General features: G+C 44.9%; 3 protein-coding genes and 3 long non-coding RNA genes across 14 annotated transcripts; 3 read left to right on the top strand and 3 right to left on the bottom strand.

Moving 5' to 3' along the window:
• Nucleotides 1-7,397: 7,397 nt before the first annotated feature.
• LOC130544079 (uncharacterized) lies at nt 7,398-24,885 on the bottom strand. Its single transcript, XR_008960035.1, has 2 exons — nt 24,846-24,885; nt 7,398-9,559 (listed from the first exon to the last, which is right to left on the bottom strand). It is a non-coding gene; the product is annotated as an uncharacterized LOC130544079 (long non-coding RNA).
• Nucleotides 24,886-25,389: 504 nt separating this feature from the next.
• ZNF274 (zinc finger protein 274) lies at nt 25,390-48,068 on the top strand. 8 transcript variants are annotated; one of them, XM_044380419.3, is made up of 8 exons: nt 25,390-25,462; nt 25,940-26,010; nt 26,761-26,887; nt 27,637-27,732; nt 41,115-41,597; nt 44,683-44,783; nt 45,946-46,072; nt 46,535-48,068. In XM_044380419.3, exons 2-8 carry the CDS (start codon nt 25,978-25,980, stop codon nt 47,446-47,448), a joined length of 1,881 nt encoding a protein of 626 aa, XP_044236354.3. In that variant the 5' UTR covers nt 25,390-25,462; nt 25,940-25,977; the 3' UTR covers nt 47,449-48,068. The 8 variants fall into 8 exon arrangements, with proteins under 8 accessions (XP_044236354.3, XP_057169874.1, XP_057169876.1 ...); XM_057313891.1 differs by having other exon boundaries at nt 25,450-25,528; XM_057313893.1 differs by lacking the exon at nt 25,390-25,462 and having other exon boundaries at nt 25,550-26,010; nt 26,804-26,887.
• On the bottom strand, nt 28,063-35,281 carry LOC130544076 (uncharacterized). Its single transcript, XR_008960032.1, has 2 exons — nt 35,180-35,281; nt 28,063-33,881 (listed from the first exon to the last, which is right to left on the bottom strand). It is a non-coding gene; the product is annotated as an uncharacterized LOC130544076 (long non-coding RNA).
• A 16,398-nt stretch (nt 48,069-64,466) lies between the features above and the next one.
• Nucleotides 64,467-105,247, top strand: LOC130544074 (zinc finger protein 544-like). Its single transcript, XM_057313910.1, is given in 7 exon segments — nt 64,467-65,061; nt 69,496-69,587; nt 70,478-70,580; nt 71,121-71,247; nt 71,555-71,638; nt 75,144-77,025; nt 101,581-105,247. Coding segments are annotated over 6 exon segments (3,219 nt in total). The 5' UTR covers nt 64,467-65,061; nt 69,496-69,543; the 3' UTR covers nt 102,560-105,247.
• LOC113248041 (uncharacterized) lies at nt 84,886-91,745 on the bottom strand. 2 transcript variants are annotated; one of them, XR_008960031.1, is made up of 6 exons: nt 91,694-91,745; nt 90,953-91,053; nt 90,722-90,859; nt 90,286-90,363; nt 88,403-88,491; nt 84,886-87,626 (listed from the first exon to the last, which is right to left on the bottom strand). It is a non-coding gene; the product is annotated as an uncharacterized LOC113248041 (long non-coding RNA). The 2 variants fall into 2 exon arrangements; XR_003313432.4 differs by lacking the exon at nt 84,886-87,626 and having other exon boundaries at nt 87,664-88,491.
• On the top strand, nt 91,897-105,247 carry LOC113248021 (zinc finger protein 8). Its single transcript, XM_057313909.1, has 4 exons — nt 91,897-92,068; nt 96,455-96,581; nt 96,882-97,023; nt 101,118-105,247. Exons 1-4 carry the CDS (start codon nt 92,003-92,005, stop codon nt 101,170-101,172), a joined length of 390 nt encoding a protein of 129 aa, XP_057169892.1. The 5' UTR covers nt 91,897-92,002; the 3' UTR covers nt 101,173-105,247.
• Nucleotides 105,248-105,882: the final 635 nt, after the last annotated feature.

Below are 105,882 nucleotides of genomic sequence, written 5' to 3'. Positions count from 1 at the left end.
TTTAAAATAATTCTATACCATAATTTGTTATTTATTTCTGAGAAAAATACGTTAAAATTCAGACAAGTACACCTCACTATTCGTTGACAATGTAATTATTTACTTAATCGAAACAAGCTACACAAATTTTTTAAAAAGATTTTATTTGTTCATTTGAGCGAGAATAAGAGAACACAAGCAGGGAGAGTGGTCGAGGGAGAGGGAGAAGCAGGCTCCCCAGTGAGCAGGGAGCCCAACGTGGGGCTCAATCCCAGGACCCTGGGATCATGACCTGAGCGGAAGGCAGCCCCTTAGCCGACTGAGCCACCGGGGCGCCCCAAGCTACACAATTTTGAATTAATAAGACAGCTAAGTATTTTAGGTAGAATATTAATAAAAATCAGTGAGTGCATTACAGAAAAATATATAAAAATTAGTAATAAGCAATTAGAAAATATGCTTTGAAAAGAAATACTTGTTCTCAATTTTATGTATGTATGTGTATAAAATAATTCCAATAATTCGGACATATACAAAAAAAATAATACTCATACTCCCACCATCCAGCATTAACATTGGGGCAGGGTTTGAGGTCCAGGGTACTAGGCTGGGATCCTCCAGCACAGCCTGGGAAAGGATAAGGAGATGGTTCTCAATCTCCTCCAATATATTTTTTAATTATAAAGGGGAAAACAGTACCTTGACAGTGGAGAAATCTGGCAGGCACCACTTGAACCATCACTTTTTTGGAATTCTTGTCAAAAATGCACCATCTCAATCTTATCAAAAACACCAGACAAACCCAAACCGAGTGACTTTATAGAAAATAAATGAGCAGTATTCTGCAAAAGTGTCAAGGTCATGAAAGACATGGAAACACTAAGGAATTGTCACAGATTGGAGAAGACTAAGGAGACACCACAAATAGATGCAATGTGGGATCCTGGAACAAAAATGGACATTTGGGGAAAGACAGAATTCCAGTGAAGTCTGTACTTCAGTCATTAACATTGAACCAATGGTCATTTCCTAGTTGTTGTTTTTAACAAGTAATCTCTACACCCAACTTGGGGCTCGAACTCACAACCCCGAAATCAAGAGTTGCATGCTCTTCCAACTAGAGTCATCCAGGCACCCCAGTAATTTCCTTGTTTTGGTAAGTATATCATGGTTACCTAAGATGTTAACATTAGGGGAAGCTGGTGAAAGATCTACGGAAGTCTATTATTTTTGCAGCTTTTCTATGTTAAAAAGAATACCATAGGTCAGGCTCCTCCGCTATGAGCCTGCTTCTTCCTCTCCCACTCCCCCTGCTTGTGTTCCCTCTCTCGCTGGCTGTCTCTATCTCTGTAGAATAAATAAATAAAATCTTAAAAAAAAAAAAAAAAAGAATACCAAAGGGCACCTGGCTGGCTCAGTAGGTGGAGCATGTGACTCTTGATCTCGAGTTGGTGAGTTTGAGCCCCACTATGGGTGTAGAGATTACTTAATAAAATTTAAAAAGAGAAAAAGAAAACCATAGGCCCCAAATGGTATTACTTAGGCCAAGTCACCAAACCGGGACTTAATACCTATACTAACTGCACTCTCAGTCTCCCTCAGAAATGTAGTCCTAACCCGTTTTCAGGAATTTTCTGATCACCACCAAAAAGGTAATCTGTCACATGGGCCCTCTTCATCCCCCAAAGGAAGGCTAATCCACCTAGTAAGACCTAAGACCCTTTTGTCCCCAAATGAAGGTGACCTCACTAATAATCCTTTTTTTTTTTTTTTTTTTAATGACTTCCTTGTCCTGCCCTTAAAAACACTTTCTATTCTGTAGCCCTTTGGAGCTCCTATTTATTGATGGAATGCTGCCCAATTCATGGATCCTTTAATAAAGCCAATCAGAGTTCAAATTTACTTGGTTGAATTTTGGTTTTTAACATTTGTAAGATTAAAATTACTTCTAAAATAAAAATTTAGGAAGAAAGCTCTAGTCCTGGTGAGGGATAGAAACAGAAACATGTTCACCTTTAGCCCAGAAGGCCGACTTACAGCCTGTATAGTTCCTTAAGGATCAAGGAAGTGCTGGTTGTTACGTTCTTTAACCTGTGACTTGTGACTGCCTGTATACCTCACCGATAGTTAATACCAAGCTGAATGATAAGCACAAGAGAAATCTTGCAAAATAGTTTACAGAGTAGAAATTCAAAGAAGACATTTATGATTTAATACTGCCTGCACATTCCCTCCCCCTTGAGCACTAAGCATACAACCAAATTTCATACAGCAAAAATGCACCTCTTTCTGCCCACAGATACTGCCCCTGTGCTACTTAAACAAACTTACTGATTGCACCAGAAAATGTATTAAGAATTCTTTCTTGACCATAATGCTCAGTAATCTCACAACAGGCCTGTAATTATTCATATGCAAATAAATTCACCTTACAGTAGGCAAAAGGTTATATTGAACAGTATTGTGATTCGATTTTTGTAAAGAGGGTATAGAAAAAGAATTGGAAGACCAGAAATACAGTTTCTGGGCAAATCACAAATCAGTGAAGTTTTTGTTAGTGTTGTTTGAATCTTCTATATCCTTATCAATCTCCAACTACGTGTTCTATTAAATTACAGAGAGAGGAGTATTAAAATCTCCAACTATAATTATGGATCTAGTTTTCCTTTAATTCTACCGGGTTTTGCTTCATTTATTTTGGAGTTCTGTTGTCAGGTGCATACATATTTAGGATAGTTATGTCTTCTTCGTAAATTTCATCTTTTATCTTTATGTAATGTCCTTTCTTATCCTTGGTAATTTTTTTTTAAAGATTTTATTTATTTATTTGACAGAGGGAGAGACAGCCAGTGAGAGAGGGAGCACAAGCAGGGGGAGTGGGAGAGGAAGAAGCAGGCTCCCAGCGGAGCAGGGAGCCCAATGCGGGGCTCGATCCCAGGACCCCAGGATGACGCCCTGAGCTGAAGGCAGATGCTTAATGACTGAGCCACCCAGATGCCCCATCCTTGGTAATTTTCTTTGCTCTAAAGTCTACTTTGTCTGATAACAACATAGCCATGCCAACTTTCTTTTGCTTAGTGTTTGCCATATATTCTTTTTCCATATTTTTACCTTTAACCTACCTATATTATTGTATTTAAAATAGGAATCTTGAAGGTACCATACAGTTGGGTCTTGTTTTTGTTTGTGTTTTATCCATTATCAAAACAGTTTAAAGGCATAGAGTTGAGCAAAAATCAAAATGGCTGCACTAATGTTTCAGCAAAGCTGGATTTTAAACCTTTTTAACCCTAAAGACAGGACACAGGACGCTGGGAGCAAATACGCATTCCTGTCCAAACCAGCTAGATCCTGCATTGTCCTTTCACCCCCCAATCCCTTCCACCAACCATGCTTGCAGTTTTTTGAAGGCCATTGCCTGCTGTAGTCTCCTTTGCCTGGGAAAGCAATAAAGCTATTTATTTTTATTCCAAACTCTGTCTTCGCATTGTATTTTGGCTCTGAAGCATCGAGGTCAGTTTTTGACAACGTTCTGACACTGTTTAATTGTTTACATCATTCTCTTTTTTAAAAAGTAAACCTTACACACAACATGGGGCTCAAACTCCCAACCCCGAGATCAAGAGTCACATGCTCTACAGACGAGCCAGCCAGGCACCCCTACATCATTCACTTTTAATGTATTTATTGATAAGGTTGAATTTAAGGCCTACAATATTATTATTTGTTTTCTCTTTGTCTCTTCTGGGATTGTTCCTTTGTTTCCTCTTTCCTGCCTTCTCTGGATTGTTTGAATATTTCGTAGCATTCCATCTTAGTTTATCTATTGGCATTTTAGCTATATATCTTTGCATTTTTTTAGTGGTTCTGATGAGGGAGCAGAAAGCTTGCTGAGGACAAAGCACAAGCTGACACCTGGCAGCCTTCTCCCTCACCCCCCACTCCTGGGTGGGATATGCGTGACAGTCCTCCAAGAAACTTCCAGCTATCTTAACGTTAATGCCTTGCTAGAGGGAAAAACCTTAACTTGACAATGGCAAGGCCTCAGGTATCCTGTGAGTCTTTAACAAATGAAAACCCTTTTGAAACCTCCCTTTTCCTTACCTCCCCCAACTCCCAAGTATATAATTAGTCGCCCCCACAACCCCCCCTCTCCACGCAGCAGCTCTTACTGCCCACAGGTCCTGTCCCCATGTTTTAATAGAAAACCACCATTTCGCACCAAAGACATGTCAAGAATTCTTTCTTCGTTGTCAGCTCCTGACCTCACCCCACCAAACCTCACCCACATTCCAAAACTACATCAGTTCCTCCAGGGATTATGGTATACATATCTAACTACCTTTTAGTAGTCTACGTAGGGTTAATATTTTACACTTCAAATAAAATGTAGATACCTTACAGTCATATACATCCCTTTACCCGTATGCATTATATCTACATACATTGAAAAGCCCTCAGGCAATGTTACAGTTTTTGCTTTCTATGTTCATGCTATGAAAATTACACAGGGAAGCCTCACTAAAAAGGAATTGGGAAGCCAAAAGTTGGAGTTGTCCTGCTGTACCACTCCAAGTCAAGAATCATCTATAACAGACTCTGACAGAAGAATCTCAATAGGAAAGAATCATCAATTACAGGCCCCAACAGGAAAAGATGGAAATTGCATCTCCCACAAGAAATCAACTGCTCCAGCAACTCAGTCTATGAGAAACTGTCATCATCCCAAACTCTTACTTTTCTCCAATGGAATTCTTTTTTTAAGATTTTATTTATTTATTTGACAGAGATAGAGACAGCCAGCAAGAGAGGGAACACAAGCAGGGGGAGTGGCAGAGGAAGAAGCAGGCTCCCAGCAGAGGAGCCTGATGTGGGGCTCAATCCCCTAACGCCAGGATCATGCCCTGAGCCAAAGGCAGACGCTTAACGACTGAGCCACCCAGGCGCCCCTCCAATGGAATTTTGTTCAGAATACTCCTTCCCAACTTCCTCTTTCTTCCCCATAAAATAACGTCCCTCTCCTCTCCTCTGTTTTTTGGCTAGCTTATGGTTTTACTGTAGTTTTTTTACCCCAAATTGCAACCCTCTGCTATTCCCAAATAAACCTATTTTTACTGGTAAAATAACTTTTAATTTTAAAGTCAACAATGCAATGAGGAAATTTTAGGATACCAGTTTTCCTTCCGGTATCATTTCCTTTCAGCCTGCAGAACTGCCTTTAGCATTTTAATAGAGCAGGTATGCTGGTGATGAAGTCTTCTACTTTTTCTTCATCTAAGAATGCCTTTCCTTTGCTTCATTTCTGAAGGATATTTTTGTTAGATATAGAACTTTCATTTAAAGGGTTTTTTTTCTTTCAGCACTTTAAAGATGTTTTCTGACTCTCTTGTAGCATCTATGATTTTTTTGTCTTTTAAGATTTTATTTCTATTTATTTGTCAGAGAGAGAGCGCAAGAGCACAAGCAGAGGGAGAAGCAAGCAGAGGGAGGAGGCAGAGGAAGAAGCAGGCTCCCTGCCGAGCAAGGAGCCCAGTGCAGGACTATCCCAGAACCCTGGGATCATGACCTGACAGGAAGGCAGACGCTTCACCGCTGAGCCACCCAGGCCACCCGCTTCTACCATCACTGAAACCATTGTTCTCTTACATGAAATATTTCCTTTTTAAAATTATTTTTTCTTGTTGCTTTCAATATTCTTTCTTCCTTCCTTTCTTTTTCTTTCTTTCTTCTTCTTTTTTTTTTTTTTTTTTTTTTTTTTTTTTTGGCAGGGGGCAGTTTTCCACAGTTTGATTATGGTGTATCTGAGCATAGTTTTCTGTTGGGGATGACTGCACTTCCTGATTTTGTAAATTTGCGCCTCTTACCAAATTGGAGTTTGTAGCCATTATTTCTTCAATTACTTTTTTCTTGACCAATCTTTCTCCTTTCCCAATGCTTTAATGATACAACTTTAGACATTTTGATATTGATCCGTAGGTCACTGAGGCTCTTTTCATTAATTTTGATCATTTTATTCTTCCTGTTCTTCAGCTCGATCTTCATTCAGCTTGACTGATTCTTTCCTCTTATTCTGCTCCTGAGCACATCCATTTGGTGAACTCTTTATTTCAGGTATTTATTTTTCAGTTCCAAAACTTGCATATGGTCTAATTTCAACTTCCAGTTTTAAGTCCCTACTGAGAATTCTATCTCTCCATTTCATTTGTGTTTACCTTTACCTCGTGGAGCATAGTTATAATAGCTGATTAAAATCTTTGATAATTGCAACATCTGGTTCATGTCAAGATTAGCACCTGGGTGTTTTCCTTTACGTGTTAGTCATTGTTCATATTTGCCTGGTTCTCTTTATGTCAAATAATTTGGATTGTGTCCTAGGTATTTTGAATAAGACTCTGGGATTTGTTAAAATCAGCTGGAAAATGCTTAATTTTTGTTTTATCAGGAATCAACGCAGCTAGGTTTAGACTGTAAGTTCTGCCTCATTTTCTGTGGATGATGGTTCCAACATCAGTTCAGTTTTATTTCATTTTATTTATTTGAGAGAGAGACAAGGAGAGTAGGAGCTGGGGTGGGGGGCAGAGGGAGAGGGACAACAGACTTCCTGCTGAGCGGGGAGGCTACCGTGGGGCTCTATCTCAGGACCCTGAGATCATGACCTGAGCCAAAGCTGGAGTCTTAATCAACTGAGCCACCCAGACACCCTCCAGTGTCAGCTTGGTTTTAAAGTCTGCTATGGTGTTTGGGTCTACCTGCCATATGCATCACTCAGAGTTATTCTAGAATCTGGATGGTGGTTTATATTTATTTTAGTTCCCAAACCCTTTTCTATGCTTCTTCTGCTGTTTCATATTTGCTCATGAGGGTGAGCCCAGGACTTATGTCAGTTCATAAATGGAATTCAGGATCCTCTTTTTCAGATCTCTCCTCACCAAGATTTCCCCCCACACTTTAGGGTACCCAGCAGCTCTTTATCTGAGTTTCTCTGGCCAGAAATTTGGGGTACTTTCAGAGGTCAGTTCTGTCCCACTAGGGCCACATTTAGTGTGTAGCAGTGAGAGGAAAACAAAAGAAAAAGTAATTGAGATCCCCCCCACCACACAGTCTTCAGACAGAAGTGGCCTTTTTCTGGTTTCTCTGGCCAGGGAGACAAGTTTCTCTAAGTTTTAGCCCCTGTGCTATTGTGCAGTTCCATGCAATGGGGTATGCTTTCCAGGCAAAGTGGTGAGGGAAAAGATTAGCAGAAATCCCCTGAAATTCTTTGGTCAAGTAAGGTTTCTCTTACCAGTCCTCTGGCTAGAAATAGGGGGGTGGGGGGAGGTTCCTGGAGTTTTGTGCCTATGGTACAGTTCCAGGATTTGGCCTGCTCTTCTGTAAAAACTAGGAGAAAATGTAGGGGGAGAAAACACAAACCACACCTCTTTTACATACATATCATCATTCAAGTTTTTATTTCTGTACCCAATCTGCCATTGTTTACTTTTTAGAGTCCTTAGGTAGTTGCTTTTGAACTCTATTCAGAGATTTCATTTGTAGTCGATTGGAGAAAGAGGCTGTAATTGGCTTACACCAGCTTGACCAGCACCAGAAACTATACGAAATTTTAGAAAGGACAAAACTGTAGAAACAGCAGGTCAGGGTTGCAAGAGTCTTGGATGAAGAGAGGGAATCAACTAAAAGGGGCACAGGGCACTTTTGAAATAATGGAAATGTTCTCTACTTTGGTTGTGTTGATGGTTATAAAATTGCATACATTTGTCAGAACACATTGAACATATAATGGGTGCATTTTATTGTTCATAAATTATATCTCAGTGATGGTAATTAAAAGAAAACAAAACAGGACATACCAAGTCCCACCTACCAGAATGGCTAAAGTTAATAGGACTCATAATATCTTTGCATTGGCAAGAATGTAGAGCAACTGGAACTTTCACATACTACTTGTAGGAGTATAAATTAGTATAACTACTTTGGAAAACTATTTGGCAGCATCTACTAAATCTGAACAACAGGACAACCTGTCACCCAGCAATTTCACTCCTAGGCATATTCCCAATCAGAAAGGCACACCAAGATGCAACCAAAGCTATATGCAAGAATGTCCATGTCCATGGTATTTACGGTATTCATAAAGGTCCCAAAGCATAATCAACCCAAATACCTACCAATAGAATGAACCGAGTTTGGCATTTTCATACAGTGGGATACTAGACCAAACCAACCACTACTTACACAAAAAAGGATAAATCTTAAAAACATAGTGTTGAGCAAAAGAAGGCAAAAAGAATACATACTTAAGAACTCCATTTATGCAAAATTCAAAAACTGGCAAAAGGAATCCATGGCAATAGAAATCAGGATAGTGTTTTTGTAAACCTTTGGAGGAGAGATGATATTGACTGTAATGAAACAGCAAGGAAGCATCTTGGGGGCGATGTTAATATTTTATTTTTGATTTGAACTTTTGTGATGCCCCCTTCCAGAATGGAGAAAAGGCCTCCCAGAGGCCAGGCCAGGGACCCAGAGGACATAGAATAGGGGGTTTTCCTCCAGAGGGAAGAATCAGGGTCTTAAAAAAAAAATAAGCTTCCCAATCACTAAACTCTACCTCTGAAACTAATAATACACTGTATGTTAATTAACTGACGTTAAATTAAAAAACCAAACAAAAACAAAAGCCTCCTCTGTGGTCAGAACAAGATTTCGCAAGTGCTGTACCTTGGAATCTGCCTTTTCTTTTGAGAATCCAGTCTCTGCTCACCACTGTACATTGGGAGTGGGGGTGGGGCTCAGAACTTGCCCTTTAGCTTCAACGTCAGTGGATCCCAAGGACTCTCGGGCCCTGAGCTGTCCCCTGTGACTGGACAGGAACTGAGCTACTGCTTATCTGTGGGAAGATCTGTGCGCAGATATCCGGGGGCCAGATGTCTGCCACCAGTGCTTCTCCTCGTCCAGAACTTGGAAGTCTTGCTGGGAGCCGGAGTTGGATCCGGAGAAAGGCCCATGCCCAGACTGCGGATCTGGGAGATGCCCCCCCCACCCCCCGGTGATAGCCAACAGCAGGCACCTGCCCCCACTGGAGCCGCCTGCGACCCTACCCGGGTTCATCCCGGCAGCCCCGCCGCCGCCGCAGCACGAGCGCTAAACGCGCAGCTTTACCACCAACAGCAAGGTGGACACGGGGCTGTCCATCACCTCATACTCGCAAGGCAGCCGCGCACCCCTCCCGGTACTTGCGCACCCACTTCCGGTTCCCCACCACCCCTTGCGTGCTCCCCGGCCGCCTACATCTCCCAGAAGGCCGCGGGCGCGGCGCACCACCTCCTCCTGCCCGTCGCGTTAGCTACGGCGGCGGCGCCCTCTACCGGCGACAAGGGGAGAGGACAACGGTTCCTGGGTGTCAAGGTCCTCAAGGCGTTTGGTGAGGATTCCAATCGCAGGGCTCTAAGGTGACCCCACAGGTGAAAGGAAAAATCATCCGCGAAGTTCAGCCTGCAACACAGGCCATCAAGAGCCTGAAATCCTCCGCAGTCCTCACTGGATTCACCCTTGCCAGCTACACGCGGAGCACCCAGCCGGCCTGTAGGGGCGGTAGAGACCTTTATCTGGTGACTGAAATTTTACCTTTGGCCCCCCCTAGCTGTTCTTACTAGAATATATATTTTTTAATACAAAGAAAAGTCAATGGCTTAGAGACAATTTGTCTAGAAACAAATGAGGGGTAATTCCCTCAGCCAAAGATATGTGAACCTTAGAAAATATTGCATTTATTGGATTTACTTTTCTTCAACATTCTGTTTACATTTTCAAATATTCAGAAAACTTAACAAGATTGCGTGAGCACCCATGTACCCTGCCCCTAAATTAGACAATAAACGTTTGACAATATGTGTTTTATCACTATACACATATACATCATTGGGTTTTTTTTTTATAGTAACCAAATGGGATTAAGAGTGACTGGATTTAAACAGACATAACCTGCGCCTCAGATTAGCACAGACGCTTTCTAGGTCCGGAACTGAAGTAAAAAGACCTCAGCTCTCTAAAACTCACCATCATCTGAAAATCAGAGTAATTAGAGAGCTGTGAGACGACTATATTAATACTTATGTGCTCTACGCACACACTAAACCCTCAATCCAAATTCACTATTGTTTAACTACTAAGGCCTTTTTAAGAACTGCTAGAAGTGGAATTCCTAGATGCCAGAGAGAACAGTATGAACATTTTAAACACTTTTATATATTATGAAATCTCCCTTCATACGTCTCCCACCTACATTCGCCAGCAGGTGCTTCTGAAGTCAAGTTCTTGGGACCAACAATAGAAATGAGGCAGGAAACCAAAGGCATAGGCAAGGATATATTGGGGTGACAGCTCAAACTGAAGGAAGACAGTACTAACACACAGCAACTAAACTCACCCGTCCAAGCCACGCAGAGGACCTGCTTATATAGAGAAAGTGCTGCCCGGCTGGGGTTCCCACTTAGGTCCAATATGCTAATGAGGGAAGGGGGGAATGACTCGTTCTGATTGGTCTATATTGGCAGTCAACTCAGGCAACTCAATGGTGCCTTTTGGAGCCCGGGTCCTCCGTTTTAAGTACGCCTTGTATATAGGGGTTGGCTGTATCCTGGCTGCGTCCTGGTTCTGCTCTATAGTAGAAGCTGTGTAACAATAACAGAGCGCCCCAGGTAGACAATGTGTTTCACCTGGAACTTGTTCCCATAGTCCTTTCATGTCTCTATTGTTTCTCTTGCTGTGTAACAAGCTACCGTAAATGTAACAGCTTCAAAGAACATGCATTTATTATCTCATTGTTCTGTGAGTCAGAAGTCTGGCATGGCTTAACTGGATCCTCTGTTTTCGGTTCTCGAAAGGCTGCAACCAAGGTGTCAGTGAGCTACATTCTCACCGATAAACTTAGCTGGGTAAGAATCTGCTTCCAAGCTCATTCAGATTGTGACTGAATACATTTTCTTGCAGCTGCAGAGCTCACGTACAGCAGCCTGCCTCTTCCAAGCCAGCAGGAGTCTCTAAACACTCTTTTCGAGACTTCAGACTGACCAAGTCAGGACGACCCAGAATAATCTCCCTTTTGATTAGCTTAAATCAACTAATTTGTAACCTTAATTGCATCTTCAAAATCCCATCATCTTTGCCGTACAAGCTAAACTAATCATGGTGTAACATCCTTAGTTTCTCCGTTTTTTGTTCCTCCTGCAATGTCCCAGCCCTTCCCTATTCTACTTGCCTCAAATGGTTTATTGGGGGAATAACACTGGTAAAAGAGAGAAAAAGGATAAAAGGGGGAGGAAGCAGGATTGTGGAGGAAGCACGGTCCAACCGCAGTGCTGTCCAGCAGTAAGGTCCAGAGCAGAGACTGCTCGTTAAAGGACTGTCATGTTAAGTGCAAACATTCAGGCTTTTGGACCATGGCCTTACTTGCTTAGTGGCCAGGGCTGCTAGGAAAGAAGCATGACCTTGGCTCCTGAAGGAGCTCACAGCGAACGGCAGGCCCCTCCTTGAAGGGGAATTTGGGCAGCAGCCAAACCAAGTCTCTATCCGTGGCACCTTCTCCTCCGTTGACATACATATTCCTTTTAAAGAATAAGATCCTTCACTCAGTTTACAAGGCCATGCCTGATCTGAGCCCTGCCCCTCAGCCTCATCAGTTCTAGCCCCTTGGTGTGTGTGGCCTCTGATCTTTCAATTCCTAGACTTCCTAGACTTCCATCAGGCACAAAAAGCACAGTACCGAGGGCCAAAGATACCTTTAAGGTCCACAAAAATGGTATTTCTTTTAAAATTAGAAGTGAAAGAGAAGTAGAATCTCACCTGGATTATATTAATCTTTATACCAACACAGTCATAAAATATAATTTTCTGTATTTTTTAAAAAGATTTTATTTATTTATTTGACAGAGATAGAGACAGCCAGCGAGAGAGGGAACACAAGCAGGGGGAGTGGGAGAGGAAGAAGCAGGCTCATAGCAGGGGAGCCCGATGTGGGGCTCGATCCCAGAACGCCGGGATCACGCCCTGAGCCGAAGGCAGACGCTTAACCGCTGTGCCACCCAGGCGCCCCAATTTTCTGTATTTTTTAATGAAAGAAGAAGTCCACGAAAGCCAAAGTGCCTCAAGCTTGGGAAAGAAAGTCACAATCTGTGCCTACTGTGTTGCTCCCCACACTAGGTTCTCTGCCATTATCAGACTCCTCTGCTTATAGCACCCTTGTCTCTACTCCTTCTTCTAGTCAGCACCTCATTTCTTCAGATTTTCTATTGCTTTCTATGGCCCCTAAGTGTATGTCAGCCCAGACTCTTCCCTGAACTCCAGACTAAAACAGTTGCCTAGGTCCTTGACGTTCCACTTGAAGGTCTAATGAACATCTTACAGGTCCCAAACCAAACACTCTTGCTTCCCCCATCCCCAGCCCCTCTCACAGCTTTGCCTGTGTTGGTCACCAGCATTTTTGGTCTTTCCCTGGTGCAGGCTGAAACCTCACTGGTATCCACACTCTCCTAATTCATATCCTGCATGTGATTGGGCATCAGGTCCTGACAGCATCATGCTCAAATCTACCCAGAATGCAACTTGCTTTCACTTCCAGCCTGGCTGCCAGCATCTCTCACAGTGATCATGTCACAAACCTCCCTGCTTCTTTCCTTGTCCGCAGGTCTATTTCCCCACAGCAGCTAGAGAGTTCCTATGGCACCTCCCTCCTTTGCTTAAAAATTTCACACGTTTCCAACTCCTTCGGGGTAAAAGTTCATATCACAGCCTGAAAGCCCTGACCGGGTCAGCCGCTGTTGCCTTTCTGAGCTCATTGTCCAGTCCTTTCCCTCTGACTCACTCAGTTTCAGCCACATGGGTTTTCTCCCTGGTGCTCTCACATGCACAATATGCTCCCACCTCAGGGCCCTTGCAAATGCTGTACCCCTTGCCTGGAACATCTTCCACCAGATATCTACCTAGCTCATTCCTTCACCTCTTTAGGTCTTTACCCATACCTGACACATACTAGATGCTTAATGAATTCATTGACTGAAAAACAGTCAATTGAATTGTAACAACTAGTGACAACTGAACAACTCTTATTTGAAACATGATCTCTGTGAACATTTTAGCATATTTATTTTCATTAGTTGTTTTCTTCCCCTTGTGGGTTGTTTTTTTTTTTTTTTTTTGCCCTAGTTAAGATCACACCATACAGAATTTTTCTTATATAACATTATATCAAGATTAAAAACAATGACTATTTCTGTTTTGACCAAAAGCCACTGGTAACCGGGAATATGTATCAGTCAGTTATTACCATAAGAAAATGGTACAACAAACTGCCCTTAAAATTCAATGGCCTAGGGGCGCCTGGGTGGCTCAGTTGGTTAAGCCTCTACCTTTGGCTCAGGTCGTGATCACAGGGTCCTGGGATAGAGCCCCACATCAGGCTCCCTGCTCAGCGGCGAGCCTGCTTCTCCCTCTCCCCCTGCTCCTGCTCTCTCTAATAAATACATAAAATCTATAAAAGAAAAAAATACCGCGGCTTAATACAATAGTCATTTCATCTGGCACATAAGCCCACAGGTCATCTTGGGGTTTGCTGATCTAGGCTGTGTTTAGCTGAGCTGGCCTTCAGGCTTCATGAAGAGCAGATCTGCTCCCTTTCTCTCCCATCCTCCTTAGACCAGTGTGTTAGCCGTCTTGTTCTTATCATGGCAATGGCAAAAGTACAAAAGGGTAAGTCCAGACACAACAGCACATTCTACACCTCTACTCCTATCACAGCCACTAACCCCCTTTTTGCCAACGCAAGCAAGTCTCATGCCTTATTCCAAAGTCAGGGGCAAAGAGAATAGCATTTATTAGTTATTCACTGCCATGCAAAAATTACCCCAAAATATAGTGCCTTAAAACAAGAGTAGTAGGGGGCCTAGGGGGCTCAGCCATTAGGCATCTGCCTTTGGCTCAGGTCATGATCCCAGGGTCCTAGGATCAAGTCCCGCATCGGGCTCCCTGCTTGAAGGAAAGCCTGCTTCTCCCTCTCCCACTCCCCTTGCTTGTGTTCCCTCTCTCGCTGTCTCTCTCTGTCAAATAAATAAATAAATAAATAAAAATCTTAAAAAACAAAAAACAAAAAAACAAGAGTAGTAAGCTTTTTCTATAAGAGCCAGATAGTAAATATTTTAGATCTGCTGGGCCACATGGTCTCTATTGCAACTACTCAATGCTGCTTTTGTTATAGACAATAAGTAATGAACAGACATGACTGTGTTCCCATAAAACTCTACGGACAGTGAAATTTGAATTTTATGTAATTTTCAGATGTCGTACAATATAATACTTCTTTTAATTTTTTTTAGCTATTTAAAGATGTAAAAACTATTCTGTTTGTGAGCCATCCAGAACCAAACCAAAACAAAAAGATAGCCAACTAGATTAGGCCTGGAGGCTGTAGTTTGCTGACTCCTAGCTTGAAACAACAAACATTTTATATCCTCACAGTTTCTGTGGGTCAAGAATTTAGGATCAGCTTAACTGGATGGTTCTTCCTCAGGGTCTCTCATGAGGCTGTAATCAAGATATTGTCTGGGGCTGTGGTCATATAAGGCTTAACTTTGGGGCACCTGGGTGGCACAGCGGTTAAGCGTCTGCCTTCGGCTCAGGGCGTGATCCCAGCGTTATGGGATCAAGCCCCATATCAGGCTCCTCCGCTATGAGCCTGCTTCTTCCTCTCCCACTCCCCTGCTTGTGTTCCCTCTCTTGCTGGCTGTCTCTCTCTGTCAAATAAATAAATAAAATCTTTTAAAAAAATATGAGGCTTAACTTTAATAGAGGATACATTTTACAAGTTTATGTAGTTGTTGGCAAGAGGCCTCAGAATCTCATTCCTTCAGCCTCTCTACATGGCTACTTCAGTGTCCTCATAACACGGAATCTGGCTTCCTCCAGAAGAAGAAGAGAGAGAGAGAAACAGTCAAGACTAAAGCCACACTGTCTTTTATAATCTACTCCCGGAAGGGATGTACCATCACTTCCGTCACAGTCTATGAGTCACACAGACCAATCCTGGTGCAGTGTGGGAGAAGGGAACCACAGGATAGTGTGAATTCTAGGAGTGGGGAATCACTAGAGGCCATCTTGGAAGCTGCCTACAACACAGCACTTACTTCTTTTCCTTCTACCTGATCTCTTCTGAAACATGGTCTGTCAGACTGTAAAGTTTCCCTTGGTCTGGATTTTCCTAATCACACTCTCATGGTACAATTTAAGATGTTTTTCTGTCATCTATGTTCCCTGAAGTTTGCAGGCTGGGCTTCTTTCTTGCCCAGAGTCATTCCTGCCTTGGTATTTTGGTTACACTGTACTCATGACCTGACATCTCCATGCTACACCTCCTCCACGCAAGATTCCTTGAGGGCTGCAGGCTGCAAGTGTCCCTTGGATGAATCTTCCTTAAGGACTATAGGCTACATACATCTCTTAACATCCAAGTAATTCAGTAAGGAGAAAAGTGGAAGTCCCATAACTGCCAATGAGCTCAGGTCACCATGCTGGGGGGATTGGATATCAAGACCACTGGGACCATAGAGTGTCCTGAAGATGTTACTGGGGCATAGGAGGATTACTCTGGCATCAAGGTGAATCACAGAGCAAAGATTAAAGAGAACAGATTAAGACTGCTTCAGTAATCCAAGTATGAGGTACTAGGGTCCAGACTCTTTCCTCATAGTTCCTTTTAACTCCAACTCCTATGTTCATTTACCAACAGTATTCAGTTTCTACTCAATGCCAGGCAGCTGTTGTGCTAGGGGCTGTAGATTCTCTGGAAAATCTTCATGTATACAAGTCATCATCACATATGATAAGCGTGGTAAGTGAAAAGAACAAGAAAATATGAGGGAACAAAGAAGAAAGGACCCTAGGTCATATAGACTGTATTAGTTTCCTATTGCTGCTATAAGAGACTACCACAAACCTAGTGGTTTAAAATAACACAGATTTTTCATCTTACAGTTCTGGTGGTCAGACGTCTACAATGGGTTAGTATTCCTCCTGGAGACTCTGAGGGAGAATCCATTTCCTTGCCTTGTCCAGCTTCTAGAAACCACTCACATTGTGTACTTCATGACTCTAAATCATTCCGACCTCTGATTCTACCACCAAAGCTCCTCTGATTCTGACTCTCCTGCATGCCTCTCACATTTTTGAGGACCCTTGTGATTACATTGGGCCCATTCAACATGATCCAACATAAACTCTCCATCTCAAGATCCTTAACTCAATCTCATCTGCAAAGTCCTTTAGGCCATGCGTGGTAACATGTTCTCAGGTTCTGGAGATTAGTACATAATATCTTTGGGAGACTATTACCGAGCTCACTACACAGCTCAAGAAGGCCTCTCTGAGAAGGTCAGCCTTAATCTGACCTCTCCGGCATGAGAAGAAGCCAGTGTATAATGAGCTGGGGAAGAGCATTTTGGCAGAAAGAGAAGTGCTAGCAAAGGCTCTGAGGTGGGAAGAATTTGGTGCAATCAAGAAACTGATGTCAGGCAGTGAGGACAGAATGGATGGGTAAGGGGAAGGAGCAGAAGGACGAGTCTCAGATGCAATGAGGCTCAGATGTACCAGGCCTTGTGAACACTATTTAGGAGTGTTAGATGCTTCTGAATGCAATAGGAAGACACCTGGAGTGGGATTACCCTGGAGAGTGAGAAGATCTGATTTACATCATTAGAAATTCATGGCATACTGTGTAGGAAAGATCTTTAGCAGACATATGGTCACAAACTTTGGAATTTTAGAAGCCAGGGGTTAATGACCTCAACTTGGAAGTCATCCACATACCAGTCAAAAGTGAAGTGGTGAGGGGTATGAGTTACCTCAGACAGTTGGTCAACAAACAGTCTTGGCTCTCCCATGCCAGATGCTGGGACTAAAAGGATAAACAAACAGATGTGGTATTTGCCTGTATGTAACTATCATCATAGCAGAGGTAGATATTCTAGAAAAAAATATAAATATTTAAGAGCAATGATTGGTTATGTTTAAGTAGAAAAATGACACAATCTGGTTTACATTTTTGAAAGATTGTGCCAGATGCCTGTTGGGACAGAGGTAAGAACGGAAGAAGGAATGACAGTTAAAGCACTACCGTGGTAGCTCCTCTGATAAGTGCAGTGACTCGGAGTAGGATGGGGCAATGGAAATGAAAAGGAGACCAACTTAATATATTCTTAAGGCGGACTCAAAATTTGGTGACTGATTAAAAATGGAGGTGGAGGGTCCGTGGCTGCTGGCATGAGCAAGTGGGTTAATGGTGATGCCGTCCACTGGTAGAGAAAGGCCAGGATAAGAACACATAGGGATGTGGGATTAGCATTCAGTTTTGACAGGCTGTGGTTGCAGAATAAATAGAGATGCCCAGCAGACAGGTGAATGTGCCCAATGCTCAGAAAATAATCTGGGATGAAGCTGTAGAAGTATGATTTATCAACTTTAAAAATGGTGTTTGAACCAGGAGAATGAAAGAGATTACACTGGAAGGAGAGGGAAAAAAAGGGGCTTAGGACTAGTCCTCAAAGAATTGGGGTCCAAAAGAGCAACTAGAAAAGGAGAGGGAGGAGTGATCAATAGCTTAGACTGATCTATCTTCCCATCAGCCACTTCAAGGGGCTGGGTTCACTCTGTCTGCTCACAGCTCAATCACTCCTTGCAAGGCAGATTTGAAAACAAATCCACGTGCTTCCAATGTGCTTCTTCACTTAGTATCACTTTTTTCTCTACTGGAGTTTTTCTCTGAGCACTTAAAATTGTCTGTTTTTTCCAAATTGGGAAGCTACACTCAAAAGTAAAGAGTTAACCAGAAAGCAGGGCATTTCTCTTAGAAGCATATGCTATCTTGAAATAGATTCGCAAAGTATGACCTATATCTCTCCATATTTGTCAGAGACCAGGAATGTGAAGCCCACTTACAGAAGAGGCAGGAGAACCAAGAAAGATGGGTGGAACATATCAGGAAACATTGATTCAGGATTGAGGCTGCAATAATAATGAATTTTGGGGAAAAGTTAATTAGAACTTGATCCTTCTTCCACTATGCAATGACATCAGATAAGTCATACTCAAGAGAGTTCATAAAAATGTAATGAATATAGAGAAGTTCAAACAGAACTCAACCCTTTTAACTGAGAGCAAATTCACTCAGGAGACAAACTTCACAAACGTGTTGAGTGTGGGAGAGTTTTCACTGAGAAATATTGCCTTTCATAGGTTTCAGAACTCATTCAGGATAAAAACCATATAAATGTATAAACGCAAATTACCCCTTACTCAGTATGAGAGAATTTATACTTAAGAGAAACTTAATATTTGCAGTGAATTCAGGAAATAATTTTCAAGGATGGAATGCTTTACTCTACATCTAAGATTTATAAAAAGAGAAACACTATAACGCAATCATTGGGAAAAGTTTCGTGCTCTTCTTCTTCCTTTCTCAACACCACAGAACACACACTGGAGAGAAACCTATGGACATACTCATTGTAGGAAAGGCTTTAAACATAGCACTTATCTTGCTACATCACAGAACTCATACTGGGGAAACCCCCTATGTACGTAACCAATGTGGAAGAGTCTTCAGGAGGTGTTCTCACTTTTTTCAACACAAGAGGACTCATACTAGAGAACACTATGAATGGAGTCAATGTTGGCAGGCTTTTAACTACGGCTATCACCTTATTTGTCCTTAGGAAATTCATATAGATTTGAGAAACTCATTGACTGTAATCAATGGAAAAGCTGTTAGTTGGAGTTCCATTTTACTTGATATCAGAAATAAACCACAAAGGAGGCAGAATCCACAAAGTGTTTTTGACCCGTAAACAGGTATCTGCATGTGTTAAGACTTTGCACTTGTGGTTCCAGGCAGTCATGGATAAGCAATTATGTTCTACATATGGCCTTGATTTGCCACAGAAACACCATTTAATGGGACTCAGGGTCTAGGCATGACGGACAATGTATCATAGAAACGACTGCCATAAATAATAAAATGTAAAAGTTATAAAAATACCATATCTTTTTATATCATACATGAATTAGAGAACCACCAAATTTGAAGTGTCATACAGAGATCAATCATCTTTTAGTATCATGGGGATCAACATATGCATAATTTTATAGTATTCATAGGAGAAAACTGAAGAATATGCCATCATTTTTGCCTGCACAATCCAAATGCCATCACTTCAAACAAATCAGGGAGCTTTATACTAACTCGCCAATATTTCACATATGGCATTCTACTATTAACTTTAAGAAGGTATCATAAAGAGTTATGTGCATCTTCACACTTCTAGGGGCATAGCCAGGATCCAGGCAGGATTAAAAAGATATACCACAGCCTGGTGAAATGTCCATACTCCAAGGCTAATGCAAACCTCATGAACTTCAACTAAAATCTCTTAACATGATGGGATCAGGAGGCAGCCTGACCAATAGCTGCCCAAAAGGCTATCTGGTGTGTTCTGGAGAAGATATGAGGGAAGATATTCATGTCCTACACATGAATGCTGAAGACCTTCCTCTCCCTCCCCCTTTATGAAAATCCTTTGAAATTCTGACTTTCCTCCTAGACCCAAGGGAGAGCTCCTACTCCTCTCATACACCATGGAATACCACCTTTCCTTTCCAGCACAACCACCAAATCCTTTCCCAGGATAGCCATCTCCTTGCTGTCCCCTGGATGTTGAGACTCCATTCAGTTCCAGACCTTTACTGATAGCAAGCCCAGAAACTTCCAACACCACCTGCTCTCAAATTTAGCATATGGCCTTATAACTAAACTTGATGAGAGGACTCTGGAGCAGAGCTTCACCTAAGAAGACTTCTTTTGTGCCTGTGGCTGAGTCACCCTCCTCATTGTGGAGAGCCCATCTCCCTCTACAGATGCAAAAAATGTTAGCCACTCCCCTTACCATAAGCTTTTCTTACAGACAGGACATAGACCCAAGTGTCAGTCCTGGCCAATAGGGTCTGAGGAAGCCCACAAGTAAAAGGGTTTCTGGAAAAATTTTATCCCTTCTCTGTGCTAAGCAAAATAATGGCTCCCAAAGATGTCCATACTCTAATGCCTGGGACCTGTAAATGTGTTATTTTACAAGGCAAAAGGGACTTCACAAATGCAATTAAGTTAAAGATCTTGAGATGGTGAGATCATCCTGGAATACATGTGCTGGGCTCAATGTCAACACAATTGTTCCTGTTTAAGAGAGGCAGGAGAAGCAAAATCCGAGAAAGCAATGTGATGATTGAAGCAGTGGTCAGAGTCAAAAAGAGACTGCTAGCTTTGGTGACAGAGGAAGAGGCCATGGGTCAAGGAATGCAGGAAGTCTCTAAAAGTGGAAAGGGCAAGGAAAGGGATTCTTCCCTAGAGCCTTTGAAAGGAATGCAGCCCTTCCAACATCCTGATTTTAGCCCATTAAGACCCATTTTTGACTTTTTTCTTTCAAATTTGAGAGGAAGCAGAATGAGAGAACACAAGTGGGGGGGGGCAGAGGGAGAGGGAGAAGCAGAAGCAGACTCCCCGCTGAGCAGGGAGCCAGATGCAGGGTTCAATTCCAGGACCCTGCAGATCATGACCTGAGCTGAAGGCAGACGCTTAACCAACTGAGCCACCTGGGTGCCCATATTTTGGACTTCTGACCTCCAGAGCTGTGAGATAATAAATTTTTGTTGTTTTAAGCCACAAAACTTGTGGTAATTTGATAAAGTAGCACAGGAAACAAAAACTCCCCGATGCCAATATCTTCAGCCAAATGTTGCATGGCTCCATGTAATGCTTGAAACTGTGATAACCACTTTGAGACCATGGGGACACAAGCCTTAGGAATAACCAGGACAATACACTAAGGGAGGTTGAACCAAAAGATGGACAGTATCTGGCTAAGGGTGATAGCTGAACCCAGGAACTATCCCTGGAAGCCCTTTGCCTCTGGATTTTATGCAGTGTCAGATAATGAATGGTGGCATATTCCGTTACTTGGGGGAAAAAAAAACATAAATTTCTTGCATTATATCCCTTTCTTGCTCCCAACCAGCTTCTGCTTTCAAGTCTCTTCCTTAGTCATGCTGAACCACGATTTAGGGAGGGAAGTAGCCATCACAGGTAACCAAGTTCTGCAGGCTCAGGCTGACCCTTGCTCATTTGATTTAGAGCCAATCCTCAGGAGGTGGACAGCCCACAAAGAGCACAGATCCACTGCCATCAGCAGGAAGGGTCAAGTCACCTCAGCTGCAATCTCAGGGGCACAGACAAGGGGCTGCAGAGAAGGCAGGGAGACATTTCAGAGATCCAAAGGTATGATGTGAAAACACAGAGTGGGACCAAGGACAGATGGTGGCTTCATCAAATTACACATGCAGACATGGGTACAGTCTCTCCCTCATGTCCCTCTTCATAGTAAGTGACGTAAGAGTGCTTGAAACAAACCATACACCTTACCTAAAAAAGTGCCAACTTGCTGCACTGCAAAATGAGTCTCCCACCACCTCCATAAAAAAATGTTCTGTGATTATAACTGTATGCTATGGATGGCTTTGAAGTCTAAATTTACGGGCAAAAAAAAAAAAACAAACAAAAAAAACAAGGGAGGTTTTGAAGTAGTAGCTTCTGGGACCATTTCTCCTTGAGTTTGAATCCATCTTGATTGTTCTATTTTTTTAAGATTTATTTATTTATTTGAACGAGAGAGTGGGTGGGGGAGGGGCAGAGGGCAAGGGAGAGTCTTAAGCAGACTCCACTCTAAGCATGGAGCCCAACTTGGGGCTCGACACAGGGCTTGATCCCACAACCCTGAGATTATGACCTGAGCAGAAACCAAGAGTTGGATGCTTAACTGACTGCACCACCCAAGCACACCAATCTTGATTGTTCCTGTGAAAAACTAGTCAGTTCCTTTCCTCACATTTTGAGGAAGAAGGAAATACAGAGTAAAGTCCAAGGTCCAGGATCCCGAAGGGCCCTGCTATAATCCTGTTTCCTCTTGAATTGAGCTTAGTGATCATTTGGGATTTACAATTGGACTTCCCATCCTGGAACATGATATGCGTTTTTATTTATGTAAGTTTACTAGTAACTCTTTCCAGAAACTTATTTTCATGTAGTTCCCCTGCATTTCCCAACAAATTAATCCCAGATATTTTATATATATTTATACAGGATTACTACTTATATAGTAATAATTTATAGGTAAAATGCTGATTTATTCCTGCTTCTCCAACTTGAAGTTCTAAAGGTCTGAGTTCTGAGAAGTGTCCTAGAGGCTTGTGTTTTAAAGGCAAAAAGATACGCCCTTCTTCTTTTTCTAAGTGACTTTTAAACATGTGTTCCCCTTCACATGAAACAATCTGAGATGTTCTGTGTGATGAAAGAAGAATAGAGAATGGTGAGTGGAGACAAATCAGGTCCATGACTGAGTCTCAGAGCAGGTTTAGGACTCAACTGAATGCCACCGGCTGCCATAGTGATTTGGCCAATATACAGTTTTATATCTCTTATTCTTAGTCATATGTTGTTTAAATTAAGTCAGTGGAATATTAAAGGAAGCATACGGAAGAATGTTGATATATTTCAACAAGTCAGTACCTCAATAAACGTGTCTTTGACTACATGGAGTATATGAAGAGAGGAAAAGTACAAATTAAACTTTGCAATGGAATGAAACAAGTATTATTGCTAATCCAGCCATTTTTACATGATCCACAATGCCTTTTCTGCAGTTCTAAACTCCCAAACCTTTTCTAATCAAATTTCTTCCTCTATTACGTATCTGCCAAATTTACCAGATATAACCAGGCTATTTACACATTGTGTTTCTCCAACTGAGTGTGACTCTTCATGTATTCTGCTACAGATGTATATATGGCCAGATGTTGCCTCAGACCTGCTCAGGATGTTACATACTGTGTGGTATATGCACCTTACTATCCTGCTAAAATCCAAACACTTGTGGATTCCAAAATAGTTCTGGCCCTGAACGTTTTGAATGGAGGATTGGGGCCCTATGTGCAAACAGGATGCATAACATTTTTGATATTTTACATGGATAATAGTCAACATTTGTTCAGAAATGCTTTAACATAATCAAATTGCAGTAAATTAAGTAGCATGCTTAAGTTGCTAAATGAGAAAAAGAACATGCAATTTATTGTTAAAAGTTGTATTAAAGTGGCTTTCGTGAATCAATCTTCAATAATATACTTATAGAAAATCACCTTTTAACCAAAAATCATGTCTTTATCCCATATCATATAAACAGAAATAAATAACTGGAAGAACTTCCAAGGGGGCTTGCTTCCTAAAGTTGTTTAAGTCCTCCATCAAACCTGATGGTGAACCACTACAAGCATCCCCAGTCACATCCAAAAATAAAGCAATAATAACATGACTAATTAATCTGGCTCTGCTGCACTACTTAGAGCTATACAATATCAATTCTTTTAAGTCAAAACATGGAAAAGGAAGAAGCCAAATTACTTATGGTGCTTTATCTACAATAGCCACAAAAAATCCAAGGAAAATACTGTTAGAATGAAAGACATCTGCATCGTCTCTGAGTAAATACTAATCAAAATCAAGACCATCTAATTGCAACAAATAAGATGAACAATGTGCAGCCTGCAGGTGGACGCTCTCCACAGTGATCATAAAAATTAACAATTCCTGGAACAAGTTTGGCAGGCAGTGGGCAGAATGACCCAAAGGGACACATAGGGCTCCTAAAACCTGCTAGGAAATTCCAAGAGGAGAGTACACCAGGTTCTGGGCATAAGAATGTTAGGAGAGCCCCAAGAACATCAGAGCCTGGGCCCTGAGGAAGACAAGACCACAGTGGGCCCTAGGACCTAACAAGATGAGAGAACGCCAGATACTGGACTCTGAAGAAGATAAGAAACTATGTAGTCTTTGGCTACCAAGGAAGATGAGAACACACTGGGCACACACCAGATCCTGGGCAGCGACTGACTACTTTGATTTCCTAAACACGGGCACCCTGGCTCACAGAAGAGGACACTGGGCAGAGGATCCTACCCATCTCACTCCTTCTCCCTGACAAAGATTCTTTGCTTACCCAAACTTTAGTCAGGCTCCCCTGAACCCTCTTCCTACAATGCCCATCCATGTACTTCCTCCTAGAACCTAGTTTTAGCAAGACTCCTAAGTCAGTTTAACAAGACTTCTCCACCTTGAAATCTGATCAAACCGCTCAACCCCAGTGTTGCCCCCAGGTGGTATCTGATCACCCTGGCCTGCCTTCAGCAACAATCTTATTAGGTTGGTTCAGCCAGAAGCCCCCAGACACTGTAATTTTCTATCAACCAACAACCCCCCCCCACACACACACACTTCAATTTGCTTCTTAGCTATAAATACCACTTGATCTAGTTGTATTCACAATTGAGCCCAGGTCGATACGAGTGTCTTTTCCCCTGTGACATTTTTGTGAATAAAACCTATTTCCACTGTTTTAACTTTTGTCTAGTTCTGGTTTCGACAACCCACCCCCTCACCCATGCTTAGGGCACAACTGACCCTGCCCTTCTCCCCACAACCTGCGTGGACATTTATGCCCGGCCCTCTTCCCCTACTCTCCCCTCCCCGGGAGGGCAGAGAATCCCTTCAGCTGCACGTTCCCGGAAGGCCCTACCCACCTCCCCCCCGCCCCCGTCCCCACTTTCCTCTCAGAACTCAGGACTGATCTTAGCCCCGCCTCCGGCACACTTCCTGCCCTCCCCCTCCCCCTTCCCCCCTTCTTCCTCCCCTTAGACAAGAATCCACATTCAGCACCGGCCCCACTCACTTCCGTCTATCCTCTCACTGCCTCTTCCCGGAACTTGAGTGGACTTTAGCTCCGCCCCCCCCACTACTCGCCCATCCCTCCTCCTTCCCCGACCTTGGCTGGACGTTAGCTCCGCCCCCTGTTTCCCTCCCGCCCTGTTCCCACCCTTCCTTCCTCCACATTGGGTAGGAATAGCACTTAGCCACAACCCTCTACGCTTCCGGCCCTGACTGCTCTTCCTCCTCCGCCCAGGGACGTAATAATCCGTCCCTCCAACAACCCCCCCCAACTTTAATCAACTTCCGGCCCACCCCCTCTGCGCTCCTTCCCTTCCCAACTTCCGGTTTATCCCACGAATGGTCGCCCTCGTGGCGGAGTACAACTCTGTCCTGGCCTGCGCTGTTACTTCGAGAAGTGTTGAGGCCCCAATCCAGCTGGACCACCGAGGGTCGCCAGCGAAGGCCCTCTTCTGGACGGCCCGGGCTTCGCCTGCCATCCGAGATGGCTGGCCAAGATGGCCGCCGCCTAGGAGAGGTCGGGCGGGCACGTCGCAGGGGTGGCTGGGAGTTGTAGTCCAGGCCGACGCGCTGACGCATTTCGCCGCGGGCCGACGGTCGCCATTGTGCGCCGCGCGCTGGGTGAGTGTGGCGCGAAATCTGCTCCCGTCGGGGCTGTGCGGAACCGTCTCAGAGCCATTCTTCGGGGTGTGCAGCCTCAGTCCCTTCCCCGACATGCTCAGCAGCCGGAGGCCGGCCTTCCCTGCCGTCTTCCCGCCGCGGGGCCGGAAGGGGCGGTGTGGTCGGGGGACTCCGGGCCCAGAGGAAAGACAACTCCCTCCGGGAGTGGGGATTAAGGCGGGCAGACCCGTTCCGGGCGTGTGCGGACTGGGGAGGGGAGTGACTCCCGCTGGGTGGAAATAGGAGGAGGGTCTTCTCTGGACTAGAAGAAACCTCTCTAGGTGTCGGGGAGAAATGGAGACGACCCTTTAAGTGCGTTTTTGTAGGTTGGGGGTGGACTTGTCATTTCACGTTGGTAGGGTCGCTACTGGGCAAAGGAGGGCCCCCCCTTTGCGTAGCCCTCACACCTCTCCTACCTCCTAAATTCGACCTTCTCAGGACTGCCCACTCCCACGAGATACGTCGAGAAGGAAGGTATGGCTTCCGGGCTTCCGACGGCCTGGTTCCGTGTGAGTAGAGGCTTCTTTGAGTTTCTGAGTCTACCCCTGGATCTGGGTGTGGGGGTTGCCGGATGATAGTGGGATGCCACCTTTCCTTGAGATGACTTCAGACCGCAGAGCATTTTGGGGGGGATTGAGAGACTGGCTGGGAATGAGAGACCCTGCTGAACAGATGAACCGCAGGTTGCTTAGCTTTCCAAGGGAATGGTTAGAGTACAGGTTGGGTTCTGGGGGAATCTGATTTATTCTTTATATTGGGGGTAGACATTGATAGGTTTAAACAAGGATTAGACTCACATTTATATTTCACTAGCTACTTTGGCATCAGAACTAGAAGGGACTTGAGCTCAGTCATTAAGAAAAAACAGAGGAGGATGGATCCTTGACATGTGAAGGAAATAGAGGCAGCACAGGTAGTGGGTGGGGGATGAAGGCTTGGGTGTGATGGTTAAGCTCACGAAATTCCCTACTAGGAGGTATAGATGCTAATACCAGTATTGGAATCCCCAAGTAAATAAAAACTGGAGAAGTCTGGGGAAGGAAGAGCTCTCTCTGGCTTCACATGCCCTCCTTGCTGTGACCTGATTAGGGCCAAGCTTGGGTTTGCTCAGTTTCAGGCAATTTCGAGAACACATGAGACACCTGGAATGCTCTTGGGTCATCATGTGGACTGTGCCCTCATGTGCTGGGTCAGCCTTCCCCCTCCTGTCAGTGTAGGTGACGACAGACCGTGGCTGAACAGAAACCTGTGGGTTTTAGGAACCAGTGACCTTTGAAGATGTGACCCTGGGTTTTACTTCAGAGGAATGGGGACTGCTCGACCTCGAACAGAAGTCCCTGTACAGAGAGATGATGCTGGAGAACTACAGGAACCTGGTCTCTGTGGGTAAGGATGGTCTCCATGTCAATAAAGATCTGCGCTTTGCAGCACGAATGTGGTGCCTCTGAAGTGTGTGTCTGCTTGGGCTCAGGTTGCAGGGATGAGAGTGCAGTTGTAAAGGCCATGGAGCCTGAGGGAGGCGGCTTTAATTTGTGGGAAAAGGGCAACTTCACAAATGACTTTTGAAGCCACCTAGTCCATCCCTCAGAGGCCTTGAATGCTAGGGAGGTAGGTCTGTCAGAGATGTAGCTGACAGTAGTGGATGCACATTTAGAACAAGAACTCCATAGGATGTCAGGTCAGTGTTCCAACAGTTCAGGAGTATCACTGAAGACTGATCCCTTCCACTTCTTTGTGGTTAGTGTGGACTTTTCCATTTTTAGGTTAGTGGCTGCATGGCTGTGGCACCCAGCATCATGTTCATATTCAAGGCCAAAAGAAGGGGAGGGGGCAGCCCTCGCTAGTTCTCTTTTCGCACCTCCCATATTTAGCAAGGAGAAAAAAGCCCTGAGGTCCCCAGCTGACATATTTTTCTTAGTACTTGTTGGCCAGAACTGGGTCCCACTGCTACTTTTACTGGGAGTCCAGGGGGGGGCAAGTAGCTGACAAAGGGAATGGTTTAGGTTCTTATCACCACGATAGACCAGAAGTCATGCCCTTGCAGGGAAGAATTCAGGGACAGCATGTGCCACAGCAGAAACGCATTTTCTCCCGAACACAGACCCCCCAAGCCCTGTCTCTTTTCCCTTGGGCAGAACATCAGCTTTCCAAGCCAGATGTGGTATCTCAGTTAGAGGAGGAGGAAGCGCTCTGGTCGGTGGAGAGAGGAATTCCTCAAGACACCTTTTCAGGTGAGAACCAGGCTCACGGGAGTCCTGGCAGGGAATGGGCTGACTGGTTAGTCAGGGAGTGGTGTCTTAGAAAAGAAGATGGACAGGGGAAAACCCCAGATGGGGTGGTATGAGTAGCTGCAGACATGCTGAATCAAACTGTTTTCCTCTGGTCTCAGAGTCAGGAGTGTACCACTTCATTGAGCATGAACTTGTTGCCAGTGGCAGGTTGGCCATAGGGGCTCCACTGTTCTGTTCTTCTTTCACGTAATCACCAGTAAGTGGTGTGTCTGTCCAGACTTTTTCTTTATAGATGTTTGCATGTATGTATATGAATATGACTTGGGAGTGTTACACTGGATACAAACAGGCCTGTTTCATTCATTTTAACAGATATAGTGTAGTCCACATTTGATTTTTTTCCTCTTGATAGTCTTTCAAGTTGTTGAAAAAAACTTTGTTGTGTTCATTTTTTTGGACTTTCAAGTTGGGTTTTTTTTGTAGGTAGGATTTGTTGAGATAGAATATCAGCATCAACCAAGATAGAAGCGAAAAATCTAGTAGCAACAGCTTGCTCTCTAAAATCCTTTAAAATAAATGCAGCTGCTCAAATACATGAGAGCTTTCCCCCTTCATTGCCAGAGATTTATAATGATCTTTTTTAAGGTTTGCAGATCTGATAGTATGTTGAGTGTAGTTCACATTTCCCTCGTGAAGTTACACATATTCTTATGTGTACCATCCACCTTTAAATTTAACTTTAGTCTCCATAAAGAAGTTTTATGATTCAAGTATTTTTCCTTTCAGATGTTTTTATTCCTATTCCTGTCATAGGAAGGTTTTATAAATACTTTCTTGTGTTTCAATTGGTGCACTTACATGGAGTTTATGTATATGGCATGGAGCGTAAGTTCTTTCAGCACATTTTCTGAAGATTTTTCCACTTACCAGAAACACCGTATTTATCATAGACTAAATTCCCATAGTCCTTATTGGGTGCAGGCCTCCATCTTGGTCCCTTCTGCTTCCTTGATCTTAGTCTGAGTAAAGACCATATTACTGTATGTATGGTAGTCTTATAACAAACTTGGATAAATGGGAGTCCTCTCATAATTGTTTAAAAAATTCTTAGCTGTTCTCAACCACGTGGTTTGCCAGATGAACACTTAGCATCAGCTTGTCAGGGATTGAGAAAATCCTGTTAGAATGATTGGACTTAGAATTCCTTGATGCAGAATTGGTCTGTCTAGTCCAGTTCTGACACAAGTATACAAGGAGATCTGCTCGCCTCACTGTGCCATGTCAGTGGCATGTCAGCACTCCTGAGTGCTGTTGAGCTTTCACCGTGGTTGCTGTTCATGTGTTCCTGTTAGTCTTCCTTTGTAGTCTCACATAGTTGATCCAGATGAGCCTGGCATGCTGCAAAATTCTGTCTTATTAGGTTCTCATTAATTTTCTCAGTACAGTCATTTTACCAGCAAGTATAAAGGAGGAGACAACTGTATTAGTATTTTTTGAACTTCTTTTGCCCCATTACATAATGACATTCATCACAGCTGGTACTTCCAAAACATGGAAGCTGAAAGGGTGAAGAGTGAATATCTGACTTAAATAGGAAAGTTTCTCAGCTTTGATTCAAGTCAGTTTTATCTGGATAAAGAAATAGTCATCTAGCCCTTTCTAATAAATGATAATCAGTAATAGCCCCAGTTTTCCTTCATAGCCTTCCAAGGTGATCATAGTGATTTTCTCCTTTGAACAGTGACCTAATACACATAGATATGACCTTGTTGTAACATGCTGTTGGCATCCAATGACCCATCAATATTCATAAATTAGGTTGGGGAGGTGGGTGGATTTCTTTTTTGTGTTCTTTCTCTTTATCAACTTTTATATCAGTGTGTGCTGACTTTGTAAAGAAAACTTTGGATGCTCTCCCCTGCTTTTGTTCTGTGTGTTCAAATTCAAGTGACATTGGAACTACATGCTTCCAACAGTATTCAGCTATGAAATCTGCACCTGGTCCCCATCTTTGGTGATGATTTTCTGTTTGCCACAACATGGACTGGCACCTCTGTGACTCTCTGCCCCCCTTTTCTGGTCTCAGTTTGATGGCTCAGCATTAGTGTTTTTGCTTTTCTATATTCAGAGCCTTTCCTTTCATTCCCTACGTTGAAAACCTCCCTTCCAACCATTAGCACAGGTCACTAAGCTCTACCTCACTTGGAAGGTCCCCAGCAACACAAGCACTTTGTATCCACCCACTGTGGTGTCTTTCCTGGTTGTTCCCCTTGATCCTGCCTTCCAAAGTCCGTCCCTGTGTGGTGGCTCTGGTTGTGGCAGGTCTGTGTCTCATCCTCCCTGGAGCTCAAGTCTTGTGTTAGCAAACCTTCCAGCCTTGCACTTCTGGATGATCGGGTAGTTCCCTGAACCTAGTTGCCATGAGAGATTTTGGTTACCTATGGTTCTGCACATCTTGGGAGAATTCGTTTAACAGGTGAGAAGAGATTCCAAGGCTATGTCACAGAGCAAGATAACCATGTGCAGGGAGGTTCATCAGGACACTTTATTACAGACTGTGCCTGAGGTAATAGGTTCCAGACTCATCTCTGCTCTGTCACAAAGAGTTCTTTACATGTTGCTTTCCCTCCACTGCCTCCCCTTGTTACACCTCACAAATACCTGTTGTGGAAGTCCCCTTGGGTCCCATGTAGTACACTAAACACTTTGGTAGTGAACCGAAGACCTAACATAATCCCTGCCACTGTGAACTTCGTAGTCTAATAGATTATGGCCTCTACAAACAAGTTCCCCAGATATAACTCTGTGAACAGATAAGTAGTGGTAAGTACTGAGAAAAAAAAGAAGGTGATGTAAAGTGGGGGATAATGGGGAATTACTGCTTTAGAGGTGGTGGTTGCAGGGGGGCACTGCAGGAGTGAAATTTTAAGCCAATTCCTAAAGAAAAAGAATTCTACAGACGTATAAGAGTGGTGGTGAACAGAGCTTCCAGGCACAGAGACAGCACTTGGGGTGACCGTGAGAATGGAACAAGCTTGGCACATTCAGGAAACAGGCACCAAATGGGCTGGGAGGAGGTAACTAAGGTACAGTGACAGGCAAGCTAGGTTTGGCAGTGCACAGGCAGTGCACAGTCCTCCTTCACTGTGAGGAGAGTTTTGATTTTTATCAGGCAGGTGTGTGATGTGGCTTTTCAAGCACATTTTAGGTGCTTATGAAGAAAGAACTATGGTAGGGCACAGATGCAAGCAGGGCAGGGAGCCGTGGTAGGTAGCATCTGTGGAAGAGGTGATGACACCTGGCCTGAGAGAGTAGCAGAGGGGTTGGGGAAAAGCCAGCACGGCCTTCTCCCACTGCATAAGTGGATTCACTGAGGCCAGGCGAGTAATGGCCAAAGGAAAGGAAGCTGCCAAGAATCCCTCAGGTGAAGGCTTCAGGGATTTCCTGTGACTATTTGTAATGTATGCGTTTACCCACATACATTCTTTTTGTATATATCAACATTAACTTTATTTTTAAGATTTTATTTATCTGACACAGAGAGAGAGGGAGAGCGTGAGGAGGAACACAAGCAGGGGGAGTGGGAGAGGGAGAAGCAGGTTTCCTGCTGAGCAGGGAGCCCGATGTGGGGCTCGATCCCGGACCCTGGGATCATGACCTGAGCCAAAGGCAGACACTTAACTGAGCCACCCAGGCACCCCAACATCTAACTTTAAAAGGAGAATATACAGGAGAAAAATTACTACTCCTGAATTTTTGGTTTTAGTCAGTGACATGAAATCTGGTAAAGGCATAAACTTTTGAAGGGTAGAAACAGAGGTTTTGTTTTACTTGGTTGAAGTAATTTTGAAGAGAGTTACGTGAATAGTACAAAGAACTCCCTTATAGCTTTCACCTAAATTCAAGTTTGTGAAACTGTCCCACGTCTTGACTGGTTATGTTAATGAAGTGTGAATGAGAAGGGACTTAGAGACATCCAAGTAGAGGTTTGTGAAGCCAGTGGAATGCACCCCTCTGGACTTCAGAAGGAGTCCCGGCAGGGCAGAAAAACTTGGGAATTATAGGTGTTTGGAATGGCATACTTTATTTACTCTAAGATGAGGCCATCATCTCCAACAGTGGTCTCTGCCATCACTGGTGTAGTGGGTGTCTCTTCCCAATACAGGGGACTGGGTTTAAGTGGAAAGCTCAGCCTTTCTGAGGCAGTTCATTCTGTGTGGCTCTCCAGTTCTCCCTGACAACAAAAATGGCAGCACAGACATTAGCTGAAATAGAAGGGACACTGAGTAATAAGCGCTTAAGACATGGCATTCATCTTTAAGAAGGCACTGATTTGTGAAGATAAGGAATGTGGACAACTATTTGATAGCATTTAGATCTTTAGCCATCACTCTTTCCTTTGAAGAAAGTAGTGTCACATGTGTGGTTTGGGTGGAAAACTTGATATAATCTAGATGTAACCCATAGGAAAGCAATGGAGTAAAGACACTATATTGAAGGTCATGCCTATGGAACATTTAACTTTTGACTTGTCAAGGAATGAAGCAGGAGAGATGAGCCCTACAAATATGAATGTAGCAACACTCAAATTAGTGCAAGCTTTAGCAGAAAAAAAAAAAAACCAGCTTCTACAAGGAGATTATTTTTTGGGAGGAAGAGAAGGAATCCTTTTCTAGAGTTCACCCTTTGTGTTGTAGCCTGAGAGGACTCACATGGGCTATAAAGCAAATGTGTAATGGATGTAGGAAATCAATTGTTTCATACAAAGATAATTCAATTCAAGAACAAGACTGAATAAAATGTGTTTAGTGAGAAAGCCTGTTCTCAGTTCACCCTTTAAGGAAAGGCTCACATGGGAGACTAACATGCAAAGACCCTGAATGGAAGAAGTTCTTTTCATGAGTTTTTTGACATGAGAACTCAAACAACGGGAAGAAAGCCCAGGAATGTGATCATAGCTGGAAATGCTTCTGGCCTGATTCACTCTGGTCTGACTTGAGAAAGCTCATACTGGAAAAAATAAAAACACAACCCAGTTGTATTTGATGTGGAAAAGTTCTCACACCAAATAATTACCTCTGAGAACTCCAAAGCCAAGGGAATGTGACTGCTGTGGATAAGATTTCATGCATAGCTCTTTTATTCAGCATCACAGCAGTCATACTGGAAAACACCTGAGAATGTGATCAGTGTTAGGAAGGCTTCAGGAGGCACAGAACCCACTGGCAAGAAGTCCTTCAGTAGGAGTCCTCATTGTATTCAGCATCAGAGGACTCATATGAGAGCAGACCCTCAATGTAATCTGTGCAGGCAAATCATCAGCCTTAGCTCCCACCTTATTTGACAGAACAGCAACAACAAAACAAAAAAACTTGCACTGGAGAGAACCCCACTGAAGACTAAAAATAATGTCCCATCCTATTTTTATACCAGATAATCATATAGAAGGCAAACTCTAAATAAAACTTTCATCATATAAGTGTACAAATATAGCAAAACAGATCTTGTCTTTCCAACTTGTTCTGTTACCTGACCTGAACACCTAGAACAAATATTAAACTTAACACGAGAGCAGTCTTTGTTTCCCATGTGTGTTCCCAGTTGCTAAAGACAGTGACTCAATCTCCTGCTCAGGAAACTGGTGGGTGAATGAATGGTTGAAGAAACTAAAAAACAAGAGGATGTCTTCAAAGAGGAGATTTTGAAGACAATGCCAGGCTTTGAGACAAGAGGGTGGGTAAGGGATGATAAAGGGAAATGCTGAAATACATAGTGCTATTAAGAACTCTGCAAGGCTCACATCCTGGAGAGTGGGCCAAGAGTTTAGAATCCTGAATGACTATCATAACATGTTTGGCATAATCCAGCCTAATATTTGTGTGGTCACATACTGTGCAACCTTTATTCAAGAATACATTCTCTGTCACTTCCATATATTTGCTCTTTCGGACCCATGTAATCTTGATGCTTTTATCTGGAAACTGCTCTGCCTGGTGTCCAGATGTAATCCCTGGAGTAATTTCAAGGCCTAAAAATGCCTTTTAATTGAATAAGAAGGGAAACGGGCACCTGGCTGGCTTGGTAGGAGGAGCATGTGACTCTTGATCTTGGGGTCTTGAGTTCAAGCCCCATGCTGGGTGTAGAGATTGCTTTAAAAAAAAAAAGAAAAAAGGAAAACAGATGAATAAGCATTTGACTCTAAAAGTCTTAAGGAAAGAGGAAAAATAAATACAGTTTAAATAAATGAATCAGAAATGGAGAAGAAAAGAACCAAGAGCTAATTTTCGGGAAGGACAAAATGCAAAACCAACTTTGATTAAATAGAGGATAAATAAAAGGCAAATTAAAAACCTACACAGGGAAACAGCAGTATACATGCATTCAGCAACACGTGTAGTTTTCATTATAATGCTTTCTACAACTATACCAAAGGATGAGCCAGGTCTATGTACTGATGTGGAAGTCTCCAAGATAATGTGTATTTTTTAAATATATATTGTTTAAGATGTATAAAGATACATAGATGCATGTAATATCAATGTCCTTTTTTTTTTTTTTAAATACACACACAAACAAATGTGTGTGTTGGTTGTTTATCACTAAATATAGAAGCTGGTAGGCTGTAATGGCCTCCTGAGAAGGAAACTGGGTGGGAGGGTAACTTTCCATTTTAAGAAGTGTTGTCCATAACCATGGTGATAAAATGGAAACCACTATCTCCTTTCCTCTGTGTTATCACTCCCTGACACAGTACAGGTGTCCAGTAATTACTTGTTGAGTGTAGGAATGAACAAACAAAACGGAAAGATTTCTGGAAAAGTGTAAGGTTGCCAAAATTGGTCACAGGAAAAATACTAAAGTTAACTTTTTTAGAACAAAGTGGCCAGCTCCCTATTACTGACTTGGGCAGTGAATATTTTCCAACTTCTTGTTAAAAGACAGTTCCCATGGAACATGAACAGTTCAATGACAGAACAGGCTGGAATGTTGACAGATTCTGCAAAGTATACATAGCATTGTTCTCACTATAGCACAAAATAAGAAAAACATTAAAAAGGAAATATTTGTAACTCAGCAATTAACCACTTTAAAAAAAATAATTCTCTGAAATTGTTTTTACAAATTCATCAATGTGACAAATTATAAAACGAAAGAGAGTAATGGCTTTGGCTTATACCATGAGTAGCCAATTTAACACAGAAAAGATTTTAATAGGTTTTTGAAATGGGATCTAAGAATAAATTATTTATGAAATGATTAGGAATTGTTAAGGAATAAAGTATTAAGGAATTTCTATTTGAAAAAATTGTAAGTGGGATACAGAATAAGAAGAAATGACTGTGGTTTTTTTTTTTTTAATGATTAGTTTCAGATATAGAGTGCAGTGACTGCTTTTTGAGGACTTAAAAAGGCTAGAAGTTTATGAAGTCCCTTTCTTAAGTCCTACCATCATTCCAGCCAGCAGCCTCTAGAGAAGTGTTGATGGAGCCATTCTACCAGTGGAAGCAGAAATCCAAGTCTCTGACATGGCTGGTCTGGGAAGAAGAAGGAGTGTAAAACAGGTGTCTTCTTACCTGGTGGCCTTCACTCCCATCCTGCTCAGGCTCTCAAGTAGAAGGGAACTTTGTAGCGACAGCAATCCTCCCATGATAATTTGCCAGTGGGACACAATTAAAATGCTAGTGAGATTCCCTATAATTTGACAGAAATATGGGAAAATCCAGACAGCTAAAACACTCAAATTGCGCTTTGAAGCTGTGTTGAGTCAATAAATACTGCCTGAGCGCCTGGCAAAATGCCATGTACTGTTACAGGGGTGGGTCACAGTGTTGAGCAGGGTAGAAGGCCTCTCTCATTGGCCTGAATTTATTCCAGAGCAGCCACTAGCATGTGGCTGATTACATTTAAACAGACTAAAGCGAACTTCAGCAGTTCAGTTCCTTAGTCACATTGGCCATCTTTCAGATGGTCACTGGTCACCTGCAGTTAGAGACTACTATGTTGGACAGTGTATCTAGAACATTTCCTTAAACAAAGAGAGCTCCATTGGGCAGTGCTGTAGAGAAGGTAGAGCGTGATAATGAAGCAGATACTTTGAAATGGCAGTCAGTGCCCTGAAGAAAAATGAAACAATGGAATATGTTAGAGGGGAGTGACGTGGGTGGGCAATACTGGTTCAAAATTGGGCAGGAAGACAGTTCTGAGGAGGTGATAATTGAGTTGAGAACTGGAAGGGGTACCAGGTGAAGATGTTAGGAAAGACTATGAGGCAGGGTTGAGGGGAGTACAAATACCTACAGACAAGACACACTTTAGCACATTTGAGGAAAAGTAAGATAGTGGCTGTGAGAAGCACCTTTTGGTGTAAAGGGCATAAAAGAACAGGGTTTGGATCCCAGCTGCTATGTTCCTCATTGTGGCCTGGGCAGGGCTCCTAGGCTCTCCCAGCATGGATTTCTTTTGTGTGAAGGATGGATGCTGTTGCTCAGTGGGACTATGGTATGTAAAGCCCAGGTCTTGGGGGCCTTCATGTAACAGTAACTACTGTTATTCAAAGACTTTGATGTAAACATGGTCATCACCTTTGGCAGATCCTCCTCTGGGCCTAGCTTTAGGGTTTCCAAATGCACAAGACCCAGTTGACATCCTCAGCAGTCTAGTGGGGTAAACAAACTTAGGTGATTTCATGGGATGCCCAGCAGAGCTGAAGAGTGAGTGGGGAGGGGAGGAAAAAGGGTGAAGAGCTGGGGGCATTCTGGACAGGGAGGAAAAGGAACGGGAATGTACACAGGGATGAGGGGAGCTGAGATAAGCACTCTTCCTGACCCTGGTCCCCAACAAGATCGTGAAAAGTCACTATTATTAGTTACTGTTAAATTTGTGGACTGGTAGTCTTAGTGTACCTGGTTAGTCATGAACTCTTGAGCACTGAGGGAGAGATGGCTTACCCTGGAAGGGAAGCAGCAGAGACAGCATGAAAGAAGAAAACTAAGAGGAGGAAGAAAACAGCAGCTCCCATCAGCCTTTCCTACATACTATACCTAATCACTTGTGTACCTAATCAATTAAAAAGAGGAAACTAAATCCCAGAAAGATTAAGCACCTTGCCCAAAGGCTTGGAGAATTTGTATAACAACCTACTAAATAGATAGTTGCAAGTGAGGGGACTAAATTGCTCAAATCCCCACCCAGACCATTCAGTTGGTGGACTGAAAACCAGTACTTGGAGCTACAGTTGACAGAGATTATTTTGTGTAGCCCCACTCAGATGAGTGGGTCAGTCAGTCCCAGCTGTGCCCCAGCGAGTTGAGGATCCAGTTCCAACTCTGCCAGTTGGTAAACTTAAGGGGTTTCACTTTCTTTGTGAAGTGGGGTGAATACTTCTGGCACAGACAGTGGTTGGGGGATGGTCCAAAGGATAAGAGACTTAGAGGACTGCAGTGCCTAGAATGACACTTACCCACCGGCTTCTAGGCTTGTGACCCATCTCATTTACTGCATAGCACCCACTAGGTGCTTTAGGATTACCCTACAGAATGTGTGTTGTCCTGAAGGGCTGCTACAGCAGGGAGAGTCAGGCTGCAGATCCACTGAGCTCTCAGCACAACAAGGATCAGCAGAGTTCCCAACATCCAAACCTACAGAGGCTCTAAAACTTAAAACGGTAAGAGTTAACATTTTTGAATGAGCATTCAGTTCAAGATTCTGAGAAACTGCCCTGGTGCCCCCAAGGATAAGAGGAGGAACAAAATCCATGATCAGAATTAACGGAGAAATAAGGGGGATGGAGTGGAATGAAAAGAACCTACAGTTAATTTTCTTAAGAGATAAAGTACTAAATAATCCCTGTGATTAACCAAGGAGTAAAAAACAAGTTTTAGAAATTAGAAAGTTGGGAAGCTTGTGGAGAATGAAGATTTTTTTTTTAAGCGTAATGCATGATTATTGCTCAAAATGGTACCTGTGGCTCAGCAAGGAGCCGCTAGGGAGCGCTACCTCCCCTCGCGCCCCAGTAGCCCATATCGGGCACTTTTGAGGTCAAGGGCTGCTGGGAATCCCTGGCTTCCTGAGTTACTCTGACGGAAATTTCAAGCTCCAAGAGCTCTGATTGAAAGGGAATACATGAACTTTGCTTTCAAATCAAGAATTTGCCGGGGGTGGGAGGAATGAACTCTCAGAAGTCCTAAGGAACAGGAAGGGCACATACAAACGAGTCGGGAAGGGAAGCCCCCAAATGAAATTAATAACAAAAGTTTAGGGGAAGAGGTCGGAAATGGGAGATCAACGCTGTAGTTGCTTTTATCAAGGAAAAAAAACACTTTAAACCTAGGAAAGGAGTGTGGCTGTGGCCAAGATAAAAAGCGCGGCCCAGGACGTGTTTTGCAACCCCAAGCGCCCAAGGCCCGTCCGGGGCGGCGGGCGCGGCCCCACCCATCGCGGGCGACTCCTGACCCCGAGCTGACTCACTTCTCGGATAGCGCGCCAGCAATTTCCAGCACCGGTTAGGTTTGTGAAACCGGTAAACCGAGGAAACCACAGACGAACCAAGGTTTGTAATCAGGAAATCTGGAGGGGGAAAAGAAAACCCTACGGGAACAGGGGAAGGATTTCGAATCTGGGGCACGAAGACGGATTAGGATTCCGGATGACTCGCTGCCTTAGGGGGAAGCGACCGCGCTCTCCCCCGCCCCGCACGCCCAAAGGGAAAAAACTTGCAGATCAGCAAGATGGGTGTGGAAGTTCCAGCTGCGCCCGCGTCGCCCCAGAGCGCGTCCGCCGTCTCGGGGTATCGGGGGAGGGAACGAGAGCGGAAGAGGCCTCATCCCCGGGCCCAGTAACTAGCCAAGGGGCCGCCGTCCGGGCAGGGCCTGGGTCAGACCCAGAGCCTCAACATGGCGACACCGGAAGTCTCCGCCGTGGAGGCTCCTGGGAGTTGTAGTGCGCCGGTTTCAGGGCGTGAAGCACTCTGGGCCGGGTCGGAAGTTGCGGCTGGCGCTCTTCCGGACTGGGGGATCGGGGCGTGACTGTGGCGATTTGGGCGGTGTCGCCCTTTTTCCTCGGGGAAAGGGGGACGGAGGCTTGCTTCAGTTTCCCGAACGCGAGCGGAAACGTGTGCTTGTGGCTGCGGCCTCCGCCCGAGCCGCTTCCTCGGCAACGCGGCACTCTGGAAGCCCAGCCTCCGAGCGCCGCTTAAAAAGATGCGTGCCTGCAGATTTAATCTGCAGGTGCTCGGAAGGATGGGCACGGAGGAAAAAACAAAACAAAGCTGGCGCGACTTAGGCAGGCAGCCGCTGTTCTTCATGTCTTTACGAGGTTTTTTTTGTTTTTGTCTTTGTTCTTTTTAATAACACAGCTGCAGTGACTCCACACCAGTAATTTCCTGCTCCGCTTTTTTGCTTCACGTGGTAGGCCTTTTCCTGCGTTGTAATAATCACACTAAAATCAATGTTATTTTTAATGCTTACATGTAAATCTTTTACAATTTTCTTGAGCCGTGTTTTAACACTGCCTGTTCTCCAGTTTTGCTCCATCCTATACCATTGCTCAGCAATGTGTCGTGGAAAAAGACCACCGAAATGAGGATAGGCTGTCTCCTAGGAACCCACGGCAGCAAGGGAGGCAAGGGCCGGAAAGAGGTACAGCGAAAAAAGTTAGGCTCTCACTGGAGGTTATTGACTTGCGGGGTAAAAAAGAGAAACTGGCAGTCGTTAAACAAGTTCTCATGGTCTGGGCTTGTTGCCACGGGTTTCAGTGTCAAGAGTTCTACCGTTATATGTGGTCTGGCCTTTGTCTCCGAATAGTCGTTCCCTTGGTGTCTTTACATCTGTGTTCCTCTTCAGAAAGCTCCCTGACCACAAGTAGATTAATCTGGTGAAAGTCCCCCGGCACTCCCCTGGGCATTTGTGGCTAAGGCTTTGAGTTCATGCTGTAAGTTCCTTACAGGTAGAGCTGTGCTAATCATGTATATTCTAAACAGCAAGGGTGAGAGGGTACATTTGTTCTTGATATCAGCCCTGCCATTTGTGTTTATAAAACAACATAAATCTAATTGAAGTAAACTATAATCCGTGGTTACGTTTCTTCTGTTTACTTTTTTAAGATTTTAAGTCATTAATTAGCATTTCTTCTTGGAGTTGCAGAGAGCTTTCTTATTTCCTGTTGATTTGTGTGTCCTCCTTAGCATTTTGGGACCATGCCAGAGTTGTGTTCAGCAGATGCTCTTGTGAACTCTATGCCAAGACACAGAGCCCCTGACTTTCCCAGTCAACTTTTTGGCCCCCATGGAGGCAGGATCAGGTTCTATTCCCTGTGCGTGGCTGCAGACCTATACAGCATGATAGGTCTCTTCTCTTTTTTCTTTTTTCTTTTTTTTTTAAGATTTTATTTATTTATTTGACAGAGAGACAGCCAGCAAGAGAGGGAACACAAGCAGGGGGAGTGGGAAGAGGGAGAAGCAGGCTCCCACGGAGGAGCCTGATGCGGGACTCGATCCCAGAACGCCAGGATCACGCCCTGAGCCGAAGGCAGACGCTTAACGACTGCACTACCCAGGTGCCCCAAGAGGTCTCTTCTTATTCCTCCTTGCCTTTTGCCTTTTTTCCCCCTCTGTACTGAAATATAATTTATATACTATAAAGTTCACCTTTTGAGAGTGTACAGTTCACTGGTTTTTATTATATTCACAAGGTTGTGTAGGCATCACTGCAATCTAATTGCAGAACATTTTCATCACCCTCCAGAATAAAACTTCATTTTTACTAGCCAACACCCCCCAGTTGCCTCAATTCCCCATCTCCTGGGAATCACTAATCTACTTTGTGTCTATATTGGTCTCTTTTGGACATTTCATGTAAATGGAATCATACCATAGATAGCCTTTGGTGTTTAACTTCTTTCACTCAGCATGTTGTCAAGGTTTCGCCATACCGTAGCATGTGTCAGTATGTCATTCCTTTTTACTGCCAAATAATATTCCATTGTGTGGGTAGACCACATTTTGTTTATCCACCCTTCATTTGATGGACATTTTGAGTTGTTTCTCTTTTTGGCTCTTATGAATAATTTTGCTATGAACATTCCAGTACCAGTGTTGGTGTTGACATCTATATTCATTTCTCTGGGATGTATACCTAGGAGAATTCCTGGGTCGTAATATAAGTCTATGTTTAACTTTTTGAGGAGCTGCCAGTCTGTTTTGCAAAATGGTGCAGCATTTTATATTCCCACCAACAGCAGTTTCTCAACATCACCAACAGTTGTTACCATCCATCTTTGATAATGTCGTATCATCTCACAGTGTTTTTGACCATCTGGCAAGTAATATTGACCATGTTCATGTGCTTTGTTGGCCATTTGCCTGGCTGTGCTTTTTTAACTTACAGAGTATCCTACAGCTCAGTTGGACCCTCAATTGGATCCTTTTCCTGCTGGGAATCCCCTGATGAAGATCGAAGTCGTTGAAGTCCTCACACTGAACCAAGAGGTAGCACGTCCCCGAAACGCCCAGATCCGGGCCCTCTATGCTGAAGATGAGGCCCTGAGCCCAGATGTGCTCGGGGGGCCCACTCAACAGCTAGGCAAGCATCCAGCTGACCCTGAGGCTGCGCGCCAGAGGTTCCGGGGCTTTTGCTTTGAGGAGGTGGCAGGGCCCCGAGAGGCCCTGGCGCGGCTGCGTGAGCTGTGCCGCCAGTGGCTGCAGCCCGAGGTGCACTCCAAGGAGCAGATGCTGGAGCTGCTGGTGCTGGAGCAGTTCCTGGGTGCCCTGCCCAGGAAGCTCCGGATGTGGGTGGAGTCGCAGCACCCAGAGGACTGCCAGGAGGCAGTGTCCCTGGTGGAGGATGTAACCTGGATATCTGAGGAGGAAAGTAAGTGCAGTGGAGGGATGGAGAGAGATACTCCTGTGGGGGCATCTTGGAGGACTGGGGGGGGGGGAAGAACTCAGGCTTCCTGGGAGAGGTTGGGGAAGGGTCACACTTTCCATTTAGGCCAAGGGTATCTGCCTCCCAAACATGTTCCTGAGTCAGAGTTTTAGATGCTTCGTTGCTGAAGCACCTACCATTGTCTCTAGGTCAAGGGTTCTGAGAATGGCCTTATCCTTGGACCTATGGAAATGGAAAGTCTCAGGCTGCACCTCACAGCCACTGAAACCTTTGGGTAGAGTCTGGGACTACACTCTTTAAGCAGCCCTCCCCAGGCTTCTGAGAGAAGTTTACAGTTAAATCCTTCATTTTCATCCTTTTGGGATCCCTGCTGCACTACAAGCTAATAGAAAACATGATTTTAGTCACTTAGGCATATTCCCAGAATGCATTCTTTTTTTTTTAAGATTTTATTTTTTTAGGTAATTTCTACATCCAACGTAGGGTTCAAACTTAAAACCCCAAGATCAAGAGTCACATGCTCTCCCAACTGAGCCAACCAGGCGACCCTCCCAGAGTGCCTTCCAATGTCATGCACTCGGTGGGGGTTGTGGATAAAGTGGTGACCAAGACAGATAGGACTCAGACTCATGAGCTCAACAAGCCTTAGGTCCAGCAGGAATGATGGGAATTTGACAAACAAATATGCCTGTGACTAATGGTGGGGTTGAGAAGAACTCAAGGGTGCTGGCAAGGGCTCCTGGAGGCAAGTTGCTGTAGCCAACACCTGGTGTGAAGTGGAACTCAGAAGTGGGCAGGAAGGGGGTGCCTGGGTGGCTCAGTTGGTTAGGTGGCTGACTCTTGATTTCGGCTCAGGTCATGAGATGAGCCCCAAGGCAGGCTCCACACTCAGCAGGGAGTCTGCTTCTCTCCCTCTCCAGTTCCCCTCTACCCCTCCCCCAATTATGCAAGCTCACTCTCTCTCTTGCAAATAAATCTTAGGAAAAAAAAAAAAGTGGGCAGGAAGGATGTGTCAAGCAGGGGAGCATCACCTGTGAAGGCCCAAAATGGGAGCAGTAACAATATAGTCCAAAATCAGAGAGAAATTGGGTAGGTCTTTAGTAGAAGGGAGCAGGGGCAGGGCTGGCAGGGCCCTTGAAGAGATTTTCATGTTGTCCTAAAGCAATGAGAAGTGTTATTCTAAAGCGGTGGGAACCAATCCATGAGCTCTCCCCAGAGACATGTGGTGTGGTCTTATTGAGCTTTAAAGATTTACCAGGTTGCAGCTTGCTCTGGATGGTGGACAGAGAACAAGGTCAAAAGGAGAAGCAAATTGGCCACCCAGAGCTGTCACCATGCCCTCCATGACACGTGGTGGCTAGGGCAGGAGTGACAGTGGTGGGGAGCTGAGATGGGAGTGTATGTGTAGAGTGCATGTGGGGGTGAGATTGCATGAAACTTGATTTCTGTCAGGCTGAGTTCCATGGAACACAGACACTGCTTCCATGCTCACCCGAATATGTAACTTCACACAGTGAAAGTGACTTTTCAGATGCCATTGATTACATTGAGGGTCTTGAGACGGGGAGATTATCCTGGATTATTTGGGTGGGCCCAAATGTAATCACAAGGGTACCTACAAAGAGGCAGTCGTGAACATTAGGGGTGGAGAAGACATGTGACCCCCGAAGCGGGGTGACACAAGGAAGGGCCAGAAGCCAAGTATTTTAGGTAGTCTCCAGAAACTGGAAAAAGTGAGGAATCTATTTTCCCCCAGAGCCTCCAAAGGTAAGGTAGCCCTGCCAACACCTTGATTTTAGCTCAGTAAGGCTGGTGTCACACTTCTGATCTCTGTAATCATAAGAAAGCAAATTTGCATTATTTTTAGCCACTGTTGTGGCCATTTGTTAAGCAGCAATAGGAAACTGATAGAGATGCCAAGAAGACAGTTGTAGAGCTCATGAGATGAAAGCCAGTCTATTACATTTCACCCCTTGGGTGTGGATGATATCAGTTAATATCACAGAGGACAGTGGGAAGAGGCCTTCCAGGGAACTGAGAATCCTGCATTTGTGATCAGCAAGTTAGCTGGGACTCTCAGTTTTGACTGGCAAGAGAGGAGAATTTACTGAAAAAGTCCCAGGGCGATCTACTAGCTTCAGACATGGCTGGACCCAGGGGTTCTAGTATCCTCAGGACTCATCTTCTCTCCTCTATCCTACTTCTCCTGGCCTCTGTCAGCTTCACTCACAGGCAAGCTACCTCCATGTGGGAGCTCTCCGCACAGAATTTGTCTTCCTAAGTGTTCCAACAAAAGCCTCTTTGGCTCTGATTGTCTAGCTGGGGGCCCTGTATTCATCCAATTATTATGGCCAGAAGGAAGTGGCAGCCTGGTGGGCCAGCCTGGGTCACTTCATATGTTCCCTTGATAGTGGGGGTGGACTCATCATTATAGAAGCCCATGGACCAGCTGGGGACAGATGAGTCAGGCATGAAGGAGCTGTGGTTGAAAGGGGGCCTAAGACCAGGTAGAGCTGTTTTCTAAGGTGGAGGAAACTTGATAAAATTCTCATTAAGATAGGTGTGTGTTACGAGAATAGGTCCAGTCCTGGGAGTCAGGGGAAGTCCCAACCTCCATGGAAAAAAGGGAAAGAGGAAGAGGGTGGAGTACTTGGAGGCCAGAAATGGGGTCTTTGCTTCTGAGGACAGGTGTGAGGCCAGCTGCTGAGGTGAATGGGGAGATGAATCAGCTGCCTTAGAGGAGGGACTGGGTCCAGAACAGTTCCTGGAGAGGGAGTGAGTGAGATCAGGGGTCTCGGCAGTGGGGACACCAGTGCTCTATAGTCACATGGGGTGACACATCCTGAACTATCCAGGTGTAGGGATTTGGGCATGGGCTATGAAGAGGAGCCAGAGTGGGGACCTGAGCTGGCGAGAAGAAGGGTGGGCACAGATGCCCTCACAGCAGCAACAGCAGGATACGATGTGTGTGCTGGCCCATTGGGTCCCAGAGAGAGACATGGCTGTTGTTGCCCCGTCCTGGAAGTAGCACTATACCTGGCTGATCACCTGGGCTGATGTCTCCTCTCAGCATTGCCTGCCCAGGACCCCATCTGCTCTCTCCAGACCACAGCTCCTCAGGAAGAAAAAGGGGAGAACATGACTACCTGGCCAGCGAAGGCACCACCTGAGGTGAGTGGGGAGTGCCACCCTTTCCTTCTCTAGTCAAAGCATCCCCTGTGAGATGACCTCCCCTTCCCCCCACCTCCCACTGGCCAGGTCTTTCAGAATTTCTGAGCGTGAAGGGCTGGACTGCCTTGCTGTCACCATGGAGACCAAGAAAGGGCACAGTGACTGAAGTCAAGAAATTTAGGAGGCAAAAGGCAGGGGCCAAGTGTTTATAGATGCTTGGGAGCCCCAGGCAGAGCCATGCAGACCATGTCTGGATCTGCGTGAGAACAAGAGAGCCCTTGTCTTTCAGAAATGCATATTTATGTGTTTATGACAGAAAAAATGTCTGGGATTTGCTTAAAAAATATCCCAGAGCCAGGGCATAGATGAAACAGCACTGTCCCTGTCTTGCTAACTATTGAGGCCCAGAGTGCGACCGAGTGGTGTATGTGGCATTGGTCAGGACTCTTTATGCTGCAAGTGGCTCACAACTGGTTCAAGCATAAGATGAATTTATTGGCTCTCACATAATGAGTGGTCTGGGGTAGGCTTCAGGCAAGGCTGTCTTCAGGGGCTTCCAGGTGATGAGAGAGAGGAATGTCTGTCTAGTCCTGGTCTAATTGTTCTGCTTTCTCCCATTCCTTCTCAAGCAGGCTCTGCTCCTTATGGGCAAAAGACCTCCCAGATCCAGGCACAGTGCCATGGGGAGGCCTCTTCCTGCTAGAGTTCTGGCCAGCTACCCAGAAAGAACTGATCTTGGTGCAGCCTCTGACTACCCCAGCCCCAAGCAGCCCCAGTCCACAAAGGCAGGGGCTGGTTCCACCACATGTGGAGGGACTATTCCCAGAAGAAGGGGGTGTGCCTAGTCGGGGGGCTTGTCTCAGGGGCAGTCTCCTGTGGGAAGTTGCGGGGAAAGGGTGAGCTGCACATCGGGTTGGGTAGAGTGGAGGCAGTTTGCTTATGGCACCTGTAGCTCTTAGCAAAGCAAGGACTTTGTCTCCAGCCTGGGCCCCACTCTGATTTTGTGAGAAGGGACCCACTGGGCCTCTTAAGGCCTAAGTCAGTGTTTCTTAGCAAGGGGTGTCCTCAGCACAGCAGACTCTGTTAGGAGGCCCCAGTCGTCCTTCCTTTTGTCCCTGTCAGTGGCCCTCCTGCTGATCAGACACAGAATGTGGCATTGCAGGAACCAGTGACCTTCCTGGATGTGGCCGTGGACTTCAGCAAGGAAGAGTGGGGGCTGCTGGACACAATGCAGAGGACCGAGTACCATGACGTGATGTTGGAAACCTTTGGACACCTGGTCTCTGTGGGTAAGGCTGTGCCCATGCTGGCCACTCCATCTTTCCAGGACTGGGAGCACCAAGGCCCTTAGTTGGGGCTCTTGCCTTCTCTGGGCCTAGTGTGAGAACTGGGCATGCCCTCGAGAATTCCTTGCACCATCCATGCCTTCAGCTGGCCCTGTGGACCTGGAGGGGTAGGCATTATGTGGACAGCAGCAGCCTCAGGTCCAGTGAAGGACTGACTTGCTGCCTACCTTCAAGGCGTAAGAGGGGTCGGAGAGCCAGGAGAGTACTCCCAGTTTTAGCCCCGTCCCCGACTGCTCATGTTCCTCTCTTTGCTGCTTCACTACTTTTCATAGTTCCCCCAGGTCATATGATTGTACTTGAAAAAAAAAAACAAAAAACACAAACAGGTTTTGAACACTTGGTTATGTCATACTTTCAGCTCATTTTTAGCACTTTACTTTATCTAAACCTTCTGGGTTCTTTCAGGGTGGGAGACTACACTGGAAAGTAAAGAGTTAACTTCAAAGTCTGACATTCCTGAGAAAGAACTAGCCCATGACCTGAAAATCGAAGAAATCTCAAGGGATGACACCTGTTCCCCTAGGTCAAGAGATGTCTCACAGGGTGAGGCCCAGGAAGTCTTGGACACAGCACTGAAGCAGGTGGGGCCAACTCAGGAAGAAACCCTCCCTCAGAAAAGCCCCCCATCCCAGGCAAACACTGGCCTTGTCACAAGCCATATTTCACTCCAGAAAACTCTCCCTAGAAAACGCTTGCGCAAGCGTGGCTCGCGGGTTAAGAAGGTGACACGTAGTCCATGTGTAAAAATTCATCAGAAGGGCCACAAAGGGGAAAAAGCCAGAGAAAATAGTGGTTGTGGGAGAGCCTTCAGCCGGAGTGCTCAGCAGATCACATTCACAAGAATCCACAAAGGGAGCCAAGTCTGCCGATGCAGCGAATGTGGCAAAACTTTCCGGAACCCAAGATACTTCTCTGTACATAAAAAAATCCACACAGGAGAGAAGCCATATGTGTGTCAGGACTGTGGGAAGGCATTTGTTCAGAGCTCCTCCCTCACACAGCATCAGAGAGTCCACACTGGAGAGAGGCCATTTGAGTGTCATGAGTGTGGACGGGCCTTCAATGACCGCTCAGCCATCTCCCAGCACCTGCGGACTCACACCGGAGCCAAGCCCTACCAGTGTCAGGCCTGCGGAAAAGCATTCCGCCAGAGCTCCCATCTCATCAGGCACCAGAGAACACACACTGGGGAGCGCCCCTACACGTGCAACAAATGTGGAAAGGCCTTCACCCAGAGCTCCCACCTCATTGGGCATCAGAAGACACACAGTGGGGTGAAATGCAAAAAGAAACCGCCTACCTCACAGTCCTCCAGCTGAGCTGGTTGAAGAGCCTTTTCAGCCTGATCCTGCAGCATAACACGAACAGGCCTGGTTGCCATTCAGAACTGAAAGTGAAAAGCAGCATTGAGTGATGATGTTCTCAAGACCAAAGGACGACCAGGGAGACCACCCTGCACGGGAGTAAATAAGAAAGCTGGTGGGGAGTTGTTGCTAATGAATATAGGTTGGAAATACATTTAATTTTTCACTCACTTGATTTGCTGTTATAATTTGCTCATTTGGTCATTAAAAATGATACTAGTGACGGGGCGCCTGGGTGGCACAGCGGTTAAGCGTCTGCCTTCAGCTCAGGGCATGATCCCGGCATTATGGGATCGAGCCCCACGTCAGGCTCCTCTGCTATGAGCCTGCTTCTTCCTCTCCCACTCCCCCTGCTTGTGTTCCCTCTCTCGCTGGCTGTCTCTATCTCTGTCTAATAAATAAAAATCTTTTAAAAAATAAAATAAAAATGATACTAGTGAAACCTGAAAATGCTTATAATGTAAGTTTAAAAAGCCAGGTACCAAAAAGTGCACTGATACTATATTTGTGGTAAAGTATTTATGCATATGGACAAGGACTAAAAGAACAAGGATAAATAAACTATTTCTGTGATAGAATCTGTGTGTTTTTCCCATCTATTAAATATCTTTTCATTAGTAATTTGATATTTAAAGTAAGCAGCATTAAAACAGATTGTTAGACCAGTTCTAGAAGACTCTGTGCAAAGCTGCAGTCCCTCCAGCCCAAGATTCCAAATGAGTTAGGATGAGTGGGTCATTCTGATCCTAGAACATCATCAACATGCAGGGAATGTTAGGTTCAGGGAATGGGAATCTTGAACAACTACTGGAGGCCTAGAGGGAAGGAAACCCCAGGCCAGCGTGGGAACCTCCTGGGAATGTTCATTCACTTCACATTTCCACTTTTCCCACAGGACTCCTTCAAGGGAAGGAACTACCCTGGCTGGATGCTCATCACCAAGTTAAGCAACAGGAAACTGGCAGCATTAGGGCATGTGTTTGATGCCCACATTTCACGTTTTACATGAAAGGACAGATTAAAATAATTTCTCCAGGTCACATAACCTGCAACCTGCAGCCCATCCCACCCCTTGCTCCACAACTCCACCTCTGCTCTCTTGAGTTGTGCATAATATTTCAAAACATGTTTAAAATTCTGGGTCAGATATTGAACTTATGCTCATCAGACATTGGTTGAATGCTGCTGGGCATGCCTCTTAAGAGCCCTTGGGCTTTCGCTGACAAGGGTGAGGCACAGTCATGCCTTCTGTAGAGTGTCTTGTTCCTTTCTCTATAGGAATGAATAGCCCCTGCAGACAGACTAGAGGAGCCAGGAGGCCAAGTGCCTGGAGAATGGTGATGGCACACCAGCTGTCCTGTTGCCCTTCCTGCATCAGGCACTGGGCTCAGGGCTGCTATATCACATTTAAACATATTCACATGTCAGCTTCTTTGAGATTAAACATTAGGGGCTGAAGAACTTACCAGGGCCTGCTACCCTCCCACTACACAGTTGGAGATCTTTCCAAGGGAGACAGAGCAGTTTTCAATGGAGAACATCAGCAGTTCCTTTTATAAGTCCCGAAGATGTAGGGATGTCTCTTTACCTCGGGAGTGGCCTTACCATGATGCCCAGTGCCCACTGGTGAAGGCCATAACCATGTCCTCAAACAAGGCCAGTTCATTCTGAAATGTCATATACTGATTTGTTGCCAGAAGATGGTCTCTGAAGGAGGTGATCTGACTGCTTTCACATCTGTGGTGGTTTCCAATATGGCCACAAATGCTTTGACTTTCCTCTATTCCTAGAATCTTGCTGAGCTTCTGACTGCTTCCATCCATAGGGTCGGCAGAAGTCACACAGTGTAACTTCCATGAGATGAGGCCATTAATGATGCTGCGTTTTCTGTTTCCTCAGGGAAATGAGAAGCAGTGTTGTCAGCTGAAACTGTGGCAAGGCTACGTGATGCTGGGTGGTGAATGAGGAGAGGAGAAATCATCCCCTCAGAGGGGGTGAACGGATAAGCCCCCTCAGGGGGGCTTACCTAGCAGCTCATCCAAGGCCCCTGAAGTTTGGGGTCACTTACTAAAAGTGACCAAATTTGAAATCCAGTTGACTGCTTTAGAAGGCCAGAGAAATTCATCTCTGAAGTGAATGGAAGAGTTCCACTTTGCTTGAAGTAGGATGAGATGATGCAGGATTTGAATATATGAAGGTGGTGGTTCCCCATCTTTTCCACGCACACATTAATTCATAGCAGCAGCACCCACCATTACATTCACAAGTTTGCCATCAGGGCTCATTGTGCCTGAATCTCCTGGGGGATCATGGGAGGCAGATTGATGGCCCCACAGATGTCTACTGCTAATCCCCAGAACCTGTGAAAATGGTGCTTCACATGGCCACAGGAACTTTGCAGATGTGATCAATTATGTTAGGATTTTGAATCAGGGAGATCATCCTAGATTATCCCCATGGGCCTAGTGTCATCACAAGGGTGGTTATGAGAGGGAGACAGGAGGGTCTGAGTAAGAGAGGAATATATGATGACAAAAGCAGGGGTTGGAGTGATGCAAAGCCATAAGCCAAGGAATGTGAGTGGCTTTTAGAGGCTGGTAAAGGCAAGGAAATGTCCTCATTTCCTAGAGCCTTCAGAATGAACACAGTCCTGGAGACACCTTGATTTCAGCCCAGTGATGGACTTCTGACCTCCAGGATGGTAAAATAACAAATCTGTATTGTTCAAGCCACTAACTTTGTGGTATTTTGTTTCTGCACTGATAGCAAACTAAAGCACGGAGTGTATGAGATTTGCAAGTTTCTACCAGTGGGTGCTGATCTGTGCCCTAAGGGATGGTATATCTCAATGGGAAACACTGCATCTGTGGGAGGGAATGGGGGCAGACACTTTTTGCCTAAGGCTGGCAACCTGAAGGGAACTAGTGGTTTGGTCTAGTGGAATGACTCTCAGTTCTCACAGACTGGTTAGGTAGGAAAAGTTTAACCGTTGGAATGAGTAGGATGCTCAGACCTTTTTGTGAGCTTGGGACAAGGACTGTTGTCTGCTAGAAAAGGGTGCAAATGTAACGTCTGGGAGAGAGGCAGCTGCACTTGCAGAAATGGATGCAGTAGAATTATGAGTCATCTGAAGGCTGGCGAAAATGATCCAGTTCACAAGCTGAGACCTGGCTTTCCTCAGAGCATCGGATCACAGAACACAGAAACAACCACCCTTACTACTCTTCAGAGCTGGCATTTAATGACAGCCATCAGAGCCCCTGCTTGGTTTCAGTATCTTCTTAGTGCCCACAATAACCTTGCCAGGTTGGCAGTATTCTTCCTGATTCGTGGGTGAACAGAAGGAAACTCAGCAAGTTGTCCAAAGGGACAGAAGTAGAAGTGGCAGAGCTAGATCCACACGCTTTTGGTCACTTGCTCAACAAGCAGTCCTTGAATGCCTGGAGAAAATAATTCAAAGGCCATGTGAGACTCATTCACCTGCCCCCAGGGGCTTCGATTATACTTAAAAAAATATGGCCAATGGAAGCTCATAAACGAGGGGCACCTGGGTGGCTCAGTTGGTTAAGTATCTGCCTTCTGATCAGGTCATGATCACGGGGTCCTGGAATCGAGCCCTGAGTCGGGCTCCCTGCTCAGTGGGGAGTCTGCTGCTCCTTCTGCCTATCCCCCACCCCCACTTATGCTCTCTCTCGCGCTCACACTCTCTCAAATAAATAAATAAATATAATTTTTTTTTAAGCTAAAGGGTTGAAGAGAACAAAGACATTTCGGTGTGAGCAAGTACTGTAAAAGAAGAAATGGCAACTTAAAACCTAAATGCAACTAAAAAATGGCACTTAAATAAAACAAAAATCAATTTGAGATACAAGGAGAATTTGATTAGAGCAAAGAAAAGAAAAAGCAATTTGGAGAAGGAATTTAATATGCTGCCTTCGGAATCAGACATATCTAGTATATGAAATAAATGTAATGAAAATTTGAATAAAATTAATAAGTTCAATTTAATAGGTGTATATAGAATTTTTGTACTCTATGGTTTCAAGAATATACGTGCTTAATCACAAAAAACTTAAAGTATAAATTTTTATAGGTGAGAATTATCTGATCATAAATTAACAGATGTATTAAGTACATAATAAAAAAGTATAAGTAAATAATAAAAAGATAATAAAAATATCTTAATTTCCTGAGCATTAAGAAATAACTTCCAAACTAATCCTTGAACCAAAGAGAAAACAAAATCAGATTCTCTCTTCCTCTCCCTCTGCCCCTCTCTGCGGTGCTCACACATGCATGTGCATACTCTCTCTCAAATAAATATTTTTTAAAAATAATAAAAATGAGAACACAACAAAATAAATGGTGCACAGCTAAGCTCTATAATAGGAAAAATTATAGCCTTGATTATGTTATTACAGTAGGATTATCAAAAAGAAAGGAATATTTTGCTTCAAGGAATTGGAAAAACAATATAATAAACCAAAAATTCAAGTTTTTGGTTTTTTTCAAGTCTTTTCAATTCAATAAACCAAATTATTCACGTTAATTGAGATTAAAGCCAAAGTTAATGAAATGGAGAACAAAGGGAAAGGAAAGAAAAGGTTAAGATGATAGATAACCCCTCACAAGCCTGATTGAGAAAATATTATGAGAAAAAAGATAACCTCAGATACAGAAAAGATGAAAGGAATTATAAAAGCTTACACAGAACTATATGGACATTTTCCTAATATAAATAAACAAAAGTGACCCAGGAAGCAGCAGAAGACTCAGAGTAATTATCATGGAAGTGACATGGACACGAAGCCCAGGAGACTTTATAGCTGACTTTAAATCTAACATTAAGGAATAAACTACTCCAATAATTCCACATCAAAACAAAATGGGACACCTTCGCAAAATACTAAATGAAGATAATAGCCACATCTGATAAAGATGGTATAAAAAAGAAATTTACCACCCAGACTCATCTATGAATATAAACACATAAGTTGAAAATAAAATATTTTAAAATGAGAGAAAAGAAAGTATTTAATCAAATCCAGCAGTGTATCTAAACAACATTTGACCAATTTATTTCAGGAATACGAAAATCCTTCAATTTCAGAAAATTTATCAATAAAGTTTATTCAACAGTCTAAAGAACTCATCCCCAAGAAAAATATGAATAATCAACATGGGATGCCTTTCAGCTGGCCTTCCCTGTTAAACATTCTATAATTCATACTGGAGAGGGACCCCATGAATGTCATGAATGTGACAGAGCTTCTGGTAGGACATCTCAACTAATTAGGCATCAGAAAACTCACACTGAAGAGAAACTATTCTGTTGTAATTAGTTTGGGAAATCTTTCAGTTACATCCTTGATTTTAATATTTATCAAAGAAAGCATCACAGAGGGAAGCCTTATGAGTGTAGTCAATATAGGAAATATTTCAAAGCTCTGGCTTTATTTCACAGCAGAGAACTCACATTGAAGAGAAGCCTTATGGATGTAATCAGTGTGGGAAACACTTCAGTCGGAGTTCTCACTTTGTTACTCATCAGAGAATTCATACTGGAGAAAAAACTGCATGAGTACACTCAGTGTGGAAAATCTCTCAGTTGGAGTTCTTTACTTATTAGGCATGGAGAACTCACACTGGAGAGCAATCACATGATTGTCACAACTGTGCAAAATCTTTCAACTAGAATTCTCACTTTATTGAACATTAAAGAACTTATATTGGAGAGAATCCCTACAAGTGTATTCAATGTGCCCCAGCTATAGCTTTACCCTACCTTAAAGGGCCAGGGAGTGGGTGGACAGAGTGGGGTAAATCTAGTGTTGTAACACTGGAGCAAAATTTAAAAGTAGCAATTTGATGTTATATAGGATTTTTTAAAAAAAGATTTCACAGGGAGAGAGAGCAAGCAAAAGCACAAGGAGAGGGAGAGCAGACTCCCTGCTGAGCAGGGAACCCAACGTGGGGCTCGATCCCCCCCACTGGGATCATGACCTGAGCCGAATGCAGCTGCTTAACCAACTGAGCCACCCAGGCGCCCAACAGGATTTTTTTTTTTTTTTTTTAGTTGAATACAATTGCCATTATCTTCATTACTTTATCTACCTGAGACAGGGCCATGGTCCAAGACTAAGGTTCCACTGTCCTTCCATCTTGAGTCTTCCTCAGTAGAAAGATTGGGGAAGAAAGCCAAGTTAAAATAAGTTGTTCCTGGGGAGGAAGGGGTCAGGCCCTAAAAGAATACATCCAGCTCTGGAGGGAAAATGGTGATGTAACCAAGTCCAAGCCTGTTCCATAGTGGAACAGGTCAATAAGTGGAGAGGCAAGATGTTAGGGTAAGGAAAGTGACTTTATTCAGGAATCCAGCAGACTAAGAAAATGGACTATGTTCTAAAGAACCATCTTAACTCAGCATGAAATTTGAGACTCTTTGTAGCCCAGGTACCTACGTGGCCCCAACAGACCAGGTTCAGCCACTCAATGGTGACAAAATCCAAAGGCAGAGAGACAAGTGGTGGTGAAACAAGAAATTTATTTCAGTGACGCCAACCCCAGGAAGACAGTGGACTAATGTCTCAAAGACTATCTCCAAAGTGCTGAAAATACTTCCATATTTATAAAAGGAAAATGTAGGCCAAAGGTAGGTGGGTATGTGAAGGTAGACACTGAGGGTCAAATAAATCACTATCTTGCAGTCAATCACAGGTGGGGTCTTACTGGTTCAGGGCAGCCTTACTGTTTGAGGGGGTAGCTTTGGTTCCCTTCAGGGGATGCTTATCTGCAGGTTCTTCCACTTGAGCCAAGAGACAAGCTGGAATGATGAACCCAACTAGAAAGTCTGAGGTCAAAATGGAGTCTTCTTTCTGAAGACTCTTTCATTTTTATGTTAGGAAGAGGGGGAACTGGGAGCAGTTGAGAGTCAAGAGGTGACTGAGATCTGTCAACATTCAGATGCCAGCAAGAGTTCAAAGAAGGTTGTGAAACTGTCACCAGCTAGACCCCAAGATCTGACCTTTACTGCTTACCTGCTTGTAGGCACTGACCTTTGTCCCACATTTTCCCTTTAGCTCTTTTTTCCAACTTTCTCTTAACTCAGGCAAAAGACCCAAGGGGCGTAGCATCCCATGATGGAAACCAAAACCACTCCTCAAGCAGTAATAAACTGCTCTAAAAAAATAAAGTCTCTCAATTTGCCAGGAGCAGCAGCAGCATGATAGAGTTAAGACTCAGTATGGCAATACAAAAAGGCCTGAGTTCAAATCCTGTCAGCAACACTTCCTAATTGGTTGATTTTGAACTTGCACTCTCTGGATTCAATCTCTTTGCATTTAGAATGAAGAAAATAAAAACTACTTCACAAAGTATTGTCGGTATCAAAATATTTAGTGTATGCATTTAATATTTGGAAGAATGCAGAATTCTGCCAGCACTAATTCACCACCTCTCTTAGATTTCTGCAGAGGTGCTCAACCCTGACTGCACATTGAAATCACTTGGAGTGCTTGAAAAATACTCATGCTGGGACCCATGCCCAGAAATCTCATATTGTTTACAAACTCTTGCATATTTTAAAAATTATTTGTAAATTATATTTACAAATTTACCACAAACTTTGTGGGTTAAAACAATACAAATCTGTCCTCATACAGTTCTGGAGGTCAGAAGTCTAAAATGGGTTTCACTGTGCTAAGATGAAGCAGCCAGCAGGATTGCATTCCTTCTGGAGGCTCTAGGAGAGAATCATTTTTTGCCTTTCCAGCTTCTGGAGCCTGCCTGCATCTCCCAACTTGTAGTCCCCATCAATAATTGCATCAGTCCAATCTCAGCTTTTTTGGTCACATCTGTTTTTCTCTCATTCTCCTGCCTCTCCTTTCATTTGTAAGGGCCCCATGATTGCCTTGAGCCCACCAGAATAACCCAAGACAATCTCTCCATCTCAAGATACTTAGCTTGATCATATCTAGCAAGTCCCTTCTGCCATCCATATAAGGTAACATATTTACAAATTCCAGGAGTTATGATATGTATATATTAGTGGGGAGGGGAGTGGAGGACATCATTCTGCCTACCACAGAAAGTTCCAGAGATACCATATTCCACCTGGAGGTATGTCTGGGGCAGCAGGGCCAAGGAAGGCATCCTGGCTAGAAGGTCTCTGCTGCCACTTCCCTTGATTCCAGCCCCTTTCCATGCCTACCCCTCCAGCTTTTCCTTCCCAGATTTCCAGGAAATCTTTACAACAGGGCCCTTTTCTGTCTCAAATCAGCCACCATCAGTTTATGTCAATTGCTACCAAGGACAACCAAACTGATTAAACTGGAAGACGTGAGGAGGCATTTACTGTCCCATGTGGCATTGGTTAGTAGGTCCAGAAAGCACCAGAGGATTCTCCCCTACGCTAAGCCAATAGGATCCTGTTACTAGCTGAAATCAAATCCTCAGCAACAAAAAGTCCTCTGCCAGATTCATTCTGCACCTGCACTCTCAGGCACATCTTAGATATTAACTTAAATGAGACACAGATTCTCAAACTCTGTTTAAATATGAAATCTAGAAGAAACCTGTAATCCCACCCTGGGCACAGTGCTGGAGGCGGGTGGGAGAGCTGGGGAAGAAGATATAGCAATTAACTGTCTTTTTGAGCTTACCAGTGAACTCTCCCAAGACTTTGCAGATGTCAAATGAAAAAAATCTAGACTTAAGAGACCTTGCTGGAAAAAACTACTGTAATAAAGAGGAAGCTCTGACCACAAGATCTACCTCTCAAAGTCAGGCAGAAAAAGGTTTTGCTTTTATAGAGTTGCTAGAAAAAAAAGACAGGCATTGGACAGTTGATCAAGAAACACCTTCTCTTCTCCCTCTCCTCCTTCTCCCTCTTTCTTCTCCTTCTCCTCCTTCTCCCTCTCCTTCTCCTCCTTTGTCAGCTGATTTTCCTGAGGGGTGTTGAAGGGCTATTTTGCATTCTGATGCTGGCCCAAGCTGATGGTACTTCAGAGTTTAGGGTCCTGTGGGAAGGGGAGATTAACTAAGTTTGGCCATATCAAGGTCACAAATATATACTTTTTAACTTTTTTACATCCAACATGGGGCTTGAACTCACAACCCCAAGATAAAGAGTTGCACACTCTATGGACTGATCCAGACAGGCACCCCAAGGTCACAAATATTTTGTTCCAATTGATCAACAGGAGCAAATAGTTCAGCTAATCTTGTATGAGGCAAAGAATGGGAAAGTGTCTGGCCTTATCCTAGATAAACAAGGGTGTTACCTGTGGTCTTATCTAATTCAAGTGGGAATAGTGGTTTTTTGCAGTTAAGACTTTTCCAGGAACATAAGGCTGGGGAGATTTCTTCCACTGCTGCCGTTTTCCAGGAATACAGGGTGGGGTAAAGTTCAACCTTCTCACAGGAAACAAAGATGTTAACAGAAATGTATCATCAAGGGCATTAATGGTAATTATGATAATCAGAATTGGAAACTGTACTTTAGAGGTTAACATATTCTCAAAGAGGGCATAACAACATCTGAAGTCCAGCTGGCTGACAAGTCTTCTTACCCTACAGGGTAGCCTTTCTGCAGCTTTAGTGGCAAAGGGGATATTCCTCCTCTCATCTCACTGAGGTTTTTCTACCTGCATTGAGAAGAGGCAACAGCAGGAACTCCATTCACAACACCCAGAGAAAGAAAAGCAGGTTTAAGAAGCTAAAAACTCACAGAACGGGAAGAAAAAGGTGAGCGAACAATGCCCTCTAAGGGAGTGGTGCCCCGTGAAGTTGTGTGAGGGGCTGTCCAATGGGACAATTAATCTCAGGCAGGGTGATGTTTTGTTCTTGGAGCTGGGAACACATCCAAACCTAGGAGACCCAGCTGAGTCAAAGGAGAGCTAATCAGCAGCGTTCCATCCAGTCTCGGGGCAGGGGGCGGGGGATGATCTGGGCTGCTTCTGCCTATAATCTCCCCTCCTGTGTGTGAGGTGGAGTGGTTCCTGACAGTGGCACCAACACTCAGCCTGAACACCCTGACTTTGAGGGCTCCAGTTAAGGGCTCCTCCTGGCAGCAATGAGGAAATTGAGGTTCTAGGAGAAGAGGAGACATGGCTGAGACCAAATCAGGAGTTGAAGGAATCCAGGATTTCCAAGTCAGTCTGATCTGAAACTGTCAGATAGTGGGAAAAACCCAAGCTCTGGAGTGAGATGGTCTCAGTTCTAATCTCAGCTTTTCCACTTAACCAGCTGTGCCACCTCGAGCTAGTTACTTAACCTCTCCTGTACCTCAGTTTTTCTAGCTGTTCCACAGGGAAGTTAAGATAGTGTCTATCTATAGGAATGCTGAGAAAGTACTTTATAGGGCTGACAGTAGGTCCTTAATCTATTACTATTGTTATTACTATTACTATTAGCTCCTCTTTCAACCCTCCACCAATTTTTAAGAGCTAAATAATAAAAAAGTGAGAAGAGCCAGAATCACCCTGAAAAAGAAAGACAATGAGAGAGGGTGATCTCCATTAAATAGTAAAACATATTATCAAGCATCTATAATTTTAAAATTGCAATACTGGCACATGAATAGACAGATCAACTCGACAGAAAATCCAGAAATACTGAAATGCATGTGGAAACTTAGTGCATGATTAAAGGAACACCTCAAAACAGTGAGGAAAATGTAAACTATTTAGCTAGTATAACTATGGAGCCATTTGGCAAAAGATAAAATGGAAGTCATTCCTCACACCATACACTAGGATGAAGCACTATACTAGTCATCTAGTACTACATAAGTACTAGAAGATACATGGGTGAATTCCCCCTTAACTGGAGAATATTTCCTATCCATGAATCAAAATCCAGAAGTAATAAAGGAAAACAATGATAAATTTGGTAAACTTTTACATGGAAAAAAAACCCACAACACTATAAGCAACATTAAAAATGATTATAAACTGAAAAACTGCAATTTGTAATTTAAACCATTTAAAATATTGCCAATCAAGCACTTCTAAAGCTAGAGTAAAAGACTAGCAACCCTACAGAAAAATGGGCAAAATATGACAAGAACAAGAAATAAAATGACTCTTCAACATATTAAAAGATGCTCATAATTGGAGAAATTCTTACTCATAAAGATATGCCAACTAGAACTACACTGAAATACTGTTTCTTACCTATCAGATTTGCAGAGAGTCAAAAGTTTGATGCCACATCCAGCTGATGAGACTGTATGCCCTTCCATACATTGTTCGTGAGATGCAAAACGGCACAACCCCAAAGGAGAGAAATTGGGCAACAGTACATATACATTTACCTCTGACCAACCAATCCCACTTCTATTCCAAATATACACTGGCAGAAACACAAAATGACCCAGGCACAGGAGTATCCATATCCAAAAATAGCAGCATTTTTTTTTAAAGATCTATTTATTGCACTTTAAAAGAGAAAGAGCTGGGGGTAGGTGGGCAGAAGGAGGCAGAGAGAATCTCAAGCAGACTCCTCACTGAGCACAGAGCCCAATGTAGGGCTCGATCTCATGGTCCTGAGATCATGACCTGAGCCAAAACTAAGTCTGGCTTAACCAACTGAACCAAGTAGTCGCCCCATGCAGCACTATTTTTAATAGCAAAAAGCTGGACACAGTTTATATGTCATCAGTAGAGGGCTGATGGAAGGAACTGCCATCCTGCCAGTCAATAGTGCCCAGGGCAACTGTCAGACACTGGTATCCCCAGCCAATTGGTTAGGTGGGAACAACAAAGTACATCACAGGACCATGTGTGGTATAGGACCTTTACCTAAGGAAGGGGGTGGGCTAAACAAGCAGAATGTTATCTGCGGATAGATAGATAGATAGATAGATAGATAGATAGATATTTTTTTAATGGAAGGAGTGGGGGGCAGGGAAGGGGAAAAAATAAAATGGAAGGATAATCCAGAACTTATATAAATGGTTACCAGTGGAGAAGAGCAGGAATAGAGGGAAGAGCAGGCACAGAGGCTAGGCTTCTCTGAGTATATGTTTTTTTGTAGTTTTTACTCTGGAGCCATAAAAGTGATCTGTATTAATATAAATTAGGTTTTTAAAATTTATTTTATTTTATTTTATTTTATTTATTTTTTTTTTTTTAAAGATTTTATTTATTTATGTGACAGAGAGACAGCCAGCGAGAGAGGGAACACAGCAGGGGGAGTGGGAGAGGAAGAAGCAGGCTCATAGCGGAGGAGCCCGATGTGGGACTCGATCCCAGTACGCCGGGATCACGCCCTGAGCCGAAGGCAGACGCTTTAACGACTGCGCTACCCAGGCGCCCCTTATTTTATTTTTTAAAAGATTTTATTTATTTGTTTGAGAGCAAGCGAGCTACCACATAAGTTGGGGGAGAGGAGAGGGACGGAGATACTGGGCTTGATCCAGGACCCCAGGATCATGACCTGAGCCAAAGGCAGACACGTAATCGACTGAGCCACCCAGGTGACCCCAAATTAGGTTTTTTAAAAGTGATCTCTAAAAAGTGAAAGTATTCAGTGGAAAGGTTACCACATTGACAATCATTATTTCCAGTAACTTTAGAGCACAGTAATCTCACTGTGGAGATACAGTCTAAGGACAAAAAGAATTGCAGAGGAATCTTGAATTCTCAGTAATAATACTGAAGATAATTTGAAAAATAAACCAAGTAATTCTGATGTAATTCAGAACTAAGATTTCAGCAATAAAAAATTAAAGCCCTGTAATCCTAAATTTGAATTAGAATTATCAAGATTAATCCAAAATGTGTTTTCTCTTAAAAATATATATTCCAACTTTGTCCACTGAAGAGGTTTATAACAATAACTACCCTACCAGTAACGGTACTCCTAGTGCCCAGATCTCTAAAACACATTTCCCGCTAAAAGAACCAGGGTTCCTCAGGGCCGGGGCAGGAAATTTACAGAATGAGCCTTGGAACATCTTCTCTGACTGGAAAGCAAAGTAGTTATCAAAACCTACTCAGATCATGTCAAAAGGACACAGAAGGCAGCTTGAGAGAGCTGCTCGTGGCCACCATTTGGACAACCAGAGCATCAAATTATTCACTGCAACAGATTAAAACACACAGAATACATTAAAAATCCATGTATATAAAACATACTCACTGGCTACCTTTGGAGATTGCTAGCATGTCTGTTTTCCCAAAGCAAAGGCAAAGAATGTAGCATTTATCCTGTTTTTCCTGAACAAACTCTACCTCCTCAGAGTAACCAAAAAATTAGGAAAGTTTTTCCTTATGGAAGAATTATTTATTCATTTGAGAGAGAGAGCACGAGCAAGGAGGAGAGGGAGAAGCAGGCTCCCTGTTAGTAGGGAGCCCGACACGGGGCTGGATCCCAGGACCCCCGAAATCATGACCTGAGCTGGAGGGTAGATGCTTAACCGAATAAGCCACCCAGGTGCCTCTACACACTTTCTGATATGATGCAAGAGAACACACACGCACCACTTATGAAGAATTGTCAAATATACAAACTTGAATCTAATTAAGCCTCTAGATCCAACTACCAGTTTACCACAAAAGCAAGGGAATAAGAAATGACATCATAAGGATACCATCACCAAAATCCACAAGGTAGTAAATCCTATGGGAAAAATTTACCTGGTTTCAACAAACAGAAACAAAAGGAAAAAGCACATGTCGGGGAAACTCGTAAATTACAAGACTTAAGCACACATTAACCAAATGCAAAGTGTGAACCTTGTTCAGATCCTAATTTAAATAAATAAAATGTAAAAAAATGGACACATGTGGGGTAAACACTGGATATTTGGTACTAAGAAATTATTGCTAATATTTTTAAGTGTGTTAAAGACTGTAGTTATATATTTAAAAGTCTTCTCCCCCACTGTATCTTTTTTTTTCCTAATAGATGTTGGCACCCTTATGTAGTGATTTTTTTTAAAAGATTTTTATTTATTCATCTGAGAGATAGCAAGGGAAAGCATGAGAAGGGGGCAGAGGGAGAAGCAGACTCCCTGCTGAGCTGGGAACCAAACTCAGGGACCTCAACACGGGGCTCCATCCCAGGGCCCTGGGATTATGACCTGAACAGAAGGCAGACACTTTAACCGGTTGAGCCACCCACGTGTCCCTTTATGTACTGATTTTTAAGTAGCCTTAGTGAGACATAATTCACATATACTCACTTAAACTGTACAATTCAATGGTTTTTAATATACTGTTTTATCATCATTACAATCAACTTTAGAACATTTTCATCACCGCCAAAAGAAACTGATATCCAAGTAGCTCACATTTTCACTCAAACTTCCCCAGCCCTAGGCAACCATGAATTTACTTTCTCTATGGATTTTCCTATTCTACCAAAAGTCATTCCCGGGGTCTTGGGTAGCTCAGATGGTTAAGCAACTGCCTTAATTAAGCTCAGGTCATGATCTCTAGGTCCTGGGATGGAGCCCCACATTGGGCTCCCAGCTCAGTGGGGAATCTGCTTCTCCCTCTGCCTCTTCCTCTCCCCCTGATTGTGCTCTGTCTCTCAAATGAATAAATAACATCTTTTTAAAAAGTAAAAAAAAAAAAAACAAAAAAAAAACCCACCTCTTTTCTAGATAGAATCTTAGGTATTTATGCGTGAAACAATATGGGATTTGCTTCAAAATAACCCAGTGGTGGCTGGGAGAAAGTGGGGATAAGATTAAGTATAAAAAGGCGAACGATGACGGTAAATGAAGTTGGATAAATGCATGGAGGGAAGCATGGGTTTTCATCACACTCTTCGCCTTACTCTGGTATGTTTGAAATTTTCCATAATAAAAACAAGGTCATTTATGATATCATAAGGAAAAGTCCCAAGGTGGACATAGGCAATATCAGTTATTCAGTGACTCAAGGAGGATCCCATTATAGACTCTGGTTCTTTCCATCTTTCTGCTCTGCCATTCTCAGCATGTCGACTTTGTTTGCCTCTTGGGCTGGCTTCCTGAAAGTGCTGGCATGGCAGTACTGCTCTACACATTATACACAGATAACACTGCCCAGAGACAATGAAAGGGGACATACTAGTGTCTTACGTCCATTTTTGAGAGAACTTCCCCCCAGAAGCCCCCAGCAGATGTGTCATTTCCCCTTGCCTAATTCAGTAACACAGCAAGAGGCACGAGCCCACTCCATCAAGATTCTCCCTTTGGAAGCTAGATTAAAGACTTCCTGGAAGAGGGGCGCCTGGGTGGCACAGCGGTTAAGCGTCGGCCTTTGGCTCAGGGCGTGATCCGGGCATTATGGGATCCAGCCCCACATCAGGCTCCTCCGCTGTGAGCCTGCTTCTTCCTCTCCCACTCCCCCTGCTTGTGTTCCCTCTCTCGCTGGCTGTCTCTGTCGAATAAATAAATAAAATCTTAAAAAAAAAAAAAAAAGACTTCCTGGAAGAATCTACAGATTGCAGGGTCCTGTTAACAAGCATGAAGTACTCAAGTAAGAAGATGATGGCTGTTGGGTCAGCCCCAGGAAGAGTCCAAGCAAGGAAGGCTGGTCACAGGAGCACCTCAGACACAAGGAAACAACATTTCAGGCGCTTACGAGGCTCGAGCAGAGCCAGAGTCGCTCCCGCCAGTAGGCGGGCCTGGGAAGGTAACTGTGGTCTCCCTCGTTTGAGAGCCGGGGTAGGTCAGCAGCCGGGGGGGTCTCAGACTGACCCCAGAACGACGCAGTGAGATAGCACACGTAACAGTGGGCAGACCATATGTAATAGAACGGGCCCAAACAGGACGTGGTCACTAACTGCCAGCTTCCCTATTTCTTGCCCCTGTCCCACTTAGGGCCAACCGGAGAAAGCCAACTATGCTCCCCTAAGCAATCCTAAACCTAGAAGGCCCGCTTAGAGTTAGCCGGTCTCTGGCTTCCACACTCGACAAAGACCATCCAAGGCGCACCGAGGCCACTCCCCTGCCTGCCTTTGAGCCTCCGCAGAATGCACAGGACGGTGGCGGACGGCGTCGCTTGAGCAGGTTCGGGGTCGACAGCCGTTCCTAGCCCCCTTCAAGGCGTCTTCGTTCACTTCCACAGCGGGTCGAGGCGACTGAAAAGCCAACGAGGAAAGGGTGCGGCCGAGCGCAGTTCGGACACGAACCCAGGCCTCGACGCTGGTCACAGACGTCCGCCATTCTGGCGTCGCGGCCTCAGTCGCCGGCTGAGGAGAATGAGTCGCGTCCGTGAACCCGGGCTACGGGGAGAGGCACGCCACGGGACGCAGCCCAAGGAAAACAATTGTCTAAACCATAACACGACCCGCTGTAAAAGGGAAAAGGCAACCTTCGAGTCTCAGGCCCCCGCCCGGGGACCAGACACCTCCGCCCCCGACGGAGTCCGGTAGCAACAGTCCCCGCCGCACTGCCTTCTGGGACTTGCAGTTGGTTGCACCAAGCGCGCGCACTTCCGCCCTCCACCGGAAGCGCCGGCATTACTCCGCGCGTTCAGGTGAGCCTGAAATCCGGGACCGACGCGGACGCTCAGCTGTGGGCGGGGCGGGATGGAGGGCGGGGCCAGGCGGGACCTCTGTGACCTGGGCGGTGCCGGGGGGGAGGAAGCGGGACCCGCAGGGGTCCGTTTTGCGCGGCGGAACTGGGGCCTGTCAGATGCGAGTCCCTCTGCCTGCAGAAACCGGGAGGAAGCTGGCGCAGCCAGGGCCCCTCCTGCGGCAGAGTGCAGCTGGGTGTGATCTTGTCTGAGGTTCTCCTACTCTGGAACAGAAGCTCTCCTGCTGCAAAGAAGGCCAGCTGTTGAGGGTGTCAGGCCGGCGTATGGGAAGGAATCTGGGGCTTGCCCACCCAGACGCGTCTTTTTTCCTCTCTCGGTTCGTTAACGCCACTTACCGCGCAGGCGCTCTGTGCAGGAGGTGGTAGCGGCAGCCCCGGCAAGTGAGGATTTCTTTACCCCAGCAGCCTCAGAACTTGGACACGTTTTCTTCCACTGGTACGTGATCTTGAACTCAGTTTGAAGACAAAGTGCATGTTTTCCAGGTGAACAAAGAATTAGAGACAGTCCAGCAAACTCTGGGTCTACGGTATTGGGGTGCCTGGATTGGGTGTGTTTGTTGATACCCCATGTTAGGAGCTGGGTTAGAGGGGTCTGGAGGTGTAAAGAGCCGGGACATAAAGCTGTCCTGTGCGTGAGAGCTTAAGAGTTGGATTTCAAAAAGCCTCAGAGTAGAAGCATCTGGCTGTAGAAATAACTCAGTGCAAGAGAGAATGCAAAGGGAGTAGGAATAGCTGAGGACTCTGAGCTTCCATTTCTAGTGAGGAACCAGGATAGAGGTCACAGAGAACTCTTGGTCACTCAGATCTGTTGAGTTGAGGAGTCTGTTGGATGTAGGGGTGGAAATAGAGGAGGAAATGGCAGTGGCAGGGAGGTCTAAGACTGAACATGAAGCCTGGGGCAGCACTTGAAACCCCACCCCACAGGCAGGGAAAGAGCAAACTGGAAAAGGAACGAGAAAGCAGCCTCCGCCCCAGCCCTGCAGACAGAGGGACCCTGCCACACCAGCCACCCTCAGGTCCAGCATGAGGAATAGAAGGTGAATTTTATGTTCAAGTATAATCGATGTGACCAAATCTGTGTCCTGTGTGTCAATGTGACATTAAGCTCTATAAATGCAACTCATTTAATCCTCAGAGCAGCACCATGACACAAGGCCTGCTATTCTCCCAGATGTCTACAGAAGAGGAAACTGAGGCCTAGGGAGGTTAAGGAGGTCTGTTTAAGAACTAGGAACTACAGGGGCGCCTGGGTGGTGTAGTCGTTAATCGTCTGCCTTCCGCTCAGGGCGTGATCCCAGTGTTCTGAGATCGAGCCCCACATCAGGCTTCTCTGCTAGGAGCCTGCGTCTTCCTCTCCCACTCCCCCCACTTGTGTTCCATCTCTCGCTGGCTGTCTCTCTCTGTCAAATAAATAAATGAAATCTTTAAAAAAAAAACAAAAACAGAAAAACTAGGAACTACAGAGGCAAGTGGTGGAGCTGGGACTTTGAAAGCAGGCAATTTGACTTAAGAGTAGCGTTCCCAGCCCTTGCCCTCAGATGCCTCCAGACAAGGAATGGGAGGGTGGAAATAGTCACAGGCAGTAGGAGACTGCCCAGGGATGGGCAGGAGTCTCAGAACAAGATAGATAGATGTAGAATCTTGATGAGCTTTCTTGGGTGTGGTGTACATTTGTAGTGTGTATGTTTAGGAGTGAGATGGCAGAGAGACGATGGACAGGATGAAGAGGGAGAGACTGGAGTGTTGGCTGCTCTGAGGGCCTAGCTGTTAGGAACAGGAGCATGGAAGTAACTGGAAGGGGGGGGGGGACACTGGGATACAAGAGTTTACTTGATCAGAAGGTTTGTGGCCCAGGAGCCTCTGCTTTTGCCAGCCGTCACCTCTCCTCCGTCCGTGACCCTCCTACCTCCCTCTTTATCAGGATCATTGTGTTGACATCAGGCCCACCAGAAAATCTGGGATAATCTCCCCATCTCAAGATTCTGAACTGAATCACTTTTCCAGAGTCCCTTTTGCCTGCAAGGTAACATAGTCACAAGTTCTTGGCACTAGCATATGGAAATATTTTGGGGGCCATTAGTCAGCCAACCACAGACATGGTAAAAAGATTTGCAAAACCCTAATCAGTCTGCAAAGCGGGGGGGATCAGCTGAGGCAGGTGCCCTGTGCCATGGGCAGAGGAGTAAAAGATGGTGTGGACACAGGTTTTGTGGCATCCTGGTGGGCGACAGACAGCCTTTTGCGTGGGTTCTCTTTCTGGTGAGTGAGCGGTGAGTGTCCTCGAAGTTTGCTGTCATTTCTGTCTTAAGTAGCTTCTGAGTTCTCCATTTTATTCAGGAAGAGAAGATGGTGAAAATAAAGTGAACTGAGTTGGACAGTTGGACAGAAAATCTGCTTTCTGCAGCTCTGCTAATCCATGAGATTGGCTCAGAGCTGAAGAGTCCTGGTGCGCCTGGAACACTGCCTTACCTTTGTAGAGCAGTTTCTCAACCTTGGCAGTATTGTTGGAAGCGGAGTCATCCTCTGGTAGGGGAGATGTTGAGTACTGCCTCTCACTTCTGCTCAGCCCTCTACAAGTCGTGACAACCACACGTCGCCAACATTGCCAGATGTCCTTGAGGGCAGACCTGCCCCCAATTGAGAACCACTGCTCTATAGAAAGAGCCAATTTTCTCACACATCCTGGAGATGTGTTTCTCTTTGTGGCTTTGTCCTTTAGTTGAGCCTGATGCTCACTTTGTAGGGGTGTCCCGAAGTAAACAGAGACATTTTATCAGGTAGGATGATCCCCTCTGGCTCAGAGGTTACCTCCCAGCAGCTGGTCAGGGAACAGGACTTTCGTTGGAATGTGTGGGGCATGGACCACCCAGGCCTGCTGAGTCAACCTGTTATGCACGCTCACTCTATCAGGTGTGTGCTGTGGACAGTGTGGTCATTCCAGCGTCATTGTGGATGGATGGGACTTTTACCTTTTTCGTGTGGGGTTTTTTCTGTTCTTTTAAGTTAATGCTGGGATTCAGGTAAATGTGTACTCACACCAGCTCCAAAAGTTGAAAGTTGAACATTGTGTCAAAGTTATGTTCTGCCTTAAATGTTTTTTTAGTGGGATACAAGTCTAATCATTCTGGCATTCCATTTATTTCTTTTTTTTTTTTTAAGATTTTATTTATTCATTTGACAGAGATAGAGACAGCCAGCGAGAGAGGGAACACAGGCAGGGGGAGTGGAAGAGGAAGAAGCAGGCTTCCAGCGGAGGAGCCTGATGTGGGGCTCGATCCCAGAACGCTGGGATCACGCCCTGAGCTGAAGGCAGATGCTTAACCACTGAGCCACCCAGGTGCCCCTGGCATTCCATTTTTTGCATGGTTATTGCTGCCTTATCTGTACTGGCCTGAATGCCAAGGTCAGAGACAACCCTGCATTTTGAAGCCATTGTCTTCTGCTTCAGTAGTGAACTGGCTACTCAGTAGTCTCTCCTATCTCTCTCTCTCTCTATTTATCTGTTTAAAATTTTATTTATTTTTAGCGCATGCTGGGTTGGGGGAGGGGTAGTGGCAGAGGGAGAGGGAGAGAAAGAGTCTTAAGCAGGCTCCACACCCAGCACAGAGCCCAACACACAGGCTTGATGCAGGGCTCAATCTCACAACCCTGAGATCATGACCTGAACTGAAGTTAAGAGTAGGACACTTAACCAACTGAGCCACTCAGGTAGCCCAGCACTCTCTCCTTTTTATAATGATTCTCAGAGGACTTGAGTGCTCATTTTACCTGAAGGATATTAGGTTTGTGTGAGAAAGAGATTGGAACCCACCATGAAGGTGACGGCCAGAAAAGAATGTCTGCAGAATTAAGTTTGGGAAAGGAGTTCTCAGACCCCAGATGTGTTGGAAGCAGTAGTGTTCTCAGAGAGAGCACAGTGGGAAGGTGCCTCTGGGGCTTTTCTGGTTTTAGCAGCTGTTAAGTGTTGAGGTCCTGGCCCATCTGTAGGCACTGTGCTCCTACTGGCTCTGGCCAGGAGTGGCCCCCAACACCCTCTCTGGGGAGCTCAGGACCTAAGAGAAACCCCAGCACCTGGAGAAGCCCCAAGAGGAGAAGACACTGGTTGAGGAACTGACTCAAACATTTGAAGGCAAAGGTGAGAACTGCCAAAAATGTGAGGCATGGAGAGAGCACACTTTCCCTGATATATGACTTGATTCTTGATTCTCCAGGAAGATGGGTTTTATAGAGAAAGTAGAATAAGAAAAATGCCAGTTTTAGTCCTGGGAGAACAGCAGGTGTCTGCCTTCTGGAAGCAACGAATGAGAGGTCTGGGTTTCCCTGGGCCTCCAGCCCAGATGATAGTTGTTCTGTTTCAAGGGGGTGAGGGTCCAAGGCTCTTTGTGACCTGGATGGCACCATACAAATGAAAGATGCCAGAATCCGGCAGAATGAGCAGTGGCTCCATGTGAACAAACGCACAAATGCAGCATACATTTCTGGACTGTTGGGTCATCCCGAATGAGCAGTGACTGGGTAGATGGTGTGTGTGCACACAAGTAGAGCTGTGCTTTTGATGCAAGTGGGTGAGCGGGAGGCAAATATGGGGAAGGGTTTAAGGCAAGATCTGGCAGGACTTTTGCCTGGCTGTCTCAGTGAGACAGTCACATGACTGCAGCCAAGCTCTTAGATAAGTAGAGTATGGGAAGCAATGACAAAGTCCAGTAAAGTAGCGGATGATGGTGTGCCCCCCCTCCCCCCGCACATACACAGTGGGGCAGCATCCTGCATGTTCAGAGTGGCTTGGGGGAATGCGCACCTGGGACAGCAGCCCCCAACAGAGTGCCCTTAGCTGTCCTCCTTAGGACAGCTTAGGATTTTCATCCTCCTTGTCCCCATCCCCCCCGACCCCATTTTTGGAAACCAGCTGGTGTTTTACTGTGATACTTTAAAATTGTGCAATTTTTTTTTTTGAAGCCAGCTCATGTTTCAGTGGTATTTAAAAATTGCACAGTTTTCTTGGAAGACCACCTGATGTTTTATTGGGATATTTTGAAATTGTACACTTGTCTTAACACTCTTCTTCTACGTCCCCCAACTTGGTCTCTTGAAAGGACGGGAACAACTGGCCAGTCCTTTATTTGGGTGTTGATGGATGGCTGTGATCTGTGGGCACACAGTTCAGATATACCCACCTGTGCCTAGGCATTTTCTTTGAGCCTGGGGTAGGCCAGGTCCATCCCTAGGCTCAGATCTGGTCAGGCTGGCCCATTCCACATCTGGAAAGCTGGCTTGGCTGCCACAGCTGGCCGCAGAGCCTTGGACTTTTTAAGGTACTTGGTCAGAGCCTGTCTCCCAACTCCTCATACCCTAAGGGAATGTTCCTCAAATGGTACTGGCAGCCCTCTCCTTTGTCTGGGGTTGGGAGTGGGCTCAGTTGCCTGGGCTTACTGAGGTGGGGCTGAATTCCTTATTGTTCCCTGCTTCACCAGACCTGCCTCCTGAGGACCTCTGCCCTCTTCAGGACAGCTTCTTCAGGTATGAGGAGGAAATGGAACCACATTCTCATGCGGTCCCGTGCCAGGTGAGTTAGGGACCTTTTCTCTCTTTGCCTCAGTCTCCTCAGCTGTAAAAATGGGTCCAGGAATAGTACCCACCTCCTCAGGCCAGCACATGAGAGCACTGTAATGCTTCCCTGTGCCTTCATGTGAAAGCCAAAGGCTCTCTATAGATAAAGCACCTGCCCTGTATGGATGAGCCAGGAGCTCCTGGGACCAGACCGAACATGAGTCTGCCACACCTGGTTCCCTGGGACAGGTCTCTGGCTCAGACTCTTTGTTTGTGATGGCTGCACAGCAGGCTCTTGAGGATGGGCAGAACTAAGCCTCCATACCCCATTCAGCCACGCAGGGCCCTTGACCCTCACTGAGACTACTCAGGAGGGCAGCCAAGAGTATCCCCTTAAAGCGCCATAGTTGCCCTTAGATGGCTCACCGTGCAGCACACAGTGGGGTGAGGGGTGGGTCCCTGACCTTACTGAGCGTCCCAGCACATTGTCTTTGTGCTTCCTGGGTGCCAGAGGGTTACTTCCCCTCACGTCCTGTGAGACTCCCTGATGTGGGAGGCTGTCTTCATGAGGGAGGGCAGCTCATGCTAGAGGAGTTCAGGGATGTGTCCATCAAGTAAGTCATGAAACTGAGATGCCAACTCAGGCCAGGCCCCCCAAGGCCAGGACACCTGGCTGTTGGCCTGTCAGCCTTCTTTGAGAGCAGGCTTGACCCAGCACTTTCTGTAGAGGCCCAGGTGAGAACTGTTTTAGGCTCTGTGGGCCACACATAGTCTTCTGTCTCATTCTTTTTTCACATAGTCCTTTAAAAATGTAAAAATCCATTCTTACCTATATTAGTCTGTTTGTGCTGCCGTAACAAGATTCCACTGGGTGGTATTAAATAACGGACATTTATTTTCTCTCAGTTCTGGAAACTGTAAGTCCAAGATCAAGGTGCCAGCAATGTTGCTTTCTAGTGGGGACTCTCTTCCTGACCTGCAGATGGCACCTTCTCTGGGTCCTCACATGGTAGGGAGTGAGACCCCTGGTGTCACCTCTTCCGCTTATACAGACACCAGTCTCACAAATGAGAGCCCTGCCCTTATGACCTGCGTTAGCCTTTATTACTTCTATAAAGGCCCTGTCTCCAAATATAGTCACTTTGGGGGATAGGCCCTCAACGTGTGAGTGAGTTTGGGGGGAAACAATTCAGCTCATGGCATTAGCCTTCTAAAAATATACCATAGCCCTGATTAGTCCTGTGGGCCAAAGTTTGCTGATCCTTGATTTAGAACATGCTCTTTGGCTTCAAATCTGTGATTTTGTGGAGAAGCTAGGGGGTGCGGATCTCTGAGTGGGGTTCCTGTTGTTTCCTACTACAGAAAATCAGAGAGAAGTGAGAACACCACAGGCCTGGGTCTGTATCTGATCCCAAAGGTGGGAACCCCATGAGGGCTCATAGATGTCATCTTGAGCCCGCATCCTCTCCCTCCCAGTGCTGCCCATCCCCCTGACCCAACATCCACACTGGGGAAGCAGAGTCCCATGGTAACATAGGTGATGTTTCAGCCATCTGTGAGCTTCAAGGACGTGGCTGTGACCTTCACGCAGGAGGAGTGGGGACAGCTGAATCTGGCCCAGAGGAGACTGTACCGCAACGTGACTCTGGAGACCTGGAGCCACCTGGTCTCTCTGGGTAAGCCAAGCTCTGCCCATCAGCAGTTTCTGTTTCAGGGACTCAAAGCTCTGGCTCTTCTTAAGGGTATGCCCGGGCTGGACCAGAGCATTCCAGAAATGGATTTCTTTGAGATACAGGTCCTGGATATTGCCACTCATTCTGCCTGTAAGGAGCCAAGCATTTTGCTGGGATTTTCCTTGGGATGTGCAGGGCCCTCCTCATCCATCCACATCTGACCCCAGGGACTGAGGGCTGGGCCAGAGGACGCAGTTCTCCTCCTCTCCAAGCAGAGCACAAAGTCCTGTGTTTTTCCACCATTGACCAGGACTTCTGCTTTCCAAACCGGATGTGATCAGCTGGCTGGAGCAAGGACAAGACTCATGGAGGGCAGAACAGGGACCTCCCCAAGGTGAGAGCAGGCCAGAGACCTGGTGAGTTAACATGGCAAGATTGCTCTCCACAGGACCCTGGGTCCAAAGAGGGGAGGAGGAGCAGAGAGCTTCCTTGGGTGTTCTCTGCTGCTTCCTCACATCCAAGGCAACCACATTCTCATCCACATAGGCCTATCCCTCTGTCCCCATGAAAAACACATGTCACTGTTGTCCCAACGTTTCTCATGTGTGGGTTCATTTCAGTTCCCATCTTCCCTTTGATCTTCATCCCTCAGCTGCTTCATCTATTCCTGGGTCCTTGTGCCCCCTCTTTTCCTTGAGTCCCTTACCCTGACTTCCACCCAGGGCAGCAGCTCCTCAGATCTCTCCATCACGCCTGGTCTTTCCCTATAGTTGGGTGTCCATCCCTCCTCCATGTTGGACATTCCTACAACTTCTAGATGATCCAGAGGTGTGGTGAGAACTTGTGCATCCTAGGAAATGGCAATGACCTATTCCTTCCAGAAGGATTCCTACTAACTCAGTTCCTGGGCTTGTTTTCCCACCTCTTCTCATCCCATAGGCCCACCTCCTTATATGCCCCAGTGTCTCAGCCGGATTGGAACTCTTTTTTTTTTTTTTTTTCTTTAATAGCCATATTGAGATAAAATTCACATGCCATACGATTCACTCATTTAAAGCATGCAAAGGATTTTAGTATATTCACAGCATGTGCATCTGTCACTATAATCAATTTTAGAACATGTTCATCACTGCAACTAATTAGGCTGGTTCTGATTTTTTTGTTGTTGTTTTGTTTTAATTAATAGACTTTATTTATTAGAGCAGTTTTATGTTTACCAGAAGTTGAACAGAAAGTACAGAGCTCCCATCTACCACCCTTCCCCACCACAAACACAGTTTCCTCCGTTATTAATATCTTATATTCTGTGGTACATTTGTTACAGTGGGTGAAGATGTATTCACACGTTACCAGTAGAGATCAGTAGTTTACATTAGGTTCATTCTTGGTGGTGTACATTCTGCGGGTTTGGGTAAATGTATAATGCCGTATCTCCATCATTATAGTGTCATGTAAAGTAGTTCCACTGCCCTAAATATCCTCTGTGTCCACCTATTTTTCCCTCCCTCTGTCCTAACTCCTGGAAACCACTGGTTATTTTACTCTTTCTAGTTTTACCTTTTCCAGAATGTCCTGTAGTTGGAATCTTGCAGTATGTGGCCTTTCTTAACTGAAAGCAGCCACTGTGTGTCCTTCACACCACCTTCGACCTTCACACTACCTTGTGACATTCCTTTAGCCAGAGGTGTTGGGTTTATCTTACATGTTTCTGCTCTTTCTTACCCTGTAACTCTCACCTATAGCCTCTGTTATTTTTCCCTCTGAAGTGTCACCTACTTTTACTTGTCCTTGGCCCTTCAAATGATGCCATTCTGAATTCAGTTTATGGGTGGCATCTTTCTTCTCATCTGTCATAGATACTACTTTCTAGCTGACCCACACAGTCTGTTTTCCTCATTTTGCGATCTTGATGGAGACACTGTGTAAAATGTCTAACTTCCTTTGCCCAGTTTCCAATGACCAGGCACAGCTTGGACACATCTTAGCCACCCAAAGACTTCTTTCCTTCTTCCTGTCTCCAAATACCCTTTCACTCCCTTTCATTAGGCCATTGTTTCATTTGAAAAAGTTCTCATCATCAGGGATTCCAAGGCAACACCAAACAGGAACACAGCACAGAGTCTTGGGAAGGAGAACAGTGTTGGGCATGGAGGGCATTGGACTTAGATAAGGACTTTGTCCAAGAGGGAAATGTCCTCCTGGAAGTCAGAGGAGGGCCACAGAGCGTAATTAATATTTTGCAAAACAGAGGATCCTTGTCTCCTTAGCAGACATGGAGAGTGAAGCATGGGGACTTGATCAGAAGCCTTGATAGTACCAGACGTGGGTGGCTACATGACTGAAATGGGGAGAGTGACAAGTAAAGGGGGAATCATGGAGGACCCAGGCAAGGTCCTGAGCTGAGAACCTGTACCACTCATTAGAGGCCCAATATTTCAACAAAGGGAGGAATCCCTGTTAGGACAATAAAAGGGGTGCTCATATCAATGGAACCACGTGCTGCCAGTGCACTGCCAGCCAGGCTCCTTTTGCAATTCCCATATCGGTTCATTTGTGCGTCCAAGTAAATCTTGTAAGCTAAGGATTTTTATTCCTGCCTTGCCGTCAAGGAAAATGAGCTTTACAAGTTGCTAGTTAGTAAGCCCAGTTGTAGCCCAGCCTGGCCAACTACTGCTTCAAGGACTACAGTGCTTTCCAGGAAGTCTGTGGCATTGGTTACAGAGTGGTTGAAGAGCTTTTCTTCTGTGGGTAGCCTGAAGAAATAGTAGAAATGGTGCGTTAAGAATATTAAGTCGGTGTTGGTGTTTGGGATCCTGTTTCAAGATCCAGAATCTGAAAATAGACTAAGATTCTGGGTCAGTAATCGAGGTTGAGGTACCAGTTAGGCTCTTGTATTAATTTCCTGTGGCTGCTGTAACAGATTACCAGTTGAGTGGCTTAAAACAACATGAATCAGGGGCGCCTGGGTGGCACAGTGGTTAAGCGTCTGCCTTCCGCTCAGGGCGTGATCCCGGCGTTCTGGGATCGAGCCCCACATCAGGCTCCTCCGCTATGAGCCTGTTTCTTCCTCTCCCACTCCCCCTGCTTGTGTTCCCTCTCTCGCTGGCTGTCTCTATCTCTGTCGAATAAATAAATAAAATCTTTAAAAAAAAAAAAAAAACATGAATTGATTCTCCCACAGTTCTGGAGGCCAGAAACCTGACATCAGTACCATTGGGCTGAAACCAGGGTGTAGAGTCATGCTCCCTTGGAAGGTTCCAGGAGGAAATCTGTTCCTTGTCTCTTCCAGCTTCTGATGGCTGCAGCATTCCTTGGTTTGTGCCCACATCACTTCAGTCTTTAAGGCCAGCATCTTCAAATCTCTTTGTTCCGTGTTCCTATCACCTCTGTGTGTATCAAATCTCTACCTCCCCCTTACAAGAACACTTCTGGTGACATTTAGGGCCTACACAGATACTCTCCGTATCTCAGGTTCCTTAATATAAGCATCGGCAAAGACCCTTTTTCCAAATCAGGTACCACATTCACAGGCGTCCCAGGCAATGAGAATGTAGGTATCTTTTGTGATTATTGAGGGCTGTATACCGTTAGGCCCAGCTATTTTGTGGATCCCTTCTTTAATCTTTACCCTCCCCTGCTTGTTCTTATTCCTCTTCTCCCTCTTTGGGGACCAGTCCTCCTGGGTCACCTCTTCATTATCTTTGCTTTTTTTTTATACTTTATCACCGATATCCTATTTGCTGATCCATCCCCCCCCTTTTATTAACATCCTGCATGAAATAACAATCCATGGATTAGAAACAAACCCAGAAACACCTCTTACACTTGGTTGTCTCCTTCATCCCATCCTCCCCCTCTAATGCATCCTCAGTAAATCAGGTATTTTGGATTTCTCTCAGACTGGAAGAATACATTTGAAAAGAAAGAGTCAGCTTCCAAAGAGGATTTTGCTGTGGAAGAAGCATTCCACCACATAGAAATGAAACACTGCATATGGGAGGAGGGCCCCTGGTTGGTGTCATTAGGAGAAAGGCAGGATTGGAGGAACCAGGTAAAGAAGCACCAGGAGGACTCTTTGAGTCAAATGGTACTTACCTCACAGACACTGTCTGCTCAAGGGGAACATTGTGAGCATGACCTTGGGGGAAGCTACCTGAGTGTAAGCCTTCTATCTCCAACATTACGCAAAAGAACACATTTCCATACGTTTGACTCACAGGTTAAAAAGTTGAAACAGAATTCATTTTTCATTAATCACAAGAAAGGCTGGGCTGATCAGAAGCCCTATGAAAATCACCAAAGTGCTAGAGCCTTCTGTCAGAGCATTTATTTGAATAAACTTGGAAATGTTGAAATGAGAAATAAAAAGCTTTATGAATATACTGTCAGTAGTGACTCCTTCAACTATGGCACCTCCCTTCGATTTCATAATAGGCATTTTTCAGCAGAGAACAACAGTAACTGTACAGACTATGGAAACATTATTAATCATAGCATGTCTCTGAATGAACACAACCCGATGCATTTTAGAGAATGTCAGGATGAGTGTGATGAATGCCTTGTACAAACTGAAATAAATGATCCTAGAGAAGCACCACTTAGATGTGAGGAGGAACATAATGCCTTCCACACAGCCTCATCTTTTGCTCACTGTGACATCGTTCAGACTGGAAAGAAGTCACACGCATGCAATCAGTGTGGAAAATCTTTCAGCTGTTGCTCTAAGCTTGTTATACACCTGAGAACCCACACTGGAGAAAAGCCCTATGAATGTACTCAGTGTGGGAAGTCTTTCAGCCAGAGCTATAGCCTCGTCATCCATCAGAGAACCCACACCGGAGAAAAGCCCTATGAATGTAACCAGTGTGGGAAATCCTTCACCCAGAGTTCCAAACTTATTAGGCATCAGCGAACTCACACTGGAGAAAAACCATATAAATGTCACGAATGTGGAAAATCTTTCAAGTGGAACTCTAACCTTATTGTCCATCGAAGAATCCATACTGGAGAGAAACCTTATGAGTGTACTCATTGTGGAAAGTCCTTCAGCCAAAGCTCTGACTTTGTTGCACATAAAAGGACTCACACTGGAGAGAAACCCTATGAATGTAACCAGTGTGGAAAGTCCTTCATTCGAAGCACTCAACTTTTTAGGCATCTGCGAACTCACACTGGAGAGAAGCCATATAAATGCAATCAGTGTGACAAAGCTTTCACTGGGAGCTCCCACCTTATTGAGCATCAGAGAACTCATACTGGAGAGAAACCTTTTGAATGTAATCAGTGTGGGAAGGCCTTTACTGGGAGCTCTCGTCTTCTTTCACACGAGAGAATTCATTCTGGAGAGAAACCATACGAATGTAACAACTGTGGGAAATCTTTTCGGCACCGATCACAGCTTGTTGTGCATCAGCGAATCCATACTGGAGAGAAACCTTATGAGTGCAGTCAATGTGGAAAAGCTTTCAGCCAGAGGTCTCCCCTCATTGTGCATCAAAGAACACACATCGGAGAGAAGCCCTATCAGTGTAACATGTGTATTAAAGCCTTCCGTCAGAGGTCACGCCTTACTGAACATGAGAGAACACATACTGGAGAAAAGCCCTATGAATGTATTGACTGTGGAAGAGCCTTTACTGATCGGTCGACACTTGCAAAACACGAGAGAACACACACTGGCGAGAAACCCTATGAATGTAATCATTGTGAAAAGGCCTTTAGTCAGCGATATCAACTTACTAGGCATCAGAGAATTCATATTAGAGAAAAAACTCTATGAATGTAATGAATGTGGGAAGATTTTCAGTTACAATAAATCCCTTATTCAACATGAAAAAACTCATGGGAGAGAAGCTGAATAATCAAGATGGGAAGCTCACAGCCAAACCTTTATTAGACATCAGGTGACAAAGGTATGACTGTCAGTGTGGTCTAATGACCATGTGCATCAGATTTGCTTGGAATGTTCTTGAAACTGCACATTACCAAGCTTACCTTGATCAACTAAATCAGAATCTCTGGCAGTAAAACCCAGGAGCCTACAGTTCCCCAAAGCAGCACAAGTAATTTGTACATTAAAATGTGTTTACATCTGCATTTAGATGAGAAGCTGTGAACATACCACTGATTTAAAACTGTCAGACCTCTTAGCAGGAGTTAGGAAATTCAGTATGTAGCTATACCCACCAAATAATCTTTTTAGTGTAAACAACCACCCAAACTTAATCAGACATTGACCCTGTAACACATTCCTAGAAATAGTGGACTGGAAGATGTTCTCTTCTTTAATCTTATTTTTTTGGACTGGAAGATATTCTTGATGTGAAGCCCCAGACACGCAATCTAAGAAGAACTCTGCATGACAAAGTTGGTATTGAGTGATGAAATATGAAGCCAGCCAATGTAAACTAGCAGTGAACACAACAAATTGGGGGAGGACTGAGGATGGAAAGTCTCCCAAATTGGTTTTTATTAGAATTAAAAGTAGACTCTGAATAAATCAAAGACTCTGTTGTGCTCTGATTTCACTTTGTTGCTCAATTAGGTTGACTATAATCAGAGCAGGGTGTATAGCATATATGGAAAATATTTACCAGGTGAAGTGAAAACAGGACCCAAAGTAGTATATACACAAAATGTTACAACCATATAAAAAACATGCACACAGATAGTTGGTTAAGAAGGTCCCTTCAGCAGCATGTTCAAAACAAAGGCCGAAATATAAGTCAACAATGGTGAAGAAAGTGGGAGAGGCCATAACGGCAGATTTGAGCAAGGTGAAAGCAGGTGTGAGAGCATCACCTGGAGGGGCAGAGTGGAAAGGCTGAAGCCTGGATCATGTGAAGAGAGGGCTGGAGCAGTAGAGGCCACAGCAGCCTAGCAGAGCTGTACACCAGGAGGTGGGCGGAGAAAAAGATCTTTGAAACTCCAAATTTTCTCTCCCTTCTCCCCTATTTTTCTTGCCTTACAGAGGGTATCTGGCTGTGAGTAAGCAGAAAATAGAGTAGGAAGCAAGTTACGTACTAAAAATAGTCTGGGGGACCAGGGAATTTGGTGGATTATGTTCCAAAACAAGGGCTGCCTTATTTGGATATCGTGAGGACCGTCACCCTAGCAGCTGGTTCTTGCACTTTTCACCCTCTAGCAAAGCATGCCATTAGACTGGTCTCACCCACCTATTTGAACTTCCCGTCTTCTTTCATAGCCTCTTCAATATGGATGGGAGCCAAGGCGTGAAAGATGAAGAAAGCCTTCAACACGAGAGAGAAAAAAAATATGTAAGATAAAACAGAAGCCAGCCCCATGGGGTGCCTGGGTGGCTCAGTCATTCAGTGTCTGCCTTCAGCTCAGGTCATGATCCCAGGGGCCCCACATCAGGCTCCCTGCTCAGCAGGAAGCCTGCTTCTCCCTCTCCCACTCCCCCTGTTTGTGTTCCCTCTCTTGCCATGTCTCTCTGTCAAATAAATAAAATCTTTAAAAAAAAAGCCAACCCCAAAGAGAACATATATTTGGGGACCCAAATACTTAAAAGGTTTATTCCAGGAGTGAGTCAAAAAATAATTGCAAGTGAAAAATAAATCCAGGATGCCTTTTTTTTTTAAGATTGATTTTTTTAGAGAGAGCAAGAGGGGGAGGGGCAGAGGGAGAGGGAGAGAAGATCTCAAGCAGACTCCATGCTGCGTGCAGAGCCCAATGCATAACGATGAGATCACGACTTGAGCCCAAACCAAGAGTCAGACGCTTAACCGATTGAGCCACCCAGGCACCCCAAGATCCATGTATTTGACCCTGATGCTAATACTTCTTCTTAGAAGAAGCAGAGGACACATGAAATTGGAATAAAAGAGGGGGTTTTTAATCAGATTGTTCTGATTGGCCCTTCACTGAACAGTATTTGCATAGATAAGATATAAACAGTAGGTACTGAGTTTTTGTTTTTGTTTTTAAGGAAGAAAGCCAGAGCTATGACATGAGGATTTCATTATGGCAAGAGCAGAGCATCATTGTTCCCAGCACTGTCACGGACGGTAATGCTATAGTCTCTAGCTGTTGTACAAGGGGAGAGAGACATAGTGAGGAGACGAGTATCCTCATTTTAGGAAGCAGCCTCTTAAATATGATAGACAGGTTATTTAGGAGACCAAAAGTAGAGCATAAAACGGTAATATGTCAGAAATTGGAAGCAAATAGAGGAGCAACAGTGTGAGCTAAATCTACACTCCTGAGCAGAGCAGGAAGTCAGTAAAGTCTACAGGCCATAAAAGATCAGAATTACAGAGATGGCCTCAGGAAGAACTGGAACAGAAATGGTTAGAAGTCGTTGGTGGGCTGTGTGACTGTTGGGGAGGGTGGGGCTGGAGATCACTGGTTTTCATTTTATACCTTCAGTAGTAACTCATTCCCTGGTGGTACACTATCTATTTGGGTAACAGATTGCTTCCAGTGTGTGTCTCTAGGTGAGCAGAACAACGATACATGAGGACATCTGCAGTTGATTTGTGGGATTATATACAATTTTCTTTCTTTTGATTCAGTGTTGCTATAGTACTAGATTGACAATTCAAAAAGCTGGGGGGAGGGGGAAAGATGTCAGACTTTCCAATTTGCCAATTAGACTTTATCCAGAATCGCAGGAAGGCTCCTTGATTTCTTAGAAGTCCCTGGTATTAAAGGGGGGTGGCTTAGTCTTTTAAGACTTGGTTTTCCGGAAACCTTAATACCAGGAAGTCAGAAGACCCCCAAGAGTGGGGACCTGGAGAGGTGCTGGTATCCTGGGACAAGATGGGACAACACAGTTGTGTGAATTTGCATAACCAAGTACTGAATGTACTTCCCTCAAGGTCACTCTGGCAGTTACCTGGTATCTATCATAAAACCCTTTAAGTAATATAGCTCTCATGATTTATATGCGACCCTGTGGTTGAGATGGAAAATGTCTTAGCTAGGGCTGCCCGCACAGAACACGTGGGGACTTTGCTTCCTGGCTGGATAGTTGGTCCTGCTGCCTGCACCACTGTTACTGCATAGCTGTCAAGAGATGCCAGAGCCTGGGAGGAAGAACTTGCCCAACAGATCCAGCAAAGCACATGTTTGACAATTCTTGTTGACCAAACATCTGAGAGGTGTCCGCATTCAGCAAGTTGAAAGTACCGTCATTCAGTGAAGGAGCTACTGGAGACTCCGGTATGGAAGATGTGTGGGATGCCACAGTGTCCTCAAGTCCCTCTTTCCATAGTAGGGACTCCACGCAGGAGGTTAGTGATGATGTACGCCTGGAGACTAAGCCCAGTGGGAATTGGGAGGAGGAGGAGATGAAGGGACAGGGAATGGAAGGATGCAGCTGCTGCTCTGTATGTGATCAGTGCATCAGGCCCTGCTCTCCTAGGTATTCTACCCCCTCCTAAGTGAGAAACCTAAGGCTCATAGGACCCAAGAAGTCCGCTCATTTGAAATAGGAACCTGAGACCTCCCCACCCGAATGATTCCCATACCCAGAGGCCAGTGGTTTCTTAGCGAAACATGCATAAGACCCACCTGAGAGGAACTGTTAGAATTGCAGGTTCCTGGGCCCATCTTCAGAGAGTCCACTTGGTCAGGCTGAGGTGGTTTCTAGATATTTGCATAGTTCAAGTACCCTTTCTAGTTTTTTCTTAACATTTTGGAGTGTTTTCATTGGTTTTGTTTTGTCTTTTTTTTTTTTTTTTTAAGATTTTATTTATGTATTTGACAGAAATAGAGACAGCCAGAGAGGGAGGGAACACAAGCAGGGGGAGTGGGAGAGGAAGAAGCAGGCTCCTAGTGGAGGAGGCAGATGCTTAACAACTGCGCCACCCAGGCTCCCCGCTGAGCCACCCAGGCGCCCCTTGTTTTGTCTTATAAAGATTTTTAAATAATCTCTACACCCAATGGGCTCAAACTCAGAACCCCAAGATCAAGAGTCACGCTCCACCAACTGAGCCAGAGCGGTGCCGTTATTTTTTTCTTAACGTTTTGTTTTGTTTTGTTTATAACATTTTGTAAAGAGTAATCTCAAAATTGTATATCCATGTATCTGTTTTCTTTGTTGGTTTCATTTAAATTTGTGGCTTTTTTTTTTTTTTGTAAAAACCCTAAATGATACCACATCTATTACATGTGACCCAGAGGCTCCTTTCAACAAGAGACAGAAATCCATCCTCTCTCCCCCTTTTCAGAATACAGATATCAAAATAATCCTACACATAATTTTGAACAACTAGCAGTGGAACTGCTGGGGGCCCACAAGGCCACCCCCACCACATCCAGAGATTTCTAGACGAATTCATGAGACTCAGCCTATCATTGTACTCACAGCTATGATTTATTAGAGTGATGTAGAAAGGATACGCAGTTGGAGCGTAAGGGGAAAGACAGGTGAAGTCTGGGGGAATCTATGTCCAGACTTGCAATGCTGTCCCTCCCCTGAGGGGGTCATATGAAGGTCACTGAGGATCAGGCAAGGAGGCACTTCTGTCTAGCATGTACCAAATTCCAGACTCCCAGAGGAAAGGAGGTGCTCAGTGCAAATCACATTGTTTGCATAGTCTGGGCACAGAGACATCCTTATTAGTTGGGGTACAAATAACACTCTTAACACCCAAGTTGCCAGATGCCAGCCAAGGGCCAACCTTGAAAATAGGAGCTTGTAACAGCTGAAACCTCAGACCTGCTGTGTTAATCCTTTCTGTGCGAACATTCATACCTCTTCCAAAATGAATATATTTAGCAGTATTCACAGTACCTTTCCGTTAACGTGTTTAGACTGCAGCTCTGGCTGCCCAACTGGATAAAGTACAGGGTTCATATAATTCCTGCTTGAGACTGGCTTTCAGAATCGCACCTCTGCACCTCAGACCTGACGTTCCTAGCCGTGATTCCCTTCTGTAGACGTGAATCCCATTTGGACTGCTCCAGGCTTAGCTTAAATGCCAGAGTACCCTGATAAGAGAACAAAAAATGATGCTGCTTTTTCCCTCTTATAAATACCCTAAACATAAAATGTGAATTTCTGTGTTAAACATTCTTTTTTTAATGTAAACTCTGCCCAACATGGTGTTTGAACTCATGACTCGAGATCAAGAATAGAGTCAAATGCTCTACCAACAGAGCCAGCAAGGTGCCCTGGTGTGTCAGACATTCTTAGTAATGTTCAGGTCAAGTTTACTACCTGGAACTTCTATTTACTATGCAGGCATGTTGCATCACGGTAGTTAATGAAGACAGCACAAGTAGAACGGTATGGACCTAAGGTGACTCTGAGATCCACTACCTTATTGTACTTTTGTCATTCTGGGGGCTGTGGAAGCTTCTGGTTTTCTTTCTTTCTTTTTTTTTTTTTTTTTTAAGATTTTATTTATTTATTTGACAGAGAGAGACAGCCAGTGAGAGAGGGAACACAAGCAGGGGGAGTGGGAGAGAAAGAAGCAGGCTCCCAGCGGAGAAGCCTAATACAGGGCTCGATCCCAGGACTTTGGGATCACACCCTGAGCGGAAGGCAGATGCTTAATGACTGAGCCACCCAGGCGACCCTGGTTTTCTTTCAACATCATCAGCTGTTAGCATCTTAGCTCTTGAGGATAGGATACTAAGGCTGTATGAATTTTACAATGTGCTCTGTGTATATAACATTACCCAAGAACTATTCATATTCATTCATGTAAAATGTGTGATGGAGGAGTTTCTGGATATTTAGGACTTCATTCTTTGTTTTTATTTTTTTCAATGAGGGATCACCCTTTGCCTACTGCACATTGAGGTCACACATCTAGCCATCCTAGGTAAAAAAACAGCTTGTGCATCAGTCCAAATTTGAGGATTCTACATTTGGCTGCTTCACGGCAGGACCCTTTCCTTCACAGGTCTGGGGATTCCAGTCAACCTGTATCCTGAGCTTGGAAATGCTCTGCTCCAGTGGGGTTACTTTCCCTAGCAGTCTTCCTGATGTTTGGCCACAGCTATGCTAAGTTCCCTAGGAAGATGCTCAAAGAAACCCAGCATCTTTCTCCCATGAAATGTGAGGACACGAGAGCTCTTCCCAGCTGCCAGGCAGAGGGCCCAGAAGGCTCCAGAGAGTCCAGACCAGAGAGGGCACCCAACAAAAGCTGGATGAACTAACATAGAAAGATCATATGGTAAGGTAAGCAAATGGTCTGAAATTAGCTGGTAAAAGTAAAACTAAGACAATCCAAAGAGCTTAGAAGAAAGGATTTAAACATGGCCTAGCAGTAGATACATAGATCTAACCTAGGGAAATGCAAATTTAAAAGGGTGATCACTGTTTCATGCCCACTGGCTTTGCAAGGGATTTTTTTTTAATTGTAAAGCCCATATATCAGGGGTTGGTGAGGGAGATGCGCTGATAAAGTGTCGAGGGGTATAGTTTCTGGAAAGATACTAGGGTATGAAGAACTTACAGGGTTTCAAACCACTTGATTCAATAACCTGTTCTGCAGGGGGATATTTTATGTTAGCAAAAGTCAAAATCTACAAAGATTTTAAGTGACCATGAACCTTTAGAAATAGTCCAACTGGAAAAAAAAATGGTAGCAATACCAGGAAAATGGGTAAATCTACAGTCGTTTGGGAAACTTAAATGTATTTCTCCCAGAAAAAAAAAAAAAAAAAAGGCTAAGGAAGTTACGTGATTCACCCTGAAATGATTAACAAGCTTGACATAACAGACATTCATAAAACATGCACATACACTTGTGACTAAATACGTTTTCAGTTTAATACATTATTCCTGCCAAGAACTTGGTGAGCTTTCTGTGTCCTGATGAGGAGTTTCTTCACGTCAGAAACTTCCCTCAGTGGGTGCCTTGATCATTAGCTTCTCTCTCTGTCCCTCTTTCTCCATATGGAGTCCGCATTATTCATCCATGAGGTCTTTTGGATCTGTCTACCAGGACTATTATCTTTTTTTTTTTTTTAAGATTTTATTTATATGAGAGACAGCACAAGTGGATGGGGGGGAAGGGGCAGAGGGAGAAGCAGACTCTCCACAGAGCAGGGAGCCCAACACGGGGCTTGATCCCAGGACCCCAAGATCATGACCTGGGCCGAAGGCAGATGCTTAACCAACTGAGCCACCCAGGTGCCGCTGCCCTATTATCTTTTCCATCAAGATTCCCATTTCTTTATATTTTTTTCCTGTCACGAGCTATTTCTTCTGTGGTTCTCTACAGACCCCTCCTCCATACCACTTTGTCTACTGAGGTTCTTAACTTGAAACTCATTTTTTCAGCCCCAGAAAGTCCCTATGGTCCAATTGGACCCCACTTTAAATGGATGGAGTGAGACTAATACCTCAACAAAGTTGTTAAAAATAATAAGGAAGGGTCTGGGGCGCCTGGGTGGCACAGCAGTTAAGCATCTGCCTTCGGCTCAGGGCGTGATCCCGGCGTTATGGGATCGAGCCCCACATCAGGCTCCTCCACTGTGAGCCTGCTTCTTCCTCTCCCACTCCCCCTGCTTGTGTTCCCTCTCTCGCTGGCTGTCTCTATCTCTGTTGAATAAGTAAATAAAATCTTAAAAAAAAATAATAATAATAATAATAAGGAAGGGTCTTACATGCTTATATGGAAAGATTTCCAGAATATTGTTAAACGAATAAAAGCAAGGAAAAATTCAGTATGTGGTAGGCCATCTTTTACACTTGTGTAAGAGTGAAAAAACTACTTATACATATTTACTTGTGAATGCATAATATATCTACAGAATGACCTCTAAGAAACAAAAAATAGTAGTTGCTCATGAGGAGGGAAGTTGGTGGGAGTCAAGGGACAGAGGAAGATCTCACCAGATATCCAATAGTACCTTCTGAATTTCAAGCCATGAGAATGTATTACTTGTTAAAAACCATATTTTTTTACATTTTTAAAAACAACGATGAGGGCCTGAACCAATGCCCTTGTGATGGAAATAGAAAGAAAGGAGCAGGAGAGATTTTTAGGACAGAAAAATCCACAAACCACAGATTCACTTTTCTAATACTATGTAACCAACGTAGTGGTTTAAAACAATGATTTCTTTAATTTCTCACTGTTCCATAAGTTGATTGGGATCAACTGGGTGGTTCTTCTCACTTACAGCCTCTCATGCAGTTTCAAGGTAGCTACAATGGGAGCTGGATTCACTTGAAGACCCAGAACGAAGATGATGTACTGACAAACTGGCAGTTGCTGCTGGCTGCCAGCTGTGAGCTCAGCTGGGATTCTTGACTGGAGCATTCACATTAGACCCCTCCATATGGCTTAGGCTCTTCTCAGCATGGTGGCTGGGTTCTAAGATGGCAAGTCCCAAGAATGAGCATTCCAGGGGACCTACGCAGAATCTGAAACGCTTCTTATGATTTGGCCTCAGAAATCACACATCATCCCTTCTGCTACATTTTATTGGCTAGTCAGTCAGGGTCAGCCCAGAGTCAGGGGGAGAGGAAACAAGTTCCACCTCCTGGTGGGAAGAGAGATGAAGAATTTGGGCCATCTTTAATCCACCGTGGAGACTCAGTGACTCAAGCAGGAGTAATAGAAAGGAATCTTTCTCAAAGAATCTTAATCCTATATCAGATTATGATACAACAGAAGTAGGCCGAGGCGACATGAAGGAGTAAGCTTGGAGCGCAGGAACAGTAGGTGTGCTTTTGGACAGGTTATATTGAGGCGCCCAAGGGACATCAAGGTGGAGCTGACCAGTTTCAAATGTTAGCTAAGGGGGTGCTTGGGAGGCTCAGTCGTTAAGTGTCTGCCTTTGGCTCAGGGCGTGATCCCAGCGTTCTGGGATCGAGCCCCACATCAGGCTTCTCCGCTAGAAGCCTGCTTCTTCCTCTCCCACTCCCCGTGCTTGTGTTCCCTCTCTGGCTGGCTGTCTCTCTCTCTCTGTCAAGTAAATAAATAAAATCTTAAAAAAAAAAAATGTTAGCTAAAGTAAGGAAAAACACGGTACGTGCCTATGTTTGTTTAAGTTTCACAAGAGAGCTATAAAAGTGTGTTCTTTGAGCATCTAGACTCTTGCACTTTCTGTGAATCTCTGCCTGGGACACTTTCCACCTAAATATCCTCATGGCTCCTGCCCTGATCTCCTTCAGGCCTCCTCCCACTTGTGGATTTTTCCCTCCTCAGGGAGTGGATTTTCAAGCACATAGAGGAATGGTGTGAGACTGCTCTAAAGGGTTTGTTTTTTTTTTTCCCCAAAGATTTTATTTCTTTGTCAGAGAGAGGTGGAAAGCACAAGCAGGGACAGCAGCAGGCAGAGGGAGAAGCAGGCTCCCCTTTGAGCAGGGAGTCTGATGCGGGGCTCGGTCCCAGGACTCTGGGATCATGACCTGAGTGGAAGGCAGCTGCTTAACCGATTGAACTACCCAGGCGTCCCTCTAAAGGGTCTTTTTTTTTCTTTTTAAGATTTTATTTATTTGACAGAGAGAGAGACAGCTAGAAAGGGAACACAAGCAGGAGGGGTGGGAGAGGGAGAAGCAGGCTCCCCACTGAGGAGGGAGCCCGATATGGGGCTCGATCCCAGGACCCTGGGATCATGACCCAAGCTGAAGGCAGACGCTTTACAACTGAGCCACCAAGGCGCCCCCCCTCTAAAGGCGTTTTAAAAAGAAAGATGTGGGTTGGAGCACAGCGAGCTCTCAAGACTGGATGAAGGTATGCAAGAGGTCTATTGAAGATTTATGTTTAAAGAGAAATCACCTTTGGGATGCCTGGGTGGCTCAGTCGGTTAACCGTCTGCCTTTGGCTCAGGTCATGTTCCCAGGGTCCTGGGATCAAGTCCCGCATGGGGCTCTCTCCTCAGCAGGGAGCCTGCTGCTCCGGCTGCCTGCCGCTCCCTCTGCTTGTGCTCTCTTTGTCTCTTCCTCTGACAAATAAAATCTTAAAAAATAAGTAAATAAATAAAGAGAAATCACTTTCAGATGTTCTTGGGACCTGATTATCCACGGAATCATGCACCAGATCATCCATCCTAACAACTAAAATCCCATCACTATATTCTCTAGTGGCACAACAACATTATAAATTAGTAATTGAAAGAAAGAGCACAATCTGGATATTTTAAATATCATCCAAAAGCTTTTTGGTCAAAGAGGAAAATAATAAATATATAAAATTAAAAATAATCTGATTTTATTTAGTTACAAAATTAATATTCTCCCTATTAAAACTGTAGGAATACATACAAAATTATTATCAAAGTTTGCTTTAAAAACAAAAGCCTGGGTGGCGAAGTCGTTAAGCGTCTGCCTTCGGCTCAGGGCGTAATCCCGGCATTCTGAGATCGAGCCCCACATCGGGCCCCTCTGCTGGGAGCCTGCTTCTTCCTCTCCCGCTCCCCCGCTTGTGCTCCCTCTCTCGCTGGCTGTCTCTCTGTCAAATAAATAAAATCTTAAAAATAAATAAATAAAAATAAAAACAAAAGCCTATATTAGGGACAAATGTATCTTAAGCTTTTTAGTCTCAAGACCCCTTCACAGTTTTTTTGGGTTTTTTTGTTTTTTGTTTTTTTCAGAGACAGGGAGAAGGGGTGAGGGGCAGAGGGAGAGAGAGAAAGAATCTTAAGCAGACTCCATGCCCAGCACAGAGCCTAACACATGGCTCAATCTCACGACCCTGAGATCATGACATGAGCCGAAATCAAGAGTCAGACACTTAACCGGCTGAGCCACCCAGGACCCCTTCATAATCTTAAAAATCATTGAGGACCCCAAGCAGTTTTTTGTTTATGGAGGTTCTGTCTATCAATATTTGCCATATTAAGAATTAAAACAGAAAAAATAATATTATATTTCATTTTTAAAAATAAATCCATTATACATTAACATATGTTATAGGCTGAATTGTGTCCCCTGGAAATCCATATATTTAAGTCCTAACTCCATACCTCAGAATGTGACCTTATTTTGAGATAGGGTCTCTATAGAGGTAATTAAGTTAAACCGAGGTCGCTATGGTGATCCCTGCTCCAATATGACTGATTTATTTATAAAAAGACATGCACACAGGGAGAAGTCCCATGAAGGCGAAGGCAGAGATCTACAGGCCAAGGGATGCCAAAGATTGCCAGGAAACCAGCAGAAGCTAAGAAAAGTGGAATAGAGAAGTCTCTCTCTTAGGCCCTCTGAACAACCAAACCACATGAAAACCTTGATCTAGGACTTCTAGCCTCCAGAACTGAGACAATAAATTTCTGTTCTTCAAGTCACCCAGTTTGTGGTACATTGTTCTGGCAGCCCTAAGAAATGAACACAACATTTTGTTTTGTTAAAAAAAAAAAATCTACTTTATAGAAAATAACTATATTTCCCAAAACAAATAAATATTGGTGAAAAGCGTAGCACTGCATTATATTTTTGCAAATCTCTTTAATGTCAGGCTTGATGGAAAGCAGCTGGTTTCCAAAGCTGCTTGTGCCCTTGAGAACTGCAGAACTCAGCACTGGAGAACTCAGTGCTACATTAAGAGACAACCAAACTCTAACAAGGCTTCTAGCAGCACTGATGAGGGAACAGAAGACAAGCTGAGGACAAAGCAGAATTTGACACTCCACACCCCCCCCCCCCACCATGGGATATATGTGACATTCCTCAGGCACTCCTGGCTGCCCTAAAGCTAAGGAAAGGAAAAACAAATAGCTTATAGAGATCACAATCCTGCAAGACCCAAGTCTCCATCAGTTAGCGATCTACAAGAACAAAGCATTTCTATCAATAACCTAGCTTCCAGAAGGAGATGTAGATACAGTTAAATGTCCTTATAACCTGCAGCCCACTGACAGATACTTAAAGCGGGCAGAGTATAATGTTCCTCCAGGAAGCTCCCAACTGTCTTCATGTCCGTGCCTTGCTAGAGGGAAGAACAGCCTTAGCTTGAAAATGGCAAGGCCTCCGGTATCCTTTGACTCTACTTTAACATATGAAAATTCTTTTGAAACCTCCCTTTTCCTTACCTTCCCCAACCCCATGGTATATAATCAGCCACCCTCACTACCCTGGGGCAGCATCTCTTTCTGCCCACAGGTCCTGTCCCCATGCTTTAATAAACCACCATTTTGCACCAAAGACGTCTCAAGAATTCTTTCTCGGTCGTCGGCTCCAGATTCCACCCACTGAGCCTCCCCTATATTCCAAAACTACATCATCATAATGCTGTGTCCCTAGAAAGACACCAGCCTTCCATTAAAATGCCTGCTTAGGGGCGCCTGGGTGGCGCAGTCGTTAAGCGTCTGCCTTCAGCTCAGGGCGTGATCCCGGCGTTCCGGGATCGAGCCCCACATCAGGCTTCTCCACTAGGAGCCTGCTTCTTCCTCTCCCACTCGCCCTGCTTGTGTTCCCTCTCTCGCTGGCTGTCTCTCTCTGTCAAATAAATAAATAAAATCTTTAAAAATAGATAAATAAAAATAAAATGCCTGCTTAATGTCTCTCTGAGAAATGCTGCCAGGAGAAATTGCTGTTTGTTCTAGCAACACCCAACGATAGGCTCCTGACCTCCCTTTCTTACTGCATTTACTAAAAAGAGCTTAGAATTGGGAATTCTTCCTGTCTCTTTGAGATGTCTGTGTATATCCTACAACTCAGAAGGATCTTTCTCAAGGACCTGAAAGCCATTCCTTTGAAATAGTACCATCAGGAAGGAGAGGGCCCCTCTAACTTTGGTAATTAACAGCTGGCACCATGCCACGGCTGGCTTAAACGTATTTACACTGACAAACACTTTGTAATTCTCCACAGGAGCCTTGCTCTCTCCCGCTTCTAATTCTCTCATACCTCTGCATAAGGTCCAGTCTTTAAAAGGTCCAGTCACCTCTGCATAAATGCAAATGGAGCTCAGTGCTTTTCCTACTGTCAGAAGTTACTGAATAAAATCTGTTTTCACAATGTTAAGTAATGACCCTTTTGTTTATCTTTAATACTTTCAATCTGTTGCAATATTACTCATTCAGAAGCCTCCGGAAAACTCTATTGTACATTTGTAAGAGAATGGAAGTGGAGGGGAAAAGCTATTATTATGCACTTAGTTCTGAACTCACCAATTCAGAGGAAGGGTCTCAGGAAACTCCAGGTGTCCTTGGTCCACACTTTGAGAACTATTGCAATAGACAAACCCCCTATAATATAATCAAGGAGAACACAAAACAAGTAGTAGAAAATTAAAAATTAAGACAACAGGGAAACATCATGCATTGAAGATTCAGCACCATTAGAACCAGGAGAAAGTTGAGCCCAGCGACTCATTCCATATAAATACATGGGGCTTGTTCCCAAGAAGATAATAGATCCAACCACCCCCACCTTTCCCATCCTTTGTGGGTCTTCTGCTAAGGGGAAGGCAATGGTTCTTTCTGGGAACTGCTCTGCCCACCAAGAAAGGAATACTGCCTGGAAATTGTGTTGGTACCCAGTAGGGGCCAAATTCAGTGTCCCAGAAACTGCCCAATTAATTGTTACCACAGCAGCCACTGTCACCTGCTCGAGTGAAGATGCCCGACAAATGCACGTCCTGGTACTATTGACCTTGTCGCGATGGGTCCTGGGTGGGATGGCAAGGCGAGACACCCAGCAGAGAGTAGACTGGTTGCTGCCCTGGGGGCGGGGGGCAGGGGACTAGGCAGAGAGAGGCAGAGGAGAGTACAGAGATGGGAGAGAGTGTGGACTTTGCCAGCTGCTCTCTCCCAGCCGGTGACCACAGTCGCTCACCCTTTTATCGTGTTCCTGGTTTATTGTCTGTCCCTCCCCACGACACCATCAGCCCCTTGCGGGCGGGTGGGCGAGCAGCTCTCTCTTCTCTTCCCGTGTGCCTGGTTTGTAGCACACAATAGTCAAATAAATATTGCTAAGGTTCGACTGCAACCTGGTGAACATCTGCTTTTTTCTCTCCTCGTTATTAATAAAAATTGTAATGGACCCTAAAAGACCCACAGAAATGACACCTCTCAAAGGGAACACCCCAAATCAGGAGAACACAATCAGCTATCAGAAACCGCGCCCGCCCCCTTCCGGTCACTAAGCTCCCCCAAATCCATGATATTAAAACGTTTTCATGTTCATGTAATTTTGATGCACAGAAACAGGTTTTAAGCACAACGCCAGGGTATGTTCCAAAGAGTAAAGAGTGCCAGCTAGGACGCTCCGGCCCCGGGTTTCAAAGCAGGGCACCGCGCTCCAGGGTGGACAGAATGGCATCGTCCAGCGGGGCCGCAGGAGCAAAGGCTGAGGAACGCGGCCGGCCCCGGGGCCACTAAGGCGCCGCGGCCGCGCTCAGACGCGAACTCCCAACGGCTAGGCTGCGAGGACGATGCCCCCCACGACCCGGGTCCCTTCGCGGCTCGTCCGGCCCCCCTTCCCTCTCACCACCCCCCCACCCCGGGCACGGAGACGCCCAGTTGCCCAGAGCCCCGGCATGCGCGGCAGCCGGCAGTCGCCACCGCAGCCACCCACCGCCATCAGCCCAACACTGCCTCGCCGCGGTCTGTGGCAGGAGCGCCCCCAGTGGCCGGAGGCCCGACGGATGGACGGTCCCTTCGGGCCGAAGCCAAAAGGTTGTCGTTGGTGGAAGCCTCGACGAACTAAGGTTTTCATTGGTCGGGCGCTACGGCGCGCCGCACTGTCTTCTGGGAGTTGTAGTCTCAGCGTCACCAGTGCGGCCGCCATTGTCCGGCGGGCAGCGAGTCCGGTGGTCCCTGAGGCCGGGGCTGCTCTCGGTTTCACGGCCGCTTCGGGCTCCTGTCCTCGACCTGTCGGTCCAGGATGAACCCCGAAGAGGAAGTGACAGCACTGGCGATGGCCACGGGGCTGCCAGCGGAATGGCTTCAGGTAACAATAATAATAATAATAACAACAACGATGGCAGCGGGCCCAGCGTCTCCCGCAGGTATCGACCCTTTTATCCGCGCAGTGCACGGTGAGCAGGGCCCGGGCCTTCTCCCTCTTTACACATGAGAAAACCGAGGCGCAGATCGGGGCCCGCTGACTGGCCCGACTGGTAAGGGTGGAGCTGGGATTCGAACCCGGGCCATCTGGTCCCCGAGTGCGCATGCGCCGCTGGTACCCTGGTTCCCCGGTTTCCCGGCTCTGGGCTTAGGGTTCGTTCCCTAGGACAGGGCTGGCCCGGCTCCCGCCGACAGCCTTCCCCGCGCCCCGAAGGCCAGCTGCTGTGTGATGGGTAACAGTAACTAGTGTCAGTGGAGCGCCGAGATGGCAGGTATTAGCCGAATAGAGATGATTTAATTGATGGGACACCCACCGAGAGCCCTGCTCCGCGAAGCCCCTGGCACAACCTCTGAGGGTAAGGACAGGTCACCACGCACCTCATTACTGGAGCGGGAGCGACTACGCCCCCCCCCCCCAAACCCCGCGGGGACTGTGGGGGAACTGCAGCACTGGGCGGTCCGTGCTTGCAAGGCCATCTGGGAAGGTGACTGATTCAAAGCTCCAGCAATTCTAGACAAGGTGGCCGCTGCCTGTGTTCTCCATAAAGTGCTGTCTCCACGTGGCAGAAACCAGAAATAATTCATAATTCCTGAAGCGCCACACCTTTGAAATTCCGCACTTACTGTCTTTTGTTGTTGTTTACAGGGATTTGCATTATTTCAGATTTAGTATGTCAAGTGAGACTATCGATAACCTTAGATTTGCATGTTTTCAGATATGCGTTATTGCAGATTCCTATTAAATGCGACCACGCTTTAGTTTGCTTTTGCTGTGGATAGGGTGGGGCAGGGAATGAGCAGTGTCAAAGTAAAACAGCTGGATAGTAATTAAAGCAGTCAAGAGATATTTTATTCAGAAACTTTTGGAATGGGGGAAAGAGACTTCAGTAAAGAACTGGACTCAATTCCAAATACAACAAGTAAAAGTGGGAATTTATACCTGGGGTCGGGGGTGAGTGTAATTCTTGCTAAACTGACCTAACAGGATCCTTTTTATTTATTTTTTATTTTTTTAAGATTTTATTTATTTTATTTGACTGACAGAGACAGCCAGCAAGAGAGGGAACACAAGCAGGGGGAGTGGGAGAGGAAGAAGCAGGGAGCCTGATGCAGGGCTCCATCCCAGGACCCTGGGATCACGCCCTGAGCCAAAGGCAGACGCTTAACAACTGAGCCACCCAGGAGCCCCTAACAGGATCCTTTTTTAAATTATTATTATTTTTAAGATTTTATTTATTTTAGAGAGAGACAGCATGAGTGGGGTGGGGGTGAGGGAAGAGAATCTCCAGGAGACTCCATGCTGAGCATGGAGCCCTGTGCAGGGCTTGATCTCATGACCCTGAGATCATGACCTGAGCTGAAACGAAAAGTAAGATGCTTAACTGCCTGAGCCACCCAGGCACCCCATGACCTAACAGGATTCTCCTGAAGCAGGTCAAGTGATCAGATATTGCCTGGAGGATTGTGGGGGATGAGGACTTTGAAAAAATATGGAGAATGATCAGATATGGTGGGTGGGGATTCTGACTAAACCAACTCTTCATGAATCTGGGTGATGCAAAATGGATACAGAAGCCCAGAGGTCAAGGCCTAGTTGAGAAGAGGGTTCAGAGGTGTCTTTGTCAGCAGTTAGAGAAAGTGTATTAGTTATCTTGCTGTATAACAAATAACCCAAAACTTAGTGGCCTAAAACAACCATAAATATTACTTCAGTTTCTGATGATAGAAGTCTTTGAATGATTTTAGCTGGTGGTTCTTGCCTGGGCGCATGAGGTTATGATTAAGAAGTCAATCTAGACTGTTGTCATCTGGGACTTGATTGGGGCTAGAGAATCCATCTCCAAGACATCTCACTCACATGACAGCAGTTCCTTCCCATGTGGGCCTCTCCGTGGAGCTGCTTGGCTCTCCTCACAACTTGGCATCTGGCTTCCCAAAGTGTGAGTGATCCAGGAGAGGGCAAGGTAGAAGCCCCAATGCCTTTCGTGCTCTGGGGTCAGAATTTACACGCTGTCATTTGCACGGTATCCTGTTGGTTACACAAGTCAAACATGCATGAAATAGGAGGGGACTCTACAACTACACAAGGGCTGGGGATCATTGGGGGCTGTCTCAGAAGCTGGTCACCACACGAGGCAAGGAAGTAGAGGGCTCTGAGGTCCAGTGTAAGCTTCCTGTGGCTGCCATAACAAAGCACCACAGATTTGGTGGTTTAAAGCAATGCACATTTATTCTTACAGTTCTGGGGGTAAGAAGTCAAATCATTTTCACCGGAGTGAAATCAAGATGTGGGCAGAGCCACCCTTTCTGTGGAGGAACTAGGGGAGAATTGGTTTCCTTGTCTTTTCCAGCTATTATAGCTGTAGACCTTGTATTCCTTGGCTAATGGCCCTTTGTCCGTCTTCCAAGGCCAGCAGCATTGCATCTTGCTTTAGTGGTCACATTGCCTTTTGTCTTCTATAGTTAAGTCTCCCTCCACCCTCCCCTTAGAAGGACAAGGAATGGCTTCCTGCTAGAATTTCAGGAGAAGAAATGAAGGACTCATGTGATGCCACTGAGAGGTCTTATGGCCTGGACAGATCAGTACTCAGTGGACCTGTTGCCTGGGCTGTCACTGACAACCCCTGCAGAGTGAGTGATGGGGGGGGCAGAGTGGGGGAGGCAGGAGGCACAGGGATCATATATCAGGGTTTGAGGACCTTCTGAGTGGGAGGTGAGGACATGGGGACAGGAATAGAGACCTCTGTTCCTAACCAAAGGGTTCTTCATGCTTCCTGCACAATTTTTGTCAGAGCCATATGCCACCTATACTATAATTTCTTTACTATTTTAAAGTATACTTGTGTTTTTCTTAAAAGAAAATACCCGTTTAAAATTGAGGTATTTAGTGAGTGATTTTGATTTGCATTTCCCTGGTGGCTAATGATGCTGAGCATCTTTTCATGTGCTTATTTGGTATTTGTATATTTTATATTTTCTTTGAAGAAATACCTATTTAGATCCTTTGCCCATTTTAATTGGGTTGCTGTTATTATTGAGTTTTAAGAGGTATATTTTCTGGATACAAGTTGTTTACCAGATGTATGATTTGCTATTGTTATCCCCCAGTATGCGGGTGTCTTTTCACTTTTTTTTTTTTTTTTTTTTCATTTTGGAGCACAAAAGCTTTTAATTTTGATGAAGTCCAACTTATTTATTTTTTCTTTCATTGCTTGTGCTTTTGCTGTCATATCTAAGAATCCTTTGCCAATCCAAGATTGTGAAGATTTATCACTATGTTTTCTTCTAAGAGTTTAATAGTCTTAGCTCTTATGTTTTGTCTTTTATCCATTCTGAGTTAACTTTTTCTACGGTGTGAGGTAGGGGACCAACTTTATTCTTTTGCATGTTCTCCTGTAGAAAGTGTTTTACAGCCACTTATTCCCCGTCACAGCCCCCAAGTAGTGATTCTTTGTAGATAGGGAAACAAAGAAGTAGAAGTGGGTACCTGCATTTCTTGAGGAGAAAGTGGCAGAGTCAAAACTCGGATCCAGAAATATCTAGCTTTTGACAGCGGCCACACCCAGCCCACAGAAGGGTTTGATTTGTGGGACATGTTTTAGATACATTGCATCAACTTATTAAAAATTTAAAGTGTTCATTTAAAAATTTGACGAAATGTTCAGCTACTTACTACAGATTGGCAGTTCTGACCATAAGAGGCCTATATTTCCTCATGATCAGTTGGTTCTGAGTCCCAGCTGCCCCTTCAAACAGGGCTCATATTACCTGTCACCTTCAGTGTCACGTCTCACAGATAAAGTACCCTTGTAGGCTCTTACAGTAGCCCACTTCAGTCACTGATGAGCCTGCCTGGTCCCTGAAGATAGGTGAGTTTCTGACTCCAACTGTAAAGCCCCCTTTTCAGGGAGGATAATGAGCCTTGCTTTGAAGGAACCAGAGGATTATTTAGTGTATCAGTTAGATGTTACTGTGTAACATTCCAAACCTTAGTGGCTTAAACCAGTAGCCATTTCTTTAGCCCACACATCTGCAAGTCAGCAGTCTCTGTACCTGCACCTGTCAGATCAGTCGTAGATCAGCTGTGGTTAGCTTTGATCTTGCTTGGATATTTTCATATGCCCCCAGTGAGACCTGACTGGCATTACTCAGAACGTGCACTCTCTCAGGACACTGGCCTGCCTGTCCTCTGCATCCCCATTCCTCCTCCTCTTCCTGGGAGCACTGATGGAGACAGTTGAGCTGTTCAAGAGTGTATGTGATGTTTCAGGAGCCGGTGACCTTCCGGGATGTGGCGGTGGACTTCACCCAGGAAGAGTGGGGGCGGCTGGGCCCTGCCCAGAGAACCTTGTACCGTGATGTGATGCTGGAGACCTTTGGGCATCTGCTCTCTTTGGGTAAGGCTTGCTTCCCCAGCTGATGATCAGATTCCTGCAGTTACTTAATCTTCATGGGTTATAGGTAATAGGGCCTCTGGTGTGAGGACTTGACCTTGGTCTGGGGATCAGGGATCTTGCATCCTCACTCCCTGTGGAACAAATAGGCAGGGGGGTTTCTGTCCTTTTCTGTCCCAATGCAAAGTTTTCACCTTATTGTGAGATGTCCTTGTGCCCTATCAGGAGTCTAGGGCTGGATCCTGAGCCGGTTCTTTCTCTCTGTAGCAGATCCACACATCCTGTGTCTTTCCCTTTTTCCAGGGCCTGAGCTTCCAAAACCTGAAGTCATCTCCCAGCTGGAGCAAGGGGCTGAGCTATGGGCAGCAGAGAGAGGAATTGCCCAGGGCTACTGTCCAGGTGAGAAGCGGCCAAATGGGAACTCCTACTGGGAGCAGCCCAAAAGGTGACTGCACATGTGCTGCTTGGAAAGGGTGGTGTGTCAGGGTCCCCAAGGCCACCCATAGATCCAGTGAAAGAATACAGAGAAAAGTGAGCAAGAAGAAAAGGCAGATTGGGTGAAGTCCAGAAGCCAGCCAAGATTCCAGAGCTCTCTCCCAGTGGAGTCACATGGGACATGCTTAGTCCCCCCAGCTATGAGTTACGACAACACATGAGAAATCTTAGCTACCAGGGAAGTTTGTTAGAGACTCAGTGTCAGGGGGTTTCATTGGGGGCTGGTCATAGGCACCCTGTGCCTAGCATGGACCAAGATTCCAGACTCCCAGGAGAAAGCAGGTGTTCACCATAAACCATATTGTTGGCACAGTTTCGGCACAGTGAGCTACTCTTATCAGTTAGGGTAGTGGGAACACTCCTGAAATCCAAATTCCCACACCCAGCCCAGGGCCATTCTCAAAAGCTGGTCCTTCTAAAGATGGCAGCCTCAGGCTGCTCTTTTTTGCACATAAGGTCTGCGCCCTGCTCCTGTACTGCCTGTTTTCCTCACCCATGCTCCCCAACTGCCTCTTCTCCAATCCCACCCCTTCCTCCCTCTCATGTTCTCTCTCACCAGCTGTCTGAGCATGCCCTTTCCACAGGATCATTTCTTTTTCTTTTTCCTTTTTTTTTTTTTTAAGATGTTATTTTTAAATAATCTCTACACCATCATGGGGCTTGAACTCACAACGTTGAGATCAAGAGTTGCATGCTCTACCAACTGAGCCAGCCAGGCGCCCCTCCACAGGATCATTTCTAATGTGTGAACTTACCCTCCATCTTCTCCATTTTATTCTTTCATGTCCAGATTTTATAAACCTGTTCTCCACACCCTTCTGTTCTCTTAGCAGAAAGGATTGTATTCCTCTGTAAATATCTGAAAACTGGGCTAGAGCAGCTCTGTTCTTCCTACCTCCCTCTCCCTCTGCCTGAAGCACTGATGCGATGGCTGGAGCTGCTGTCCCCATGCCGTAATCCCAAGGAAAAGCCAGAAGAATCAGAACCATCAGCCCTGGCATCACTGGAACGCTGAGCCAGAGGCAGCAGTGGCTGCTTTGTGCAGGGAAAAAATGCTTCTTTTCTGAGCTGCTCTAGCCCAGATTTAATCCATTGAGGCCTCCTTGGTCGGGACTGGGTCACATCCACCTGTCCTTACCCCAGCCACTAGGGAGGCTGGAAAGGAGGGCTTACATTGTCATAATTGGCTTATGTCTGTCACAATCCCTTCTCCGGGACTGGTGCATTGGTACCCTGATGACATTCTGAAAGAAGTGGGCTATGACTTGGGATACATAGCTACAGTTCCTGCAGCTCAGCATCCCAGGGGAATGCCTCTGACACCACCCAGGGCTCTCTGACCTGCAGGGAATCACATGTACCTCCAAGAGATGGTACAGCGTATCGCCCTAGGGCAGGGTTGAATCTGCAGTGGATACAGAAGTACCATGTCTCCTCTGAGGCAGAAGATCCCGAAGTGCCCCACATGTGTGACTTCTTCCAGCCCCAAATGCTGGCCTGCATCCCCCGGGCCCTGAGCTAACTCCTGCCTGGCTGTCACCCTTCTGGATGTCACAGTCTCAAGCATACCATAAATTTCACCACATAAGGTATACAATTTAGTAGTTTTGAATATATTCACAGGTTGCATCCATCAGCACTGTCAAGTGTGAGAACATTTTATCTCATCAGAAGGCATCCATTAGCAGTACCATGATTTGTTTCTACCCATAGAATACTTTTTTTTTTTTAAGAGAGTACAACCTAGGCTGGCAGTAGGGGGAGTGGCAGAGGGAGAGGGAGAGGGAGAATCTTAAGCAGGCGCCATCTCATGACCCTGAGATCATGACCAAAGCCCATATCAAGATTTGGACGCTTGGGGCACCTGGGTGGCTCCATCGGTTAACCGTCTGCCTTCAGCTCAGGTCATGATCATGGGGTCCTGGGATCAAGCCCCACATCAGGTTCCCTGCTCAGCAGGGAGTCTTCTTCTCCCTCTCCCTCTCCCCCTGGCTTGTGCACTCTCTCTCTCTCTCTCTCTCGGTCACTCTCTCTCTCTCAGATACATGAATAAAATCTTTAAAAAAAAAAAAAAGAGTTGGACACATATCCGACTGAGCCACCCAGGCACTCCCCACCCATAGAACACTTCTGACACTAAATGTGTGGGTTTTTTTCCATGCCAACAACCAGTTCTCCAATTCCAAATACTAGCTGGGTGTCCAAAAATTCAATCCAATTCTGACACTATCAGCCTGGAGTTAGTGTAGACCCCAGAGCCAAAGAACTCTTTCTTTCTCTTTATTTTTTTTTAAACTTCCTTTATATATGTATATATATATATATATTTTTTTTTTTTTTTTCATGAGAGACAGAGAGAGGCAGAGAGAGAAGCAGGCTCCCCACAGAGCAGGGAACCCAATGTGGCACATGATCCAGGGGGATCATGACCTGAGCCAAAGGCAGATTCTCAACCAACCGAGTTACCCAGGTGCCCCAAAGGACTGTTTCTTAAGACTGCCCCCACTTCAGATGCCAGTCGCGAAGTCAAGGCCTCCCATACTTCTGACTGACTGGCTATAAATCAGGTTCCCACGACTCCCTCCTCAGGTTTAGTAATTGCTATTACAGTTCACAGAACTCAGGGACACTATTTATATTTACCAGTTTATGATAAATGATGTTATAAAGGATAAAATGAACAGCCAGATATCAGGGGTGGGGGTTCTACTGGCTGTGGAAGTGAAGGAAAGGGCCAAGGAATGCAGGCAGCCTTATGAAGCTGGAAATGGCACAGAAACAGATTCTCTCCTAGAGCCTCCAGAAGGAGGGCAGCCCTGCCACCATCTTGATTTTAGGGCTTCTGACATCAGAACTGTGAGAGAGTAGGTGTGTGTTATTTTAAGGTGCTAAATTTGCAGCAAGTTGTTACAGCAGCCATAGGAAACTAATACACTTTTGCTTCACCAAACTGTAAGGAAGGGGAGAGCCTGTGCCTGCCCGAGTGCGATTTTTGTTTTGGAGGATTTCGGGACCTGGGCTGGTCCTCCAAAGGTATTCTACAGACATGAGGGCACCTATACCTGGGTATCTGACCTCTCAAGCTTAGGTTTTCTAAAACTGAGCTCCTTGTCTGCCTCCTTAGCTCTTGAGGACAGAGCTTTTCATCTGTTGGGGTTGCTGCTTCTCCCCAGCATCTGGGACCAAACTGAATGTTTTAGGCTTTGTGGGCCAAGTACAATCTTTGTTTTCAGTCATCTCTGTAACAAATTGCCATAAACTTAGCAGCTTAACACACCTATTCATTCTCTCACATTTCTGTCAGACCTGACTGGTTTGTCTGTTCCAGGTCTCACAAGACCGAAGTCAAGGTCCTGGCTGGGCAGGGGGACTCCGAAGGAATCCAGTTCCAGGCTTGGTCAGGCAGAATTCAATTCTATGTGGCCATAGGACTGAGGCTCCTGTTTCTTTTCAGACTGTTATGCAAGAGTTTTCCTCAGCCTCGAGAGGCACGCATATTTCCTGCCTGATGTCCTCCTGTGCAGCCAGCCTCTCCCTTCTACCTTCTGCTTTTAAGGGCTCAGGGGGTTACTTCGGGCCCACCCTGACAATCCAGCGTCATCTCCATATTTTAAGATTTAGGGTCAGGTGTCGAGCGACTTTCATGTCACCTGCAGAGTCCCTTCATCATGGTGTCTAGATAAGTGGCTGATTGAACAGCCAGGGACAGCTTTAGAATTCTGCCTGTCTCTGTCACATATTCTCTTTTTTTTCTATAGCTCTTTAAAAGCATAAAAATTATTCATAGTTGGGGGCTATAGTCTTCCAGCCCCTGATCTAGGCCAGTACCTGGGCCTGTGGCAGGTACTCAAGAGATTTTTGTTGAACGAATGAAAGCATGAGGCTGTTTCTGTAGATGAGGCACTTGGTGTTATCATAGGAGCAGAACTGAGATTTACCTAGAGGCAGGGGAAGTAGTAGGGAAGCAGGCCCAATGTGTTGGGGGCCTGTCACCCTCTGTGTTCTTTCCACCAACTCCCTCAGAGCTCTTTGGTATTCTTTTAGGCGGGGATCCTGGACCCGAAAGCCAAGCACCGCCCAAGGAGCATGGCCTTCCTGAGCTGGAGCCGTCCCGCGTCACTGAAAGGGAAGGCTTCCCGAGGGATGCTCCCTGTCCCACCATTCTAGGGGAAGACTGGGAATGTGAGGGCCAGGTAAAGATGCCTGAGAAGGAAAAAGATAATTTGAGGCAATTGGAATTTAGCCTCGAGGAAGCACCAATTCAAGATAAAAGCTGTGAAAGTCTCAGACTTGGGGAAAATGGGGTCCTGAGCTCAAAAGTAAATCCATTCCCGGAGATTTCTAGGAGAGAATATCTCTGTGCTTACGACTCACCAGTTATAAACTCAGAACGTGACTCAAGCTTAGTCAGTCAGCAGACAGGCTCCTCAGGAAAAGAGCCATGTGACAGCAGTGACTGTAGCAAAACTTCTAGTCAGGCCGCTCCAATTATGGAACTCACACGAAGCCAGGTACAGGATAAACCCTACAAATGTACAGACTGTGGGAAGTCGTTTAACCACAACGCACATCTCACAGTGCATAAGAGGATTCACACGGGAGAAAGACCTTATATGTGCAAAGAATGTGGGAAAGCCTTCAGCCAGAATTCCTCCCTGGTTCAGCATGAGCGAATCCACACGGGAGACAAGCCCTATAAATGTGCTGAGTGTGGGAAGTCTTTCTGCCATAGCACACACCTTACAGTCCATCGGAGAATTCACACTGGAGAGAAACCCTATGAATGTCAGGACTGTGGGCGGGCCTTCAACCAGAATTCATCTCTGGGCCGGCATAAGCGGACACACACTGGAGAGAAGCCATACACTTGTAGCGTGTGTGGGAAATCCTTCTCACGGACCACTTGCTTGTTCCTGCATCTGAGGACTCACACAGAGGAGAGGCCCTATGAGTGCAACCATTGTGGGAAGGGCTTCAGGCACAGCTCCTCTCTGGCCCAGCATCAGCGAAAGCATGCTGGGGAGAAGCCCTACGAGTGCCGCCAGAGGCTAATCTTTGAGCAGACACCAGCTCTAACAAAGCATGAATGGACAGAGGCCCTTGGCTGTGACCCACCTTTGAATCCAGATGAGAGAGCTCACCGCAGTGACAGGCCTTTTAAGTGTAATCATTGTGGGAAATGTTTTATTCAGAGCTCGCACCTCATCCGACACCAGATAACTCACACCAGAGAGGAGCCCCAGGGACGGAACCGGCGACGGCTTGAGCAGTCCTTTGGCCGGACCTCACACCTTGGCCGCCATCAGCAAACACACTCAAGTGAGAATCCTGGGGGCGGGACAAAGTCAGGACAGCCTGCGAGCCGGGCGCTTGCCCTGTTTGACATCCATGAAATCATGCAAGAGAAAAACCCAGTTCACGTTATTGGGGTTGAAGAGTCTTCCATGGGTGCTTCCGTGTTATTTGACATTAGAGAATCCTCATAGGAGAGAAACTCTGCAGATGACTTTTGAACCACACGTACAAAAATGTGGTAAGTCCACATAGTGCATTCATGGAAAGGGGAACTGGGGGTAGAAATGTCTAAGGTGACCTCTGATTTCTTAAGGAAATGGTGCTTCCCAAATACCTGAGATTGATGGTTCTCAAATCTATCAAGCCCTGTGCCCCCTTTAACCGCAGGTGCTTTGTGCTATTCCCTCTATTACTCCAGAATGAATTCACAGGTAATGTAACCTACACACATGTGTACTGTAAAAAATCGATACATGGCCCCTTTTTGTAAAGCATAATTAAAAGTAATTTATGGTAGAGTAATGTGTACTAAGTGGGTGAGGTATCTCTCCATGTGACTATGTGGGCCACTATGCCGGGACACCTGGGGCACTGGCTGTTGTCATCTGCTATATGGGGTATAGTGTTGGACATGGAAATATTGTGAGGGGCAGTCCTGTATGGGATGTCATTTTCTTAAGTGGTGACTAACTCTTGCAAAAGCTTTGAACAAAACAAAATACCACTGCATTTCTGGGAAATTCTGTATAAAATTCTAAGCATGCAGGAGTTAATTTGTGTTTATACGTGAAGTTGACTTAGGATCTCAGTTCATACGTTACAAACTGGTTATTTCACACATACATACGTACATGGCCCACCGGGGCCAGTTCTGCACTTCACAGTCATTCGAGCACACTTGGCCTCCACCCACATGTCAGCCACATTCATGCCCAGATCAAATGCCAAAAAGCCCCCATGAAATTCTACTACATTCCCTGGGGGTGTCACAGCTCCTACTAAAAGCCATTGCCTTGAAACTGTCAGTATTGCTTAAGCCAGAGGTTCTCATCCGGGTAGGTTTGTCCTCCAGGTGACATTTGGTGATGTCTAGAGACATTTTGGTTGTCATAACTGGCAGAACAGAGGGGTGCCACTTGGCAGCTAGTGCATAGAGGATGCTGCTAAACATCCTATAATGCCCAAGACAGCCCCTCAGCAAGGAATTCTCTAGCCACAAATATGCCAAGGTAGAGAAACCATACCCAGCACTACAGCCAACTTTCTCCAGACTCTAAATTGATGAGGGCTATACTAACAATCCTATACCTTTGATTGTAACAAATGATATCATTAACTGATTTATACACAAATGTTTCCTAGTAATTTTTTTTGACCGTTTTGCAGCATTCCTAATTGGTATGAGAAAAAAGAATCTACTTATTTTTCTGAGTAATCTAAATTTTAGCATTTTATCATGGACGTTGTAAAACATGGATAAGCCCCACTTTTGACCATTCCTCCTCTCTGCCGTGTAGGGTGCAGATTTGGGAGTGTTCCACCTATCAGTGCCCTCTGGGGAGGGGACACCCAGTGGTAACTTCATGGTTCTAGACAGCTCTAGAAGCCAGACTTGCAGTTGCCCCTTTCCCTCCACCTTGGCCTCCAAAATGGCAGCTCCTGAAGGGTCATGTTTCCAACGTCTCAGTAATTGCTGGGTGGGCTGAGGTTACAGTGGCCTCAGTTGGTAAGCTGGGAACAAGCTTGTCACTTGCCTTCCTCTCCGGACAACAGAGATCTTTACAAATTTCCTATTTCTCATCTCGGGTCACGTTTTCTAGGCATAATATTCCTACTCATTTCCTTACAGATATTTTGAAACAGATAAACTCCTCAGGGGAGGTTACTATAAACTACACAATACATGATTTTATCAGTTTATAAAAGTAATGTAAATTCTTTACTGCAAATGTAGAAAATGCACAAAAGTAAAATTTAATTCCTTATACTTCTACTCTCCAGAGATGGTCACTACCATTAAGATTTAGTTAATTTTCCTTTTCTAATTTTTTCTTAAAAAATATACATGTATACATATAGTGTACACTAGATCTTATGCACACACAAAATATATTTATAGTATTGTTGTGTTTAGAAAATTGGAATCCTTTCTAGTTCTCTTGTAACACATGCTTCTTACTATATTTTGAGCATTTTCCTCTGACAATTTCATGTAGCTTTTAAAATTACCTTTCAGGAGGATTGTAGCAGTGTGACCAAGTAGCATTTTATGAGCCTTGACTTTGATCCAAAGCGGGGGGTCTCCTACACATTTCCAAGGGGAGTATAAATTGATACAGCCTCTGTGAAAGACAATTTATCCGTTGTTATCTAAGATTACAAACAAACAACTCTTTGTCTCAGTAAACCTGTTGCTGGGAGTGAATCCAACAGATTTATTTGTATGTTGTAGACTGTACATGGTTTCACTATGGTATTGATTTCAGAAGTAAAAATTTGTAAACAACCTCAGTGTCCACCATGGGGAACTGAGTTAGTGATTTATGCTGGAATGGAGAACTACACAGCTTTAAAAATGGGGACCGTCTTTATGTAATAATATGGGAAAGAGCTCCAAGATACATTGCTAAATGAAAAGGTGTAAAAACAGCGTATGTTTCCATTTGTGTAAAAAAAACATTTGCCTATTAACACACATAATCTCCTAAGGGTACAAAGTAACCAGGCATACTAGTTGCTCTTGGGGAGGAGAACTGGGGGGAAAGGGATGAGGAATAATTTTCACTCTATATCTTTTGATATTTTTGGAATTTTGAAACATGTGAAAGTATTACCAGTTCATAAAATAAATTTAAATTAAAAATCTCAACTCTTGAAAATTGAAGTAAGTTTGATCATTGGTTTCATTTTCTGTTACACCTACACACACACACACACACTAAATTCATAGCCACACTAAGTTACACAGTAAATCAATGCACACATGTCTGAGCATTGGGTTAATGGAACCAGTTAACTGTAAAATAGCTTTGACCCCATGAATTTTCCTGCAAGCTATAAACTAGCACATAAGTTTTAGCAGCACATAAATTTTCAAGTTATTAAATTTCCCGTATCACCCCAAATTATGAGAGCTCACACATGAATTGTGGCCAACAGCCAAGCTGCCCGTTTTCAGTATCCCCTCGTACATCTTCAGAGAGATTCAAATCATTTGTGCAAAAGGTAATTGGGAAGAAATCTGCATCCAATCTGAAAAACAGTCTCCCAAGGTGAACATCTTCCAGATCTCCAAATTGTCCAACGTGGTAATCTTACTGGCTACATGTAGCTATTTAAATGTAATTTTAAATTCACCCAAATTTAAAGTAAAAATTGAGTTCCTCAGTCACATCAACCACATTTCAACTGCTCACTAGTTAAAAATAGAACATTTCCCTCATCTCTAGAAAGTTGTTTTGCACAATGCTAGTCGAAGGTAAGTGGCTGAGAGGATTTTTTAAAAATCTCCCCT

This window comes from Ursus arctos, unplaced genomic scaffold, assembly GCF_023065955.2.
Source record: "Ursus arctos isolate Adak ecotype North America unplaced genomic scaffold, UrsArc2.0 scaffold_19, whole genome shotgun sequence".
Lineage (NCBI taxonomy): Eukaryota > Metazoa > Chordata > Mammalia > Carnivora > Ursidae > Ursus > Ursus arctos.
Note: the sequence above shows the minus strand (reverse complement) of the source record. Positions and strands in the feature narration are given on the sequence as shown.

What these genes read in the sequence shown, in the direction of transcription:
- ZNF274 (XM_044380419.3), top strand. Translation starts at nt 25,978, where the DNA reads ATGGCTTCCGGGCTTCCGACGGCCTGGTTCCGT. An exon ending in CAGGAACCTGGTCTCTGTGG is followed by an intron (nt 26,888 to 27,636) that starts GTAAGGATGGTC and finishes TCCCTTGGGCAG; the next exon opens with AACATCAGCTTTCCAAGCCA. An exon ending in CAGCGAAGGCACCACCTGAG is followed by an intron (nt 44,784 to 45,945) that starts GTGAGTGGGGAG and finishes GTGGCATTGCAG; the next exon opens with GAACCAGTGACCTTCCTGGA.
- LOC113248021 (XM_057313909.1), top strand. Translation starts at nt 92,003, where the DNA reads ATGAACCCCGAAGAGGAAGTGACAGCACTGGCGATGGCCACGGGGCTG. An exon ending in TGGGCATCTGCTCTCTTTGG is followed by an intron (nt 96,582 to 96,881) that starts GTAAGGCTTGCT and finishes CCCTTTTTCCAG; the next exon opens with GGCCTGAGCTTCCAAAACCT. An exon ending in TACTGGGAGCAGCCCAAAAG is followed by an intron (nt 97,024 to 101,117) that starts GTGACTGCACAT and finishes GTATTCTTTTAG; the next exon opens with GCGGGGATCCTGGACCCGAA.